This window comes from Bubalus bubalis, chromosome 8 (assembly GCF_019923935.1).
Source record: "Bubalus bubalis isolate 160015118507 breed Murrah chromosome 8, NDDB_SH_1, whole genome shotgun sequence".
NCBI lineage: Eukaryota > Metazoa > Chordata > Mammalia > Artiodactyla > Bovidae > Bubalus > Bubalus bubalis.
The window spans coordinates 28,652,563-28,796,741 of NC_059164.1; the positions used below are offsets into that span (position 1 = coordinate 28,652,563).

The window sequence follows — 144,179 nt, forward strand, 5'->3', positions numbered from 1 at the left end:
AGAGTAAGGATGCTGGGTTTTACTTGAAATAGAATGAAAAGCCACATTAGCATATTAGAGAAGGAAGTAACTTGATCTGATGGCTTCATGAAAAAGGGGTTGGAATGGGCCAAGTGAAGAGGGAGACAGATAATAGCCTACTACAGAAGCACAGATGGGAGAGCTGATGTGACCTTAACAAGGGTAGTGACAGTGGAAGCAAGAGAAATGAACACACTGAAGATGAATTTTAGAGCTAGATTCAATAGGACTTGGTGACAGGCTAAATGACCCTTCATTCTGCTTTTGGTTCTACTTGGTTCTGTTCCCTCCCAGATATGAATATAACTGAAATGCTGATATAGTTCTCCATGTTAGACATCTAAGTTAGATTTTATGTCACATGTAAGGTTTTTAGTAAAAAAAAAAAAAAAAAAAAAATTTTTTTTTTTTTTATCTTGGACTTCTCTCATGGCCCAGGGGTTGGGAGTCTTCCTGGCAGTGTGGGGGATGTGGGTTTGATCCCAGGTCTGGGAGGATTCCATGTGCCACGGAGCAATTAAACCTATGTACCAAAACTGTAGAGCCAGTGAGCTGCAACTAGTGAGCCCCCTTGCCACAGCTACTGAAGCCTGCATGCTCTGGAGCCTTTGCTCCGCAACAAGAGAGGTCACCACAATGAGAAGCCCATGCACTGCAGTGAAGAGTTGCCTCACTTGCCACAACCAGAGAAAGCCCAGAGGCAGCAATGAAGAACCAGTGCAGCAAAAAATAAATAATACATAAACAATTTTTTAAAAGAAAATATTTTAATAGAATAAGTACATCAATAAACACTTCTTATCTAGCATTTTCTGCAAAGGAAGCAATCTATAAAAAATAATTTTATGAATAATGGAGGTTTATCTACTAAAAGTACCAAAGTTTATTTAATTTTAACCGATTATAAGAATTTTTTTCTAAAGTTTTTAAATATTTTCCTAGTATATAATTAAAATAGTTGAAGCTTTTCAAAAACTCATTCTCCCCATGATGAAAAGTAGTTACTGTACCTAATGATACCCCTAAAATAATGAAATATAAAAGTGGGTTTCCTCTACTCTAAAAAACTGAAAACTATTTTGCTTTGAAATCATGAAGTTTTGTTTTATTGTTGTCTTGGTTGTCCTTGTCCTCCTCATTGTGCCAATCTGAACACATCCACTTCTGACCCATTCTATATGTTTTCTGTTGCTGGGAGCATTTTCTGACCCATTCTATATGTTTTCTGTTGCTGGGAGCTGGGAGTCCTGCTATTAGATAGATTTTCACGCAAGTTAATATGTACACTTCAGTATGTGTACTTGAAGTATGTACACTTCAAGTAAAGTAAGAACTTTTGTATTCTGATTATACAGAGGCTTTTTTGACAAGCTGTTTTCTCAAGTATATTTTAAGTTACTAAAGTTGCGTGATCAGCAAAATTTAAGTCAGGGAAATGTCCCTATATTAGCATTTCATTTCCCACATTTCTCATGATGCTCCTTGACAATGGTATTCACATTACCATATACATTATCATTTTTTAAGTATCTACAAAGGATCCTTCCTTATGACACAACTCCAACTACATCATTATAAACACTGCTTTTTTTGTTTGATGCTGAAAGTATAGTTTTACATGTAACATAAAATCTTATAAAATTTGACTGCAAAACTATAGACTAAAAAAAATCCCAAATCTCTTGACTTGGACTATAATGTTATCTTTTTCCTCTTTTCATTTTGACATGCCTGGGAACTAAAACAAATCAAATGGTTACAAAACCCCAGTCAGCAACACTACTCTCACAGTGTCTTTTGACAAGCAATATATGCATATTACAACCCCAAAGACATGTTTGAAACAGTTCTTCTAGTTAGCTACATTCCTCTCTATATCTTCACCTTGTTTCATGGAAGAAAATGTGTAAACAAGTAATGCAAATGTGTAAATGATGAAAGCATCTGTATAAACAAAGAACATCCTTAATATACATAAGAATTACTTTGAGGACTTATTGAAAAACCAGATGCCTAAAGTTGACCTGCCAAATCAGAGTCCTCAAGGGACAGGTCCAGAAATTGGCATCTGAAATAAAAATTCCCCAGCTTATTGATATAGGTATTTCATAGAACAATCTTTAGCTAGCTCTGTGATAGACACAAGGTAAGCAATACTAAATGATCTGCCTTTGTATTTTCCAAAGATGACTGTACCAATGCACACCATCTTAAATGCTCTTCCTATAAGATGACATTGGCATCTGTTCATCTGAACATAAAGATAGGTTTTATGTTCCTTCTTGAATCTGGGCAGACTGGCTACAGTGGAAATGATGTTACATGACTCTTGAGACAGCTCATAAATGCAGTACAGCTTCTGCCTAATTCTCCTGGTATGCTTGTCCTTAGAATCCAATCATCATGCTATGGGAAAGCCAATCTGCCACATGGAAAGGCCACATGCAGATTTTTCAGCCACAGCTCCCACTAAAGCCCCAACCGACAGCCAGCCATCGACCATCAGACATGCTAGTGAGCTTTTAGATGATTCTTGTTCTCCGCTTTTTGGCCGCCCTAGTAGAGCAAAATCAAGGTCTCTCACCCAGCCGTGGTCAAATTTCAGATTTGTGAATAAAATTAATGTGGTCACTGTTCTAAGCCACTAAGATTTACAGTAGCTTTTTACACAGCAATAAACAATTAGAAAAATTCAAAATAATATGTGGCTTCTTCAGATGAAAGATAAAGCCCCAGATAAATCTTCACACATTCTGGTTTGCACTTAAGAATTTCAAATTATATCCAGCCAGGTCTACCCCAATCCCAGGCCTACTTGCTAGGTCTTGCTTTAGTTTATTGCCTAGACCTGTAGTTCTCAGCCAGGAGTGATTTTGCCTCTCAAGGGACCTTTGGCAATGTCTGGACACAGTTAATTGTTGCCACAACTGGGGAGAAAATGCAACTGGCATCTAGTGCATAAAAGCTAGGGATGTTGGTAAACACTGTACAATGCACAGCACAGCCCCTCTTCCCCCAACAAAGTATTATCGAGATTAAATAGGAGATCGAGAACTTGGGCCCTGATCTGGCCCAGCAGTGAGATACTCCATTCTTCCCTGTGATTTTCTTCATTATACAGGTCTGGATTTCTCAATAAGCAATGGAGAAAAAGGGTGAACAGAGGCACTAGAGTTGGAACATCAGGATTACCTGTAAATATTCTCAACCTACACAAGTGAGACTGTGGTGCTTAAAACTGGCTATACATTAGAATAATTTGTCAGGCTTCTTTTTTCTTTTGAAATACCAACTGTATTTAAATATCAGCTCAACCTCCAACTCAAGAGATTCTGATTCAAAGAATGCTGGATGGCAGTAGTTTTTAAAATCTACGTACACGATTCTAACATGTAGAATATTAGTGTCTTTACCTGGAGACTGTGACTCCTATATATATACATATATATATATATTGGCGGAGTCTAAAGAGTGAAATAGGAAAATCCTTACAGGTGATTCTGTCAGCACTCCCCTTTCTCGTTGCCTACTGACAAACTTTGGCCTAAGCGCTCTCGGGCACTTAGCCTGCCATGTTATGGCAAGAGAAGGACCTGTGCCAGACTCTCATTTACTCTTCTGCACTTCTTTGGGACTGAGATACATCCTAAGACTCAGTTAATGCTTGTTAAGCCAGTAAGAAGCACCATTTAGTAAATGTTGAACAGCCAGTTCAAGTGTAATAGGATCACTCTGTTATGTACCATTACTAGATTTTCATTAGAAGGTAAATATAAAAATATTAGTCAATATTCTTAGAATTTTTACCACCTGAATGTCAAGATCAATCAAATAATCTATACAATTTACATAGTTCAAGATGATACAGAAGCTGTTGCTAGGACGTTATCATGCTGTGGTTCATCTCCTTCTACATGGGACTTGTCTTGCCCCACCTCTCCCCAAACAAAACACTAGGTTGGTGAATGCATTGTCATCTGCCTTAGATGCTAAGCAAGTCTGCTCATTTAAAAAAAAGAGTTGGGTGGAGAAGGGAAAAAAGTGAAATAGGCTATTATTATAATAATTACTTTGGCATAACTGTGTTATTTTGTCATGACAATAAGCTTTTCTGAACATGTTATTATTACATTACATTTGTGGCAAAAAGAAAAAAAAATCAAAACTATGTTTTTCTTTTAAAAATGTACTTGTTGAAGGAAAACACTAATTTAATAAATTAAATTTCTCAAAAATTATCAAGTTCTAACTTTATTGTTTTTAATTTTTCCCATTAAACCCAAAGCCAGAAAGAATCTTTAATGTGTTTTTTTACTGAGTAAAATTATTTTTTCACCCTCTTTAAAACATAAATGTATGTGTATTTTAATATATCTTGAAATCTTCTGTCCTAGGTCCTAAAATAGATAAGAGAAAACCAAAACAGAGTAAGGTTTTTGGAATGATTTTTAAAGCTCTGCTATCCTTCTAAAGAAGGTTGTATGGCAATTATGCTTTGAGTTGTTACATCTCTCCCTTCTCTAGAAACATATTGTTAGCTATCTGGGTAAAATGAACCTTTAAGTTCTTCAAACTCCTATTATCTTTTAACCTTTCTAATACTCAAAAAAAAAATACTTATAGTTTCTTAAAGGTGCCAGGCCCAACGTCTTACTGACCACTTTATGTAAATAATGAAACCTGTTACAGACCTGTCATATGTGCATCTTGGCTTGAGTGTGCGCTTAATGCTGTCTTCAGTGTCCATGATGGAGGCCATATTATTATTTGGTTTCAGGATCTAAAACCAACTAGGCAGGATCTGGTTTCACAAAAGCAAAGCTGTTTTAACAGGAGAGAAGCTGATATAATTCTAAACCACTTCCTATAGGCTGAGTAAAACACAGAGAGAAGAGGCATAATGGAAAATGGTGAGGACCAGGACACAGAACAGGTTAACAGGTAATCACTATTTGGTAAAAGGAATTGTGAAAAGATTGTAATTTTACTTATGCCAAATTCCATTGGCATAAATGGAATTTATGCCATTTATGAGTTCCTGCTGCACTGATATTAAATGTTCAGTTGATCCTAAGGAAATAAAGAATTGAAGGTTAGGCACTACTCCTCTGTCCATAAGCCTCTAGTGCAAGGATCATTAGTGCCAGTGAAGTGAGTCACTCAGTCATGTCTGACACTTTGCGACCCCATGGACTATACAGTCCATGGAATTCTCCAGGCTAGAATACTGGAGTGGGTAGCCAGCCATTCCCTTCTCAGGGGATCTTCACAACCCAGGGATCAAACCCAGGTCTCCCACATTGCAGTTGGATTCTTCACCAGCTGAGCCACCAGGAAAGTCCAAGAATACTGGAGTGGGTAGCCTATCCCATCTCCAGTGCATCTTCCCAAACCAGGAATTGAACCAGCATCTCCTGCATTGCTGGGGGATTCTTTACCAACTGAGCTACCAGGGAAGCCCTGGGTAGCCTTGGTGCAAGTATCAAACTTAAATGCCCTCAAGACTCAGGCATGTAACATAGATAAGCAAATCCAGTCTAGGTAAATGAAAAGCAGTAACATGATTACAGTGAAAAATGGTAACTGACTCTCAAAGAAACAACAGGGAATGGTGAAGACCGAAATAAACTGGGGAGCCTAGGCTCCTTAGCTGGCAGCAAATATGCAATTCTAGCTCACTGCATTGTAGGAATGTAAGCCTAGTTGTGCCCGATATTCTGATTATCCAGGAGAAGCTGAAGTAGGGTTTTTTTGAAATCGCTTGATTTTAAAACATTTCACACACACAAAAAAAGCAATAATTATTTGAACCACTCTATGAGTGGATAGTATGAGGGCCAAAAAAAATGTGTTCTTATTTGATGCTGAAACTTGTGTTTCACAGACTAGATGATTCAGGAAATCCAAGCATAAATAGGGGTGTATTTTAGAGGAAAAGACCTCAGCTAACAGAAATACAAAAGTGTAACCATTAGGCAAAGATGTGAAATTCAGACTAAGGAACAAGTCTCATGTTTCTTTTGCTAATCTTGCCAAGATATATTAAGGCTATCTTAATAAAGCCAATCTCCTTTCCCTTGGTCATTTGATCTTCTTTAAAGCTAAATGTGTTGGATATTTTCCATTCACCCATCCAGTTCCCTTCTCTACCCTCTGTGGGTCCCAGAAAGCTGGTCAGTGTAGACTGCATTAAAGAGTTACTTCATCTCTGGCTTCCACTGTGTTTGTATGGCCCACTGGCAGGAGTTTGGAGGATAGGAAGAAACTGACATCTGGGCACTTATTTGCCCTGCTTATTCCCTGCTGGTTCACTAATTAGCTCCTTTCTCTTGATCTGGAGGCTGTCTATACACAGATCTTCCATGCCCTTTGTGGATGCATTTCTTGAACTATTTCCTCCTCCTGACCTTTCAAGACAAGGGTCCTAAAGGCTCCCCACTGTTATAAGGCCCAAGGGTCTATACCATCACTTGCTCCCTTCCATAAAACTCATCCTGCAAACTTCAATTACCTAGCTTAACTCTGCTTTCTATTTCCTGCTGGGAGCCTGCCTTAAGATGCCATTTTTAAAGTCACAATCATTTCCCAGGGCTGGGATTTTAACTGGGCAAAGCATCTCATCAAGTCCTTTAATTCTTATTTTTCTGGGTCCTTTGAAAAGAGCAAAGCTGTAACTTCACCTTGGAAATTAGTTAAGGAAGAATCTTATTTATCAAGAATTTGAATAAATGTTTATGCAAATATGTTTATTATTAAAGTAGTAGAAAAACAATAAACAATTCACATCCTATCTTAGGAGTATGCCAAGCCCCTTTTTTGTGTCCCACCAGTTTTCCACTATACTTTGCTCTCTGCCTTGAGGTGTTAGTCTTTCTAGAATCCACTACTGCCTGATTTAGGGATGGGCTTGGCCAATGGTGTGTCTTGATCAGAGAAGAGGGAAAGAATGAAGTAGGGGTAGTTATTCTTCCTGTCCCTCCCTGAAGATGACCTCAGGCTGGCTTTGACTTTTCAACAAAGATGACAGAATTTGTCAAGTGATATCCACACACTAAGTACTTCTGAGGTCCAGCAATACACCCTTTTTTTTGCCCCTTGAAGCCTAAGGATAATGATGTATCTCCCCATGATTTCTAACTCAAGGATAAAGCACTATTACTGGACCCTATCCCCATGTTTGCGAATAGTCCTTGTATTGCCAAATACTCTTCAAATTACCCAGTTTAAGCATACTGTCTATTTCACTGCCAAATCTAGAGGAATCAAGGAATGTATTTAAGTAGACTGAACTACAAACTCACTTAACAATAACATACAACATAGAAAGAGATTTACAACAAAACCTGTAAATCCAGTATGAACAAAACTACATAAAAATAAAGCAAATGAAATTCACCGTGCAAATGTAATATGTTCTTCATATTTTCTGTTATAAAAACACATAACATTTTAAATAAAAATTTTCCTTTAAAGATTATTTCAAAGTGAAAGACAATTTAGATTATGCCTAGAGGAATACAGAAAGTGGAGAAGGCGATGGCACCCCACTCCAGTACTCTTGCCTGGAAAATCCCACGGATGGAGGAGCCTGGTAGGCTGCAGCCCAATGGGTTGACTTAGCAGCAGCAGCACCGGCAATCCAGAAAGACGTAGACGTAGCAATAGATATAATTCTTGAGAATAGAGTAGGACAAAAAAGAAGAAAAATTAGGGAAAGAAATGTTCAGCTGAGGGAAAACGCTACCAAAAAAAACAACAACAAGCAAAAGTGCCTGTACAAAAATGAATATTCTGTTCTGTACAGCATGTAGATGGAAATAGAAGGAGGCAAGGAGCATGCCATTGAAAGTAGTACCTAGAATGTGCTTTCAAAATATTCAGAGTTTCAAACATGAGGCTAAAGGTCTTTCATGGCTTGGAGAGAAGTTGGGAATGGCATAAGATGAGCCATAGATGGGTTTAAGAAAATAATAACAAGTTTATTTATTTATTTACTATCTTTTTCTCTTTGTCTGGAGTTTAATTTACTTTTTAACTGAAATATAGTTTACTTATAATGTTGTGTTAGTTTCAGGCAGGATGTATAGCAAAGTGATTCACAGATATATATATATACATATACACACACATACATATTGCTTTTCAGATTCTTTTCCCTTACAGGTTATTACATAGTATTGAGTGTAGTTTCCTGTGTTATACAGTAGGTCCTTTTTGGCTATCTGTTTTATATAGTAGTGTGTATATGTTAATCCCAAACTCCTAATTTATATCTCCCTTTACTCTCCCCTTTGGTAACCATAAATCTGCTTTCTATGTCTATAGGTCTATTTCTGCTTTGTAAATAAGTTCATTAGTATCATTTTTTTTTTTAGATTCTACATATAATCAATATCATATAATAATCTGTCTTTCTCTGTCTGGCTTACTTCACTTAGTAGGATAAATCACATTATTTCATTCTTTTTTTATGACTGAGTAATATACCACTGTGTACATACACCATATCTTCTTTATCCACTTATCTGTCAATGGATATTTAGGTGGTTTGTCTTTACTACCATAAACAGTGCTGCTATGAACATTGGGGTGCCTGTATCTTTTTGAATTATAGCTTGCTCCAGGTATATGCACAGGAGTGGGACTACAGATCATATGTTAGCTCTATTTTTAGTTTTTTATGGAATTTCCATACTATTCTCTATAGTGGCTGCACCAGTTTACATTCTACCAACAGTGCAGAATGGTTCCTTTTGTCCACACCCTCTCCGGCATTTATTATTTGTAGATTTTTTGATGATTCTGATCGATGGGGGGTGATACCTTATTGTAGTTTTGTTTCTGTTTCTCTTCTCTACTAATTAGCAATATTGAGCATCTTTTCATGCACCTTTGGTCATCTGTATGTCTTTGGAGAAATGACTTTTTAGATCTTCTGTGCATTTTTTGATTGGCTTTTTTTTTTTTTTTTTTTTTTGCTGTTGAGCTGCATGAGCTATTTGTATATTTGGAGAGTAATCCTTTGTGGTTTAAAGGTATTTTCTCCTATTCTGCAGGCAATCTTCTCATTTTATTTATGGTTTCCTCTGCTGTGCAAAAGCTTTTAAAAGTTTAATTAGGTCTCATTTATTTACTTTTGTTTTTATTTCCATTACACTAGGAGATGGAGCCAAAAAGATACTCTGTGTTTTATATCAGATTGTTCCACCTATGTTTTCCTCTAGGAGTTTTATAGTATCCAGTCTTACACTCATGTCTTTAATCCATTTTGCATTTATTTTTGTATATGGTGTTAGGGAGTATGCTACTTTCATTATTTTACACATAGTAGTCTAGTTTACCCAGCACAAGTCATTGAAGTCTTTTCTCCATTGTATATTCTTGCGTCCTTTGTCACAGATTAATTGATCAAAGGTATGTGAGTTTATTTGGGGGCTTTCTGTTCTGTTCCATTGATCAATATGTCTATTTTTGTGTCAGTACCATACTGTTTTGATGACTGTAGTTTTATAGAATAGTATGAAGTCAGGAAGCCCGATTCTTCCAGTTCCATTTTCCACGCAAATGGAAGTCAAGATAGCTGGAGTAGCAATACTTACATCAGACAAAATAGACTTTAAAATAAAGTCTGTTATAAGAGACAAAGAAGGACATGACATCATGATCAAGGGATCAATCCAAGGGGAAGATATATTTAACAACAATAACATAATTATAAATATATATGCACCCAACATAGGAGCACCTCAATATGTAAGACAAATACTAACACCATAAAATGAGAAATTGACAGTAACACAATCACAGTGGGAAACCTTAATACCCCACTTGTCAAGAAGCATTTAACAGGAGGCTTCCTGTGTGCTGTTTTGGATCTGTCAGGAATTCTCCGTTCCTTATTAATTCCTGAATATTCAGGAATTAAGAGGAGAGGCAAGCCTCTCCCGGGGCTGAGGAATCCAGGCATTTCCTTCGTTAGTTTTTCAATACGGTGATAAGCACCCTCTTCCTTCTTATGAACCATACGGCAAGGTGATTGTTTACAAATCTCTCTCTTTAATATGGATCTCCTATGTTTTGTAAGTCTGGAATTTTAATCTTTATCTTTGCTGAGAATAACTACCTTGTAAGACAGTATATATGCCCACACCATGTTGATTAAAACACCTTTGCTCCATCAAAGCTTTGGTCCCCGTGTCTTGCTTTCATTCTCTCTCTCTCTCAGGCTAATCCTTTGGAGTGCAGAGACCTGTAGTGCTCATTCTCCTGCCCAGGCTTCTAAGACCCTCTCGAGAAGGCACCAATGCACCTTCACCCCATCAAGAGGGCGCCAGGTGCCTTCGTGAGCAACACAAGCCCTGTGTCAAAGGACTTAATGGGTTTTCTGTGTAAACCAAGGAATATCAGCCTCTCTTTCTCTCTCCTTTACTTATTGTCGACTCTGGACCACCAGTTTCCGGTCCATTAAAGGACCTCAACGCCCACTTACATCAATGGAGAGATCATCCGGACAGAAAATTAATCAGGAAACACAAGTCTTAAATAACACATTATACCAGATAGACGTAACTGATATTTACAGGACATTCCATCCAAAAGCAGCAGAATACACATTCTTTTCAAGTGCACATGAAACATTCTTCAGGATATATCACATGCTGGGCCATAAAACAAGCCTCAGGAAACTTAAGAAAGCTGACATCATTTCAACCATCTTTTCTAACCACAATGCTATGGGTTTAGAAATTAACTACAAGAAAAAAAGCTTTAAAAAAACACCACAAACATGGGGTGGCTAAGCCATATGCTACTGAACGACCAATGGATCTATGAACATAAATCAAAGAGGAAATCTGCTACTGAACGACCAATGGATCAATGAATATAAATCAAAGAGGAAATAAAAAAATACCTAGTGATAAAATGACAATGAAAAGACAATCCCAAACCTATGGGATGCAAGAAAAGCGGTCTAAGATGGAAGTTTATAGCAATAAAACCTTTCCTTGGGAAACAAGGAAAACCCCAAATGAACAATCTAATTTTACATCTAAAGCAACTAGAGAAAGAAGAACAAACAAAGCCCAAAGTTAGAATAAGGAAAAAAAAATCACAAAGATGAAAGCAGAAAGAAATAAAATTGACACCAAAAAATGAAAGAGATAAATGAAATTAAAAGCTAGTTCTCTGAAAAGATAAACAAAATTGAAACCTTTAGCCAGACTCTTCAGGGGAAAAAGAGCTCAAATCAATAAAATCAGAAATGAAAAAGAGAAGTTACAACTGATATCACAGAAATACAAAGAACCATAAGCATCTGCGCTAAGCAACTGTATGCCAATAAAATGAACAACCTAGAAGTAATGAACAAATTCTTAGAAAGGTACGATCTCCCAAGATCGAACCAGGAAGAAGTAGAAAATACAAACAGAGCCAATTACAAGTACTGAATTGGAATCTGTGATTAAAAAGTTCCCAATAAACAAAAGTCCAGGACCAGATAGCTTCACAGGCAAATCATAACAAACATTTAGGCAAGAATTATGCCTATCCTTCTGAAACTATGTCAAAAAATTGCAGAGGAAGAAACACTTCTGAACTCATCCTATGAGACCACCATCACCCTGATATCAAAACTAGACACAGATATAAAAAAAAGAAAATTATAGACTGATATCATTGATGAACATAGGTGCAAAAATCCCCCACTAAATACTAGCAAACTGAGCCTAAACAATGCATTAAAAGTACCATACACCATGGTCAAGTGGGATTTATTCAAGGATGGAAAGATTTTTCAATATCCACAAATCAGTGTGATACACCACATTATCAAGTTGAAGAATAAAAACCAAATGATCATCTCAATATATGCAGAAAAAAGCTTTCGATAAAATTCAACATTCATTTATGATAAAAATTCTCCAAAAAAATTCTCCAGAGCACAGAGGAAACACACCTCAACATAATAAAGACCATATATGACAAGCCAAGAGCTAACATCATACTCAGTGATTATAAGCTGAAAGTATTTCCTCTAGTTTCAGGAACAAGACAAGGATGACCACTCTAGCCACTTTTATTCAACATAGTTTTGGAAGTTCTAGCCACAGTAACCAGATAATAAAAAAAAAAGAAGAAAAAGAAAGAAATGGAATCCAAATGGAAAAGAAGAAGTAAAACTATCACTGCTGGCAGATGACATGATACTAAACACAGAAGATCCCAAAGATTCTTCCAGGAAACTACTAGAATTCATCAATTAATTCAATAAAGTTTTAGGATACAAAATTAACATACAGAAACTGGTTACATTTCTATATACTAATAACAAAAATCAGAAAGAGAAATTAAGGAAACAGTCCCATTTACCACTGCATCAAAAAGAATAAAATACTGAGGAATAAACCTACCTAAGGATGCAAGAACCCTGTACATAGAAGACTAAAAGACACTGAGGAAAGAAATTGAAGATGACACAATCAGATGGAAAGATATGCTATGTGCTTGGATTGGAAGAAACAATATTGTTAAAATAACTATACTATCCAAAACAATCTACAGATTCAACACAATCCCTATCAAATTACCAATGGCATTTTCACAGAACTAGAACAAAAAATCTTAAAATTTGTATGGAAACACAAAGAACCCCAAATAGTCAAAGCAATCTTGAGTTTAGATTTGTATTTTTGAAGGAAAACTCTCATAGCACTGTGGGGATGAGATGGCTGGGAGTTCAAGAGAAAGATGAGAAAAACCTGAACTAAGGCAGCAATAAAGGAATTACACAGGAAGGAAAAGACTGCAGGAACTTCACTAAAGTGGGATTAATAAAATTTGTTAACTAATGGAAGACAGGTGTTATTCAACATATATTTCTGAGAGAACAGTAATATCTAGGGCATGCATAAAACACGTGATACTCTTCTTTGCTGCTTTAGCTTTGAAAAGGGTTCTTTTAGTGAGTGAAAAACAGTTTGCATTTTGTTGTTGTTGTGATTTATATCATATTGAAATGTCCATCTTTATAAAAAACTTTATTTATGAATCTTTCAGTTCAGTTCAGTTCAGTTGCTCAGTCGTGTCCAACTCTTTGCGACCCCATGAATCTCAGCACGCCAGGCCTCCCTGTCTATCACCAACTCTCGGAGTTCACTCAGACTCACGTCCATCGAGTCAGTGATGCCATCCAGCCATCTCATCCTCTGTCGTCCCCTTCTCCTCCTGACCCCAATCCCTCCCAGCATCAGAGTCTTTTCCATGAGTCAACTCTTTGCATGAGGTGGCCAAAGTACTGGAGCTTCAGCTTTAGCATCAGTCCTTCCAAAGAAATCCCAGGGCTGATCTCCTTCACAATGGACTGGTTGGATCTCCTTGCAGTCCAAGGGACTCTCAAGAGTCTTCTCCAACACCACACTTCAAAAGCATCAATTCTTCGGCGCTCAGCCTTCTTCACAGTCCAACTCTCACATCCATACATGACCGCTGGAAAAACCATAGCCTTGACTAGACGAACCTTTGTTGACAAAGTAATGTCTCTGCTTTTGAATATGCTATCTAGGTTGGTCATAACTTTTCTTTCAAGGAGTAGGAGGCAAATTTTCCAGATAGAAATTAATGTTTCAGATATTTTATCTCCAGGGGATCTTCCCGACCCAGAGATTGAACCTTGCTTTGTCTCCTGCATTGCAGGCAGATTCTTTCCCATCTGAGCCAGATTTTATTCAGTTCAGTTCAGTTGCTCAGTCGTGTCCAACTCTTTGTGACACCATGGACCATAGCACTCCAGGCCTCCCTGTTCATCACCAACTCCCGGAGTTTACCCAGTCTCATGTCCATTGAGTCGGTGATTCCATCCAACCATCTCATCCTGTCGTCCCCTTCTCCTCCTGCCTTCAATCTTTCCCAGCATCAGGGTCTTTTCAAATGAGTCAGCTCTTTGCTAGATTTTATTACACGTTGTCAACTAATTGCAAGAAAATTCTAGCCAATTTACCATTCTAACATTAATGAGTTCCTATTTCAACCTTCTACTGTTAGACTAATGTCATTTAAACATTCTTTGAGCATTCAATGGGAAAAAATGGCATCTGTTTTTTCATTAATAATTTTTGGATAACAGATAACCCTGAACCTTCCCCCATGTTTTTAAGCATTTGTATTCCCTATCCTTAAAACATATGCTGATGCTTTTTTGCATATATGTCTATTGTAGACTACATATTTTCTTATCCATTTGTATGAACATATTCTGTGTTAAGTATTTTTACCCTTTTTTGAAATATTTATAAACACCTAAGTTTTAAAGAATCATCATCAAATTTATTGATTTGTTCTTTTGAAATTGGATACACTATTTCTACATTTAGAGATAACTTTTGGTACCAATGCCAGAAAAAAAAAATATATATGTATGTATATATTGTCTTAAAAGTTTTACACTAAGCTCTTTAACCCATCATGAATGCATTTTGGTATAAAGTAAGTTTCTAGTATAAAATAGGTAAGCAACAGGATATATTCTACAGAACATAGAAATTTAGCCATTATTTTATAATAACTTTTTTTTTTTTTAAATCACTCAGTAAGGTCTGACTCTTTGCGACTCCATGGACTATACAGTCCATGGAATTCTCCAGGCCAGAATACTGGAGTGAGTAGCCTTTTTCTTCTCCAGGGTATCTTCCCAACCCAGGGATCGAACCCAGGTCTCCTGCATTGCAGGCAGTAGAGTTTAATACATAAAATATTGAATCACTATGGTGTACACCTGAAACTAATATAATACTGTAAATCAACTATACTTCAATAAAAAAAGAAAGAAAAGGCTTAGTTTCAGATGGAAAAATTAAAATTAAAAAATGCAATGTTTACAAATCCATGTTGGTTTTTTTCGAATTAACACAATTGTCCCAAAGCTATTTATTTTTTATTCTCTCTGCATTGATATTCCAAGCAGATTTTGTGTTATATTACATTATCATGGATATTAGATCCTATTTCTAAGCTATTCTATTTACCAACTCAGTCATCTTTTTTTTATTTTTGCATATCACTTCCAAATCAGGTTCTAATATCTTCTAGAAAAGGAACTGGGTTTTACTAATGCTTGTATTTTCCATAGGCCTTATCACTTTACATGTAGTAAATGTTCAATAAATATTAACATATTTATTACATAAATGTTTAAATTGAATATCCTGCATGCAATTTGCAAAGAATTTCCTCACCACTGTAAAAGGCTACATTCTTCAAGGTGAAACATGAAGTAATTTTGAAAGTGGAGAAGGGGGATGAAAATGGAAGCATTCCAAGTTTTAAAATGCCATGTGAATTTGATTAGAATAATTTAAATTTTGTAGTGACTTCATTCTCCAGAGGCGATGTGATCATGAGAAAATACTGAGAGAGAGAATTTTAGTCGTGGGCTTACTCTGAATTACCAAAGCTCAGAAAAGCTTTAAGCTGTGTAATGATGTGCAAATCAGTCCACATACCATTGTGGCTCAACAGATGAACTATGTCAATGGTGAAATGTTGTCTTTACAATGTCTGCTGATACCTTTATTTGGGAGAACCAGCTGTGAATCCTTAACACTGCTATACATTTAGAGTATTAAGCAATAAAGCAATAAGATTTAAAATATATATTCATTTCTCCTCTTGACTGCATTTGAGTTTAAACGTGCTAAATGTTAAATAAAATCAGTATTAAGTATGTTGTCCCTGTCATGTACAAATATGTGAAGTTTTCACATAGTTATTATATCAAATTGTACAGGATGACTTCAGGCTGAAAAGACTGCGAAACAATCTGTTTGATTAAGAAGACATTAAACTAGGCCATCATAAAGAATGCTAGGATTACAAACTTCTATATAAAGACATGCTCACTACATCTATTAATGTGGGTAAAGAACTGTATAGTTCCAGAAAAGGAAAGTTATGTATTCAGTAAAGCCAAAGATATTTGATGTTATTTTTATGACAATATGCAAGTCTTGAAATAAGTATTTATGTATTTTCAATGTTGTTTACATTGTAAAATTAAAACAACCTAAATTACCATTACAAAAACTCTTGGGATAATATGTGATGGATTCTAACATGTTTCATTCCCCTTTGATTCTCTTTTTAGAGTAGTTTTAGGTTCCCAGCAAAACTGAATGATAAAGTACAGAGGGTTCCCTTTTGCTCCATACCCTCCCATATTTTGCTTCCCTGACTATTGACATTCCATTTCACAGCAGTACAACGGATGAACCTACAGTGACATACCAGTATCACCCGAAGTCCAAGGTTTACATTAGAGTTCACTCTTGCTGTATTTTATGTGGAATGTACAATGAAGACATCCACCACTGTAGCATTATACAAAGAAGTTTCACTGCTCTAAAAATCTCCCATGTTCCATCAATTTACCCTTCCCTCCCCTTTTAACCTGGCAACCATCTTTTTCCTGTCTCCATACTTCTGCTTTTTCCAAAGCATATTGTATGGTTGGAATCATAGAGTATGTAGCCTTTTCACATTGCCTTCTTTTACTCAAGAACATGCATTTAAGGTTTCCTCATGTCTTTTCATGGGTGGATAACTCAGTTCTTTTTAGTGCTGTATAATATTTCATCATCTGGATATACATTGTGTATTTATCCATTCATCTGAAGGATATTCTGGTTGCTTCTGACTTTTAACAATTAAATAAAGCTGCTATAAATGTCTCATGTGCAGGTTTTTGTGTGGAGATAAGTTTCCAACTCCTTTTGATAAATAGCAAAGAGTACAAGTGATGGATAATGTGAGCAGGGTGTGGTTTAGTTTTGTAAGAAATCACCAAACTGTTCCAAAATGGCTCTGCCATTTTGCATCCCCACCAGTAGTGAATGAAGGTTTCTGTTGCTCTACAGCCTTATAAGCATTTGGTGTTGCCAGTGTCTTAGATTTGGGACATTTTAATAGAAGTGTAATGATACCTGCTTTTAATTTGCAATTTTGATAGCTATTTTAATTTCATCAGTGCATAAATGAATAAATTCAGTCTCAAGGAAATTAAATAATTTGCCCAAGATTCTACAGCTACTAAGTAGCAGATTAAAAATTGTTTTTTAACAGATTTCAAAGCCCTTGTGCTTTTTATTCTGCAGGTTGCCTGTTAACTAGACAAGAATAAAATTCAAATTCACATATGGAGAATACCACAGAGTAGTTTCCAGACTGATTATTACTTGTTTTAGTTTAGGTTCCTCTAGAAGAGGACCCTGAGATAAGGAAATATCAGGGAACAGTGGAGAAAGGAAGGAGGGAAAGGCAGTGAATGAAGGATGTTTGAATACACTTATCTCTATGGGCAACTGCAGCTTAGTCCTACAGGGAATCTAGGGAAACAGTGCTCAGTATTACTCAAAATACAGTGTGTGACAGTACCTGTGTTTGAACACATCCAGGAAAAATTATATATATAAACTATAAGCAATAACTTAGAAACTTTGATAACAACTTGACATTTTTATAACATCCATTTTTCTAATAATTCATTTTACTTTTTTTCCAATCCATGATAGATTGAAAATGAAAAACTGGTCCCAAAATCGTTTGAGAAGCACTAATATGAAACACAAGGCCCAGCGTGACTCCTTTCAAGAAACAAGGGAGCCGGGGTATTTACATGTCACTTCCCATCAGGTCAGGCCTTGAGACAGTGTTCAGAAGTGCCCGTTTCCCAGCACTTCTGGTGGGATGAAGCGATATGCCTGCAGTGGCACAGGAATGTCATTAACAATGGGGTCTGCTACAAACTTGGTCAATAAAAAATTTCACAAAGCTAATAAATTAATTAAAACATCACATCTCTATAGTCATCCTGAAAATGAATTAAAGGCTAAATATGCTTCAATTTGCTACATGCTACATAGAGAAAGATAATAGGAAGCTAGAATTTGACTTTGCACAGATAAAATATTTCATTCAAAAGCACCCATGAAAATAAACAACACTGCCAACCAAAGCATTGGTTAGTGGGTAGGGTAGCTAAATTAAAGCCATACCATGAACAAAATCCAACTGTAGTGTAAAGGAGCAGTCCATGGAATTCAGGCTGAGTAATGAGTATTTGTCACTTTACAGGGCTTCCTTCAGCAACCTAAGATAATTTTGTTATCAGCTTGTTGAAATATTTTATTTTCCACTAAGGAAGCCAAAGGCAAGAGTTATTCCTTCCTTCTCTCCACTCTCAGAAAGCCAGAGGACTGGCATGTGAATAAAGACCTCAAAAATTAGATATTCTCACCAGGATTCTGAACCTCGAGCAAGTGGTCCAAAGACGAATGGATGAAAACAAAGCATTCTTATTTTTTGGATACTTAACTGCTACTAATTACACCTTCCCTGGTTTCTGGCCTATTTAATCCTAGGCTCTCAGTCTTCTGCTGATTCTGTGAGCTCTGAATTTCCTTACAATAATTTCCTTTTTTTAACTTATGACAGTCTGACTCTCTTACTTGAAACCAAAAGTCATCACTGATATGAGGTGGTGGTGAAGAGTCAGAGCTCTGACTCATGCCGGCTCAGTAATTCTCTTGAAGAAGTGAAATCAGTCTCATCACCAAGTTGTTTTTCAGTTTCCACATTTCTACAATCGTTTCAGTTCAGCAGTGTTCTTTACATAAAATTAGTCTGTGAGATGTTCCCTGAATAAAGGATTCTTCCTTTGGAGAATCTATTTGCATGTTGGCCTATTTAGTGATAGTTGCTCAGTTATGTCTGACTCTGCCACCCTAGGGACTGTAGCCTGCCAGGCTCCTTTGTCCATGGAATTCTCCAGGCAAGGATACTGGAGTGGGTAGCCATTCCCTTCTCCAGTGTTTCTTCCTGACCCAGGAATTGAACCTGGGTCTCCTGAATTGCTGCTGACAGATTCTTTACCATCTGAGCCACCAGGGAAGCCTATTTAAGTTCCTGAAAATTTTTCCAGCAGAGGATTTAAATTTAACCCAGCATCTCCTTAAACTCAACAATGGAAGTCTTATTTCCAAAAATATTAACATCTCATACAATTAATATCCATAATATCCAAGGTATTTTCATCCATAAACTACCTTGGAAAGAGACACTGGCTCCAGCAGTTCATTTTTCTTTGTCTTTGTGTCTGACACTGGAGTTTATCAATAAGCACACATAAGTCCTTTGAGGAGTCTATGCATTAGTCTATTATGTTAGGGGCTCTTAAACCACAGTATATAAAGCACTATTTGAGAAGTTAGTAACAATGCATATTGCTGGGCATCACACCACATCTACGAATTCAGTATCTCCTGAAATAGTAAAGAATCACTCTACAGGTGATTATGTTATAGGCAATCTTCAGTTCACAGCATGAGGAACACTGCTTTCTGTAACATTTCAGTGAAAAGTACTTCTTGATGGCTTCTATTCTTTATTATTGGAAGAATCTAGAAATCATAGTCATAATAATATATCCCACTAGCTCAATCATTCATCTCTGAAAAGTTGTAGATGAAACAAGTTCACAGACAACTTGTGAACATGAACTTAAAACCTTTGAATAAAACTTCGAATATCTTTGATCTCGACTTCAGAAAGATACAATATTAAAATGTGAATGTGGCTTTGGCTGTAACTATGGGGTCAATGGGCTTCCCCAGTGGCTCAGTGGTAAAGAACCCACCTGCAATGCAGGAGCCAGAGGAGACACAAGTTAGATCCCTGGGTTAGGAAGATCCCCTGGAGGAGGGCATGGTAACCCACTCCATATTCCTGCCTGGAGAATCCTAAGGACAGAGAAGCCTGGTGGGCTACAGTCCATAAGATTGCAGAGTCAGACACGACTGAAGCAACTTAGCAGAAGCAGCAATATCCAGTTAAAGGCTGAACACAGACTAAAAGGAGTAGTCTCTCAGATGTCTCTCTCACCCCTATTAACTGTCTGCAGCATATTCATTTCTCACCATAAACTGAGATATCAAGGTTAAAGGAGTAGGTTAGAAACTTAAATCACCCAGTCGTATGACTTATTACTACTAAAGGATTCTGATTATAGGAAGCCCAAAATGAATAGCTAAAATGTTTTTAGACTATACGTGAATTTCATTTGCTTTCATTAACATAAATAATGAAATATCAGCTGTCAGAAATTTCAAAGACAGCAGAACATGATAGAAACAAAAATTACTCAGGTAACTATCTTCTTAAGCATTGTTTTCTTTGTTAGAATTCTTCAGGTAATATATGAAAAGGACAATACTGCATTTATTCACAATAAATACTGTGCATTTTTCTTACAGGAAAAAGGTGAGTTGTGGTGACAGTCTTTTGTTGTAAACAAGCAAACTTTGCCCCAAGCGACTAGTTATATTTGGTCTTAGAATATGGGGAGGGAGGAGGGTTCAGGATGGGGAACACATGTATACCTGTGGCGGATTCATTTTGATATATGGCAAAACCAATACAATATTGTAAAGTTAAAAAATACAATGAAATTAAAAAAAAAAAAAAAAAAACAAGAAAGAAGTGAACTGTAGTGTTTGCTGATTTGCAAGATTTGGGAGAATTCACTTTTGTCTTTGTAGCCCCAAATGTACATATAATTTGTTAGTAAATAGCTTGCAAGGATCACAGTCTTGCAGCTGGAATATTCACTTATTTTGATAACCAGAATTATGACCTCTTCGCAATTGGGGAGTGATGATATATGGAGTTGTGCTTATTCTTCCATGTCTCCATAAAACTGGCATCTTGACATATATTTGCATGAGCTCCATATAACACAATATGAAACTCTTTCCAAAGGGCTTCAAATTTACAGCCTTACAGATTTATATGTTTGTTTTATTCCTCTTGCTACACAGTTGTGTTGACTTAGTATAGAGCATAGAGACATCTAACAATACAGAGTTTAAAAATTTGTACATACCTTCTCAATTTCACATTCTCATTATTATTGCATAAATTTATCTTATTTAATATGTAACTTCCATTTACATTTCTAGCACTAAGAGTTAGACTTTAAAATGTTATGAAACTTTGATGTGATAGTCACTCAACAACGCAGTGTACTTATATTAACACATCCTTACAGAGTTTATGGATTGACCTTTTTGTTTTATTGTAGCACTGAACTGTCTCAAAGGTGGCTGCATTTCTTAGAATTCCAAAGAACTAATCTCTGGAAAATACACATGCTGCTTCACCAAAGAGTCACTAATCCGAGCTTGAGTATGTTCCTTTTGTGCTCCAATTTCAAATCTTCATCCCCATTCCAGCTGTTTCTCAGGATCTGTCCTTTAGGACCACCAAAAGCAAAACTATAGTTGTTCAAACTTGGAAGTGAGGAAAGAAAAAATGAAGCTAGGCTGAATATAATTTTATCTACTTAGAGTTCATTTCCAATAGTGGAATTATATTTATAAGTATCATTTTTTTTTTCAAGTTTGGGTCATTCATTCAGTCTCTCAAAAGGGCTTGCTTTGTAGATCCAGAGCACTTGTAATTAATTTTCGAACTAGGTTCCTGGCTTGCTTAGCTAACTAATACTGTGGGCCCCAGTGTACAGTCCACACCTGAAAAGGGGGAGTTTTTAACGTCGTGGTTTATTAACCAGGTACTTTCCATTCACTCAGTTAACAATTAGAAAAGAGAAAGAACAAAAAGAGAGAGAGAGCGAGAAACCCTCCTACTTGTTTTTTTACTCCAAATATGGAGATGGAAACTATTAAACAAATAAGAAGGAGGGAAACTCCCGCATATTTCACCTTGACCTGGCTGGAATGCTGATGCTTGTAAGAGGTGGTGCTCTATAAAAAAGATCGGGCTGCTAGTGGACAAATGAGAGGTCAGACTTTACCACAGGGAACCTCTCCTGCCCCTAGAGGAAAAAGAGAACCATCAGACTGTCTCAAATTGGAAACAGCGCCTTGTTTTCAATCAGGGGGACTGGGTTCCCTCCCTCGGCCTAACGTCGTAGTAATGCGACCCAAAGAAGCGCGCGGCTTTCCTGACAGTTGCCGGGCATAACACCGCCTCCCGGCTTGTACCTAAATCTCTGAGCTGTAAACAGGCAGAAAGGTCCTCCCACCTCCTCTCCTTAGCCTCACCCTTCTGCTTCGCCGCCCTTTGTAATTTCTTTGTTCCGTTTATTCCGAAGGTGACGCTTAAGGTCAAAAGATCCATTGTGACTAGCAAAAGCCCAGGGCCACCACGAGACTGTGGGAAGAACAGGGCTGTCCAGCTCAGGGCTGAGGCTCCAAGTAGAGAAGGAGCCGTGAGAAATTTCAGCCGCAACTCCGGGTACAGCCCCTGCGGACCGGCCCAACTCTCCAAGAGTTGGGAAGACGCTCGACAATCTTGCGGTGGGGCAAAGGGTGAGCTACTAATTCTGCAAGCAAAATGGGCAGCGCGCACCATCGGAACAGAGGGTGTTGGGGGCAGGGAGAGGCCTCTAGACTCCACTTAGTCTGTGGTAGCGGCCGAGCAGTGAGTATCTCCCAACAAAGAGGCGCGCAGCGTCGGGGTCAGAGGCTGGGACTTTCGCGCAGCTGCCATTCTTGCTGAGCGTGTCTCCGCGCTTGCTAGGCGAGCATTGGGGTGCAAGGATTCCGGGAGGAGGGGGAAAGAGAACGGGCTGTGCGATTCCTGCTGCGCGGCTACGCATCAGGAGCTCTAATGAACGATGGGAATGGCAACTATCAGAGCCAAGGGGGAGAAAAAGAGCTGGAGTGAGCAAAACAAAGAGCGAGTGTGGGCCGTGGTGACTTCATGCCTCACCAATGTCCCGCCCACGCTGCTCCGAGCTGTTGCTGCCGCCGGAGCCGCTGCCGCCGCGCCTGCGGGCGGCCGGGGCAAGGAGCTCTGTAGCGTGGGGCGGTTTCCTAGCAACTCGCCGCCCTAACGCTCCTAGCTATCCACACTTTAGGAGCCCCAACCCCCCTCACCCCAGACGGGGGCCGGGACAGGACCATTCCTCCCCTCCCCTCGCCAGCTTCGCCTCTCCGGAGTGCACCCCAGAGCGCGACAGCTGTCCGGGCTCTGGACGGCGGCACGCCTGAGCCGCACACTGGGGCCAAGAGAACCAGGGCACTAAGCTCCCGCCCCGTGAAACCAGGCTCCTGCGCCCCCGCGGAACCTCCCCTCCTGAGCTCTCCGTCGGTCGTGCGCTTCACTTCGGGTCAAGCAGGGAGCTGCGATGCCTCGCACTGTGTCCGCCGACGCCGGCGGGGGCTTCTAGAGCGCTGGGGGCCGCCTCCCCTGGTTGCTGGCACCTCAAGCTTCCTCCCTCGCTAACCAGGACGCTGTCGTTTCGACTTTGCCCGCTGCTCAGCTGACGAGGCTGCAAAGCTACAACTAACTGAAGTTGGCCTCCCTACCCACCTGTGGAAGAAGCTCGAGCTGATTGATGCGCCATCGACTTTTTTCCCCTTCGGCCTCGCCAACGTCCCCTCCCACAGATGCAGCATCACCCACTGAATGTACATTAGGCTGGTTTTTCCCCCAGCTTCGGGCTTTGTTTGGGTTTGATTGTGTTTGGCTCTTCGCTAAGCTGATTTATGCAGCAGAAGCCCCATCGGCTGGGGAGAGACAAAAGCTCTTTTCTTTGTCCCAGAGCGGGCTGCGGAGCCTTTGCTGGCGTCGCCGCCTCGGGCCATTGGCCGTCGGCGGAGCTGCTTCTCGCGGAGCTCTTGGGACCCGCAACATTGCCGAGCTGGGAGGGCCGCCGGGGCCCTGAGATGCCGAGCTGTGACCAGGCCGGCGTACCTGCAACGTTTGCTCCGAGCCGCGGGGTCCGCCTGCTGGGCCTGCTGGAAACGTCCTAGCAACACTTGGCACTTCGCGCCGCGAAGCGCGAGCGCGCATCCGGTTAGCAGCCAGGCGGCGGGCGCGGTGTGGTGCGGGCTGCTTTGCATTATGTGCCGCTCGGCCCTGGTTTTTTTTACTGCCACATTAGTCTGCCTGCAAAACTGCAGGCCAGGTCCTGTCCCGTTCCTCCGGGCGGCCTGGATGTTTTCAGTTGTTCTTGGACTGGGCCAAAGTGGTAAGTTGTTTTGTTTTCTTTTGTTTTCTTCCTTTTCTCAAAGGTCTTGGGCTGTCAAAAAGAGCATCCCAACCAGGTAAGTGGCCGGGTGACAGCCTCCAACTGCGGAGAACTTAAGAAGGGCGGGTGTGTGGCAGCATTCTCCATCGCAGGCAGCCCAAGGGAGGCCAGGTGTCAAGCAAGCATTTCCTCCCTGGAGTGACGGCAGTAACTACTTGTATCAGGAGACACTATGAGTTGCTCAAGGAGGCAGTAGTAACAGAATGAAAGTTTGGAAAGGTGGTGGATATTTACAGAAGCCAGTTTAGCTGTTCCACTTCATCTTTGAAGGTGTCCTCCTTGAAGGCATCCTTGAAGATGCTCCCACATGTTTCTAGCATTTGGGGTCCACTACCCACTAGCTTGCATTTGATTCAAGCCTGAGAATCAACTGGTATAATGAGAGTGATGGTCCTGTTTTTGAGTCCCTGAAGGAAAAGGATAGCAGCATACGTTTATTCTACCATAGTGCTTAGCCTGAATGAACTGAACACATATGAAGAATATTCCTGCTTTAAGTCACTGTTTTTTTCAGCTCAAAAACCAATTCCCAGCTAAGTGATCCCTCAGTGAGATCAATGCCTGAGACTGAGACTCTGAGACAGAAGCCTAGAGCAAGATTGCCAGCTTTCATTCCAGGCAAGCCACTTTTGTCAGAACGACCTGATTTGGAAAGGATACTGCTTTATAAAGGATATCATCTTCATTTTATGAATCACAAAGAAAAGCTCAAGTCAAATAGCGTATGAAAAGGTGTTTTGGCACTTCTGAATTATATACAAATTTAAGGTGGTAGTACTGGATTGTTAACAAACAGTAAGACAAAGTAAGTAATAGCAATAATCATGAATTTAGGATAAGTTCTTACTGGCATTAAATATAAGGCAAATATTTATTTTTACCAATGCAGTGATCATTGCCATACTTTTTAGAAAATGTTACTTTATCTGTGTTTGGTCATTGAACCTTTAAATTCTATTAGAGCCTTTCTCTCACCTCTCCTGTTCAAGGAGACTTGTAATTGTTTTGTAGACTAAACTGTTCCTCTATGCTTTGAATAGTCAAATTTCTATATGATTAAATAGAAATTAAAACCATCAAGTCATAACCATATAAATAAGAGTCTATAATGGAAAAATGCTATCAATTGGTTGCATATATAGCTGTCTGACATTTGTTTCAAAAGATTTACCCACCTATGTGAAATAAGAGCAATTAGAATTAATTTTTAACTTGTGGTTGTTTTTTTGGCTTGTAAGTTAATTTTAAGTGAAACTTAAGGCAAAGGGAAATGTAACATCATTAATTGTCTCAAGTAAAATACTTATTTGTTGCAAATTTCCCACTGACTATAACTCCATCCTATGTTAATAAGTAACAAAGTATTTTTCTGGCTTTTGTAAATACACACACACACACATATACATTAGTAAAACGATCAAAACTTGTGTCAACAAAGTATATTTTGTCCCCAGTAGGTAGACAAAAGAAAAAGCCATACTTGCCCCCAGATTCTGCTAGTAATAGTGAGTTTTTTAAAAAATATTCATTGTGTTTGTTAAGATTAGTCAGGTTCACCTCTAATAGCTGTATTTCCATCCAGTGACTGTAGCTGATTTGAACCAAATATTATGAATGGGCTCCCTTGCACCTGCAGTTGTGAAAAGGGAATGCTTATCTGAAATCAGAACAAGGCATCCTTTTCCCAGTCTCTGTCAATATACAAAGGTTTCTGATGTATACTGGTTTGCACTACAGTTACAAACATGCAAAAAATTTAAATTATAGCCAGGACAAGTCAGAAAATTAGAGATCAGCGTAAACTGTTGTACTTTTGTGATATAGCTACAAGTCTGAAATTATATGTCTTCACAGTACAAATTAGATGCTTAAAGCAGAATAGAAATTTAGGTATCAGTTACAAAGGAAATCTTGTTCCCCTGCTTGGTAGTTTACACCAAGGAAATGTTGAGGGCAATAAAGCTAAACAACAACAACCAAAGAAACCAACTGCACAACTCTGGGTTTAATTTTCGAAGTAGAACTTACAAGTCCCAAATATAATGAATATAGTGAGCAAGGGGGATGTTATTAGTAAAATCTGAACATTATTCTGATCTAGAAAAAAAAATTATTGGAGTTTGTTTTTCAACTTTCGTTGGTGGAAATTACCGACAATCAGAGAAACAATAACACCATAAAATGGTTAATGAGTAACTGGAAAACACTAAAGAATACCTAATGGTTAATATTTGAAGAGTTAATGTAGGAACACTGCTTTTTCTACATTTGTTAGTTTTGAAAGGCTAAAAATCATTTTAACCTAAATTTCCATATAACAATATGAGTGAAAAATTTCAGAAATTACCATTTCTTTTTAAAAAGTGGTAGCTATTACAATGAAATTTCATATTCTGTGTATAATCAACTATTCTTTTACATAAAAATCAACTGGATTACCATTGTTTTGTAAATGTAGTATTATTTTTACCTCAGAACATATTTTATAGAATAAGTCTTTTCAGAATTCTTTATGCTTACCTAAAGTGAAAGGATATTTAAAAGAACTGATGCTTAATTTTTAAAAATCCAGTTTTCCAGATTATTTACACAATAAGCATGCAAAGTGCTTCTGTCTTAAAGTAACTGAGATACTTTTTGATAAAAAGCTTATGCTATATATGAAAAGGGCTTCCCAGGTGGCTCAGTGGGTAAAGAATCCACCTGCAATGCAGGAGATATAAGCAGACATGAATTCTATCCCCGGGTCAGGAAGACCTGGAGGACGGCATGGCAACCATGCCAGCATTCTTGCCTGGAGAATTCTATGGACAGAGGAGCCTGGTGGGCTACAGTCCACGGGGTTGCAAAGAGTCGGACACAACTGAAGTGACTGAGCATGTACAAACACACGTATATTAAAAGGCAATGTTTGTGCTGTATATTTTCAAATTATATAAGTAGCTGTTATGATTTGGATAATGCCATACAATTTCTGAGCCCTCAAACTTTGTTCACCTATTATCAAATTATCAGAAATTTCACCATTTAATGGATTCGTTTGGATTAAGCATGGTATTGACACTCTGTTTCTTCTAATTTTTAACTATATTATGGAAATTTTCAAACAAGCACAAGAAGAAAGAAAGGTGTAAGGAATCACCATAGGTCCATAACCCAGCTTCATCAACTATCAACTCAAGCCAAACTTCTTTCATGTCTTCCTCCCACTCATTTTCTTTTCCCAACAAGACTCTTTTGAAGCAAATATCTCATATCATTTTGTCCTAAAATATTTCAGTAAATCAAAATACTACTAGAGGAGAAGCACACATTTAATCACCACAACATGAATTTTTTGGGCTGAAATTTAGGGCCACAAGAACATCCACTATCTTCAAAGGGAAGAATGTAGAAGTGAGGGAGGCAAGCAAAGACAAAGACAGTTTTAAGCATTTATTTTGCAGTGGTTCTATTATATAGTTCCACTAAAAATATTTGTTAAAGTATCCATGTATGTGAAAAAAAATGTAATTACTTTATTCTAATTGAATCACAGCAGGTATACCTTGCTTGAGTTTCAGTTTTAAAGACTGTTCCCCTCTCTCTTGAATTGTCATTTTTCTCCTCTAGATCATTTATAGCATATGCATATCCATACATGCTGTAATAACTCTCATCTTTAATCTCAGTCTCCTTCATAGTAAAAATTCTTGAAAGAGTTGTCCCATACTTGCCATCTCCAATTCTCCTCACCTTCTCTATTAAACCACTGCATTTAGGATTTCTTTATCATCTCTGACGTTATGCCACTCTGTTATGATTACAGTGACCTTCCTGTTGTCAGATCTGATGATCAGTTCATCGTTTTCATTTTTCTTGACCTGTCATTGGTCAGCGAGTTGATACTGTTGATCACTCCCACCTTTGAGGCACTCTCCTTGACTTCCTGGACCCACATTCTCTTGGTTTAAGCTCCTTATCCATTCCTGATGCTGCTTCTTTCTCATGTTCCAGCCTCCAAATACAGGAGTGGCCCAGGATTCAGCCCTCAAATGTTCTTTTCTAGATATATACTGGGTCTCAGGTGGAGCAATCCAGTCTTGGGTCTTAAATATCATTTCTATACTGACAGCTCCAGTCCTGCCCTCTTATCTAATCTCCAAAGGGTCTAGCAAACTGCCTATTCAATACCTCCACTGTAGGTCTAGGGCTTCCCTTGTAGATCAGCTGGTAAAGAATCTGCCTGTAATGTGGAAGACCTGGGTTTGATCCCTGGATTGGGAAGATCCCCTGGAGAAGGGAATGGCTACCCACTCCAGTATTCTGGTCTGGAGAATCCCAAGGACGATGTAGTCCATGGGGTCACAAAGAGTTGGACATGACTGAGTGACTTTCACTTCACTTCACTGTAGGTCTAAAGATAACCTTAAGATATTCAAAACTAAACTTCCCATTTTCTGCTTCAAGCTTGCTCCTTTTACAGTCTTCTTCATCTCAGTAAGTGATGTCAGTCTCCCAGTAGTTCAGGATAATACTTTGGCAGTGCCCTTGGTTTCTCTAACACCTTCACTGTCGATCCCTGGGTTGGGTTGATTCCTCTGTTTCTCCCATATTCAACAGTCAGTTCACCACTTCAACTGCCTAAAAAGCTGACTTTGCGGTCATTTTTTTTTTTTTTTTGCCCATTCAGAGTTGATGAAAGTTGAATTAATACTGTAAACTTTTTTTTTTTAAATATAGGATATCTTCAAATGGTAGAATGATATATAACACTCTATAAAGAATAAGAGGACTGACCAGGTAGAAAAAGTTCTTAGAATATTACCAGCAGATAATTTTTTAAAATATATTTTTAAAAGTATGTTTAAGTCTTAAAGATATATTATTTATTCATGAATATATATGTGTACTAAGCTAATTAAATCTTGATTGGACTGAAAACATAATTAGTTAATAACAATAAAACAAGGGAAGTAAGAGGATATAGTTTAGAAGAGAAAGGGACATTGTTAAATGGGATTTAATGTAGACAATAAGATAATCAGTTTCCATTCCAATTTGATATTTTTATGATATGTAAAAGTATATGATATATATGATATAGCAATACTATATTGCCTTTTCAGTTTTCCTGTACTCCATTTTGAATGATCCTTCCTTGAAGCAACAAAGTATTTGAGATAATCTGGTTTGTGTTTAACAGTTTAGAGCCTTTTCTGTCCCACCTGTTAAATTTCATTTATCCAGGTATAGTTTATGTTAAATTTCTTACTTTGTTCACCATGCCTTTCCCCAGGGCCATTCTGTTGACCACTAGATGGATGTCAGAGGGTACAGTTTTTATCTAAAGTTCTTTAAACTTTAATAAATGGGGCCTTATATGCAGAGACAATCCAGCTTTCTTTAAAAATGTAATAAACTATTTGCCTTGTGATACAGTCTTCCTCTTGTTTGTACTTATTAAGCAAAGATGCTCAAAGCTTCCTCCTTGAAAGTGCCTGTTGTATAGCAGTCTCCATTATTTACCTGACATCTTTTCACAGGTTTGATAAGTCTGTGTGGAACTTACATAAAAAAAATATTTTTTATACTATTGAATCTTACCTTACCAAACTGACACAAGGAAATAGTCTTTTTAATATGTTCACTGAATGACCTGAAAACAGTCATAACCAATCCTGTATTGTTTATGCTCAGTCCTCCTTTGTCCTCAAAACTCTAGTCCAAGTCTATACATTTAGAGAAGTTTTGCCAGCATGAGGACTGTGAGGCCCTAAGTATCTTCTCCAGTTCTATATGAGATATATTCTGTAAGCTATTTATTGATTATAAAAGAAGCTATAGAAAAAAAAATAATATTTTATGCTTATGCATATTGCATTTTATTAAATTGAACAATCAGTGAGCTTAATAAGTAGGTGATCTAATTGTTAACCTCTAAAAATGTAACTTTTCCATTTGTATCCAAAAGATGTCATGTTAAGTATGGCTTCTATATGTAGTGGAAAGAAAGTGTAATGCTTATGTAATTTCACAAACAACTGGGTACTCTCTCTCTGTACTATGCACTGATATAAATGATTTAAATGACATTAATTTAATCTTCATAATATATCACTGTGAGAGAGGTAGATTTGTTATTCCTGTTAAAGAAATGAGAAAACTGCTGAAACATAGAAGAGATAAGTAACTCATTCAAAATCACCTAGCTAGTAAGTAGAAAAGATGGGATTTGAACTCAGTCAGGCGGCCTCATAATTAATTTTTAAAAAGTTTCTAGATGTTGCTTAAAGTTATACCTTCAGTGTGACTATCAGATAGAGGGCATTGTAAGGAGGCCCATGGCATATTTGGAAAAAGGTCTTTCATTCATCCCTTCTCAACTGTTGGTGTGCAAAGGGAATTGTGGTGGAAATCTGGGTGTTTTAGGGTTGTCCAGGAGGCAAGGAAGTGATGGCCATAGGTGAGGGCACATGTGAGAGCACAGAAGCCTAGAAACAGAGACTAGGACTCCTTCTCTGGAGACTGCTGGATGCTCTATAATGCTGTTGCCCTCACAAAATAACTGAAGAGAGGAGGATAAAGACTGGAGAATCGGGGTGTGGTCAAAATATACTTTCAGTGGAAGCCCTCGAATGCTCCCCACTCAACCCTAAATGCTTCTCACTAAGGTTGTTTTCATATGGGAGCAAGAAAGGGAGAACACAAGTGGCCTTATGAGAGTAATCTGGAATGAAACTCTGCCTCCCGAAGGATTTCCAATATATTAAAGATGTGTATGACTTGTTATGAGACAGAAAGGAAAAGGGAAAGTTCAAAGAAACAAAATCATGATGCAAGGCATCACATAATTTACCAACATAGGGCTTATCACATTCCTAGCCACTTGGAGCCATGCTATTATAGAGCTTGATACTCTATATTGTTTAAAATATTCGTATTAGTTTTTCCTCCCTGCATTTTTACAAAGTAGGTGTCCCTTCAGCTGTTAAATATTTGCAGTGATTAGTCACAACCAACAGTCTAACAGTATTGGTCATTTAGAGCATGGCATTTCTGGTGTGTGCCAGGCTCAAGGCATCTGCTGCTATACTTTCTTCAGGCAGAAGTTTTTGCTGTTTTTGTGTCTTTATGTATTTGAGTGTTTTCAGTTTTATAACTATTAGACAATCAGCAGTTAGTTCACATCTATGTTGACTGCCTACAGATTTCTGACAGTGGTGACAGGTGATCAACATGTAGAGCTTGTTTAGTGAAACTTCACCCTTGTTTCCTGGACAACCACATAGGAATATGGTATGGGACACTCCTTATTTTTTTGGTTCAGTCAGCTTTGTTAAATCTGGTATCAATGCAGATGTCTAGCGTTCCCACCTCCTTCATGGCAAATTTCCAGATATCTTTGAATGTCCAAAGGTCATGCTTCTTTTAAAGCCTACTTCATATATGCACAGGATGCTGATGGTTTATTTTCTGGTCACCACCCCACTGATGGCAGAATTGCCCTCTTGCTCACCAGTCTTTTCCATGGGAGTCATCCAAAAAGAGCAAGATATTGTGACTCTTCAGGCATAAGTTTAATGCTGAGACATCGAAAGCTCTATTTAAGCACTAAGAATACAATGATGCTTACATTCTAATTGAAGAGGACAAATACATGTTATATATCATGCATATATATGCATGATATATTAATATAATTACAATTTATAATATAGAATATATATCATACATACATGTATATGTGTGTGTATATATATATGTGCATGTATATATATATATATATTTGTGTGTGTGTGTGTGTATGGTAAAATGAAGAAAAAATAAAGCAGAGTGAAGAAAGTGTTCTGAGAATGACTGGACAGACTATTATATACAAGACAGAGTAGGCCATTCTAATAAGGTAACATTACATTTCTTGAATGTTTTTCTTTCTATGGTAAACTTAATATATTTTACAATCTTTCTTATGGTTTAGCTCCTTCTTGAAAATGGGAGGCAAAAAGATATGCTAGATTTCTAAGCTGTTAACAGTAATAGGAATTTTTTCTCTTTTGCTATTAAAGGGGATCAAATTTTCACTTATGGCTAGGAAGAAGAGAGTTCAAAGGTCATGAGGGGGTGACAATATGATAAATAAGTGGGTGATTTTAAGATGACTAAAGGAAAATGGAGGTTTTTGGTTTTTAGCATCAATTCTTTGTTCATAATGGCTTATCAAATCTATCCCCTCCTTTTAATACAATGCCACTAGGGTAGAGAAAGCCTGAAATAGCCTTCATTCCAGGAGGCAAATCTTTTGGCAAATTCTATGCGTGTCCTAACCAGTCTCCATTATTTCAAACCTTTGTCCACATTTTATCTCCCTACTCAGAACCTTCCATGGTTTCCATTGTCTTCAGGCTCCTCTGTATGGTATGCAAAGCTCTTCCGGAACATCCCATGCCTAACATTGTGGCTCCTTGTTCATACCCTGTCTCCTGATCAACCTGTGACCTCCTTGAGAGGAGAAATTGTTCCTGTTGATTCTGTGTTTTCAATGCCTGGCACGCAACAGGCCCTAATAAATTATTTGAAGTAAATGACTCAATGAATGAGGTGAGGATAATAGTGATCAGTTTTAAATCGGGTAGGTAAGCAAATAAGCCATATCTAGCTCTAATTCTCACTAGAATTTGATTTTTAAGAAATATACTTTTCTTTTAAAAGTGAGTTCTACTATGAAAGGTTTAATACTATAAAAGATGTTTGTTTCTGCATTCCCAGTCCACTCTGAAAAAAAGTCTCTTGACTTGATAGGCAAATCTTTAGCAAAGATCAAAACAGAGACTTGGTACTTTTTAATCTACTTTTTACAAATCTGTTTTGTTTTTCAAATTTCTGTGATTATTTTCATTGTTTTTAATTAAATATGAAAAGTAACCCTCATCCCTTATCCTCAATGTATATTTTTAAATTGATAACTGTTTAGATGATAGAAACTGAAATTTGTAGTCATTTTAACCAAATACTAAAAAAAAAAAGTAATAAAAGACTAGCTATTCTAATAACTTTAATCATTATTCATCCAGATTTTCTTAAAGCATCTATAGCTTATAGTTAATATTTGCAAAGTATATTCTGTATGCAAGACACACTCCTATATATGTGGTATGAAAATATATTCTTTAATGCCCACAACCCTCTGAGGTATAAACTCTGATAATTGCCATTTTATAGGTAAGCAAACTAAAGAGTCACTGGGTAACTTGTTCAAAATCTCTCACTTAATAAGTAATGGAGCCAGAATTCAGACCTGCATGCGTTTGACTCTGCACTCTAAATCATCACTACAGACTATTTTCCAGGAGTAAGAAGAATCTGTATCATGGGCCTTTGGGGCCCTGCTCTGGATTCCTGGATTCCCCAAGGAATCCATGGGGCATGCCTATCCAAAGTCTTCAGTTCCCTTCTAGATCATCTTTAGAATTCTCTGCCCAAACAGCCCCAAACTACTTTCTTTAGACTGTGCCATCCATATGCCAATCCCTAGGAGAGGGGAAATAAATAGAACTTGGACATGCAGGCTTGAGTATCCATGCAGGTAAGTTATAGGCTATTTGTAATGCAGAATAAAGCTAGAAGTGAGAGAAAAGAGGAGAAGATTGAGGGCTGGAGAAATAACACACTGCCAAGTTCCCAACCAGAAATCTTAAAGAGTTCAAAATTCTAAATTGAGACCTAGCCTTCGAGGTCATTATCAATGCATGCTTATCAATGTAGGAAAACAGAACTTATTTTACTTAACAGTTTCTTAGCCTGGGTTTAAACTGTTAAATATTTAATCCTGTTAGGCCTGCCATCATTTGTGCTCTGGTTCCTGGCCTAAAATAAGTTAGGGACAGGTCTGTCTAGTATATTAAATATTACTGGGGTGAGGATGACAGACAACGAATACACCATACATCACTGAATAAAGAGAACTACTTTATGTCAAGGTAGTTTTGGTAAAATTCTTAAAATGTGTACAGATTACACTGAAATTTATTTTCTTATAATTAGTATCATAGAGTCTAGTGTATGTAGATTTTTAATTTAGTTTTACTTTTTTATTTCCCCTTACTAATTTAAAACATTATAGAAAAGAACATTTTACTGACATGAATTAGCCAATTTGGTTGAATTATTTAGTTGGCATATATATATATATTTAATATCTATAAGTAAATTAATGTGTACAAAAAATACTGCCATATTGCCTTTATGGACTAAAAGTGCTAGTTTTCAATTTAAAAGTTAGTTTTAATGTGACTTTCTGTTTTTACATTAAGTAAGTTAGTATAATTTACATATCAAAGGAAAATGTATTAAAAGTCAAAACGGTTTCCACTGGGATTTTATAATTTAATTAAATACTGTTCTACCTTTCAACATAAGGACGAAGATCAATCCTGGTACTGCTGCTGCTGCTTAGTCGCTTCAATCATGTTCAACTCTTTGAGAACCCATGGACTGCAACCTGCCAGGCTCCTCTGTCCATGGGATTCTCCAGAAAAGAGTACTTGAGAGGGTTGCCATGCCCTCCTCCAGATCTTCCCAACCCAGGGATTGAACCTGGGTTTCCCGCATTGCAGGCAGAGTCTCTACCACTGAGCCACCAGGAAGCCCAAATTCTTGTGAGGAAACTGCTAACATTAAACAAAAATGTATTAAAATGATCTTCTCTGACATTTTAAAAGATTCCCAACTGAAATTAGTTCAGGAAATAAGCATAAGATCATTAAATTAAAACTGCAGTGTTAAAGTATAATGGTCTTATTGGATATATACTCTTCAGATGATTCTAAAAGACACTTTTATTTTGAATACTATTATTCAAAGTATTAGCAGTTCATATTTTAAAACAGCACACAAAGTCTTAAAAAGTGGTCTTTCATGCTGACCTTATCAATGAGCCAAATATCATTACTAATGTTGTTTTGGAAAGAGTTGTTGCTCTCTTTCCTAGGTGTTTTCGTTGATGCTTCATTTTAATCTACATATACTGTTACATTTGTCAGAGTCGGTTGCCATTCCAGATCAGCAGTGGTACATTTTGATTATTCTAGAGAACTTCCCCAATAATCACAGCCTCTACGTGGTATAGAATGAGAAATCCAGAACAGTGACCAAAGGCTATTTCAAGCTATAGTCCATGGGAGACACTGAATTTGGAAGGGCTGAAAATGGGAAAGGCTGGCAATGAAGACAGAAGAACAGGAGACTAGAAATATGTTAGCCCTGAAGAAATGTGACAAATACTTATTAGATATGTGAGGTGTGCAGTGGCTTTTGGTCAGGAATGTTTTGATGTTTTGGACTCAGCCTCCTTTTGGGATTGAAAGAGTTAATATACTGATAGTAAAATATACCCACAGTCAAGGTAATGTTACATATGGTAACAGGGTTCTATCCTTAGAATTGAACCACAAACATTTTTCAAGGCAGAAGCATTTTTCCTGATTTCAACGGGGGCCATATATTCAGTATAATTTCCTAGTAACTGTTGCAGGTACTAGGTAGGGAAAAGAGCTTCATCCTTACACAATGAGGGATGACCATCATCCTCTGAAGGAGCTTCAGAATATTATGAGTTTGAACAAAGAAAATATTAAAAATTTAAAATTCTACAGGATCTTAAGAAGGTCCTTAAAAAGTGCCAGACTAGAGAATGTCTTTTTTAATCACCTACTCAAGTCAGCCTTGGAGCTCAGGCTGGCTACACCTAATGGTGTAAGGTATTCACTGATTGCAGTAGAACAAAGACTACAGGAAAGTTTTGAGGTGTGCAGAAATTGCTGTAGAATTGGCTGTTCTAGTTGAAAACAAAGAACTCATTGTAGCAGAACTGAATTATTGGCAGAAAAGAGTCCTAGCTGATCTCTTTCTTAATATAAGGCATACCTCCCAAGGTATCACTCTATTATTGTCTTTCATGCATTTGGTTTTGATTTATATGGTGAACTGAGGACAACTGAACCATAATTTGCAAAAGAAAACCCTCTAGAAATGATACATGAGGCTCAAGTTCCAAGAAAATGGAAGATGATAACACTGAAAAATACACTTAAGAAGGGAGTCAGTTTCAGGTATCCTGAACTTTGGTTTAAAATGTCCCTTTCAATGAGTGTTTCATCCAGCATTATCTAGAACCAGAGCCCTAAGGTGAAGCTTAATATGTATAATTACAGTGCCCAACCACTGAGGTTGGTAATGGAAACACAAGGACTAAATATTATTGGTACCAGTATTTAGTTCAGAGGATATAGCTTGTTTGATGCCTCTTGAAGACTTGAAGACCACACCAGCCACCAGATACTTGGTGTCATCTAATGGAACTAAGATGGGGTGTTAGAAGGGATTAGGCATCCTGAGTATGTACCTGTGCCCCACTGAAGAGAGCATAGCACAGATGCAAAATAAAGCCCAGGGCCCCTGTTAGGGAGCACATGTTGCTGACCCTTGGCTACTTGGAGGTCAGCAGAGCATTGATGCCTGAGATCATTGTTCTTGGAGAACAGGGCTGCCAGATAGATTATCTGGTGGTAGACTTGTTGGGGTAGAAACCAACTTATAGGCATTTTCAGAAATCACATGTCAGGGATTTTGGAACAAATTTGCCCTCTTAGAAATGTGTTTTGATTTTGAAGTTAAAAAAAAAAAAAAAAAGACAAGTGCTGTTTATGACTGAATTATTTGGTGGTGCAGAAATATTTGGTCAGTTAGACCTATAATTGGATATTACACCCTGCTTTCCCACAGGGCAGACTTCTCAAATACTACCCAGATGACATGGGTTTTTTTTCTCTTACATTCAGTTCAGTTCAGTTCAGTCGCTCAGTCGTGTCCAACTCTTTGCAACCCCATGAACCGCAGCACGCCAGGCCTCCCTGTCCATCACCAACTCCCAGAGTTCACCCAGACTCATGTCCATTGAGTCAGTGATGCCATCCAGCTATCTCATCCTCTGTCGTCCCCGTCTCCTCCTGCCCCAATCCCTCCCAGCATCAGAGTCTTTTCCAGTGAGTCAACTCTTCGCATGAGGTGGCCAAAGTACTAGAGTTTCAGCATCAGCATCATTCCTTCCAAAGAAATCCCAGGGCTGATCTCCTTCAGAATGGACTGGTTGGATCTCCTTGCAGTCCAAGGGACTGATTGGGCACCTATAAATTCCTTTGGGTTTAATTTTTTAAACAGAAAAGACCATGTACAGAACTTGGATTTTCTTGGCCCTTTAACTAAATTACATACCTTGGAGATATTTTGAGTTTGATTTCGGACCACTTCAATAAAGCCAATACTCCAAAAGCAAGTCACAAATTTTTGGCTTTCCCAGTGCATATAAAAGTTATAATTACACTATTCTATAGACCATTAAGTATGCAAAAGCATTGTCAAAAAAAATTACATACATTAATTTAAAATACTTTATTGCTAAAAAATGCTAAGTATTATCTGAGCCTTCAGTGAATCATCTTTTTGCTGAATGGGGTCTTGCCTGGATGCTGATGTCTGCTGACTGATCAGAGTGGTGGTCGCTAAAGGTTAGAGTGGTTTTAGCAGTTTCTTAAAATAAGACAGCAGTGAAGTTTGCTGCATCAACTGACTCTTCATTTCATGAAGGATTTCTCTGTAGCATGCAATGCTGTTTGATAGTAGATACAGCAGTATTTCTTTCAATCAATCCTGTCAAACCCTGCCACTAGTTTATCAACTAAGTTTATGTAATATTCTATGTCCTTTGTTGTCATTTCAAAAATCTTCATGGCATCTTCACCAGGAGTAGATTTCATCTCAAGAAACCACTTTCTTTGGTCATCCATAAGAAGCAACTCTTCATATGTTAAAGTTTTTTATCATGAGATTATAGTGATTCAGTTACACCTTCAGGTTCCACTTTTAATTCTAGTTCTCTTGTTATTTCCACCATTTCTGCAGTTATTCCTCCACTGAAGTCTTCAGTCCCTCAAAGTGATTCATGAATGTTAGAATTAACTGCTTCCAAACTCCTGTTATTGATATTTTGACCTCTTCCCATAAATCACAAATGTTTTTGATGGTATCTAGAATGGTAAATCCTTTTCAGAAGTTTTCTATTGACTTTGCCCAGCTCCTTTGGAAGAATCGTTATCTATGTCAGCAATAGCCTTATTGAAATACATGTAAGAAATGTATTCCTTAAAGAAAACTTGAAAGTTTAATTTACTCCCTTACTCCATGGCTGCACAATGATCTTGTGTTAGGAGGCATGAAAATGAATTAATCTTGAATATCTCCATCAAAACGCTTAGGTGACTAAGTATATTGTCAATAAGCAGTAATATTTGAACAGAATTTTTTTTTGAGCAGTCAGTCACAAAAGTGAGCTAAAAATATTCAGTAAACCATGTCATAAGCAAATATGCTCTTATTCCAGGCTTTGTTCTTCCACTTATAAAATGGAATAAGTGCAGGAGATATATCAAAATTCTTAAGGGCCCTAGGATTTTTCAAATAGTAAATGAGTATCGGCTTCAACTTGAAGTTACAGTTGCATTAGCCCATAACAGGAGAGTCAGCCTGTCCTTTGAAGCTTTAGAGCCAGGCATTGACTTCTCCTCTCTAGCTATGAAAGTCCTAGATGACATTGTCTCTCAATATAAGGCTGTTTTGTTTACGATGAAAATTTGTTGTTTGGTGCAGCCTCTTTTATCAATTATTAAATGAGCTAAATCTTCTGGATAATTTGCTGCAGCTTCTATATGAGCACTTGCTGCTTCACCCTGTACTTTTATTTTATGGAGACGGTCTTTCCTTAAACTTCATGAACCAACCTCCGCTAGCTTCAGACCTTTTTTTTCTGTGGCCTCTTCACTTCTTTCTGCCTCCAAAGAACTGAAGAGAATTAGGGCCTTGCTCTGGACTGGGCTTAGGCTCCAGGGAATGTAGTGGCTGCTTTAATCTTTTATCCAGACCATTAAAACTCTCTTCATATCAGCAGTAAGGCTGCTTCACTTTCCTATCATTTATGTCTTCACTGGAGTAGCGCATTTGATTTCCTTCAAGAACTTTTTCCTTCTATTCACAACTTGGTAACTGGCACAAAAGACCTAGCTTTCGGCCTGTCTCAGCTTTCAACCTGCCTTTCCCTACTCAGCTTAGTCATTTTTAGCTTTTGATTTTTAATTGAGAGGCATGAGATTCTTCCTTCACTTGACTGCTTAGAGGCCACTGCATAGTTATTAACTGGCCTAATTTTATTTCTGTAGTGTCTAAAGGAATAGAGAGGCCTGAGATGAGGGAGAGAGAGAGGAGAATGGCATGTCGGTAGAACAGTCAGAACACACTTAATATTTACTGATTTTATTGTCTTATATAGGCATGGTTCATGGTGCACCAAAACAACTATAATAGTAACATCAAAGATCACTGGTCACAGATCATCATAACAAATATAATAATAATGAAAAAATAAATATTGTAAGAATTGCCAAATGCTGCACAGAGACATAAAGTGAACAAATGTTGGTAAAGTGGTACTGACAGACTTGCTTGATGCAGGGTTTCACAAACATGCAGTTTGCAAAAACACAGCAACTACAGAGCACAATAAGATCAGATCAGATCAGTCGCTCAGTCGTGTCCGACTCTTTGCGACCCCATGAATCGCAGCACGCCAGGCCTCCCTGTCCATCACTAACTCCTGGAGTTCACTCAGACTCACGTCCATCGAGTTAGTGATGCCATCCAGCCATCTCATCCTCTGTAGTCCCCTTCTCTTCCTGCCCCCAATCCCTCCCAGCATCAGATAAAGTGAAGTGCAAAAAGGTGGGTGAGACTGTAGATGCTTTTAGCTCTACGTTAAAGAATTCAAGCTTCAGAGTACTCCAGAATTGGGCCTTTGAGTCCTATGGAGCTGCCGCAGTGATAGAGGACCTACTGACTGGTCGATCCAATTTAAGATATTTGTTATAGGCCCTTATTGACAAGTACAGAACACCCAGAAAAATCCCAAGAAATATGGGATTACCTAAACTTTGGTAGTATCTCTCCAGCATAGCAGCCCTCCTATATATGACTTACCTACAAGGAATTTGGGTCACCAAGAACTTTACACTTAATAGAACAAATTCACCTTTCTAAGGTTTGGGGGATGCTGTACAATAAGTGGCCTGAGAACAGTCTGAATTAGCTGGTCATACAAAGAAGGCTATTGGATGTTGCCGAGATATATAGTGACCCCCTCGATCTAAAAGATCACAGGAGATGCTACATGAACACTGGGAGACTAGCAAGGAATTCTAGAATCTGAGAGGGCATTATCAACAACATATATAACTTAATTTAGATATTAAAAATGGCATATTTAGTAAAAAAAAAAAAAAAAGGCCTTTCATTCATCTCCCTTTTTAACTGTTGGTGTGCAAAGGTGAAGTATGGTGGAAAACTGGGTGTTTCAAGGTTTTTTAGGAGGCAAGGAAACAATGGCCACAGGTGCACTTGCATGTGAAAAAGAAACCTAGGAACAGAGTTTGGAGTTGGGTTGTTGTTTGTTTGGGAACAGAGCAGAACCTCCCAGGGAAGAAGGGGTAGATAAACTGACCTATCTCTGCACACTCAGTGGATCTGAAAAATGGATCTGACAAGGTGGAGAGGCACTCAGGAGCCCGGGTCATGCTGAAGAAGCAGCTCCTATTTACCATTCAAAAATAATCGTACTTGATTATATATTTAAAAGGGCTTCCCTGGTGGCTCAGATGGTACAGAATACACTTGCAATGCGGGAGACCTGGGTTTGATCCCTGGTTTGGGAAGATCCCCTGGTGGAGGGCCTGGCAACCCACTCCAGACAGAAGCCTGGCCGGCTACAGTCCATGGGGTCAGAAAGAGTCAGACAAACGACTGAGCAACTAACTACAAGCACATATATTTTAACAGGTAGCTTGGGAGTCTTTAGCAGAAGCACAAATGTTGAACGTGAAAGGGGTGAGACATGAGGTCCACGGGAAACTGAGTGAAAAACAGATGGGTTCAGAGATTAGACCTGGGGTGTTGCAGGATGATTTAATATTTCTGAATGGAATGCTGCTGTTTGCCAGCATTAATTGATCCAGCTGAATGGACTGACTTTCTGTAGCAACTCAACAATACTGTGTGATCTCTAACAGATAACATATTTGGGAGCCAGACAGAATAGAGATGTAATCATGTAATAAAAGGATCTAGCAAATTCTTCAAGGAAGTTTTTACTGATCTTCCCAGGCTCCCTTTTAGGTGACATCCTCCCATCGTTTGCCACCATTGCACCCAGCCTGTTCTTTTCATAGCACATGTGTGATATGTTAGTTTTTGCCATTACTCTATAAACTTTACAAGACAGAAGATTAAATGCCATGATTAAACAATTAGATATTAAACAATTGGCAAATAATTCATGAATGGACAAATGCCATCCAAAAATTCCTTGAGAAGTAGAATTTTCTGCTCTCTGTTCCCAGATGATAATGTCTTTTCCTCTTTTGACCAAATCTTTGTCCATTCTCTTGCTTCTACTCAAAAAATCTTTTAATAATACCAGCAGTTCTGCCCACGAGAAGGTGAGAAACAGTTACAGTAAAACCCTGGTTACCTACAGTGCATGTGAAAGGTAGTATCTTAATTAAATCCATGGTCATTCATATTTTGATGCTTTCTTTTGAAAATCTTTTAAAGATATATTTATAAACTTTTCTGTCTTGGTAAGTACATCATTCAGACTGAGAGATCTGAGGAAGCCTCAAAGTTACTATTCAATCAATAAATCAAAACAAAAAGGTACTGTTTGAGCACCTACTCATACTAGTATACATACAAACTAGTAGCATTTGTACTAGTTGCTGTGGGAATGGAGGAGAAGTAAGATACCATGCAGGTGGTTTAGCTGAGCCTAGAAACGGTGTGGTACATAACACAAAATAGTGATGTGGGGCTGATGTGGGTGATCTAGGCTCATTAGTGTTGCAGGGCTTTTGACTTCTCCTGAATCAGACAGGATATAGGTTAAGTGTATCCTGATGGCAAGAGAGAACGTTGAAGTCCCTTCTAAATATTAATACTTAATTTTAACATTTCCTGTGCTTCAGCAGAGAATTAAAGTGGAGAGCCTTGATTAACTGAAGGTTTCAACTACTTAGGTTTTACTATACATATGGTTCACCTTTTTAGGCACAATGTATTCCTCGAAACCATCATAAAGTTCATCAACATAAAGCAAATTCAGGCTGTGTATCTCTTACTCTAAAGGTATATGTGATTTACTTGCACTGTCTTTAGTTATTAGCAGAAATTGTTAAGTCAGTGTATATTTCAGTCTTTGTCTAAGACTATAAGTCAGTCTCTGTTTAAGAGAACAAAGAAAAATTTGAGTTAACGTAATTTAGGTATTCTCGGTAATATAAAGGTAAGGTTGGATCATATCTTAAGTATGAGGACTTGGTAGAAGCATTTGAAGATTTGAATAGAATTAGAATAATGAACGTGAAAAACTATGATGGAAAGTCAACAAGAGATGAATCAGCAAGGCCTAGGGGTTAGGTTCAGTTCAGTTCCGTTCAGTCACTCAGTCATGTCCGACACTTTGTGACCCCATGAATAGCAGCACGCCAGGCCTCCCTGTCCATCACCAACTCCCGGAGTTCACTCAGATTCATGTCCATCGAGTCAGTGATGCCATCCAGCCATCTCATCCTCTGGCGCCCCCTTCTCCTGCCCCCAATCCCTCCCAGCATCAGAGTCTTTTCTAATGAGTCAACTCTTTGCATGAGGTGGCCAAAGTACTGGAGTTCCAGCTTTAGCATCATTCCTTCCAAAGAAATCCCAGGGCTGATCTCCTTCAGAATGGACTGGTTGGATCTCCTTGCAGTCCAAGGGACTCTCAAGAGTCTTCTCCAACACCACACTTCAAAAGCATCAATTCTCCAGTGCTCAGCTTTCTTCACAGTCCAACTCTCACATCCATACATGACCACTGGAAAAACCATAGCCTTGACTAGACGGACCTTTGTTGGCAAAGTAATGTCTCTGCTTTTCAATATGCTATCTAGGTTGGTCATAACTTTTCTTCCAAGGAGTAAGTGTCTTTTAATTTCATGGCTGCAGTCACCATCTGCAGTGATTTTGGAGCCCAAAAAAATAAAGTCTGACACTGTTTCCCCATCTATTTCCCATGAAGTGATGGGACCAGATGCCATGATCTTCATTTTCTGAATGTTGAGTTTTAGGCCAACTTTTACACTCTCCTCTTTCACCTTCATCAAGAGGCTTTTGAGTTCCTCTTCACTTTCTGCCATAAGGGTGGTGTCATCTGCATATCTGAGGTTATTGATATTTCTCCTGGCAATCTTGATTCCAGCTTGTGCTTCTTCCAGTCCAGCGTTTCTCATGATGTACTCTGCATATAAGTAGGTGAGAAAGAAATTTGGAAGGAACAGTGCCCCACAAAAACAGCTTCAGATGCTGATATAAGTTGTTGCTTAGGGGATGCATATACACTGCTACTGCTGCTGCTGCTGCTGCTAAGTCGCTTCAGTTGTGTTCAACTCCTAACGACCCCATGGACTGCAGCCTATCAGGCTCCTCCGTCCATGGGATTTGCCAGGCAAGAGTACTGGAGTGGGTTGCCATTGCCTTTTCCACATAAACACTACTACTGTGTATTTTCAACTTTATGTTTAGAATTCTTGGTTCAGGAGCCTGCCTTCTGTCTCATCCTCTGGTTCCTCCTGAATTTGTCCTTTATCTTACTTCTTTTGGTCTTTGGGTCTAATAACTCACTCATGGTTTCATGATCCATTGGCCTCAATAGCTCGTGAGAATTCCCTGCTGCAGTCCTGGACCTCGGGGATTCCCAACAATTCTATCTAAGGTGAAGGTAGTGAGAGTGATATGGGTGATTTTATGGATTTGGGTAAGCTGAAAATCATAAGCAAGATAATGAACACATTGTAAACTTCAGAAAAAGTGCCTGGTGATAATAACAAAGATTGGGAGGGGCATATTAAATAAGAGCTTTGAGCTTGGAAAGAATAGAAGTTGATACATCTTGGGAGGCAGGGAGGTGAGGAATTGGGGGGAGAACCCTACAAATAGTAAGAGCAAGATTAAGGTGTTGGTTGAAGATTTACCCAAAGAATCATGGAATTCTCTAGGCAACAATACTGGAGTGAGTTGCCATTTCCTTCTCCAGGGGATCTTCCTGACTCAAACCTGGGTCTCCTGCTTTGCAGGCATATTCTTTATCATCTGAGCCACCAGGAAAGCCCCCTGAAGAATGATAAATTCTAACAAAGCTGAGTATTGACAAAGCGAAAGCAATAGCTGCGCCATTTGGGGAAATATGGAGACTATGGAGTGAGAATTTCAAAGCACAATACGTACTACAGTTCATGTTAGACTATCAATATAAAATGTCCTGAATTCCCCAACCCTTGGTGGTTTTTTAAGAAAATATCCTTGTCCTTGGAAAGTACACCTTGAAGATTATGAGGTGAAGCACTGATCATTGATATACATGTATAAAGAAGTACTTAGTCAAAGTCCAGCCCATGGAAGTAAATTGGGCAATTAACTGAAATCATTTCAGTAATTTAAAGACTATAAAATATTAAATTTCATCCCTACAAGATAGAGCTAGGTGAAAATTTTAAATCATAAATCAGAATTTTCTTTGCCTCAGTTGAAAAGTAAAATGAATATTATAAGAGACACTGAAGTATTTAGAATCATCTTGAGCTAAAACGTAAGAGAGATTTTACTGTAGAGAACAGAATATATTATTATTAATGTGTACATCAAACTATAGTAGAAACTAATACTAATTACTAATACTAAGTAATAATATTAGTACTAATTACTAAGATACTTAAATCTTACACTTGGTGTTAGTACCCACTCCTTTCAGTTTTTCATGCTGCTGAAGGCTTGCAAGAAATTCTAATTAAATTATAAAAAACAATTTTTGAATTTTAAAACTATTTTATCATCTCACAGCTGAGCTCAATCCATTTAAAGGAGCGTTACAATAATTCACCCCTTGATCTGAACAGAAGTTATATAAGCCAGGTAAATACAGTATAGGGATAAATGACTTTAGTTAATTGATTGATTAAATTGATCTGTAAGCCAAAAGATTTATATAATGTGCCACTGACATACTTTTTAAAAATCACATAAAGTAATTTAATATTTTTATATGTATTCTCAAGAAAGGAATCTATTTCCCCATTGTGCTATGATTGTCCTTTATCTAACAAATAATACTCCATCAAATTTAATTTACAATATTAATCTTAAACTTATTGACAAAATTTACATCAATAAGTCAACCTTACTGATAAAATTTATATCATTTAAAGTGCCAACTGAACAGTTTTTGAGTTATGTATAGACCTGCCAAACTAACACTGGAAACAACATACAGAACGGTTTCATCCCAGCCAAAATTTGTTTGTGCTTCTTTGCTGACAAAGTTAAAATATAAAAGAATAAGTGATTCTGTGTTACAGCCAACTGATGAGTAACTAATGTATCTAACATGTAGGGTTTTGGATGACCTTTTAAAAATACACCTTTCATATTATAAATTGATCTTAAAATGTCCCCACAAACTAACAGGAATGTACATGCTATAAAGCGAGAGTTTTCTGCTAATCATATCATTTAAAGTCATACTCCACTTTTTAAAGTGTTTTCACAATATAGTGGATGAATACAGCATTTAAGAGGAGGAGCAGTTTCCCTACTTCATCAGCAAGGAAGCAAAACCTCAGCAAAGTTAAATTATGAAGCTAAGGTCTGAGAATAGCCAATTAGGGCAAGAACAAGTTGCCTGCTTCCCTGTTCCAGATTTGGCTTCCAGGGTAGAAATGGAAATTCACAAATGGAAACTGCAACTGCAAACACCATTTCAAGTGCTTCTGCCTAATTAGAATGCAGCCCAGAACTGTCCCCTGGCAAGAGATTGGGGAAACACAGTTGTAAAAGGAGAAGCTCTCCCCTTTGCTGAAAAAGTGCCAACCAATCTGATTCAGGCACATGGAAAGACATTCAAGCTGAGGCTCTGGTGTTAAAACTCAAAGTTTCCTTGTGCATAGAAATAAAATGAATTTTGAAAAGGGCACCGAAGTACTCAGGGAAGTCTTTGGCACTGAGGACAGAAAATAATTCTACTGGGGAGAATCTAACATCCTCATCTCCAGAGTTGGACTGATGATAGGAAAAGTAATGACATGCTACTAATATGAAAGAACTGTCTTCAGCTACATGGGAATTATTATTGAGTCATCACTTAAGAATTAATAATAGTACTAATTAACAAGGGTTTTAAAGTCATACTTTGGTATAATTGTCTTTCTTTATGTTTTCTTCTATTCAATATAGGACAACATTTAAGAGAAAAGACTCTGTAGTCAGAATAGGATTCACACTTGTTCTCTGGGCTTTCTAGTTATGTGACTTTGAAATGAGACTTTACCTTAGTTCCTCTTCTTTAAAATGGGTATAACAGTGCTTTCTCCATAAGACTTTTATAAATTTTTAGTGAGATAATACATATGAAGTGCTTGGTACAGGGCCCAAGAGAGAATAATCACTTAATAAATATTTGGAGTTTTCCCCCTTATTTTATCCTATTGTATATATAAGAGCGGATTTTCAAGTGGCAGAGTCAATTATAGATACCTTTTTGGTCTCCGAAATGTAATTACAGGAAAACCAAATGCTGAATGAGCTAAAGCTCACTCTTTGAGTTTTAATTTTTTTTTTTTTTATTTAGAACAAAATTCTTTACAATACAGTGTTTCTCTGCTGCTCTAATCAAATGCACACCTGCAACATGACTTCAAGATTAAAAGATATAATGAAAAAAATGTATTCCTATTATCCTTTGGCATTTTTCTTTACCTCCTTAACTAAGAAATGAATAGTACTTGATTTTTTTTTTTTTTTAAGTAGGAGAAAGGAAATTCATGCATGCCAAGAGTTGGAGAGGAAAAACCCCTAGAACTCTAGTGTGCTAGGTTAAAAAACATTATTTAGAGGAACAGAGTGGGAAACCGGTGAATATTTTGGCTTTTATAAAAAGGGAGTGTGCCTCATAAATAGGACAGTTGGAATGTATGGAAAAGTTCCAGTTAAAACAAGACACAAAGCACATGACTAATATTGCTTTTCCAAGTTAGACAAATGCAGCTTTAACCAGAATTTGCTTCAGAGGGGCCTCTGGAGCCCTCCTTGAATCTTGAGATTTTCATCTTTTTTCAAGTTCCAAGTCTGAAATAGGAAAGCCATACTGAGATAGGCTGTGTTTTTGTCCCTCACCTTTCTTTCTGAGTTTCCCTCGCTTTGTCACAAATTCTCACCAGGTGAGTGAATGTCAGAAGACAAACTGATATACACAGGCAAAGAAGCAAATGCAAAACTGGATTTGAGCCTCTTCAGGAACTATCTTGTTTTATGTTGGATACCTGCGTAGCCCACCAAAAGAATATTCACTGTTTAGGAAATAATATGAACTGCAAAGTCATTTTCAAATGCAAATGACAAATATTCTTTATAGTCTTTCATCTTCTTGCCATTTCAAAGAAGATATCTAAAAAAACAAACAAATTTTCAGCCAGATTTCTGTATGTTACCCATCCTTCAAACCTGATGGATCTTCCTCGGTGTGAAGAGATTCCTTTAATAATAATTCATGGTGTTTCAATTCTCCTTTTACATTTTCCATCACCTGAGCATGAATTGCCTTGTGTTTTGTTATTATTTCGTGTTCTATGCACGAAACAACTGTGCATTTAAGATGACCTGAGGCCTCAGCATGCCTAAGGAGTTTCAGTTTACACCTGTTTCACCAGTGTAATTAATAGTTCCCCCTTTCAAGTTAAAAGGTACAGCATAAGTTATACAGTCACCCAAGGTGGTCTGCAATCAGAACTTTTTCAAAGCAAAGGTGGTTAAAATGTATATAAATGAGCCACAATAAAAGTCTTGATATGACCCTTCCAGATTAGCCTTCTTGCTGTGCCCATTTCAACACAAATGAGTGCCATCAGTGGCTTCACAATGGTTCTTGTAAATTCCATCATGAATTAGGGTTTTGATTTCTGTCATTCCAGCACACTTTAAATACTGACTCATGTTGGGATTGCCCCAAACAGGGCAGGGCAGACTAATGGAATGTGAAGTATTGCCCTAACATTTCTTAACCTGCCCAGTGTTTAAAGTGGCTTTATTTTCTCCATTTATGCTCCAAAAATTTTTGTGCTAGCATAAAACTGTGTTGTATTCACATGATATTTTTTGCTGTGTAACAAGAAGGGTTGAAATTTGTCCCTGAAACAAGGATTATATATAATAAAAGCCTAATAAACCTAGTTAATGAGAAGAAAACATACTAGTGCTATTTCCTAACATTTGCATTATAAGGAAGTTCTGCTCAGTAAGAAGTTACTCAATCTCACAGGGGCAAAGAACATTTGCTGAAATGGAATTTGATTTAGATCTGAACAATAAGAAAAATAAAATAAGGGCCTCCCTGGTGTTCAGTGGTAAAAACAAAATCCACCTGCCAGTGCAGGGTACACGGGTTCGATCCCTGATCCAGGAAGATTCCACATCCCTTGGAGCAACTACTTATCCTGCTCTCTAGAGACCCTGATAGCTCAGTTGGTAAAGAATACACCTGCAATGCAGGAGATCCCGGTTTGATTCCTGGGTTGGGAAGATCCACTGGAGAAGGGATAGCCTACCCAATCCAGTATTCTTGGGCTTCCCATATGGCTCAGCAGGTAAAGAATCCACCTGCAATGCAGGAGACCTGGGTTCAGACCCTGGGTTGGGAAGATCCTCAGAGAAGAGAAAGGCTACCCACTCCAGTATTCTGGCCTAGAGAACGCCATGGACAGTATAGTCCATGGGATCACAAAGCAGCAGACTGAGTGACTTTTGCTTTCACTTTCACTTTCTAGAGACCAGGAGCCCCAACTACTGAGCCCATGTGCTGCAAACTGAAGCCCATGCGCCCTAGAGCTTCTCTGCAATAAGAGAAGCTGCCACAATGAGAAGCCTGCTCACAGCACCTAGAGAGCAGCCCCTGTTCTCTGCAACTAGAGAAAGCCCAGACAGCAATGAAGAACCAGCACAGCCAAAAATAAATAAATAATTTTTTTAAAAAAGAGAAAGAAGGCAAGTGAATTTGATAGTTTTGCATCTGATAATGGTAGCATTCAAAAGTGCTATTTCAATTCAGTATCCTTCCATTGGGAAGATCCCCAGAGGAGGAAATGGCAATCCACTCCAGTATTCTAGCCTGGGAAATCATGGACTGAAGAGCCTGGTGGGCTGCAGTCCATGGGGTCGCAAAGAGTCAAACAGGATTTAGTGACTAAATAACAACAACAAAACTCATTTCATCACGTTTTCAAAGTTCTTTAGAAAGAAAGTAACCTTGCTTTTAAAAAAATCAGCAGAAATATTATCAGAAGACCAATGTAAGGAAAAGAAATTTGTCACTATAGGTATATTTGGTTTTTTTTTCACATTTGGAAACATCAACATAAGTTCATTCAGATGTGAAATATTAAGTAAACATAGTTATATTGCCTTTTGCAAAAATATGTTTGAGAAAGAAAGATTATTTAAAAATGCAAATAATCAGAGCTAGAAAGACTTCAGAAATTAAATAGATAAACTCAATTTAGAATATCAATTATTTGGGCGTCCCTGGTAGCTCAGCTGGTAAAGAATCTGCCTGCAATGCCTCATCACACATTTATTAAGTGTGTACCAGGTGCTAGGCTCACACACTGAGGAAAGAAAGAAAACAAATATAATCACCTGTTTTCTAGGAACTGACAGTCTAGTAGGTTTACTTTTCCAAGGTAAAGCAAAACATGAAAAATCAGTCTCTTTATGATAGATGATCTGTTTTTTTAATGCTATGCTTAACATTTCTAAAAGAATATTTACATTAATTCTGCTCATCTTTCTCTTATTTTTTTCACTGATATATAGTTGATATATAATATTGTAATTTACTGATATACCACATAGTGATTTACTATTTTAAATGTTGCATTCCATTTATAGATACTGTAAAATATTGGCTATATTCCCTGTGTGATACAATATATCCTTGTAATTTTTTTTTTAATATAATAATTTGTACCTCTTAATCCCCTAACTATATCTTGCTCCTTCCCCGCTTCTTTCTCCCCACTGGTAACTACTAGTTTTTTTCTCTATATCTCTTAGTCTCTTTCCTTTTCATTATATTCACTGGTTTGTTTTATTTTATATATACCACATATAAATTATATCATACAGTATTTATGTTTCTCTGACTTATTTCACTTAGCATAATACTCTTCAGTTCATCCATGTTGTTGCAAATAGCAAAATTTTACTCTTCTTAATGGCTGAGTAATATTCCATTGTATATAATAGAAGATATAGAAGATGTGTTACATATATAAATATATATAACATATATAAATATATAAATGGAATATTTATACATATATATAGGTTTCCCTGGTAGCTCAGTTGGTAAAGAATCTGCCTGTGGTGCAGGAGACTCAGGTTCGATCCTGGGGTCAGAAAAATCCCCTGGAGAAGGAAATGACAACCACTCCAGTATTCTTGTCTGGAAAATCTCATGGACAGAAGAGGCTGGCAGGCTATACAGTCCATGGGACTGCAAAAGTTGGACATGACTAAACAACTAACACAGTTTCTAAATCCATTCATCCATTGATGGACACTTACATTGCTTCCATATCTAGGCAACTGTAAATGATGCTGCTATGAATATCTTATTAATTTATCCTTTGAAACAGATGAAAAATTATCTTAGTCACTGTGTTCATCTGCTAGTAAAAGGGCCTTTACAAACAGTGACTTAAGTAAGATTGGTGTGAATTTTCCTGTTAATGTCAGAAACAGTCCTGAGAGACAACCCGGAAAGAGGGGAGCAACTCCACAGAGATGAGCAGCTTGGGCTCCTTTACTTTTGCAATCTTTACTATCTGTCTGTCTGTCATGAGACAGACGGACTGTGGCTGTCATGAGAAAGGTTACCTCAAATCTGAAGATTGCTGCTACTGCTCGGGACATCACATCTATGTCCTAGGCAGGAAGAAGGAAGACAGGCATAAGGCAAAAGGGGCCTTCCAGCTGAATCAGCCCTCTTTTTTGAGGAACTCTAACAGAACCCCCATTCAGCAACTTCTGCCTCATCATCCTAGTCATCAGAACTAATCATATGACCACATAAGAGAGGCTGGAAAAGGTGGTGATCCAGATCTTCTCAGTGCCATATTCAGCAAAACTAGGATACTGTTAGTAAAGAACCAGGCAGGCAAAGATCTGTCCTCTGCCTGCTATTCTAATTATTTATTGCTATTTAGGGTACATCATTATAGGAGATATTGATGGCACCCCACCCAGAGTCCTTTTATAGGCTAGCACACCATCCCCAGCTACTTTGAGTTTTGGCTGTTAATGGCTCCAAATGCCACCTTCTCAGAATTGGCTTCCACCGAAGTGACCCACATGGCTCAAAGATAAATGGGACTTTAATCCACCCTGTCTCCTTCCTATGCCCTCCAGGCTGCCTGAAACCAATGAATGACTGGTATTAGGGTATAAAAGTCAGACCACCTTTGCCTCAAGGTGGAAAAAACACTGTGGTATCAATTTGCTATGACTTCTGGGTGGGATTAGGCTGAGATCAGACTTTGCACCAACCTATTTGCTAAGCAAATGAGCAATTCAATTTTGTATTATATATATGAACTCCTAAGGAACAAATGAGGAAAAAGAGAAATACCAATGGCTGTATTACTTCCTTGCTCTCCCTCTTTTGAGATACTACCTCAGGCACTAACTTCCTTGTAATATATTTCTAAGCTTTACCCAGCTTCCCTACCCAGATCCATCTTTTCCAAAGCGCTTCCCACATTTCCATCTTTTCTCTGTTGCCTCTTTACTTAATCCTTATTAAAATTTAACAGTGAAAAAAAAATTAACTGTGACTTTGGTGGTTTGTTTGCTGTGCCTGATTTTCTAAGGAAGAGTCATAAATCACCTCCTCCCTCTCTATATTTTTTGAGGGGCCTTTAGTAAACAGTTCTCAATCAAAACTTGGAATAACCAGATAATTGCAAGTGACTAGAGCACAAATCTATTTCTTTGTTTTCATTTTTATATCAAATGATAGTACATTAAATTTCATGTACGTGAGAGCTTTCGGTAATCAGGTAATATATTTCAAAAATATCTAACATTTACATGACTATGATATACATCGAGAACAAAGAAACTCTGAAGTTATATTCCAAACTTTATTGTGTGTGCTCAGTTTGCCTAGTTTTGACTGTTATCAAAGTAGAATAAATATCCATTATAATATGATTTGTTTTTTTTAAAGGAAGCAGTTTTATATAATTACCCATGTTTAATTTAATTTGTATAGTAAATGCAATCAAGAAAAAATGCAAAAAAATGCACTTATGCATTTTTCACAAATTATTCTATCTAGAAGTAACAGGAGAATCTAAAATGATTAATTCTAGATAACAAGTACAATAATCTTTATTAGTTTTCATTGTTCCTTATTTCAGATAACTATGGACATCCTTTGAAATTTGTTGAAATTCTGTGGTCTAGACTTTAGAGCACAAAAATGTTTCCTAAACTTCCACTTGATCTGATCATTTGATTTATGGAAAGATCCCAAGTTAAACACTGAAATTTCTACTGTCTTTAGGTTATTTTTTCCTGGTCCAGTTTCTTCCTCTTTTTTACTTCTATAAATTAAACATTCTCAAAATAATATTAATAAACATATCATTTAAAACAAAATACATAAATGAGTGTCATGAGCATGTAATTTCTTGATTTTGTGTACTTTATCCTATTGATGATTACTATTTATTACAGTTCATGACAGACAGTTACGGAGGCTTTCTTCACATGTATCCTAAACACTTAATTCTGGGAAATGATTCAAAAATTATTCAGATTAAGTCAATGTTCACTTTTTAAAATTTGAACAAAATGAAGGTGTTCTAAGAGATTTTCAGAAATCCAATTAGAGTCATGCCAAATTGTATTGTAATAGATTGGACTGATACGCATATATTTGACTAAATTGTTCAGTTTTTCTGTAGTTGTGGCAAGCAGGGGTTACTCTCTAGTTTCAGTGCATGGGCTTCTCACCGAGGTGGCTTATTGGGGAGCATGAGCTCCAGAGTGCATGGGCTTCAGTAGTTGAGGCACATGGGCTTAGTTGCCCTGTGGCATGTGGAATCTTCCTGGGCCAGGGATTGAACCCATATCCTCTGCACTGGCAGGTGGATTCTTAACCACTGGACCACCAGGGAAGTCCAGGACTTTCATTTTAAAGAAAACCAGTTACATTTTAAACAAACTTAAAGACACACAATGCCTTAATTTTTTTTTTTTGAAAGCAGAACTAAATATATATACACAGATGTATGTGTATCCATTAGTCACTCCATCGTGTCGGACTTTTTGTGACCCCATGTATTATAGCCCACCAGGCTCCTCTGTCCATGGAATTTTCCAGGCAAGAATACTGGACTGGACTGCCATTTCCTTCTCTGGGGATCTTCCTGACCCAGAGATCAAACCTGGCTCTCCTGCATTGCAGGCAGATTCTTTACTGCCTAAGCTACCAGGGAAACCCTACACAGATGTGTGTATGCAAACATATAAATATATATGTATATATATATACATCTGTATATATATATATATATATACACACACATATAACTTAAATAATAACATTACAATAATCCCTTTATTGAGTGCCTAATATTTGCCAAGCACTATTCCTGGCATGCTTGTACTTGTGATGCATCTCATATAAGTATTTTGATACAGGTAAAGTTAGCCCCATGTTACAGTGGAAGAAATGGAGCCTCAGAGAATTTAGGTAACTAGCTTAAGGGCACATAGCTGCTAAATGGTAGTGCTATGGAAATCTGGTACTTTGTTCGCAGTAACCAATTAACCATGCTACCTCATCACATCTGTCACCTCCAGGTGTAACATGATGAGAAAAAGTAAGACTTTCCACTCATGCTCATGCTGCTGCTGCTAAGTTGCTTCAGTCGTGTCCGACTCTGTGCGACCCGATAGACAGCAGCCCACCAGGCTCCCCAGTCCCTGGGATTCTCCAGGCAAGAACACTGGAGTGGGTTGCCATTTCCTTCTCCAATGAATGAAAGTGAAAAGTGAAAGGGAAGTCGCTCGGTCGTGTCCAACTCTTCGCGACCCCATGGACTGCAGCCTACCAGGCTCCTCTGTCCATGGGAGTTTCCAGGCAAGAGTACTGGAGTGGGGTGCCATTGCCTTCTCCGACTCATGCTCATAGATCAAGGAATTTGACTTATTCAGAATGTATGCAGTTACTGACAGTATGATGTTAAATCCTTTATTCATTTCTGTCATGGCAGCACACTTTCTAATAAAATAGGGTGTGTAAGGCACTTAGGCCTAAAACAAATGGACACAAAAGAGAGTTCTGAGGATATGTGGTTTATGATATTATTATTCTGTTTCCACTGGCTTAAGCATTTAATTAGAATCCATTAAAAATCCTTAATTGGAACAGAGTATTGGAACATAAAGAACAAGGTGATTAAAGCCACATAACTGGACAAATACCTGGATAAGTAGCCACCACTACCATAGAGGAGGGGGAAGAACCACTCAAGCACACCCTTTAATGAGGTGTCAGCTCTGAAGGCTGCTAGGAGACTTTTGCTGGAAAGCAGCCTTCCTGTGATGCTGACTCAAGGATGGGAATAAACTGAGAAGATGTGGAGACTGAGAAGATGTGGAGACTGATCACACACACACACACACACAAACTCCTAACACTTGGTGTCTAATAGCCCACATAGTAGCATGACCATTCAGTATAAACAGCTGCTGACTAATATGATAATTTTATGTTAGGTATTAACTTACTTGCATACTTTAAAATTAAAAAGGAAACCCATAAAATTATGCTTACCAAAGTGTATCTGACTAGTCTTCTCCAAAGTCTAACTATGACACTCTCTAGGAGCCTGGTGGGCTGCAGTCCATGGGGTCGCGAAGAGTCGGACACGACTGAGCGGCTTCACTTTCACTTTTCACTTTTATGCATTGAAGAAGGAAATGGCAACCCATGCCAGTGTTCTTGCCTGGAGAATCCCAGGGATGGGGGAGCCTGGTGGGCTGCCGTCTATGGGGTCTCACAGAGTCGGACACAACTGAAGCGACTTAGCAGCAGCAGCAGCAGCAGCAGCAGCAGTAATATTTGACACTATTCCCGTGGAGTTCAATTTATGGCCTTAATCCAGTTCTGGAGAACCAGAGGCCCACCTCCTTTATATCCATATATGGGATCATTTTTCCTGTAATTAAGTAGACTCTGATGTTAGCCTTGGAACCTAGGAAATATTAATAGAACCAAAGTTTCTATCTCTCTTGGTCATCATCCTTAGGTGACAAAGTTTGAAAACAGAAGTTGGCATTAGAACTTTTGAAACAAAACAGTCAGAAAGCAAAATTCAGAGACAACAGATGTTTGCTTATAAATTCATTATTTACTACATGTGCTATAGAAGTAACAGCCTGACTTGAACTTGAACTGTGTTAACTTAAGACAGAGTCAGACAACTATTAGAAACAAAGACCAGAGTCAAAGAATCTGCAGTTTCCCTTCTAGGAGACTGCGGTCTTCACTGCCAGAGCAAAAGTCTCATCTATTAAATGAAATGCATGGTCAAATCTGATCTGAAATAGGCTTAATTCCATCTTCCAGTTGGGTCAAGCTTCAGTTCAGTTCAGTTGCTCAGTTGTGTCCTACTCTTTGTGACCCCATGGACTGCAGCACACCAGGCCTCCCTGTCCATCACCAACTCCCGGAGTTCACTCAAACTCATGTCCATTGCGTTGGTGATGCCATCCAACCATCTCATCCTCTGTCATCCCCTTCTCCTCCTGCCTTCAATCTTTTCCACCATCAGGGTCTTTTCCAATGAGTCGGTTCTTCACATCAGATGGCCAAAGTATTGGAGTTTCAGCTTTTAGCATCAGTCCTTCCAATGAATATTCAGGACTGATTTCCTTTAGGATTGACTGGTTGGATCTCCTTGCTGTCCAAGAGACTCTCAGGAGTCTTCTCCAACACCACAGTTCAAAAGCATCAATTCTTCAGTTCTCAGCTTTCTTTATAGTCTCACTCTCTCATCCATACATGACTACTGGAAAAACCATAGCTTTGACTAGATAGACCTTTGTTGGTAAAGGAATGTCTCTGCTTCTTAATATGCTGTCTAGGTTGGTCATAGCTTTTCTTCCAAGGGTCAAGCTTAAGAGTTGGTAAAGGTCAAGTTAGGTCTGCAAATGTGCTTGATTTATAAACCTAAACTGACTTCCATTCTGGGGACAAAACTAAAAAGGTCACTCCTCTCCTAAATACTTTGGAAATAAGCAGGCTTTACAGTTTTGGAGGATAAGCCAAATGAAAAGTTTTTAGGTTATGGAGTCTTCATAGTTGGAAACCACACTCATAGTAAAGAGAGCCCAAATATTAGTTATTTTTTTAGTCTCTGGAACTCTAGACTAGTAAAGAAAATTCTAGGCCAGTGCATCTAAATCAGGGAAGATGTTTTGGATAGTGTATTTTATTTTATTTATTTTTTTTTTTTGTTATTCCATTAATTTTATTTTTTTTTCAATTTTATTTTATTTTTAAACTTTACATAACTGTATTAGATTTGCCAAATATCAAAATGAATCCGCCACAGGTATACATGTGTTCCCCATCCTGAACCCTCCTCCCTCCTCCCTCCTGATATAAAGTCAAGGAAAAAGGATGAAGGGGACATAGAGAGGGATAATAGAACAATGAGACACTAGGAAAAAATGTTTTTAGCTTAACTCATGGATGTCTGGGAAAATACAGGGAAGAATGCTCACTACCACCCCAGGTTAGCACCTCTCTGCTGTGTTTACTCTCCTGTATTCCTCTCTCTCTTCACTGCCAATGCCCATCCCACGCCACCTCCAAGTCAGAAGATTCTAGAATGTTGGGGCAAATTGAGAGAGAAGAAAAGAAGAAACCAATTAGATGGGGACAGATAGAGATTTTGTAGGTTCTATCCACTTACGTGTGTGATTGGACACACACAGTCTTTTTTTCATGCCTTTTACATATTTAAAACAGAGATAAACACAAATGAGAAGAAACAAATTGAGATGGCAAAGAGACATGCTATGTATCACTGCCTCTGGGGAGCCATCCTTAAACTTGCCCTCTTCTCTGACCCTTGCCCTCCCCTCTAAGCAGAGAGAGAAGTTCCTCACTGTAGTCCCATAGTGCATTGGTGATATTTTGTTACACCTATCACTCTGTATTTTATTGTTTGCTTATATGGTTTTTACTCCACCTGGATTGCAAACTACTTAGAACCAAGATATCTATGATATGTACTGTGTCTGAAGTAATGGGTAGAATGCTGTGATTTCCCTACATTTTACTACATTTCATAGTAAAGGATGAAATATAGGAAGCATGTAATTGTTCCAATAAAACCTTATGATAAAATAATTATGACTCACTCTTTATTATATTTTAGGTATTTAAGTTTATAGCGATGAGTCTCTTTTTAATGATCTACTAAGTAGTAGGTGGCTAGAAGGATAAAGGTAAACAGTATCCCAGCTCAACTATGTTATTAACACACAATAGAAAAGTGTGGGTATCTATGCAAAAGTGAATTGGTCATGATATTAAAGTGGTTCAGTCACAGAAATTAAATTAGGTTAACTAAAACAACTCATTCATTTTTGCCATTTTACTTCTAAAATGATGAATCATGCCATTTTATCTGATTCTGATATCCTTCAAGTCAAAATAATCAATATTAATGCAGTCAGAATGACCAAGTGAACTACTCTGTAGGTCCATTAAGATTGTTTCACAGAAACTTCATTCACTATGACTCAACACATATTTACATGTTGAGATTGAAGTCTGTACATGATTATTTTTATAGGAAGAATTCTAAATCCAAAACCACCTCATTGGTTCAGATAATATGAACTATGGTGAAACTTCAGCATGCTAAAAAATTTGGAGGATCCTCTACCATTGCAACAGAATTTCAGACCAAACACCCAAGACTGACTAAAGTCATATTTTTATAACCTCCTTCTCCCTAATCTTATAAAGCTAGATAACTAACTATCCAGAAAATATGGCATATATTAATTGCAGTGATCAGGTTAACTCTTCTCAAAAAAATTATATATTTTTGTTGTCACATATTTATAACTATGGGTAAGCTTATTTCAGTTTTCAAAATACACTTTGGTCTAGAATTGCACATAATTCCCAATGTGAGAGTAAACCATAATGCCTCATTTTATCCTCCATTACAGAAGACAATAGATGTGCATCTTCGAATGCAGTGTCCTGCACCAAGTGCCTTGCGCTGGGTCCGGAATGTGGATGGTGTGCTCAAGAGGTGTGCCTTTTTCCTTTCTTTTCCTTTTGGATCCTTTGTCTTTTCCTGCATGATTTCATTGACCTAATATTCTCTGCCTTGAAGATGCATCAGGAAAAAAAGAAAGATATTGTTGAGCATCAGGAAAATGTTCCTTGGTTTTATGCTTGGAAACAGCATGTTTGGCTGACTATAAGTATAACCTTTTTATTAGGAAAATTATGGTAATTTTAAAATGAAGTGCAAACCATTTTATGTTTTCCATCTGTTCTATAGAGAGAATTGGCAAACACAGATAGTAACTTTTGATGGGTCATAGGCTTTGTGTGAAACTCATGCTGCAGCTTGGGGCATTAGGTTATATATCCAAGTTGGATCATTGTTTTGTGCTTGCTTATTAAAGAAAAGCAAGCTAATTTATTATTCCATCTCATTTGTTTTTATTTGAAATACTTGGAGATAAGTGATTTGTTCCCTTTCGTCACACTGAACATCAATTCACTGGCTACTTATGGAAAATTTGATGCTTTTGTTTGACATGTGACCCTATTCATGCAATATTGTGTACATTTAAATTCTGTGACATACAAAATAATCAGAAAATGTTTATTCTTCAAAATTAGTATTTTTGTAGTCAAAGAGAAACATATCCCAATAACAAACTTTTTAGGAAAACAAGTATAGTGTTTTCCTTCCTTGTTGGGCTCTAAAGTTGTTTTCAGTTATTTCTTTTGTTGGTAATTTTCAATCAAAACTACCTTATATATTAAGTTTCAGTGAAGAAACCATCTGCTAATTTGGGGTTTTTAATGAGATTTCCTAGGTAACTTACAATTATTTATGTAGTTCCTGAAAATTGAAACTAATAGACTTTTAATGGCCTTTTGTTTGGCGTAAAGAGAAATCTCTAGCTTTTGCAACTTGTTGATTTAGTTGAAAAAATGGTACCTATCATTATCTTTACCATCTCTCTTGTTACTGCTTGCCCTTATGCATCCCCCAGGAGGAAAGAGAAATATGAAAAGTAGCAAAGGATGATGGTCAATACTTTCTTCTATGCAGCAAGTCAGGGAAAATGCAGGGGAAGGGCTCATGAATAGTAACCATATCTGTAAGTAAGCAGTCCCCCTACTGACAGCCTGAAAGCTTCCTGGATGTACTATTGGCTTTATCAGTCAGAAAAACAGATGCCACTCAAAACTAGGCAGTGCTTTGCCAGAACTCATGGAGCCACGCAATGTAACAGGACAATTCCAGAGTTTCCAGGATCAATTTCATTCCTCCTATGATCCAAATGACCATGCAGAATTCACTCTTTTCTCTGAGCCTCCCTTTCCTCGTCTCTACAGCCTAAAGTTTGGAGTTTCTTTCCAGGTTTTCCTTGTCAGGTATGCTTGATATTCTTTGATATGTTGATATTTCCTGACCCTCACCCAACATTCCATTTTAGATTTTTACTGCAGCACTAAGAAAGATGATTGCCCTGGAGAAGGAAATGGCAACCCACTCCAGTATTTTTGCCTGGAGAATTCCAAGGACAGAGAAGCTTGGCACGTTACAGTCCATGGGGTCACAAAGAATCTGACACGACTGAACACAAGGCACATGCTGAGGATACACAAAGAAAGATTATTACAGTTGTGAAGACTGTGCCAACTTAACTTCAGTTCCTTAGAACTTTAGTGATTATAGTTTAGAGGAATTTTCAAAACATGGTTCAGAAACCCAGTTGTCAGCTAAGTGCAACATGCCAGCCATACAGAATCAGTCAGCTTCCAGAGAGCACCCTTCTCCATTTCACACCTCTACTGGCATGAAAAATTGTAAGAGTCACAGTTATGGGAGCAGCAATGTCAGTCCTGCCACAAGGGAGGGATTTTGTATATTCAGAGGAGGAATAGGTGGTCATGTGGAAGGAGGTAAGCCAAGAAGGAAAGGTGGAGTGGCTTCCAGAGGTGTTTGCTATTGGTCCAATCCTCAGAAGGGGATCTCAGAAAACACCCAGAAATGACTTGGCTGTTCATGTCCCAAAATATTCTTCTATGTGGTACAAGGTAGCCTAATATTTGTATTGAAAAAATGGGCTCTGAAATGAGATCAACTGGGATTCAAATCCCAGTTCCATCAGTTTCCAACTATGTATACTTGGCCATGTTAACCTATGCACTGTGAACCTCAGTTTTCCCTAATTCTAAAATTCTAATTCTAATTCCCTAATTCTAAAATGGAAATAATAACTGAAACTATGACAAGTGGTGGAGTCTAAATGAAACTGTATGTGGGAAGCATTTGGCACACAGGCATTCCTTAAGTTACTATAAGAGCTACAGTGAGACTCAAGCAATTCATTCAGACTTAAGAAAATCGCCTGAATTAAGAACACATTAGAGGAAGCAACCTGTGTTAAGACTGTCACACTGGAAGATAAGATATTTGGTTTCCTTTGTTTGCTGGGTCAATCTGTTGTACTTTATTTTTGTTGGACTGTTTTGATTTTGCTTATGTGTGTATATTCAGTCACAAGTGTGTATATTCAGTCACATGTTTATATTCAGTCACAGTTTTTATTGTTGTCATAAACCTCAGCCTCTTCATTGGGCTTTTGCAGTTCTGTGCAGTTTTCCTTTTTTTTTTTTCTTTTTCCTTTTTTTATAATTATAATTTTTAATTTCTTTAAACTTATTATATTTTTTCTACATTTATTCCTTTCTTTGCTTTTCCTACTGTACTTTTCCCCTTGCAGTTAATCTTTGATGTATATAAATCTTCATCTACCTCTATTTAACTTTGCATATCTATTCTTTCTTTCTTTTCTTCCTCTCAACATATTTGTTAGTTTTGTTTTCATTGCTTTATTTCCCACTTGGCACCTTGCTTTAGTTTTGTTTTCCAGTTTGTGCTTTAGTTAGTTTTGTTCTTAACTGGTAAATATAATTTTTTATTTCCTATTTTTACTGAGTCAATCTACTGTAGTTAATTTTGTTGAACTGTTTTTACTTTGCTTATGGGTGTGTATGTATATGTGTATATTCCATTATTTTAATTTTTATTTGCCTGATTTTGTAACTGCAATTTATCTGGGGTTCAACTTTGGTTTTTTGGTTTTGGGTATTTGTTTTAATCTCATTTAATGCCATAACAAACCACTTGTGGAATCTTAGTTCCTGACCAGAAATCAAGACCTGAGCCTTTGGAGTGGGAGCACTGACTCCAAGACCCTAGACTACCAAAGAACTAACTCTAGGGAGTATCAAATAGTTAGAACTCACACAAAGGAAACCACTTAAATATAAGACTAGGTGTCACCCAACCACCAGTAGCACCTTGTACAGGACACCTCATCTAAACAACAAACAAAACAAAAATACAAACCCAATCATCAGCAGATAGGAGTACCACCTCACTCAGCCTTGCCCATCAGAGGAAAAACAAACAAAACTCAGCACAAATCTCACCCTATATGAAGCTTACACAAACCACTGGACCAACTTTAAGAGGACAGAAACCAAAAGGAAGAAAGAATTCAGTCTTGAAGTCTGGGAAAAGGAGACCTCAAACACAATTAGTTAAAAAAAAAAATGAAAAGGCAGAGAAATATTACACAAATGAAGGAACAAACTAGAAACACAGAAATCCAAATAAATAAAGAGGGAATAGGCAAATTACCTGAAAAAGAATTCAGAATAATGAGAGTAAAGGTGATCAAAAACCTTGAAAACAAAATGGAGAAAATGCAAGACTCAATTAACAAAGACCTAGAAGAATTAAAGAATAAACACACAGAGACAACACAATTACTGAAATTAAAAATACTCTAGAAGGAATCAATAGCAGACTGTCTGAAGCAGAAGAACAAATTAGTGAGCTGGAAGATAAAATGGTGGAAATAACTTCTGAAGAGCAGAATAAAGTAAAAAGAATGAAAAGAACTGAGGACAGTCTCAGAGACCTCTGGGACAAAATCAAATGTGCCAGCATTCACATTATAGGGGTCCAGAAGAACAGGAGAAAATGAAAGGGTATGAGAAAATTTTTGAAGAGATTATAGTTGAACATTTCCCCAACATGGAGAAGGAAATAAGTCAATCAAGTCCAAGAGGCACAAAGAGTCCCATACAGGATAAACCCAAGGAGAAACATGCCAAGACACATACTAACCAAACTAACAAAGACTAAACACAAAGAAAGAATATGAAAAGCAGCAAGGTAACAGCAACAAGTAACATACAAGTGAAACACTATACACTTAACAGCTGATCTTTCAGAAGAAACTCTGCAGGCCAGAAGGGAATGGCAGGATATATTTAAAGTACTGAAAGGGAAAAATCTACAACCAAGATTACTGTACCTGGCAAGGATCTCATTCAAAATTGATGGAGAAATAAAAAGCTTTTCAGACAAGCAAAAGTTAAGAGAATTCAGTATCACCAAACCAGCTTTACAACAAATGTTAAAGGAACTTACATAGTCAAGAAATACAAGAAAAGAAAAAAGATCTACAAAACCAATCCCAAACAATTGAGAAAATGGCAATAGGAAAATATATATATATATATATATCAATAATTACTTTAAATGTAAATGGATTAAATGCTCCAACCAAAAGACACAGACTCGCTGTATGGATATAAAAATAATACCCATATATATGCCATCTACAAGAAACCCACTTCAGACCTCAAGACATATATAGACTTAAAGTGAGAGGATGGAAAAATATATTCCATGCAAATGGGAAGCAAAAGAAATCTGGGGTAGCAATCCCATCAGACAAAATATACCTTAAAATAAAGAAGATTACAAGAGATAAGGAAAGATACCACATAATGACCAAGGGGTCAATCCAAGAGGAAGACATAATAATTGTAAATACCTATGCACCAAAAATAGAAGCATCTCAATACATAAGACAAACACTAACAGACATAAAAGAAGAAAATGATAGTAACATAATAATAATAGTAGTAGACTTTAACACCTCACTCACACCAATGGACATATCATCAAAACAGAAAACTAATAAGGGAACCCAAGTCTTAAATGATACATAAGATGAGATGGATCTTACTGATATCTTTAGGACATTCCATCCAAATGCAAAAGAATACACTTCTTCTCAAGTAAACATGGAACATTCTCTAGGATAGACCACATCTTGGATCAGTAAATTTCAGAAAACTGAAATCATATCAAGCATCTTCTCTGACCACAACACTGAGACTAGATATCAATTATAAGAAAAATCTGTAAGAAACACAAACATATGGTGATTAAACAACACATTTCTAAATAACCAACAGGTTACTGAAGAAATCAAAAGGGAAATAAAAAATTTCTAGAAACAAATTACAATGAAAACACAACTCAAAACCTATGGGATGCAACAAAAGCAGTTCTAAGAGAGAAGTTTATAGCAATACAATCCTACTTCAAGAAACAAGAAAAACATGGAATAGACAACCTAACTTTACACCTAAAATAATTGAAAAAAGAACAAAAAGCCCCCAAAATTAGGAGAAGGAAGAAATCATAAAGATCCGAGCAGAAATAAATGAAAACAAAATGAAAGAAACAATGGTAAAGATTAATAAAACTAAAAGCTGGTTCTTTGAGAAGACAAACAAAATTGACAAACCTTGAGCCAGACTCTTCAAGATAAAAAGGAGAATCAAATGAACAAAATTAGAAATGAAAAAGGAGAGGTTACAACAGACAATTCAGATTTACAAAGGAATATAAGAGGCTGTTATGAACAACTATATGGCAATAAAATGGATAACCTGGAAGAAATGGACAGATACTTAGAAAAGTTCAATCTTCCAAGACTAAACCAGGAGGAAAGAGAAATTATGAACAAACCAATTACAAGCACTGAAATTGAAGCTGTGGTCAAAAATCCCCCAAAAAACAAAAGCCCAGGACCAGACAGCTTCACAGGAGAGTTCTATCAAACATTTAGAGAAGAACTAATGCCTGTCCTTCTAAAACTCCTTCAAAAAATTGCAGAGGAAAGAATACTTCCAAACTCATTCTATGAGGCCACCATCATCCTGATACTAAAACCAGACAAAGACAACACACAAAAAAGAAAACTACAGGACAATATCACTGATGAACATAGATGCAAAAATCCTCAACAAAATTTTAGCAAACAGAATTCAGCAACACATCAAAAAGCTCATACATCAGGATCAAGTTGGGTTTATTCCAAGAATGCAAGGATTCTTCAATATATTAAAATCAATCAGTGTGATATACCATATTAACAAATTGAAAGATAAAAAACATATGATCATCTCAATATATGTGGAAAAAGCCTTTGACAAAATTCAGCACCTATTTATCATTAAAATTCTTCAAGTAATGGGCATAGAAGGAACATACCTCGACATAGTAAAGGCCATATATGATACACCTACAGCAAACATTATTCTCAATGGTGAAAAACTGAAAGCATTCCCCCTAAGATCAGGAACAAGACAAGAGTGTCCACTTTCACCACTGTTATTCAACATTGTTCTAGAAGTCCTAGCTTCAGCAATCAGAGAAGAAAAAGAAATAAAAGGGATCTAGATCAGAAAAGAAGAAATAAAGCTCTCACTGTTTGCAGATGACATGATACTGTACATAGAAAACCCTAAAGATAGTATCAGAAAATTACTAGAGCTAATCAATGAATTTAGCAAAGCTGCTGGATACAAAATCAATACACAGAAATCACTTGCATTTCTATATACTGTCAATGAAAAATCAGAATGAGAAATCAAGAAGTCAATCCCATTCACCATTGCAACAAAAAGAATTATATATCTAGGGGAAAAATCTACCTAAGGAGATAAGAGAACTGTATACAGAAAATTATAAGACACTAATGAAGGAAATAAAGAATTACATAAACAGATGGAGATATATTCCATGTTCCTGGCTAGGAAGAATCAATATTGTAAAAATGACTATTTAGCAAACTCCATCTACAGATTCTTGCGATCCGTATCAAATTACCAATAGCATTTTTCAAAGAACTAGAACAAAAAATTTCACGATTCAGATGGAAACACAAAAGAACCCAAACAGCCAAAGCAGTCTTGAGAAAGAAAAATGGAGCTGGAGGAATCAACCTTCCTGACTTCTGATTATACTACAAAGCTACAGTCATCTAGACAGTATGGTACTAGCACAAAACATAAATATAGACCAATGGAGCAAGATAGAATGCCCAGAAATAAACCCATGCATTTACAGGTACCTTATTTTTGACAAAGGAGGCAAGAATATACAATGGGGCAAAGACAGCCTCTTCAACAAATGGTGCTGGGAAAATTGGACAGCTACATGGTACTGAAGAATTTATTTACATGGCAGCAATGGAGAAACAGACATAGAGAATAGACTTATGGTCATGGGGAGAGGGGAGGAGAGGGGGAGATGTATGGAAAGAGTAACATGGAAACTTACATTACCATATGTAAAATAGATAGCCAACAGGAATTTGTTGTATGACTTGGGAAACTCAACTAGGGGCTCTGTATCAACCTAGAGGGGTGGGATGGGGAGGCAGATGGGAGGGAGGTTCAAAAGTGAGGGGATATATGTATGCCTATGGCTGATTCATGTTGAGGTTTGACAGAAAACAATATAAGTCTGTAAAGCAATTATCCTTCAATAAATTAATTAATTTTTAAAAAGTCACCGGCCATATCATTAACAGAAGGAGCTGTCCAGTCCCCACATGCTGACCTGATATCATTGACAGGAAAAATGCTATGGTTATTTTTTAAAGATCACCCACCATTAGGCACATATGCAACTGATGGTTTTATTTCTTAGCCAGCAAGGGTAGAGGGACAAGAAAGGAAGATGCACTTTTTTCTCTGTGCATGATCAGAAAAGATAAGCAAAAATAACGTAAGCCTGGTTTTTATAACTCTCAAAGCTGGACAAAAGTAAAAGTTCACTAGAAAATTGACACAGCGTATAATCAAATTGAGTGCATTCTTGTGTAGCGTGTTAATCTCTGATTTTATATATTTTGACTTCTCTTTCTCTCCATGTTACATAAATATAACTGGAAAATACTTAGAACAGACAAGAGTGTATTAATATTATCTAGTTCAATGTTTCATATTCCTTTTAACATATGTGAAAGACTTGACATATCTATGTCAGGAAAAAGAGACACACATATCTGAAAGTTTTAAAGGCTTCTCTTCCTTTTCTGCCTGATATGTCAGACACAGGTTGTGACTGCATAGCCAGAAGTTTTCAGGTCAGCCTTGGAACATAATTAAACTATAATATTGGGTTGGCCAAAACGTTCATTCAGATTTTTCATGTCAGCTTACTGAAAAACTCAAACAAACTTTTTGGCCAACCCAAAACAAAGAGCTTTCACTGTTAAAAAGGAAAATGATAGAATCTTTTCATTTCTATGAAGATTTCCATGCTTGGAGCATAGAAAAGACTCAGAAATGAGTACAAGAAAAACCTTTTCCTATTTATATCTCCAGATTACTACATTAAATGGATGAAAGTAACAACTGATGAAAAGTCAACGAGGGTAATAACTTCAGCCTGGGTGTATCATTCTCAAGTAGTTTTAGATGCAGACAGTTGGGAGGATGATTTTGCTTGAGTATTTCTTGTAAAAAAAGTAAAATATAAGAATTAGAAGACATTAAAATGACTCAAATCACCAAAAGTTAAAAGGGTGTGGTTTCAAATTCTTTTCTTTTATACAAAGTGGAGAGCAGGCCACAGTGGGTAGGGGCAGCATTCCATTCTTTGTTTTGATGCTACGATCTGTCTGATCTTTTCTTCCCTTTTCAAATCTGTCAAATTGGCAACGTACTTCTAACTTAGTTTTTACAGTAAAGTAAAAACAGCCATGCTGATTCAGACACTGCAAAACAATTGAGACTTTTTTGCCTATTTCAGCAAAATGATTTGACATTTAAAGGTCAAATGATATAGCTTGATGTATAGTTGCAGTGAATTAACCACCCTCCCTTCTCTTTCATTCTATATATATAAATCACAAAATTCTGGCCAAAAAGAAAAATCAGAGTCTTTTGGACCATATTTACTTTCCTAATTTGAAGTCCTGCAGTTTTCACTTTTGTAAAACACATGTGGCCTTTGGTCTGTGGCCTGTCATGGGAGGCATGAATGAGCATACATGTACCAAAGTCTATATGCCCTCAGTATTCTCCAGGCTCTAAAAACAGATGAGATCCCCTCATCTAGCCCCATAAATCTAGCAGCATATGCCACCTTTCTTTGAGTAGCTCCAAGTTGTTTAAGAACTAAATCTTACATTTTGTATCCCTAAGTTTTATCAATAAATCGGATAAATTTGGTAATGAGAAATTAAGGCTTTAAACATTTTAAATTTCAGGCTAAAATCTAGGTGTGTGGCCATCAGCAAGGCAATTGTTTTTATTCCCATGAAGTCATTCACCAATGCCACCTGGAGATTTTGATTGAAAAGAACATATTCTTTCTTGTCTTTTAATTATATTTTTACTTTAACTGTGCACCACACTCTAATTCAGGATCGGTCTTGTGAAGGGTAACATACTAAACATTTTTGTGCCACATACTGTCTCTGTTGTGCACCCTTCTTCTTTTTTATTGTTTTCAGTTCAGTTCAGTTCAGTTCAGTCACTCAGTCATGTCTGACTCTTTGTGACCCCATGAATTGCAGCACGCCAGGCCTCCCTGTCCATCACCAACTCCCAGAGTTCACCCAAACTCATGTGCATCGAGTCAGTGATGCCATCCAGCCATCTCATCCTCTGTCGTCCCCTTCTCCTCCTGACTCCAATCCCTCCCAGCATCAGAGTCTTTTCCAATGAGTCAACTCTTCACATGAGGTGGCCAAAATACTGGAGCTTCAGCTTCAGCATCAGTCCTTCCAAAGAACACCCAGGACTGATCTCTTTTAGGATGGACTGGTTGGATCTCCTTGCAGTCCAAGAGACTCTCAAAAGTCTTCTCCAACACCACAGTTCAAAAGCATCAATTCTTCAGCGCTCAGCTTTCTTCACAATCCAGCTTTCAAACATCCATACATGACCACTGGAAAAACCATAGCCTTGACTAGATGGACCTTTGTTGGCAAAGTAATATCTCTGCTTTTGAATATGCTATCTAGGTTGGTCATAACTTTCCTTCCAAGGAGTAAGCGTCTTTTAATTTCATGGCTGCAGTCACCATCTGCAGTGATTTTGGAGCCCCCAAAAATATAGTCTGACACTGTTTCCACTGTCTCCCCATCTATTTCCCATTAAGTGATGGGACCAGATGCCATGATCTTAGTTTTCTGAATGTTGAGCTTTAAACCAACTTTTTCACTCTCCTCTTTCACTTTCATCAAGAGGCTTTTGAGTTCCTCTTCACTTTCTGCCATAAGGGTGGTGTCATCTGTACATCTGAGGTTATTGATATTTCTCCCGGCAATCTTGATTCCAGCTTGTGCTTCTTCCAGCCCAACGTTTCTCATGATGTACTCTGCATATAAGTTAAATAAACAGGGTGACAATTATACAGCCTTGACATACCCCTTTTCCTATTTGGAACCAGTCTGTTGTTCCATGTCCGGTTCTAACTGTTGCTTCCTGATCTGCATACAGGTTTCTCAAGAGGCAGATCAGGTGGTCTGGTATTCCCATCTCTGTCAGAATTTTCCACAGTTTATTGTGATCCACACAGTCAAAGGCTTTGGCATAGTCAATAAAGCAGAAATAGATAGCATATTAAAAATGTAAAAGGTATTTTTTAACACTCAAGCCATACATCTATGAGCTATGGTTGTGTTTGTCTCACTGTCTCTAATTTTCCAACCCTTGTTCTAAATTGAGAGAATTAAATTAAAATCCTTATATGAATGTTTTTATACTGCCTACGTCCATTCCATCTAATTCTGCATCAGTGCTAGGGATCTCTGTATTCATAATTAGTGATCTCACGTTCAAGTAATATTAAACTTGATAATCTCCTTTCTCCATAACTCTATGACATTCTTTGCTTCCTCTAAATTGAATGCCTATCAAAAGCAGAGACATTACTTTGCCAAAAAAGGTCCGTCTAGTCAAGGCTATGGTTTTTCCAGTAGTCATGTATGTGGATGTGAGGGTTGGACTGTGATGAAAGCTGAGCACCAAAGAATTGATGCTTTTGAACTGTGGTGTTGGAGAAGACTCTTGAGAGTCCCTTGGACTGCAAGGAGAGCCAACCAGTCCATCCTAAAGGAGATCAGTCCTGGGTGTTCTTTGGAAGGAATGATACTAAAGCTGAAGCTCCAGTACTTTGGCCACCTCATGCGAAGAGTTGACTCATTGGAAAAGACTTTGATGCTGGGAGGGATTGGGGGCAGAAGGAAAAGGGGACGACAGAGGATGAGATGGCTGGATGGCATCACCGACTCGATGGATGTGAGTTTGAGTGAACTCCGGGAGTTGGTGATGGACAGGGAGGCCTGGCATGCTGCAATTCATGGGGTCGCAAGGAGTCGGACACAACTGAGTGACTGAACTAATTAACTAACTAATGATAATTAATTAACTCACTTAATGGTTGAATTCTCTGATGGTCTGCTGACTTAAACAGGGATTCTATCCATCTTGTTCCATTCTGCATCCTCAGTACCTAACAAAACTACTGTCCCTGAGTTAGTATTCAATCAATACTCTTTTGATTGACTGAATAATTGATTGGAAATGCAATTTTTTGAATCATTTGAACTAGAGAAGGAATGACTGAATGCCAGATCAAAATAACCACTCCCAGGAAGATCACTAAGCAAATATTCATCTAATATATATAGCAAAAATCCCAAATAATTCAGGCCAACATTATATGTAATAAACTATATTTCTATACTTTTCAATACATTTTCTGTTCTTAGGGAGAAAAACTGGTTACATGAAAAATAAAAATATTAAATTTTTCTCAATCAAGATAAATTTTAAGCTTGCTCAACTAATTTCCAAGTTTATTGGATGGCTATGGAATTAGCATGAACTAACCAATGCTGAATTGTAATGAAAGTTCAAGATTCAGTTGCAAAATCAGGAGAATCTGAGCTGCAATTTTATATCTCCCAGACTCACTGTGGCATCTTCCTTGGTTTACTGAATTATTTACATGCTATTATGTGTATAAGAAGTGAGGGAATTTTCAGTCCAAGAAATATAGATTTCCAGTTCATTCTTTTATGAATTTTGGTACCTAATTAGGCACGTGATTTCTGAGGACTTGCTCCCACATTCTAAACATAATAGAATATAGTAAACATACCAGTTGGGTTCTTTGAAAATTAAAGCTTAAGTGCAGAACCACACTGAATGGTCTATTTTGCCTAAATTTTCTTCTGGAGCAGTATTTCCAAAGTAAAATATTTAGAAGGAATTAAATTGGTATAATTTTACAGTGATCAGTTAATAATATTTAAAGTACTTGGTTTAAATCTCCTTTTTAATATTCATTTTTTCTTTCAAAATAAGATTTAGAAATTAGACTTTTTTAAGACAAATTTGCCAGTATTCTTCTTGGAAACATGCAGCTATTCTTAACAGTCATATAATTTGTACAATATTGGAAGATGGTTTCTTGGTAGTACTCAGTATGTGGTTTTCTTTGGTTATAACTGGGATGATATGCACTAAAACATCAGTGATTTTCCTTCTTTTAAACAGGATTTCATTTCAGGTGGATCAAAGAATGAACGTTGTGACACGGTTTCCAATTTAATACACAAAGGCTGCTCAATTGATTTAATAGAATACCCTTCTGTGCGTGTAATGCCAAGTGAAAATGAAATTAATACCCAGGTGACACCAGGAGAAGTGCTGATCCAGCTGCATCAAGGTACGGTTATTTTCAAATATATCAGCGTTTATTCTCAAGTTAGAATTGTATCTAGCCTTTGTTGCTGTATATGTGCTCAGTCCTGTCTGACTCTTTGCGACCCCATGGACTGTAGCCCACCAGGATCCTCTGTCCATGGGATTTCCCAGGCAAGAATACTGGAGTGGGTTTCCATTTCCTTCACCAAACGATCTTCCTGACCAAGGGATCAAACTCATATCTCCTGTGTCTCATGCATTGGTAGGCAGATTCTTTACCACTGAGTCACCTGGGAAGCTCCTGCTACTAAGTCACTTCAGTCGTGTCCGACTCTGTGCGACCCCATAGACGGCAGCCCACCAGGCTCCGCCGTCCCTGAGATTCTCCAGGCAAGAACACTGGAGTGGGTTGCCATTTCCTTCTCCAATGAATGAAAGTGAAAAGTGAAAGTGAAGTCGCTCAGTCATGTCCAACCCTCAGCGACCCCATGGACTGCAGCCTTCCAGGTGCCTCCATCCATGGGATTTTCCAGGCAAGAGTACTGGGAAGCTCCTAACTAGCCTTATTTGTTCATATTTAACATTTTATGACAGGCAGTATTGTTTCTGTAGAAATAACAGTGGGCTCAGAATCAAGAAATCAGAATTCTAGTCTTTATTGTGCCTATAGCTAGCTAGCTGTGTGGCCTCGGACATTCTCTGCAAACCTGACCACGCTATATTATAATTATGTGTTTCCAGTCTTGATCACATTATACTATAATTGTGTTCCTAGGACACTGCCAGCTCTGTATAAGAAGAAGAACATGTTTTATTCCATTCTGTTTTTCCAATGCCTATCAGAGTGCTGGCATGTAGTAAGCATTCCATAAGTGTTTGCTGAATTTGTTAGTTGATTAATTAGTAAGAGATGTGAATTAGTCTTAGAGCCTCTGTGATAAGCTTTTAAAAACAAAACTATAATTCATAATTATCATAATTAACTTGAGCTGCTTTAGTCCCTGAGAGTAACGCACACTTTTCCTCCTATACTTCTCTAATACTTGTCCCTCCATACATTTGTATTCCACAGTTTGGCGTATGCAGTAGGCCGCTGGAAATTATTCATTTTCTTTAGTGCCAGAGAGTCTCAACGAGCAAACTGCACATGGCAAGATAAGTTCAAGTACAAAGATATGCATCACTAAATTAGATACATTTAGTTTTAAGTGGTATGCAGTTGCCTTGAAGCCTTCATTATTTCATTTTGGGTGGTCTTGTCCTGTTACTAAATTTTTGAATAACCATTATCGACAAATGCCCTCCCAATTCCAAGCTATTTTTCTCAGACTCTTTGATTACCAGAATAACAAAGTCCATTTCTTTCTTGGCCTTAGGCATACTCCCAGCTTCCAATTAAAACTGTGCACATCACCATATCAAACAATTATACAGACTAGTATGAACATATGAATGCCAGCTGCAAAGGGATACACAAAAATGAAAGTAACTAGGTTGGTATTATGACACTTGTCACCTTCTATTGCTGCCATAACAAAATACCATATAGTAAGTAGCTTAAACAAAAGAAATTTATTTTCTCACAGTTCTAGGACCTAGAAAGTCTGCCATCAAGGCACTGCCAGATTCAGTTTCTGGAGGGGGAAAGAGTGATAGATAGAAAAGGAGGGCTCTGTTGCATCTACATATAAGTGCACTGATTCCATCATGAGGACCCGACCCTCAGAACATCATCTAAACCTAATCAACTCCCAAGGGCTCCATCTCCAAGCATTACCATATTGTGAGTCAGGGCTTTAATATATAAATTTGCGGGGGGTGGGGGGAATTCAGTCCATAGTCCTTGATATATAAAATAATATTTTCAAAGTCCATGAAATAGTTTTAGAAATTAATTTTATTTTATGCAAAAAAACTGAACTCCAAGTGAAACTGTTTTTATAGGCCAACATCTCTGAACACCTTGCAATAAAATTTGAAGCCAATATAAGATGATTAACAAATATTAAATAATAGAGAAACTAAGGAAAGCTTCTCCTAAATAAATTCTATTTCCAAGAATAAATCAAAATTCTACTCATAGACAATTTAATAATAATGATAATAACAACAGCACACATCAAAACATAATAGGATGTGTTCAAAGCTGCTCTCAGGAAAACTCAGAACTTTAAATGATTTTATCATTGAAAAAAAATGAAGCATACAGATAAAGATATAGGAACAACAAAAACAAAGAAATTAATTAAGAAAAAAATGAAATAAAATAAAAAATAGAAATTAAAAAGGAAATGAATGTATAAATCTAATAGCTAAATTGATGGCAAAGATAATTAGAAAAAGAAGACCCAAAGCAAATGACCTGATTATACAGACTATGACCAGAGAAAAAAATATTGGGGGAAAAAACTTCAATATATTAAAAATGGTAAAATATATAAATTATGATAAAAATAATTTCCTAGGAGAATATAGAAGACTAAAATTGACTCAAGAAGAAGTAGAACCCTAAGAAATCTAATAAAGATATAAGAATATGGACTCTGTGAGAGAGGGAGAGGGTGGGAAGATTTGGGAGAATGGCATTGAAACATGTAAAATATCATGTATGAAACGAGTTGCCAGTCCAGGTTCGATGCACGATACTGGATGCTTGGGGCTGGTGCACTGGGACGACCCAGAGGGATGGAATGGGGAGGGAGGAGGGAGGAGGGTTCAGGATGGGGAACACATGTATACCTGTGGCGGATTCATTTTGATATTTGGCAAAACTAATACAGTTATGTAAAGTTTAAAAATAAAATAAAATTAAAGTACCTGTTTAAAAAAAAAAAAAAAAAAAGAAAAGCAGAGACATTACTTTGCCAACAAAAAAAAAAAAAAAAAAGAAAATTCTAAAAGAAACTCTCCCTAAAAACATTAGGTCTAAATATTTTCATGGGAAATACACTTTAATGTTCACCTAAACATTCAAGGAACACATTATCCCTAGGCTACATAAATTCTCCCATGGTTTTTTGAGAAGGCATGGAAGCTACTCAATCTTTACAAGTTATCATAACTTTAGGATCAAATCCCTAATAACATTTTAAAGAATCAAATTAAACTTCATGTGATAATAAGAACAATAAGAACAATGTCACCATACAAGTAGATTTAACCTGCAGTAGTTGATTATCTTAAAATCAATGTATTTTTTGTCATCTTAGTTTGCCAAAAGAATAAAAATATATATTGTTATCTCAAGATGCCAGAAATCATACAATAAAATTTAGTGTCCATTCCTGCCCAAATGAAATTGAAGAATACTTTGTTAATATACATTAAAATCCTTCTGAAAGTTTTATATAAAAGCAGACAAGAAAACCAAATATAAGCTATAAACATATTGAAAAGATAAAGCAAAATTAATCTTATATGTCTACACAGAAATCCAAGCAAATCAAACAAAACTAACACTAAAGTTAAAAGGCTGTGAAAGGAAAATTTTTAAATATTAAATGTAATCTAAAAGAGATCATTTCAAAGCAGCAACCTAAAACATAAACTGTCTGGCAATAAACATTCTAAAAAATGTGTAGAGTCCATTGTGCTACCTAAAAGCCAGTATGAATAAATGCAGAAAAATTCTATGTTCCTAAAAAGGAAAATAATATTATAACAATTACAGTTTTATATATATATATTCCAGTAATATAACAAAATCTAAGTGAATCAATAAATGTAAGACAATCCCAATGAAACTTGAATGCACTTTGTTGGAACAAATATTCAATGATACTCATTATACATGTATGTATCTATATCTGTCGGTCTCTCCATGTATATATAACAACCTATTTATTTAGGATACATTTCTAGTCATAGATTTACTAGGTTATATATATTATTAGATTATTCACACAGAAAAAAATCATATCCAGTTAGGCTTTCCAGAATCAACTTCGCCTATTTCTCATTCTTTTTAATCTCTTCAGTTTGTTAGGTGTAACTAGTCCATTAGCTATTTTCATTTGTTTTGTTCCTAGTACTAGAAAGCTTGAACCTTTTTCTTAAGTTTATTAACTATCTTTACCTCTCTATTTTGTGTGTGATTTGCCCATCCATACAAATTTGCTTATTTTTCAACAGCTCACAGATGAAGCTTATCATATATTGTTTGCCTCTAAAAATATGACTAATAGCCTTTAAAAATATCTTGCTCTTTTTTAAATACTTAAGATTTGAAAATTACAAGGTGCATTTTTCTACTTGTATGTTACATTTAAATTTATACACTTACATGAATTTAGTTTGTTCTCTTTTGTAGACATAATGGTGGCTGAATCCTCCTGAAACTATAAAATAATAGTTCAAAACTTGAGAAATTGTTTCAGTGCTGTAGATAAGCAATGGCAGTGGTGGTAGCGATGCAGGAGAAAAATGGCCAGACTTGAGAGATAATGTGGAGGTTTTGTCCCCAGAGATTGGTGAAATCATTATGGGGCTTGATTTTAGTCAATACTAATGAATTTGTGTATGAAAATACTGTAACTGTCAAGTGTGTATAAGTTATCTTTCCTATAGCTATGAAAAACTATATTTTTATAATCTGCATATATAGCAAATAATTATTAAAATAGGTATAATAAATTCATCTAAAAATGCACTGTGGCATCAAAGACATGCTAGCTTTGGGGCATAATATATAAAGCTGTATCTGGAATTTTACCAATTCTAGATATATATATAAACCTCATTCCTTATGATGTAAAACTCCTTTACACTCTAACACAGAGATGAGAGTTGAGGGTCTGTTATAATGCATACTATGTGTAAAATATGTTTATTCCCTAATCTGATATTTATTTGTTAGATTTATTTATAGACAATCACTTTATTTTTTGTATGATTAAAAACTCATGACCTTCTATGTAGCATCTATTAAGAATTTTTAAAAGCTTTTATGGATATTTCTATTATATCATATACTGACTAAGCTTTTAAAAGAATATTAACAGTATGTACAAAATACACAAAATCAAATATTTTAAGTGAGATTTTAAAAGGACACTTTCTTTTACTTTATACTTCTTAAACTATACCTCTTTTTCTTATTTTCACCTATCAATCTTATGGAGAAATAATAACAGAAATAGGCCACTGATCCTAGTTGGTATTCCCTAAGAACAGTGAAATGAGATGAAATCTTTAGGAGGGTAGGGAAGAGAAGAGAATTCTCAATTTCTGCTTCAGAAGTAATATATGACAGTGATTAGTATAATTTATATTTCACTAACTGAAGAAAATGTTTCAAACTTGATTCATTTTAATAATGTAAAGGAAAAACTGATTTAGTGTAGCTTAATTTAAAATGTAAGATTCTTCAGGTATTCTTGAATTCAAAACTTAAAAAAAAAACAAACAGAGTCATGCATTTTTCCTCAACACCTGGCCCGTATCCCTTATTTTACCCCTACAGAAATCCAGAAATGTGCCAGAGTCTGTACCTTGATGTTTCAAACCTGTCTCATTCTTGGACCTTTTCCTTCCCCTGCTCAAAGACAATGAATAGAAATTGGCAGCTCTTTTTTCCTTTTACATGTCTCCATATTTTCTTACGAGTTGTTAGTTTCATCTTATGCAGAATATATTTTAGTGTTTTTTAGTGTTTTAGAATCTTTTCTTAGTGTCCAGACATGTTTATTGTGACTAGTTCTTCAGAGATGCTCACACCATTAGTTGAGTGATTTAAAACTCATTCTAACAACTTTAGTTCTTTGGTCTATTCAAACCAACATTGGCAATAGCTGTAAGTCGGTCTCAACTTTCCTCCAAGTCCCCTTTCTTATTCTATGTCACAAACTTTTTTTTTTGCCTTTGAAGTTAATCAAGGGAATAGGATTAGAGCCTTTAAAATCTCAAAATATGAAGATGAAGCTTTCCTGTAGCTAACGTAAGTGGTGACATAAATATTTGGGGGCCAGATGATCTCTTTTCCTCCTACAGAGAGAAACTACTAATATTTAAGATCTCCTGAACTATGCGAAAGAAATGATAAATATCAGCTTCTTACTGTGGTATACATGTGGGCCCTTTCAAATGCTGTATGAAAATATTCTTCAATTATAGTTTAAAGAACATTAAATGGCAGCCCACTCCAGTGTTCTTGCCTGGAGAATCCCAGGGACGGGGGAGCCTCGTGGGCTGCCGTCTATGGGGTCGCACAGAGTTGGACACAACTGAAGCGACTTAGCAGCAGCAGCAGCGTGAGTAGCTATGCATGTACCAAATCAGAGGCTTCAGAGATGAATAAACAGTTCTTATCCTAATGTTGCTTAGAATCTAGTAGTAACAATAATGGTAATAATTACTAACGTCCATATATTTGCGTGTGCGTGGTAAGTCACTTAGTCGTGTCTGACTTTTTGCGACCCTGTGGACTGTAACCCTTGAGGCTCCTCTGTCCATGGGACTCTCCATACAAGAATACTGGAGTGGGTTGCCATGCCCTCCTACAGCAGATCTTCCAGACCCATGGATCAAACCAGCATCTCTTATGTCTCCTGCATTGGCAGGCGGGTTCTTTACCACTAATGCCATCTGGGAATTTACTAGATACCAAATATTGTGGTAAATATTTTCGATAGATCACTTCAGTTAGTAGCTCTTACTCACTAAAATAATCCACCCCCATGTAACTCCTCTCTCAGAGCAGCATATAAGACTTTTCTGCTGGACTTTATATTACAATGGTGATAGCCACAGATATTGTTTTATTTTTAGATTTGATTCTTTCTCATTCAGTATATTCAAAACCTTTTTAATGTAATTTTCCCTTTGAGCCCAGTGTTGATGGAACCCCACTATGAACTGAATGAGGATTTTATCAAGGGACATAGTATCCATATTCCCATGAAAAGGTATTTATATCTACTGCCTATATGAAGAGAAGGTTTCTGCTTCATATCCAATTATCCAATCCAAAGCCAACTTGAGAGCATAACAAGGGAGTGTCATGGAGTGTCATTTGCTCATCAGCAAAATGTGGTAATCTAAGCTTGGCCCCTTCAGCTTCTTCCTTAACAAGCAGAGTGGTCTGGGGTCAGCCTATTTAGGGCTGCCCACCTTAAGCTCACTGCTTAAAGCTAATGCCAGCATCTATGTAATCCGAAATCAAGCCACAGCAGATTGCACCCTCTAAACCTGGTCACTTGGCAAGGGTTCCTAAAAGCTGTCTTCTTTACTGAGGCTAGTGAGCCTAGGATTTGCTTGCTCAGCTGTGAGCAGTTGATATATGCTGAAAAGCAAAAGTGAAGTAGCTCAGTTGTGTCCGGCTCTTTGTGACCCCATGGACTATAGCCTACGAGGTTCCTCCATCCATGGAATTTTCCAGGCAAGAGTACTGGAGTGGGTTGCCATTTCCTTGTCCAGGGGATCTTCCTGACCCAGGGATTGAACCTGTGTCTCCTTCATTGCAAACAGGTGCTTTTACCATCTGAGCCACCAGGGAAGCCAAGGCCCCTGAATGGCTGGAGTTCCCTGAATAGCTCAGGCCTCCAAGGACTGTGCTTTTGTTGATTCTGTACAGACTCTGCCTGTGGCTGCGATAACCAACCAACAATATAACAACTCACACAATACACTGAATATCTGATGTATTTTTCAGTGACTCTGTCAAAATAGGCAGCCATTCATCTTTAGGCAAAGCCAACATAAACTACAATGATCCATCAAGGTGAAAATACCATGTGGCCAGTGCCTAATGCCTCCAGCCATATGCCTAAGTCAACAGTTAAAAAACAACTACACAAATTAAAAAAAAAAATTAAATGCTGACCTACATATTAAAACACAAGTTCCTACACATGAACTACACTTCCCAACATACACCATTTCTATTTTTCATCAATTCAGCTCTGTCTACCTGATTCTATCATTCTCCTGAATTAAACTTCTCTACCCAAACTTCAGGTCACTTCCATGGGTAGGCTTTTTCATCATATACTTAGAAAGCAGAACTGAATATCTGCTCTCTGTAGGCAGCCCAGCTTCTAAAAAAGGGGAGTGAGAAAGTTGCCTGGGCTGGGCTATGCAAACCCAATTTCTCCTCCCAAACTCAGGCTGATGAAACAGAGATGTTATAATAAAGAATTTTCCTGCATGTAAAGGCAAATTTAGGAATAAGTAAATAGCCACTTTCTCCCATAATTAATATTAATAAACCAAAAAGCTTACTATTTTGAATACATTCCATAATCTGGCTGAAAAACATTTGAACTATTAAATAAGTTTATAATGTTGTTATTCTTATGCTATATTTTGTTATTATGCTTAAAATATGCTATATATTTAAGCATATTAAGACTGAAAATGACTTGATAAATTATAGGATTCTTTTTCATAAGTAGATCAGGCTACTAATTATGTACTCGAATTGGTATTTATTCATTTTTTTCCATTCAAAATATTCCCCATATACAAATTATTAATGACTTACAAAGAATTTGCTGTATTGTTTAAAAAAGTAAAATTCACAAATTGTCTGTATTTAAATTGATAACTTTTTACCACGTACTTTAAAAAGTTAAACACAGAAGTACTCATTCTGAAAGGTAACAGATCTTTGTATCACATGATAATGGACAGAGAACTAAATAAAACTGTAATGCAAAGACAGCTGTCTTTTGGAGGCTCCAACAGTTCTCCTTATGGTGACTTTCTCTTCTCATCCCGTTCCTTTGCCTCTGTGATCCCTCTTCAACATATATGTTTATTAAGCACTTATTATGCATTGGACAAATGCAGTCCCCTACATAGCTTAGGTTCTCAGTGTGGCTGCTGCATATCATTCTTTAGACCACTGTCTCATTTTTTCTTACAACTAATGGTTGGGAAGAATCTTACCAAACAACTCATGATGAGGTAGTAAGTATTCTGAATAGCTTAATGTACTTCTTAGTACCAGAGTTTCTGTACCTCATACATAAATATGCCTTAACCCCAAAGAATTAATTTACACCTGCATCCAATAAGGGGTACATTTTCTTAGAATGCCTTTCTGGATGTCTTCAAACCTAAAAGTGACCTGCAAAAAACACATTCTTCTAGTCTCTCATAATAGAATGCTGCTTGATGTCTGGGCTGTGCTTTACTAGACACTAGAAACGCAGGTTCATATGGTGATAAATACCTTCCCTATTACATTTATACTGAGTTGGTCTGTTTGCTGTTATCTTTGCCCCATAGAATTATGAGAAATGCTTTGTAGAAGTTGGAGACTAAAACATTGGTATGTTCTTCTAACTGCCTTAAAATTATTCCAGAATATTCCCAATTTACTTCATTATGCACAAATTAGTGATCACTGTTCTATATCTAAAATGTGACTGATTTATTGATGGCTTAACCTGAGATGTTAAAAATGAATACTACACTATGTTTGTCTTTCTTTGAACTAGGAGCTGAAGCTAATTTTATGCTGAAAATTCATCCTCTGAAGAAATATCCTGTGGATCTTTATTATCTGGTTGATGTCTCAGCATCAATGCACAATAATATTGAAAAATTAAATTCAGTTGGAAATGATTTATCTAGAAAAATGGCATTTTTCTCCCGTGACTTTCGCCTTGGATTTGGCTCATACGTTGATAAAACAGTTTCACCATACATTAGTATCCATCCAGAAAGAATTCATAATCAATGCAGGTATCTAATACTAGACATGGACTTCCTAATGCTAAACAAGTTTAAAACCTTGTAAAATCTCATTTTGGTTTTACATCAAGGACTTACTAAATTATCTATTTTTGTTTTAATTAAATGAGAAATAAAAATATTTATAGAGGAAGGACATTCCTATCTGAAAACTTCTAAGATTGAAGGGGGCTTTTATTTTTATATTTTTTCACTTAGTTTTTATTACAAACATTCAATAATCAGGCTACCATATATATAAATACCTCTTTGAATATTCTGTATTTCTCTTTTTTTATTGCTCCAAATTTGCTGAAGCAAGGCTTATCAATTTTAAAGTACTTATTTTGCCAGTATTGCACCTACATTTCCATTACTGCATTGTGACTGTGTTTATAATTACATTGCTTATAATGTTATTTCAAAGAAAACTCAGCTAGCACATGGAGGGTAGGTAGGTCAAAAGATGAGGATTGGTTTGCTAAAAAGAGTTCTTTTTCTTATCATTTTGGAAGGCTGATTATAAATAGTGTATGCCCTATAAAGAAAGGAAAACCGACCTTTAAAATACAAATTTCTCACACAACATTTAGCCTGTTGAATTTTCGGAGAGCAAATATAAATGTATCCAGTTCTTCCTTAACAAAACATTTAATTTTATCATCTTCTTTCCGACTTCCATACGTTGCCCAAATCACTTTACAGGGTATACCTGTATACCAAATTTACCAAAATTTGGTATAATTTGCCAAAACAGCCCTGCTGTCTGTTGTAGTGGAAAAAGACTGATGCAGCTCCATATGGAGCTTTATACACCTTCTCCCCAAGCACAGATGCACCTGAGAAATAATCCTTACCTTTGAGGACATCATGGAATTCTCAAAACAATTTTTATGAATTTTGACCATTCATCAGTGATTCTACAAGAATCACTTTAAAATTAGCAAAATATTTTAAAATATCTAACCAAAGTCTAGTATTTTAACTAAATTCCTAAAAATATTTCCCCAAAATGTTTTTCAGTTGTTCCATGAACCAATGTGATAGGAAATCACTGAAAATTCTCATCTCCTCTTAAAAATTAATAGTCTATATTAGCATAATAAAAGCCCTTAGTTAAAGGAACATGCTTAGTCTTCTTTATGTTTTGAAACCAAGCCATTATATTCCTACCTGCAAAGAAATATTGAGCAATATTGAGCTTTTCTCTGATTTTATAAAATACAGATTTTTCTCTAATAAAGTTTTATTGGCAAAAATAAAGTATTCCCTTCTCACATCAGCCACACACTTTTACATGAGTAATATTTTGGGTCTTTGAAGGACACACAGCAGAACAATTTGCATTTCTTCTTTACCCATACAGTGACTACAACTTGGACTGTATGCCTCCCCATGGGTACATCCATGTGCTGTCTTTGACGGAGAACATCACTGAGTTTGAAAAAGCAGTTCACAGACAGAAGATCTCTGGAAATATAGATACACCTGAAGGAGGTTTTGACGCTATGCTTCAGGCAGCTGTCTGTGAGGTAAGAAGTTTCATATTATTGAGTGTTTGCTCAGATATAAAATTCCCCAAGAATTTATGATTTCTCTGTGATTTGTGGAGTGAAACATTGCATAAAAGAGTACATTCTTCTCCTATCTCTTGTTTGTCACCAATGATACTCATTTTGGTATGTGTGCAGGACAGAGGGACTAAATTAGGATAAGTTTATAAATAGGAAAAGATGTAAGGGAAAGAAAAACTTATGTTCTTGGAAAATCATTTCCAAAAGGGCTGCTCTTTTCTCTCACTACTCTGCAAGGAAAAACCAGAAATAGCTTGTTGTCCTACTCACATCACATTAGACAGTCTGAACTTTGTAAACCTGGCCTTTTCTTCCTCTGTTGGAACACCAGAAGTCTCTTGCCAGGAACTAGTGTGGTTTAATGGCTGTGGAAGAGGATATACAAATAAAAGTTAATGCTATTTGTGAAACAGCATTGAATTTATGCACATAATTCTAGCCTGACTTAATGTTCGTTAACTTATATTTAATGTTTACTTGAGATACAGACCACAGTAAAAATCTATCTTATTGTACAAGATCTAATTACATGTTTATTTTAAGAGTCATATTGGATGGCGAAAAGAAGCTAAAAGATTGCTGCTGGTGATGACAGATCAGACATCTCATCTTGCTCTCGACAGCAAATTGGCAGGCATAGTGGTGCCAAATGACGGAAACTGCCATCTGAAAAACAACGTCTACGTCAGATCAACAAGCATGGTAGAGTAACAATAGCCTATTAGTAATTATGACTCTTTGGGTTAGTATAAGTTTAAATTGGCAAATTCAGCTGTCCCTGTACCAAGAAATTACCTAAAGGGTCATGATCCAGAGTCAGGACAAGTCATGAGAGACAAGTTACAGAACAATGCAATCTATAAATTTTGATCAATAAATTGTAAGGCTGAAATACATGGATAACATCTAGTAGCTGACTCGCCAATATCCTACAAAACAATGTATAATTATGAAAATAAAAGTGATAGAAAAGCTTACTTTTTTATGCAACTGAAGAACCTTCAAAGGAAAAGAGCATATACATATACGTTTGCCTGACTACTTGTAGCTAGTTCTACAGGGTTAGTATTGAAAAACATATTAGAGATGAAGAGAAGTGTATTTGGCCTGAGGAATCCTCAGAGAAAAACAGAATCTAAGTAGAGACTAGGGGGAAAAAGGAGTAAAACAAGGTTGGCTTTCAATATTTTATATTTCACTCCTTCCTTCTGAAGTTTATCTGTATTTGGGCTTCCCTGGGTGGCTCAGATGGTAAATAATCTACCTGCAATGCTGAAGACCTGGGTTTGATTCCTGGGTCGTGAAGATCGCCTGGAGAAGGGAGCTTCCTGAGGGTTAGTTTCACCTCTGAATCATATATTTAAATACAATCTCCTAGAGCTGTATTTCCCAACATTAGCTATTCTACATGTAGAAAATGAATTGCATAAAGCATCATTTATTTTTGATGTGATCCCTGTTTATACATGCATGCAAATGTTAGAACAAAAGCTTCCAAATTTGTGGCACCTAGCTCTTAGTAATCTTTACCCTGGTACACATAGGCAAAACAAACAGACAGCCTGACAGTTTTGTTTATTAAGTAGTTAGGGCCAAATAACATAACTATTTATGTTCTAAAAACCTAGTAGCCAGTTAAAACAATAATATAGATGAATCATTTGTGTCATTCTTAGTTATAATGGGAACTTCCCAAGCCTTGGAATCAAACAGGACATAGCCACCCTCATTTTCTGTTACATACTGATTTTCATGCTGCTTAGTTTTGCTAAGATATGACATCATGTAAAAGAACAGAGCCAAATGTAATCATAAAGCAGTGAACCACTTCCAGCTGGTAGTTCACGGATACTTGACAGATGTCAAGTATTACTATGCTTCCCTTAAATATTTAAGATATTTTGCAGCACCCTGGTGAGTGTACCACAGTGCTTGAAGACACCTCATGCACAGTTTGGGAAATGTAATATCAGAAGCATATAAATTATGATGAAATGTGTGTGGTTCCTATAAGTGAAATTTAAATAGTTTTAGTTAGTTAATCTTAAATGCCCTACCAGACTTTTTGAAAGTCTAAAGGAACAACTGCATTACCACATAAAACAAGATCAACCCTTGGTTGGTTTCGATTCTTGAAAGCAACCTCAACATTTAAAGATTTTTAAAGTAGCTAGAATTTGAATTTTAAAATCTAGGATTTGGAGTTATTCCCTTAGTGTCTTTCTCATTGTTGATTCTCTCCTACTCAGTCACATTTCACTTCAGTAGATTCATCCATTTTAGTCATTTCTTATCTTTCCTTCTGTTCAATCTCTTTTAATCTGAGATAGAGTTCTAATTCATTTACTGGGAGTTGAGAGAAGACAAGAGGAACCATTCTATTGTGAGAAAAGTACAAGCTTTTTTGAAAAATAATAATTACATTATTCTCAAAATGCATTGCAATTATCCTTTTAAAGTTTTGCCAAGTCACTGAAGTCAGCTCTCCACAACTGTACTTTAGATGGTGCTGCTGCTCATCTAGGAAGGATTCCTTAAGGCAAAGAAATGTTCTCATACTTTTAGACATATTCCATGCCATATAACCTTATAGAAACAAAGTATAATTCTGGTGGAATTTTACACAGTGTTTGGACTCATATATCAGGAATTTGGACAAACTATCATGAAATGTATTTGTCTTCTTGAACACTGTTTTACCTACTTAAAAGAATGAACATGTCACTGATACCTTCCACATGTCACTGATAGCTACTGAATAAACCAATATTGCTACTACCTTAGAAGAATATTTTACCTCATTTATCCCAGGCCTGTGTTTTAAGGATGCCTTTCCTAAGAAGTCTTATTCCCTTCATTTCCAGGGACACTGCCCTAAAACAAAAGAAACTGAAGCATTTTGATTGATCCCTCGACTGTGCATTTATACACACAAGATGTACTACTGCTCTGAAACCTCCTCTATCCAAAGCTACCCTGAGCCTAACTCTAAGCATATTTATCTGCTCATATTAAAATGACTTCTATTCTCTCCTATTCAGCCATTATAGAGGAATTTGAAAAGATAAAGTTTAGATAAGCAATAAAATATTTTGCTTCTTAGTTTCATCTCCAGCAGCCAATACCAGTAATGTTGAATAGTATCTGGGCCTCTTGGTCCAAGACTCTGGTTCTTTCATTTATAAAAGGTAATAATTGATAAAAGGCATTTCATATGTCTAATTAACATCATCCAGAGATCTACTGCTTATTCACATAGCTATTTCATGAGGATCAATGTGAATTTCAGAATAGTAACATCTACCGTGTTTTGAGATTTTATTAACTGAAATCACTGTTGCTATATACAGTATCAGTATAGTGCATACTATATGAAATTTATCTTTATAACAACTTGGTAAGGTAGTCATAAATATCTTTCTTTTATAAACAGAAAAACTGAGGGTATAAGAAATTAAGAAACTTGACTGAGGACACACAGCTAAAAAGTTAATCAGTGGCAGAATCAGGGTTTAATCCAGTTCAATCTTTTAATAAATACGTATTCTTAACTACTTTGCCATACTGTCTCAAGGGATACCTAGAAGAAATAAGGTGGTGAAGTTCTTGGTGTAAATTTTACTCTACTTTCTAGTTGCAGTCTTACTTATAGAATAAATAAATAAAGTAGATAATTTGTCTTATATATATTACATGATGAGATAAAATTTTAAATAATTTATATTTAAACATTGTTATATTTTATATATGACCATTGGCAAATAATGTTATAGTATTAACTAAATTACATTTTCCACTGCTTTTTCTCCAAGTGCCAGAATGAAAAACTTGAGTAGTAATATAGTTTTATAATTTACAAGTTATAATTTATAGCAGTTTAAAATTTAAAAATTAATTCTAAAATGGTAGAGGTTAGTATAAAAATTAAAATAATTTATATTTAAACATTGTTATATTTTATATATGACCATTGGCAAATAATGTTATAGTATTAACTAAATTACATTTTCCACTGCTTTTTCTCCAAGTGCCAGAATGAAAAACTTGAGTAGTAATATAGTTTTATAATTTACCAATTATAATTTATAACAGTTTAAAATTTAAAAATTAATTCTAAAATGGTAGAGGTTAGTATAAAAATTATTAATGGTGTAGAAGACAAGTTGTTGATACTGAGGCTTTAGAATTTCATCCTGTTTCCCTACCCAGCTCCTCCAGGGTGATTCCCAACCTCATTCAGAGCCCTCTTCACAACCATTCACCCCCACCCTCAACTACGAGTAATGCCAGAGTCTCCAATAACAATGAAACGGGCCCAGGGAGCAAGTATTTGGAAGAGGCAAACAGGTCACACAACAAACCATTATTAATGAGATTTTTAAATATTGCTGTGACTCTCAGTCCTCATGGAGAGATGCAAATAGGCGAGATCCTACCACACTGCTAATTGTATTTAGTAGCTTAGATTTGGTGTTTCTGTCTCTGAACCTTTTTTTTCTTTTTGTGCCTCATCATTTTAAGGTCAGTGATTCTTCACTCCTCCTCTCATTTAACTCCCCGGAAGTCCTTTAATTTATTTAGTCTCATAGAAATTACTAATATGTCATAAGAATAATAAAGTTAATTCTAATATGGCTAAACTAAAGCATATAATCAAAACTTTCACCCTATTTCCTGATTCATACTTCATTTTTCTCTGCTTAACACTGTATAAAAAAATTTCAAAATTAAACAGATAAGATTAGTTTAGACTGTTAGCACCTCTGGGTTTTATGAACATGTACCATCAGCAAAGTAAAGGGAATTTCACCCAGGCAAAAAGCACCTAGAAAGTTTTAAGTTTATATGCAATTTTTTTTTTTTTAATATTGTTACAACTTTTAGTTTAAGGTAAGAGAGAACTGTCAGCAAGAGAAAAACAGAGTCACATACAGGGACCACCCATAAGGCTATCAGCTGATTTTACAGCAAGTTTTACAAAACAAGGGAGTGACATGACACACTTAAAAGTGCTGAAAGGAAAAAAACCCTACAAGCTAGGATACTCTGTACAGCAAGTTATCATTCAGAATTGAAGGATATATAAAGAGCATCTCAGATAAGCAAAACTAAGAGAGTTAATCAATATTATCCAAACTTAAATGTTAAATGAAAAAGAAAAGGCTTTAACAAAGAAATAAATTATAGGAAGGGGGAAACACCACTGGTAAAGGCAGATATATAGCAACATGGTAGTTCAACTACTTAAATAAGCTAGTGAAAAGGTTAAAAGACAAAATTATAGAATCAACTAAAACTATAATAAGTAGTTAAGGGATAGGCATGAAAATGTAAAACATGATATCAAAAACACAAAAGGTAGAACGGGAATAGTAAAAAATTTAGCTCTTCTACAGTATGTTTAACCTTAAATGACTATCAGCTTAAAATAAGCAGACATAGTTACACATCAACATGTATGAACTCCATGGCAACCACAAATCAAACACCTACAATAGGTATACAAAAGCTAAAATGAACAGAGATGAACTAAAGTCATACACATGTATACCTGTGGCAGATTCATTTTGATATTTGGCAAAACTAATAGAATTTTGTAAAGTTTAAAAATAAAATAAAATTAAAAAAAAAGAAAAAATAAAATAAAGTCTACTACTAAACTAAAAAGAGACTAAAACTAAAAAGAGATGAACACAAGCATACTACTTAAAGCAAATCATCAAACTACAAAGGAACAGACTAAAACAAGAAGACAAAAACAGAGAAACAACCAGAAAAAAGTAACAAAATGGCAATAAGCACATACCTACAAATAATAATTTTGAATATCAATGGGCAAAATGCTCCAATCAAAGGGCATAAGGTGGCTCATTGGATTAAAAAAAAAAAAAACTATCTACATGCTGCTGTAAGACACTCAAGTGAGAGCTACAGATACACAGACTGGAAGTAAGGGGTTGAAAAAAGATACTCTATACAAATGGAAACAAAGGAAAGCTGAGGCAGCAGACCTGTATCAGACAAAGTAGACTTTAAAAGAAAGTCTGTAACATAAGACAAATAAGGGCATTAAATATTATATAATGTAAAGGGATCCATAGAAGAGGAGATTACACTTATTAACATATATATGCCCAATACAGGAATACACACACACACACAGAAATAAAGGAAGAAATGGACAGTAATACAATAATAGTAGGACACTTTACCATCCCAATGACATCACTGGGGAGATCATCCAGACAGAAAATCAATAAGGGAACAGTGGCCTTAAATGAACCATTAGACAGTTGTAGGTATCTACAGGACATTCCACCCAAAAATAGCAGAATGCACAATCTTCTCAAGTATACATGAAACATTCTCCAGAGACCACATGCCAATTGCCTCAACAAATTTAAGAAGATAGAAATTATATCAAGCATCTTTTCTGACCATAATGACATGAACCTAGAAATCACTTACAGACAGAAAAGTGGGAAAAGAACAAAGACATGGAGACTAAACAATATGCTAGTAAGAAATCAGTGGTCAATGAAGAAATTGATGAGGAAATCAGAAAATAAATTGAAACAGATAAAAATGGAAACACAATACTCTAAAATCTATGGGATATACCAAAAGCAGTTCTAAGAGGGAGGTTTATAGTACAGGCCTATATCAAGAAATTAGGAAAAATTTAAATAAGCAGCCTAACTTACCATCTAAAGGAATTAGGAAAACAAACACAAAGTCCAAAGTCAGCAAAAGGAAGGGTATAATAAAGATTAAAGCAGAAATAAATAAATTGATGTTTATATAATTTATTAAACTACAATAGAAAAGAACAACAAAACCAAGAGCTGTTTTTTTTTTAAGATAAAATTAATAAACTGTTGACCAGGATAATTAAGAAAAAAAAAGAGAGTACCCAAATACACAAAATAAGACATGAAAGAGAAGTTCTGCTATAATCACAGAAATACAAATGATCATAAGAGAATACTAAGAACAGTTAATACCAACAAATTGGACAAACTAGAAGAAATAGGTAATTTCCTACAAGTACACAATATTCCAAGACTGAATTAGGAAGAAATAGATAATTTGAACAGATCACTAACTAGTATTGATACTGAATCAATAATCAAAACCTCCCAAACTAAAGTCCAGGACCAAAGAGCTTCAGGAGAATGCCACCAAACATACAAAGAAGAGTTAATATCTATCTTTCTTAAACTATTTCCAAGAAGTGAAAAGAAAACACCATTTCCTGAGCAACTTTCACTTTCATTTTTTTCACTTTCAAACACTTCCAAATTAATTCTATGGGGCCACCTTCACCCTGAAACCAAACTCAGACAAAAACAATACCAAAAAAAAAAAAAATACCAGTCAATATCTCTGATCAACATAAATCATTATATCACTACATGCAGATAACATGATACTATATATAGAAAACCATAAAGTCTCCATCAAAAAACTATTAAAACTAATAAATTAATTCAGTAAAATTTCAGGATACAAGATTAATATACAAAATCTGTTACTTTTCTATACACTAATAATATATTAGTATATATTTTCTCAGGAACAGAAAGCAAGACAACAACTTTATTTAAATATGCATCAAAAGGAATAAAAATACCTAGGAATAAACAACCAAGAAGGTGAAAGACCTATGCTCTGAAAACAATAAAACATGATGAAGCAAATTGAAAATGACAGAAAGAAATGGAAAGATATCCCATGCTTTTGAGTTGGAAGAATTAGTATTGTTAAAATGGCCATACTACCCAAAGCCATGTACCCAAAGATGTAATGCAAATTCTCAGTTACCAATGGCATTTTTCACATAACTAAAACAAATTATTCTAAAATTTATATACAATCACAGAAGACCCCAACTTGCCAAAGAAATACTGAGAGAAAAAAACAAAGTTGGAAGTATCATTCTCCCTGACTTCAGACTATACTACAAAGCTACGGCAATCAAAACAGTACGTACTGACACAAAAACAGACATATAGATCAGATACATAGACAGTCCAAAAATAAACCCATGCACATATTGTCAATTAATCTATGACAAACGGGGCAAGAATATACAGTGCAGAAAAGACAGACTTTTCAACAAATGGTGTTGGGAAAACTGAGAGCTACATTCAAAAGAATAAAACTAGAACATTCTTTTTTTCACATCATATTAAAAAATAAACTCAAATGGATTAAAGACCTAAATGTAAGACCAGAAACCACAAAACTCTTAGAAGAAAACACAGGCAGTATGGTCTTTGATAAAGATCTTAGTACTATTTTTCAGACCTGTCTCCTCAGACAAGGGAAACAAAAGCAATAAAAACAAATGGAACCTAATCAAACTGAAAAGCTTTTACACAGCAAAAGAAACCATCAACAAAATGAAAATGCATCCTACTAAATGTGAGATGTTTGCAAATGATATGTCTAACAAGGGGTGAATATCCAAAATATATTAAGTTAATACAACTCAATATCGAAAAACAAACACATGTATTTTAAAAATGGGCAAAAGACCTCAATAGGCATTCTTCCAAATAAGAAATACAGATGGCCAACGGGCATGTGAAAAGATGTTCAACATCACTAATCATTAGGGAAGTGCAAAATAAAACCACAGTGAGATATCACCTCATACCTGTCAGAATGGCTATTATCAAAAAGACCACAAATAACAAATATAGAAGAGGAATGTAAACAAAAGGGAATCATAGTGCATTATTGGTGGGAATTTAAATTGGTACAGCCACTATGGAAAACAGTACTGAGATTACTCAAAAAATTAAAGATAGAACCAAGATACGATCCAACAATTCCACTCCTAGGCATATATATCTGAAGAAAATGAAAATCAAAAAGATCTATGTACCTCAATGTTCATAGGAGCACTGTGTTCAGAAGTCAAGATAGGAAAGCAATCTGGCCATCAAGAGATAAATGAAGTTTGTGGTGTGTGTGTATATATATATATATATATTTTTTTTAATGGAGTCTTACGCAACTCTTGAATGAACTATTGCCATTTGCAATAACACGGATGGATCTAGAGGGTATTATGTTGAGTAAAATGAGTCAGACAGAGAAAGACAAATACTGAACATTTTCACTCATATGTTGAATCTGAAAAAAGAACAAATGAATGACTATAACAAATCAGAAACGGATTCACAGATACAAACTGGTAGTTACTAGCAGGGAGAGGGATGATGGAGGGGCAAGATAAGATAAAAGAATTAAGAGGTACAAATTATTAGGTATAAAATAAGATACAAAGATGTAACGTACAACACAGGGAATATAGCTAATATTTTGTAGGCTAGGCTATTATAGCTAATTGCTTATAATCTATAGAAACAGTGAATCACTATGTTGTACACCTGAAACTAATATAATATTGTAAAGCAACTATACTTCAATTAAAATAATATGTACATGTGTGTGTATCACAGCTTTTAAAACTAGCAAAATGCCTGATTTTTAGCTTGCTACTCTACGATCTGTTTAGAACTGTAAATGCCATGTGAACAATAAGGACTTCAATAATAAAATTAGAGTAGACCTAATTTGAATGCTTCTCATGCTTGCAGAAAACTAGCCAGGAAAGTATTTCTGCGAACAGTATTTAGGTGTTTTGTTTTGTTTTTTTTTCCTAAAAAGTGAAAGCAAAGTTGCACATAGAATCACCTGGGCTAGGCTCAAAGTAGACTCACACTGCTTCTAATGCCCCTAAAAATGAGAAAAAATAATGATTTCCCAAAGTAACTCAACAAAAACAAAAACTGATGAACATATTTATGAAATAGAATGTTGTAAATAAATTATGTTTGGTTAAATCATGTTTAAAAATGCAGAAAATTTTTTATTACCATTCTCATTGAACAGCTTACAAAAAATAATTAGTCCATGCCCCTCATTCACTAGCTAAGAATATCAAGAATGCAGCGGACACCATGTTGACAGGAGCCACAAATTCAAACACTTCAGGAGCCAGGTGCAAAAGGTAAATACATGAGGCAAGTCAAAGCATATCCAACAGCCCAGCATCTAGCCTTTAGTGCTGCTGCTGCTAAGTCGCTTCAGTCGTGTCCGACTCTGTGCGACCCCATAGACGGCAGCCCACCAGGCTCCCCCGTCCCTGGGATTCTCCGGGCAAGAACACTGGAGTGGGTTGCCATTTCCTTCTCCAATGCAGGAAAGTGAAAAGTGAAAGTGAAGTCGCTCAGTCGTGTCCGACTCTTAGCGACCCCATGGACTGTAGCCCACCAGGCTCCTCCGTCCATGGGATTTTCCAGGCAAGAGTACTGGAATGGGATGCCATAGCCTTTAGTAATGGTCTCCAAATGTCTTTTACTGAAAGCTGTCTTTTATTAAGCAGCTACGGTATTTGCTCCTTTACACTTAGGGAGCACCATCCAACATCCCAGTGAAGTATAGATATTGCTATTACCTCCATTTTATAAGTGAGAAGATGGAAGCACTAAAAGAATCAGGAACTTGTCTGTGGTCACACAGCCCAACATAGCAGTGTCTAGGTAAATGACAAGCAATGTGACATCAGGACATGAGCCCCTCAGTTCAGTTCAGCTCAGTCACTCAGTCGTGTCTGACTCTTTGCGACCATGAACTGCAGCACGCCAGGCCTCCCTGTCCATCACCAACTCCCGGAGTCTACCCAAAATCATGAGCCCCTACTTGTCATTAATTTAGGCTTAATAATTAGAAAATGGTAAATTAAACACGTGTTAACCCATTTAATCCCCACCATAACCCTGCGAAGTAGATACTAGATACTAGTATTTATACCTCTTTTACATATATAAAAACTATATCACAGAGAGGTAAAGACAGATTCCTAGTGTCATGGAGCTAATAATTGCAGAACCAAGAGTTGAAGCCCCAAGTGGTCTATTTCCAGGGCCCTGCTCCTGGTATGGCTCTCAGCAAGAACAATTTTGTATCCTGCCTCCATGAAGATGTTTCAATGTCCACAGATATTTTGGTTGTTACAACTAGGGGAGGAGGGACATATTGGCATCTAATAGGTAGAGGCTAGGAACATCGCTGAGTATCTTATAACACACAGGATAGTCCCACACCACAACACAAAATGTAAATAGTGCCACTGATGAGAAACACAGGCTTATGAGATTATCACTGTGCAGCCATATAGATAGAAAAACAGGCCAATGGGAGAGATGGAGACTGACAACACATAAGTCTTCATCTTTAAATAAATCTGTGCTATCAGATTGTTTTCATGCTCTGTCATCTAAAAATCGATTTATAAAAAGTAATGAAAAAATAATCCAGATAATTGAGTGCTTTCACTTAACCAAGACATTTTTTCATATCTTATTATGATATGCAATACTTCAAATTCTATATTATCATATAACTTTTTATAATGAATCTCAGTTTTATGGAGAATCTTAAATGCTTATTTTTTGTCACTACATAGGTACATTATTAAAATTCATACATCTCTACCCAGTTATTTCTTTAACCAAAACTGTTTCCGTTTAATCTTTCTTACCTCCTCTTTCCTTCTGACATTTTAAGTTATTTCTCACAAATCACAGTGAAGGTGTTGGTGAGGAAGAAAAATGTGAAAGGAATCCTTTTGCCCTTAACTACTTAGGTGCTGCTTTGGCACATTGCTTTCTCTTCTCCCTTTTGGCCATGAAATTCTTGTTATTTCTATTAATTTTTTTCAACATTTAGAGAAACAATATGTAATGGGTTAGATAGAGGGGGAGTTATGGAGAAGGCGATGGCACCCCACTCCAATACTCTTGCCTGGAAAATTCCATGGACGGAGGAGCCTGGTAGGCTGCAGTCCATGGGGTCGCTAAGAGTCGGACACGACTGAGCGACTTCACTTTCACTTTTCACTTTCCTGCATTGGAGAAGGAAATGGCAACCCGCTCCACTGTTCTTGCCTGGAGAATCCCAGGGACAGGGGAGCCTGGTGGGCTTCCGTCTATGGGGTCGCACAGAGTCGGACATGACTGAAGTGACTTAGCAGCAGCAGCAGCAGCAGAGGGGGAGTTAAGGCTGAGGAGTAGTGACATCACCAAACCAGGACAGCTGGCTGAGAGGGAGTATTCCTGCTAGTGAAATACAAGACATAAAAGGTAAAATACTTAATACTTAAAAGATACTGTGCTTCATGGGAGAAAGGGGAAAGGGTTCAACAATGGCCATTAATCCACAACTCTCTTGTTAACAATGGTTTATTTAAACATCTGTTAAGCATTTGTAACTTTAACAAATTGGCCTCAAGGTACTTAAAATTTTCTTTTAAAACAGTTCTTTCTAGGGTTAAAAAATGTGTTCTTTTAAGCTTAAAAATACACTGACCTTCTTAATGATCTTCTGAGAAAAAATAATTTTCCCTGTTTTTGAGGAGGAGAAAGAAATTAAGAAGGCTCCAAAAACTGCTTACATTTTGGACTGCTTTTTAAATATTGATTTTATGTGTGTTAAGTATAAGCTGGTCAAAAACATGTGGATTAATTTTTCCATAAAATATGAATGGTTTTAAAAATTAAGAAGGGGGAATACTTGGCAAACTCTGATTATTTTTTGTCAAAGCAAAAATATTTGAAAAGCAGTTGTTGCCATTAGAAAATATTCCTAGTACAGCTAGATACAATTTTTATCATAAACTGACAACCCAGGATTTGAATACAGGATTTTCTTCTTTTAAATAGATTTTATACTACACCATGTTACATAGCAAATATATATTGCATGCATGCATGCTAAGATGCTTCAGTTGTGTCGGACTCTGCAACCTTATGGACTGTAGCCCAGCAGGCTCCTCTGTCCCTGGAATTCTTTAGGCAAGAATACTGAAGTGGGTTGCTGGGCTCTCCTCCAGGGTATCTTTCCAACCCAGAGACTGAACCTGGGTCTCTTGTGTCTCCTGCATTGGCAGGCAGGTTCTTTACCACTAGCGCCACCTGGGAAGCCCATCAAATATATATGCATATATACATTAATATATTTGCATTTCAACACTTGTTACTGAATTTCACCTCAGAATGTGATTGTCACTAATATGTCTCTGTTTCTGAATATTAGATAATCTTTTAATTATGTCACTTGGAGTCCAACGTTAACCTAAAAGGTACTAAAGACTTTGTACTATGTTGGATGCAACCCTCTTCATTTTTCTGAGCTTCTGATATTTTTATGGAAGTTTTGTCTTTAAAATATCCTTAATACTTTGATGTTAACCTTATTTTTTTTAGTAATTTAAATGCCTCTAGTAAAACAATAATCCTTCCCAACCCAATACATTTTTATGTTAATCATACAGTTCTCCATATAACAGATGTTTGGAAGTGTATGGAACTGATGCACTAAATTTCACTCCCTTCTTTATCTCATTTTCTCATTTCTCATTACAGGAACATCCCTCACTAGGCCAACTTTCAGAAAAGTTAATAGACAACAATATTAACGTCATCTTTGCAGTTCAAGGAAAACAATTTCATTGGTATAAGGTATGTTAACTCCCAAAATGTAAAAATTAAAATGTTTGCATCTGTAGTTAAAATTAGAATACTTCTCAGAACCCCAGGTAAGGATTCTGGGGTTCTTATACTTTGTACAATCTAAATTTAATACTATATTAACTAATGTATACTACACAGTGCCCTAAGTTAACATTTAAGTATAAATAAATACAAATTCTATGTTTGCAAACCTAAAATTAGAATCTAGTGAGAAGGCAATGGCACCCCACTCCAGTACTCTTGCCTGGAAAATCCCATGGATGGAGGAGCCTGGTGGGCTGCAGTTCGTGGGGTCACTAAGAGTTGGACACGACTGAGCGACTTCACTTTCACTTTTCACTTTCTTGCACTGGAGAAGGAAATGGCAACCCACTCCAGTGTTCTTGCCTGGAGAATCCCAGGGATGGGGGAGCCTGGTGGGCTGCCATCTATGGGGTCGCACAGAGTCAGACACGACTGAAGCAACTTAGCAGCAGCAGCAGCAGCAGAGGGCACTGATAGTACTTGGTACTGAAGTGAAGTGAAGTGAAGTCGCTCAGTCATGTCCGACTCTTTGTGACCCCATGGACTGTAGCCTACCGGGCTCCTCCGTCCATGGGATTTTCCAGGCAAGAGTACTGGAGTGGGTTGCCATTTCCTTCTCCGGAGGATCTTCCTGACCCAGGGATCAAACCTGGGTCTCCCACACTGTAGACAGACTTGGTACTGACTGTGACAATGTTGGAGAAGACTTTCATCAGGTGAAACATAGTTCACACCCCAACTATACCATGTCCACATTTCTGCTTATTCTAATCCATGGGCATATCTTTATAATAGATTAGATTGGGGAACATCAGTATTTTTCAACAAATCTAGCACCAACATACCTAGATTTTGTCTAGGTCATCTAATAAAGGAATAAGAGGAGCCATGGAAGTGGCTGACTCAGTCAAAGCCTTCCTACATAAGAATAATTTTGGTTTTGTCCAGAATCTTTTTAGCCAGGTGAGTCCTACAAGCAGAATAGACATTTGACACCTGTGTCACTCTGGCAGCATCCCATGGGATTCCTCCTGTCACCCCCAATATAGAACTTCTGTGATCCTGCTAAAGCTTTCCTTGCAGTCTTTTAGATTCTTTTTTCCAGGAAGCTCTCTTTTCTTCATTTCTACAATGGCGTGATACCCTAATTTTCTTTACACATGTCTATTCACTGGATCTTCATCTCCTTTGTTGTCTTTGCTTTTACTTTGTACCCACAATGTCCTTTACTTATTTTTTTTTTTAGTATTTCAAATAAACTATTTTTTCTTTTGGTTTCAACAGCTACTTGAATTCATTTGCCTTTGCCACAAAGCTGGTGTTCCCGTCACCAGTTTCCCTAATATCTGACTACTACATTTATCATCTGAAAGTGCTACTTTAATTATATCATTTCATCCCTTAGCAATTGTATCATTTCTTTCCTACAGTGAAGATGTAATTCCCTGTTTTCCAAAATTTACATACCATGGAATTCGTTTTAAGGAAACAGCTGTTATATCCACAGAAGTAGAGCTTGGACTCATATTAAATGCCCAAATCACTTTACTAACAATAGTAACAGCTTCCACTTCTTGAGTACTTACTGTTGTCAAGCACTGAGTTATTAACATTAATTCATTTGATACTCTTAAAACTCTTAACAAAAGGATAATATTACTAATATGCCCACTTTAAACATGAAGGAAACAAATGCACTTAGGGAGGTTATATACTTTCCTAACAGCCTAAATCCTGTGTTCTTAACCTCTAAGCTTAAAATTCAAATTGAATTTCACTCACATAGAAAAGAAATGCAAAAAAGCAAAAGACTGTCTGGGGAGGCCTTACAAATAGCTGTGAAAAGAGGAGAAGCAAAAAGCAAAGGAGAAAAGGAAAGATATAAACATCTGAATGCAGAGTTCCAAAGAATAGCAAGAAAAGATAAGAAAGCCTTCTTCAGCGATCAATGCAAAGAAATAGAGGAAAACAACAGAACGGGAAAGACTAGGGATCTCTTCAAGAAAATCAGAGGTACCAAAGGAACATTTCATGCAAAGATGAGCTCGATAAACGACAGAAATGGTATGGACCTAACAGAAGCAGAAGATATTAAGAAGAGATGGCAAGAATACACAGAAGAACTGTACAAAAAAGATCTTCACAACCCAGATAATCACGATGGTGTGATCACTGACCTAGAGCCAGATATCCTGGAATGTGAAGTCAAGTGGGCCTTAGAAAGCATCACTATGAACAAAGCTAGTGGAGGTGATGGAATTCCAGTTGAGCTATTCCAAATCCTGAAAGATGATGCTGTGAAAGTGCTGCCCTCAATATGCCAGCAACTTTGGAAAACTCAGCAGTGGCCACAGGACTGGAAAAGGTCAGTTTTCATTCCAATCCCAAAGAAAGGCAATGCCAAAAAATGCTCAAACTACCACACAATTGCACTCATCTCACACGCTAGTAAAGTCATGCTCAAAATTCTCCAAGCCAGGCTTCAGCAATATGTGAACCGTGAACTTGCTGATGTTCAAGCTGGTTTTAGAAAAGGCAGAGGAACCAGAGATCAAATTGCCAACATCCACTGGATCATAGAAAAAGCAAGAGAGTTCCAGAAAAGCATCTATTTCTGCTTTATTGACTATGCCAAAGCCTTTGACTGTGTGGATCACAAGAAACTGTGGAAAATTCTGAAAGAGATGGGAATACCAGACCACCTGATCTGCCTCTTGAGAAGTTTGTATGCAGGTCAGGAAGCAACAGTTAGAACTGGACATGGAACAACAGACTGGTTCCAAATAGGAAAAGGAGTTCATCAAGGCTGTATATTGTCACCCTGTTTATTTAACTTATATGCAGAGTACAACATAAGAAACGCTGGACTGGAAGAAACACAAGCTGGAATCAAGATTGTCGGGAGAAATATCCATAACCTCAGATATGCAGATGACACCACCCGTATGGCAGAAAGTGAAGAGGAACCAAAAAGCCTCTTGATGAAAGTGAAAGTGGAGAGTGAAAAAGTTGGCTTAAAGCTCAACATTCAGAAAATGAAGATCATGGCATCCGGTCCCACCACTTCATGGGAAATAGATGGGGAAACAGTGGAAACAGTGTCAGACTTTATTTTTCTGGGCTCCAAAATCACTACAGATGGTGACTGCAGCCATGAAATTAAAAGACGCTTACTCCTTGGAAGGAAAGTTATGACCAACCTAGATAGCATATTCAAAAGCAGAGACATTACTTTGCCAACAAACGTTCGTGTAGTCAAGGCTGTGGTTTTTCCAGTGGTCATGTATGGATGTGAGAGTTGGACTGTGAAGAAGGCTGAGCGCTGAAGAATTGATGCTTTGGAACTGTGGTGTTGGAGAAGACAGACTCTTGAGAGTCCCTTGGACTGCAAGGAGATCCAACCAGTCCATTCTGAATGAGATCAGCCCTGGGATTTCTTTGGAAGGAATGATGCTAAAGCTGAAACTCCAGTACTTTGGCCACCTCATGCGAAGAGTTGACTCATTGGAAAAGACTCTGATGCTGGGAGGGATTGGGTGCAGGAGGAGAAGGGCACGCCAGAGGATGAGATGGCTGGATGGCATCACTGACTCGATGGACGTGAGTGTCAGTGAACTCCGGGAGTTGGTGATGGACAGGGTGGCCTGGCATGCTGAGATTCATGGGGTCACAAAGAGTTGGACACGACTGAGTGACTGATCTGATCTGAGCAGCTTTTTATTGTTTTGCTCTTTTTTGTCTGCTCTTTATTACTTCTTGATGGTGATATTGGCTCTAGCAGTTTCTTCCTACTCCTTTAAGAAAATTTCTACTGACTGTTAAACCATAAAACCCGGTTTGTTATTAACTGAATTGCATGCAAAGTAAAAATCAACAGATTCTAAAAGCGTAACAAGCTCTGCTGAGTCCTGTGTATGCCATGCAGTCACTCAATTTGGTTGCTCACAGACATTTTTATTAATCACCTTTGTCTGAGTTGTAACAGCTTCCTAACCCATCTCCCAAATCCACCTTTCACCTGGCTGCAGGATGAGCTATTTGAATCACACTTCGAGTAAAGTGCTCCAGTGGTTTCCTCTGATCTAGAGGATCAAGCCTTTTTTATGGCACATGAGGCGAGTGGGTCCCTGCTTGCCTCGCGGACCTCATCCCGCAAAGCTGACTGCCTTAAACTTGTCCCTCCAGTCATGCTTCTAATTCCTCTGTGAACACACTCACCAGGCTCTTTCTTTCCTTTGTAACTCTGTTCTTGCTATTTATCTCCCATCCCTGGAAGCCTTTCTCCATTATTAGTTGATTAACTCTTACTCATCCTTGAAGACACAACTCATGAATCACCTCCTCCAGGAAACAGTCCCTGACAAATTTCCCCAGCCCTCAAATGCCTGCTCAGTATTCCTCGCATTAGGGTCCATATATATGACCATTGCTTCATGAGAACATCATTTTTTGAAACTGTCATTTACATTCCTGTGAGATCCTTAAGGGTAGAAACTATGTGGCCTAATAATTTAGCGTTTCCAAAGTGGCATATGATGCTAGTTAATAAAAGTTATATAAATGGATTTTTAAAATGTCTGACAAATATATCTCCCTTGTACCTGAGGTACTAAATTATTTGTAGTAGCATATTGTTCAAGTAGTAGCTGGCATACAGCAAGAACTCAGTGATACTTGTAAATGATAAAATGATATATAAATGCATTTCAAGACTTTTCATAATCTGATTCCATATAAATATGCAGCATTCACTCTAGTAAAACTAGTTACTTCACTATTCTTAGTTAATCTACAACTTCGGTAAACCTTTAAGCCTTTACTAATTCTCCTTTTCTCTCTAGGAATACCTAGAGTCCATTTTTTATGGACCATCAGAACACCTGTTCGATGAAACTTCCATTTGTGACTTTGATTTTTTTTCTCCTGTCTGGACAAACATGTCCTAAAGACCTCTCCATGGAAAAGCAGTTCTGCAAAATATTTATGTTACATGAGAAAACAGTTTTGTAATTAAGTAAATGTTAGAGAATGTGGCAGTTATTATAATAATGCTAAATTATTTCTGAATGGCAGGGGTATACATTTTGAGTCTCTATGTAGAAGAAACCATATGCAGAACTTATCAAATTTATTTGCCCTCAGAACCGTTTTCATTTTAAAATCTCTTGGGACCAGGTTCTGTGGTCTATACTTTAAGGTTTAAGTCAGCATGTAACTTGAGTACTCACACACACTCATGCACATACAAATACATATCATTTCAGGTATATATGTTTTAGCTGCTTTAGTTAGATGCTTATATTTTTTCTTGTGTTTTAACTTTTATTCATGCAATGACTCATCTTCCATTGATACCTATAAGATTTTTAAATATTTCTTGATTGCTAAGCCACTGTACATAGTTGTAATTTAGTGAATGCTATTGGTATGTTTTCTAGGACCTTCTACCCCTCTTGCCTGGCACCATTGCTGGTGAAATAGAATCAAAGGCTGCAAACCTCAATAATCTGGTTGTAGAAGCCTATCAGGTATGTATATATTGTACACATTTTTTTTTTCAAATAAACTTTTAATCCCAATTTCTATAGCAAGGTACAAACTAATGCTCTATCATCTTGAGAGGAGTGGTGGAAAAACATTAGATTAGGAATTAGGAAACTGAGTTAGCCCTGGCTCTACCACTAACTAGTTACAGAAACTTGGTAAAGTCATTTCAGCTTTCTGTGTTTCACTATGTCCTTTGACACAGTTTACTAAATTCAGGTTGAGCTGCTGCTGCTGCTGCTAAGTCGCTTCAGTCGTGTCCGACTCTATGCAACCCCATAGACGGCAGCCCACCAGGCTCCCCTGTCCCTGGGATTCTCCAGGCAAGAACACTGGAGTGGGTTGCCATTTCCTTCTCCAATGCAGGAAAGTGGAAAGTGAAAGTGAACTCGTTCAGTCGTGTCCGACTCTTTGCGACCCCATGGACTGCAGCCCACCAGCTCCTCCGTCCATGGGATTTTCCAGGCAAGAGTACTGGAGTGGGGTGCCATTGCCTTCTTGAGCTAAAGACTACTAAATTTCCTTCCTTATTAAATGTTCTGAGAGTCACTAAGTCACAGCCATAGAATATACTTTATTACCAAGAAATATCATAATTTCCAGTGCCATAATCAATCCACTGTGTTATTTAAATAGCAACTTTCCAGAAAAAAATGAACTGAGATATGGAGACTACTAGGAGAATTTTGTTGGGGTGTCCTAGATCATCACTAGGTTGTTCAGTTTGATTCAAAGAATTACCTTAAGAGATATACTATTTTATTGAGATGACAGTTGTACACTGTTCCCAGGTTGTGAAGAGTAGGTGCTAAATACAAAGTTAAAGAAATACCTGTACTCTCAACCTAGGTCATTCCTGGATAGAATAATCTCTTTTAGGACACTGTTAAAACAGTAACTGTCATTTTAATACCACTGCTGCTGCTGCTAAGTCGCTTCAGTCGTGTCTGACTCTGTGCGACCCCATAGACGGCAGCCCACCAGGCTCCCCCGTCCCTGGGTTTCTCCAGGCAAGAACACTGGAGTGGGTTGACATTTCCTTCTCCAATGCATGAAAGTGAAAGTGAAGTCGCTCAGTCGTGTCCGACTCCTAGTGACCCCATGGACTGCAGCCTACCAGGCTCCTCCGTCCATGGGATTTTCCAGGCAAGAGTACTGGAGTGGGATGCCATTGCCTTCTCCATTTAATACCACTACAAACTAGTTATTTTCCATACATGACCTCATTCAATCCATTCAACCAACCTATAAGGCAGTATTAGTACTCCCATTGTGTATTTGTAGAATTTCAAAGAAGCTAAGCAAATTAACCAAACGTCAAACAGCTAACAAGCAAAAGAAGCAGAACCAGAACCTAGGTTTTCCTAAATTCTAACTTTCAGATGCTTCCTTCTGTATTATATAGTCTGTTTTCTTTTTTTACATGGTGTTCAAAGATATGCTTTTTCTATCTTATATTTATGTGCTATTGACAAACTCTCCCTTCTTCAAATTCTCTTATTGCCTTCCTGACACAGTAGAGTTGAACGGTATTAACAGTAGCCCAAGTATTGTTAGAAATCTCAGGCGTCACATTTTCTTTATGGAACATCTGCTTTCAACTCAGGTACAAAAGAAAAAGGCAGAAGTGGATACAGAATAGAAAGTGAAGGACTTGTCTAAACTTTCTTTCTTTAAAAGGAAAACAAATCTTGCAAGGTTTTTTGTTTGTTTGTTTGTTTTGCAAGTAATTGTTCTATGTCTCAAGACTATGTTGGATGAAATAGGAAAAGCATCTTTAATTACAACTTTTTTCTCACTGTTACCAAAAAGAAAGCATTAATAGGACTGGAGGGACATCTTGACTAGGAAAATCAAGCCTGTGTACAACTCATTACAACTACAACAGTAGTTTGCTCCCAAGGATAATCAAAGTAAGAAAGGAGCTTACAGTATTAGAAGTCACCCTATTTTCCATAATATGAACCCACATATTACCCCTTAGAAAAAATATAAGTTGATAAATTTTCCTGTGTATCAAATTACACCCATGGAAAAGGAAACAGTAGCTTTTTTTTTTCATGTTCTTTATTTGCTAGGTTAGGTCTGTATGCATTATCGAATTGTAGTTCTGAATAACCTTAAACAATTTTGAAACTACTAACAAAATCAACAAAACTCTGACTAACCAATATCCTTAAGCTGGGATCCTGTTATAATTTTATATGTCTATACTTTAAAATTTTTTCTGAAAATTCATTTCATCTTCATAGTCCAATGAAACCATTCATAGTTCATTGAAGAAAAAAACTAATATTTTATTCTACTTTGTAATTCTTTGCATTTCATTTTTAAGACTTTTGTAAAATTACATACAAATTTAGTACATGGTGAATGTGATTGCATTTTATTTTTATCCTTTACATTGCCATCAAAATTAAAACTATATAAAAATTAAAACTAAATAAAAACTATATAAATTAAAACTATATTAAAACTATATATATATTAAATATATAATTACTTAATCTTAATTTAACTGAAATAAAATATAAATTATATTGAATAAAAGGAATTACACTTCATAAAAAATAAAGTCTGTCTCTGCACCTGTTAGATATTAAAAGGCAAGCTTAAGACTGTCTGAAACTTGGGGAGGAAGGAGGGAAGGGGGTTCGGGATGGCGGATACATGTATCAGATCAGATCAGATGAGTCGTTCAGTCGTGTCCGACTCTTTGCGACCCCATGAATCTCAGCACACCAGGCCCCCCTGTCCATCACCAACTCCCGGAGTTCACTGACACTCACGTCCATCGAGTCAGTGATGCCATCCAGCCATCTCATCCTCTGGCGTGCCCTTCTCCTCCTGCACCCAATCCCTCCCAGCATCAGAGTCTTTTCCAATGAGTCAACTCTTCGCATGAGGTGGCCAAAGTACTGGAGTTTCAGCTTTAGCATCATTTCTTCCAAAGAAATCCCAGGGCTGATCTCCTTCAGAATGGACTGGTTGGATCTCCTTGCAGTCCAAGGGACTCTCAAGAGTCTTCTCCAACACCACAGTTCCAAAGCATCAATTCTTCAGCGCTCAGCCTTCTTCACAGTCCAACTCTCACATCCATACATGACCACAGGAAAAACCATAGCCTTGACTACACGAACCTTTGTTGGCAAAGTAATGTCTCTGCTTTTGAACATGCTATCTAGGTTGGTCATAACTTTCCCTCCAAGGAGTAAGCGTCTTTTAATTTCATGGCTGCAGTCACCATCTGTAGTGATTTTGGAGCCCAGAAAAATAAAGTCTGACACTGTTTCCACTGTTTCCCCATCTATTTCCCATGAAGTGGTGGGACCGGATGCCATGATCTTCGTTTTCTGAATGTTGAGCTTTAAGCCAACTTTTTCACTCTCCACTTTCACTTTCATCAAGAGGCTTTTTGGTTCCTCTTCACTTTCTGCCATAAGGGTGGTGTCATCTGCATATCTGAGGTTATGGATATTTCTCCCGACAATCTTGATTTCAGCTTGTGCTTCTTCCAGTCCAACGTTTCTCATGATGTACTCTGCATATAAGTTAAATAAGAAGGGTGACAATATACAGCCTTGACGTACTCCTTTTCCTATTCGGAACCAGTCTGTTGTCCCATGTCCAGTTCTAACTGTTGCTTCCTGACCTGCATACAGATTTCTCAAGAGGCAGATCAGGTGGTCTGGTATTCCCACCTCTTTCAGAATTTTCCACAGTTTATTGTGATCCACACAGTCAAAGGCTTTGGCATAGTCAATAAAGCAGAAATAGATGTTTTTCTGGAACTCTCTTGCTTTTTCTATGATCCAGCGGATGTTGGCAATTTGATCTCTGATTCCTCTGCCTTTTCTAAAACCAGCTTGAACATCAGAAAGTTCACGGTTCACATATTGCTGAAGCCTGGCTTGGAGAATTTTGAGCATGACTTTACTAGCGTGTGAGATGAGTGCAACTGTGCGGTAGTTTGAGCGTTCTTTGGCATTGCCTTTCTTTGGGATTGAAATGAAAACTGACCTTTTCCAGTCCTGTGGCCACTGCTGAGTTTTCCAAATTTGCTGGCATATTGAGGGCAGCACTTTCACAGCATCATCTTTCAGGATTTGGAATAGTTCAACTGGAATTCCATCACCTCCACTAGCTTTGTTTGTAGTGATGCTTTCTAAGGCCCACTTGACTTCACATTCCAGGATATCTGGCTCTAGGTCAGTGATCACACCATCGTGATTATCTGGGTCATGAAGATCTTTTTTGTACAGTTCTTCTGTGTATTCTTGCCATCTCTTCTTACCCGTGGCCAATTCATGCCAATGTATGGCAAAAACAACCACAATATTGTAAAGTAATTAGCCTCCAACTAAAATAAATAAATTCGTTTTTAAAAAAAGAAAAAAAAAGACTGTCAAACAATTTCTTAATCTCAAAACTGGGCAAAATTTTAGATATTTGTCTTCATATCATGCTTGAAAAAACACTGATATAACTAGCTTAAGGTTTTAAGGGAAACAGAATTTCAAAAGGGCAAAAAGAACACTGATGGTATTCAGAATTTCCTTCTGATTTGTCAAATCATCACCATATCAATACCATTAGTATACCATCCACCTGGGAACCCCAGGTGGCTCAGTGGTAAAGAATCCACCTGCAACACAAGAGATGTAGGTTCAATCCCTAGGTTGGGAAGATCCTCTGGAGAAGGAAATGGCAACCCACTCCAGTATTCTTGCCTGGAGAATCTCCATGGACAGAGGAGCCTGGTGGGCTACAGTCCATTGGGTGACAAAGAGTCAGACATGACTGAGCAGGAGAAGTTTTCTATTTTTTCCTGAAACTGTTTAATTAAGTGATTACAATGTATGGATTCTCTGGTTGATAAAAAATGTGACTGATATAGTCTTACCTAATTCAAATAGAATTTACTAATTTGAGGAAGTATCTTACTCTAAAGATTTACTACCATAATTCCATGATCAGTTATTAATCTCTTTGTTGTCTATACAGTTGAAAAAGAAAAATTACTCAAGTAAAGAATTAGAAGCCATGGGGATATCTTTTTCCTTCATACCATGTTGCTCACTCTCTTTTCTTACATACTTCATCTTTTCCCTTTCCTTTTGTTTACAAAAATAAGTTAAGGATTTTTGCATGTGGTAGACTCTTAGTTTTATCAGATGAAATTCACACAGATCTACAGAACATATTTAATATAGCTGTAACTTTTGGAACTGAGATGGGAATAAATTAGGATGTGCTTGATACACATAATCAGCATAACTGGCAATACATACATGTTTTTTGAATGACTGTATATATAAGTGAATAAATGAGTGAATGATTTTCTGCCCAGTAAGAGGCCCTATTTCAGTATTAAGAACTGAAACAATAAGCAAGCTCCAGGGATTTGGCAAAAATCCTAGGCCATTCTTGGAGAATTTACAGGGCCATAACTGGCAGGTATTTCTTATACCTACAGTATAGAAATGGCCTCCACAAAATTTACCTTTCAATTCTGTGTCAGTAAGACATTTTAGATTCCATGATAGTCTTAAGTATCTGAAACTGAAATATTGCTTTAATAGCAGTACATGTCAGAAGCATGTTCCAGATTCTAAGCTGTTAAGATTTATGTGCTATGATGTATCATATTGTGTATGTATTCTCAATGCTTTCTTCAAATTTTATCACAAAATATAAATATTATTGGATTAAAATGATTATTTTTGTAACACAGGCTGAGTGAGAAATGTCTCTGAAGTGATCAAAATGCAGTCATGGAAATACATGAAAAAAATAGAGCAGTTTAAATACAGATAATGTAATCCTTTAGTATTTTTTTATGTATTTCAAATGTAGCTAGGTCATTATGTGGAAATACTATTTTTAATCAAGATTTTATAAAGGCAGACTCTTTGATTTAGTTAAAAAATTAAATCTAGAATGATATGATAAACATGACTTTTGTTTAGTTGCTTACATTTGAAACTGCTATAGTATACAACTAAAAAATGTCATCTCTGCAGAAACTCATTTCAGAAGTGAAAGTTCAGGTGGAAAACCAGGTAAAAGGCATCTACTTTAACATTACTGCCATTTGTCCAGATGGAACCAGAAAGCCAGGCACAGACGGATGCGGAAATGTGACAAGCAATGATGAAGTATGTGGGTGTGCGTTTTTCCGATTTAAAGTAAACTAACTTGTTTGGCATGCTTTCTCACAGAAAACTCAAACCATTCTGAAAACTTTGCTTACTACTGATCTTAAGAATCTCATTTACACTTCAAAGTAACTTTCATTGTCTATTCCTAAATTTCCTACTTGTCGTAACTCCACTGACTGTTCTCTCAAATTCTCTAGTACTTATTTTAAAATAAATATGTATCATATTAAATACTTATTTAATAATAATAACTTTATTATTATTGATGACACAGCCAGTATATGTTAGGAAATCACATCTCCTGGAACAATAAGTGTCTCTTCTTATATGATGCTAATACCTTTTTGTTTCAAGTCTGAAAATTCTCAGAGTAAATGTGAAAGCTGAGGGTAAAAGCAATACAGAAGAATGGGAGTGATGGAGCTGTTGATAAGGATTAAGAATTATAAAATCTTTCACTTTGTGACTGTCCCAGGACACTTATATTATCTCAATATAACAATCTAGGAAGTAGGGAAATTTGTTAAGGACAATAAAAAGAAGTGTCATCATTTAACTAAAAAGGAATGAAATATGGAAAAGAGATTCAGATTATAGCAGCATGAGGAAATAGGACCATGGAAGATAGGGATTCTCCCAGGATTTGCACAAGAGAGAGTAAACACACAGAAATATACTTTAAAAAGAAATTCTTGTAGAACAAAGTGATTTTCAGTGAGTCATTTACCTCAGTGAGGCATCAGTTGCTTCATTTTTAAATAAATAACTTGAACTAGAATATTCTAATCACTCTTCCATCCATCTCCAAGGTTCTATGATGTTATTAATTATTTTAATATCATGCTATACAGAAAGAGCTATTGAAAGATTAAAAATACTACTATTCTGTTAATAAGATTGAATAAAAGAGAATCTTCCTTTCTTTCTAGTTAGAATATACTTTTCCCTCTTGGGAAGTTTAGAATCTGCAGATAGTATAGTTGCTCCAACAAACTGTATATTTGAAATTAATTATTTCAAATTCAAGTTCTGTTGGCTTCTCCATAATCACTCCTTGAATTTTGTCCAAAAGACATTTTATACCAGCTTACAAAAAATATGTTTTATTTACACTGAATATAGAGAAACTTTTTCTTTTGTGCTCACAAAAAAATAATGCAGTTATTACTTTTTGAGAAAGGATTACCCTCTTAGAATAAGCTCTTTCTTTCAAAATCAATTTTGGCAAAATGGTTTAGCTTACTTCTTTTTCTTTGTCTACATCCGTTTTTCCCCTCATTTTCAACCAAGTGGTATAAACAGTTTGACTGTCAAGAAGAGTCATTTGACCTCTTAATTATAGAAATCCCAAGTTTTGCTCTACTTAATTTTGGCAGTGACCACATTATCTTACAATCTGTTACTCCTTAATATTTTAAAGAGAAGAAAACATTTCAAGTCTGACATCAATTGTACTGATTTTAATATTATGAGACTAATTCTAATTCTGCATGGATATAGATAACATATAAACCTAAATTTAGATCTTTCTTATTGTGTGTGTGTGTTTGTGCTTGTGTGTATATGTATTTATGTTAGGCTTTTTGGTTGGGATGGATAATCTATATACATAAGAAAGAGGAAATCTCTATATAGTCATATATATCTCTCTCTCTCCATATATATATATATATATATATATATATACACACACACACATATATATATATCCATCCATATCTATTTACCTAATCTATCTCCATCCCAACCAAAAAGCTTAGCACAAATTATTTTTAAATTGTAATATATCTCAGTCTAACATGGAAGAAAACTATAAACCTTGTTTGCCAAATTACCTGAAGATTATAAGATGAGTTAACAAATATAAATACACACACTAAGCCAATTGTGTTGTGGAGAAAAAACTGAGAAGAATTTGGCAAGAGAAAGCAATTATGTAGTTTCATGGGGGAAACCAATTCCTGCCAGGCCAGATCATTAGTTGCAGACTAACATCTCCACTGAGAAAAATGTATGACCTTGTATTGAGATCTTAGGACTTTAAAGTTGAGAGTCCTAAATTTTTTTCCCTTGAGTAACATCAGGGAAAGCCCCATATTTTCCTCTTAACATTATGTGTAAACTAAAATTTAACTCCAAAACTTTACTTGGGCTCTAGGAAAAGAGAAACAAAATAAAAATTGTTCATTTGACAATTGTTCATTTCAGGGTTTTAAACCAGTAGAGCAGAAGCCCTTGACTTTAGTTTATTTGATCTATCTCTAGTGCCAAATATTTGCCATAACTCCACAAGTTAAGGACTGGATCTAGAAAATGGTCTGTTCTCTCTCAAGTTTGCTAAGAAATCATCTGAGGATATAAATGAATGATTAGAAGTAGATACCTTTCAAATAGGTTTGAATCCATGTCCATTTAATGGTGTATGATAGGCAAGTCTCAGTCATTGTATCCTTTAACTCTCCAGTTCCTTAATAAGGAAATGAAATTAAAAGGTAATGTTATGTCTACATATGAAAAAAGAATGCATGTGTAATTTATAAATATAAATTTCTTATAGATGGTATAATATTAACTTAAAATATCATTAACATATATAATATTAGTAATAAAAATAATCAAAGTATATAAATGTATTTTTTTTCCCTCTCACCCACAAATTTAGGTTCTTTTCAATGTAACAGTTACAATGGAAAAATGTGATGTCACAGGAGGAAAGAGCTATGCAATCATCAAACCTATTGGTTTCAATGAAACCACTAAAATTCATATACACAGAAACTGCAGCTGTCAGTGTGATGACAGCAGAGGACCTAAAAGAAAGTGTGTAGAAGAAACTTTTCTAGATGCCAAGTGCTTCCAGTGTGATGAGAATAAATGTCATATTGATGAGGATACATTTCCTTCTGAAAGTTGCAAGTCACACAAGGATCAACCTGTTTGCAGCGGTAGAGGAGTTTGCATTTGTGGGAAATGTTTATGTCACAAAATTAAGTTTGGAAAAGTGTATGGAAAATACTGTGAAAAGGATGACTTTTCTTGTCCATATCATCATGGAAATCTGTGTGCTGGTGAGTATAAATATGTACATGCAGTTATTTATTAAGCTAGCATATATGTTAAAGTATCTTTAAATCACACCTTTATAATTACCAACCCTGAATCTGAATCTGATATTTAAACTTTCAAAGTCTGTGAAATTAGGACATAGCCACAAATATACTGCACATAATTCTGATATTTATATTTTAAATTATTTTGTTCAGGAAATACTTAAAAATTAAAACCAAAAATTAGTTATTATTTTCAAGAATGCCGTGACCTTGTAAAGACATATACCAGAAAAGGAAATTACTGACAATGTCTGACAGATTTTCTATAATCTGTGTATTCTTCTAGAAGACTCTGATTTATCCTCATAAATGGTCACTCCCCTCATCTTGTTCAGAGGATAGTTAGCTATAAAAATATACTTTCAATTCACTGTAAAATTCTTAATGTGTTATTAGAGATGGCATTATAAATCTGTAGTATGTAAACCTGTCTACTTTATTTTTGGAATACCAGCAACAGAATTGTCAAAGGACAGTACTCTTCAAGAAAATACAGGTTTCATAAAAAATCAAGATAAGTCTCAGAGGCCACATACAGACCAAAATTTAAAATGAAATAATTTAAAACAAAAAATATCAAAAGTATGTTTTGGCTAATTCAGTTTACTGCCACCTAGAGGTTAAATTCTAGAAAATATATGCAACATTTGAAAATTAATGCAAAATACTTTTTTAATTAATTAATTTTTCTATTGTAGTGTACTAAATCCATTTATTATTAAAGTACCTTTTTAATGTTTGCATTTTGGTAAGCAAATATTAAATTATTGATAACATGAAATATTTCATTGTAGTAAGCTTATAGAAAGTAATAAACATACACAAAATAAGTTTTTATTCTTGTATAAATAAAAAATGTGCCCTATTTCACATAAACATGGGATGGAAAATTTCCTTTATATCTTATGCACATAATATTTTATATTCTAAAACATTTATTCAGTGTACTTGGCATCTAGGTAGAAAGGGTTATAGATGACTTTAGAATAAACCCACAATTATTGTCTAAGTTTTTCAGTGCTAAAACTGATTGGGACAGGGAAGAGAAAGAATTCTGAGGTCATCATTTTCTATAGCTGTCAAGCTCTCAATGAAGTCTGAAATATTGAGACACTGAGAATCCCAGTCTCTGTTAACAGTAAAATATTAAAAATCAATGTATTGGTCCTTCTACATGACTATGATAACTACTGTTACAGAGGAAATTGAGAATCTGCTTTGAATTATTTGTATATAAATTATAACCAGAAACTGTAGGCTGACAAGTATTTTCTTCACTAAGGTCCTTTGAAAATAATAACACATGTTCACAGATCAGCGGGCTAGTATTAGGCATGTAGCCCATATATAGAAAATTGAGTCTGGCAGGCATTTGCTTGGCCTGGATATCATTAATTTTACAGTTAACAAATTGAGCTGATCCAACAGTAGAGGCTATGGAACAGTTACACTGTGAGATGCTCCACAATAAAAGGAGAGAGGGCATAAGCCAGAAATGAGGGAACAAAGAAAAGGAAGGGAAGGAGGAGGGAGGGAGAAGAAAGGAAGGAAAAAAGGAAGGAAGGAAAAGTCTTTGGTCAGATAAACTTGAAAAACATTATACAGCCCTGAAAATGTACCCTCTCTTGAAAATTTCTAGTTCACATTAGCATATTAAATTTTGGCTACTTTCTACAGGCTAAGACCCACTTAACTAAGTATAATCAGTGTTCTTCCTCAACTCCAACATGCACAAACACACCACCCTGATTTCTCTCTTGCTTTCTCTCATTTACCACCTAATTACATTTCACAACATACCTTATTAAGACATGCACCACTAACCTGCTACATAATGTGCTGAAGATGTGAAAGGATTACTTCAACTTCCCTGGAGATCTCATCTTTAATCAAGGCACTAGCAGAACTGAAGCTCTTAGAAGAGTTTGCCCAATGGACATTCAAAGTTATCCCAGGCCCTTAGCAATAATGAGCGACTAGGAGAGAAAATTATGGAAGCTATTCATAAAATACTCCTTTCTTTCAAATTTCAAATCAGACAACATTACTTCAGCCTCTGTTACTTCTTTATATCTGTGTCTTTTTACTTTAGAACTGAATATACGGTGAGCTTCAAGTAGCTGGGCAGCCACTGCAGCAGGGCAGATTTCACAACTGCCAGCACAATAGATTAGCATGGGGAGATTATCTACACTAGGACAGCTTTAAAAATAGTCAGTCCTAAGTCCTGGGATTGTTTATGTCAGACAAATAGGAAATGATGCTGCTTCCATTCACTTGACTGTCAGTGTGTTTCCATGGGATGGAAGGGAAATTCATGTTTGGAAATGCTTCACAAAGTCAGTGATCTCGGTAACTTAGATCTCGGAGTATCTTTGTTGCAGGGCATGGAGAGTGTGAGGCGGGCAGATGCCAGTGCTTCAGGGGCTGGGAAGGGGATCGCTGCCAGTGCCCATCTGCATCTGCCCAGCTCTGTGTCAGTCCAAAGGGCCAAGTGTGTAGTGGGAGAGGCACATGTGTATGTGGCAGGTGTGAGTGCACTGATCCCAGGAGCATCGGCCGTTTCTGTGAACATTGTCCCACATGTCACACAGGCTGCAGTGAAAACTGGTATGTGTTTTCTGGTTCCAAACCTATGTAAAGCAGTCCTTCATTTAGCCATGTTGAATCTTTGCTATTTTGCCTACCTTAACCAAAAAGTTGCTGGATCTTCTCCAGACAAATTATCATCATGCTAAAAAAGAACGGAATGAGGAATTTAGGAATTAGAAGACTTAGACTCCAATCTTGGATCATGCATGAGAATTTATCTAGGTATTCACTGCCTTTTTTGAAAGTTTTTTTTTTTTAAAGAATAATATTCAGTGTTAATAAAGATTCAGTGGGGCTGTCCCCCCAACTTTCTTGAGATGTAATTGATGTATAATCTTGTGTAAGTTTAAGATGTATGTTATGATTTAGGAGCTGGCTGCTTCCCAGCTTACTATTAATTAGCTTTTTGATCTAGGACAAAATTGTTTAAATTCTCTGCACCTTAGTTTCATGATATCAAAAATGCAGATAATAATAATACTGTGCTATAATTCTGTGAAATAATTAAATTAGATGTTCATGCAAAAAAGCCCTAAACTTTTGTACTTGGTGCACAGTAATCATAGAATAAATGTTAACTGTTATTATTGTTTTATTTTTATTCTTTTAAAGATAAAAGAGTAGTAGCTATGAAGCACTCTGAAAGAAGTGATGGATAAGTAAAAGGTTACATTAAATAATGGCAGCATTGTTGTTTTGTGCCAGTAATTAACTGCTCAAAGACAACTACTCAAAATATAACTATGGCTTACAATTTGTTTTATTCATTTTTTAAAAGATATTCTCCAGTTTTCACAATTATGCATAAGAGGTTATGTAACTCATTAGGAAGATAATGATGGAGGTATTTCTAGTCAACTCAATCAAAATTTGAACTGCATATTCATTGCAAAATTTTTCTAGTAGTATCATAATATTCATCTTCTAAAACAGCTGTGCTAGCTGGTTTTGTTTTTGATTTTATAGTAAGACTATCTTATTCTTTTCCTATAAATTTTATTTTCAATACAAAAAATATCATTATGTTGATTTTATACATGACAGTATTTTAAGTGGCTAGAATGTAATTTTGCTTGGTATTAAATTCAGCCAAGATTACAAATAAATGTCACAGGTTTCTTTCCCAGTTTAACAAGTCTGCTGTCCTAAAAAAAGTACCCTATTTTGTCATTTTATTGTTTACAGAAAATACTACAAGCTACAACCTTTTAAAGAATTAAACGTTTTCACTTCTATTTCCCCTTATAGGAATTGTGTGCAATGCCTTCACCCTCACAATCTGTCTCAAGCTATACTTGATCGGTGTAAAACTTCATGTGCTCTCAAAGAACAGCATTATGTGGACCAAACATCAGGTAAACAAAAGTTTAATAATCAAAGTCCTGAAATCTGTCTCAAGCTATACTTGATCGGTGTAAAACTTCATGTGCTCTCAAAGAACAGCATTATGTGGACCAAACATCAGGTAAACAAAAGTTTAATAAAGTCCTGAAGAGTATCTGTAGAGAACCATGTTCTCCCAAAAAGCTCAACCATCCTAAAAAAAAGAAATAACTGCTTCAATGTTTACAGTCTCCCAGAAATGGTACTCTATAAAACCATTTGAGGATATTTGCCATGGTATGACTAAACTGTTCGATCTCTCATCTCAATTACCCAGCTAAATTCACATGCTATGCAACTCCATGGAATTACACCAAACAGATTTTCTTGAGAGACCTCATGAGCCAAGAATAGGCGTTTCCTATGTAGAGTCCATTTCACTTTTAAAGACAAGGTCTCAGTTCAGTTCAGTTCAGTCACTCAGTCGTGTCCAACTCTTTGAGACCCCATGAATTGCAGCACACCAGGCCTCCCTGTCCATCACCAACTCCCAGAGTTCACTCAGACTCACGTCCATCGAGTCAGTGATGCCATCCAGCCATTTCATCCTCTGTCATCCCCTTCTCCTCCTGCCCCCAATCCCTCCCAGCATCAGAGTCTTTTTCAATGAGTCAACTCTTCGCATGAGGTGGCCAAAGTACTGGAGTTTCAGCTTTAGCATCATTCCTTCCAAAGAACACCCAGGACTGATCTCTTCAGAATGGACTGGTTGGATCTCCTTGCAGTCCATGGGACTCTCAAGAGTCTTCTCCAACACCACAGTTCAAAAGCATCTACTCTCCGGTCTATGGAGCCATAATTATCCTTCACAACCCAAACCTGCATCCAGTCATAAGCTTCCTCATGTGAAACTAACATTTACTTTCATGTTTCAGGTGATGCAAAAAAAAAAAAAAAAATTCTAGGTAGTAATGATCTGCTTTTGAGAAGTATATAACTTCAAAAGGCAGTTCCTTCCTTCAAAAGGCAATAATTTTCATTCTGATGCAAATATAATCTAGAGTTGAATGAGAGCTTCCCAGGTGGCCCTAGTGGTAAAGAATCTTCCTGCCAGTGCAGGAGATGCAAGAGATATGGGTTCCATCCCTGGGTTGGGAAGATCCCCTGGAGTAAGAAATGGCAACCTGCTCCAGTATTCTTTCCTGGAAAATTCCATGGACAGAGGAGCCTGGTAGGCTACAATCCATGGGGCCGCAGAGAGTCAGACACAACAGAGCAGAGCACAGCTTTTTTTCCAGGGTGAATAAATATAAAGATGGCACAATGGAAATGGTATGGAAATTTTAGTCTGAAGAACTTAGCTTAAGCATGTTTATTGATACTCTTAATAGTAGCTAAGCAGTATTAACCATCTTACAAAATTTCCCTGAGCCTCAGTTTTCTCATCTATAAAATGAAAATAATATCAACCTCAAAGAGTTGTGTGAATTAAGCCAGTGAACATTAAAAAAATTAAACGATGATATATGAATGAAAGAAACATGTGAACTCTGCATTCAAAGACCATTTTGGACAAAAGTTAACTAGAACCCAAATGCCAGTGCCCTCCTTTTGTTCAGGTTTAAGATGTTAAACTATATAAGAATTCGAAATGAAGCCTGAAATTATGTATACATTGAGAACATTCCTACTGCTACTATTATTTCTGGTCTCTCTTCCAACCTGTAAGAATAATTCTAGGTCTTAGAGAGATTGCACAGAAGAATAAACTTTCTCCAGAGTTTTGTTTCCTCTCCCCTCATGTCCATACTAACCTTAGCCCATAATACATTTAGATTTGAAAAGAGCCCATGTGCTGCCAGATGGGGCTGCAACAATCACACCCAAAAGCCAAGTGCCTTTTCTAATAAATAGAGCACTGATTGTCAACATGTAATTTATTATGTTAAGTAAATAAACCTATTTTGACCTACGTGTGGCTAACAAAATGTATTCCCTTAAAGCTCCTTAGGAAAATCCCTTGCTTGACCTAAACTAAGAAAAGAGGCATGGCTGGAGCTAAATTTTTGGTTCTCCAAAATTAAAAATTTTTAAATGCATACAGATTTGAATCCTGAAAATGTCTTCCATCCTAAACCATTAAAAATATTTATAAAATATATTAGTATTAATAGCTAGAGGGCTCCCCTCCCCTTCACAACTCTTGTGCAAGGAGAGGAAAAAGGGCATTTGTTAACCACCTCTATTATCTATCCACTTGATCACACTTAAAGGGTTATTTTGCTTTTCCTGGCTAAACTCCTACTAGGAAAGAAGCCAGAAAGTGAGATCAAGCCACGCGCCCCCTTAGCTGATTACTATTCTAAGCCGGCCAAGGGAAATGAAAGGCGTGCATGTCACGAACCTGGGCACTACCAAAGGTAACACCTTTTAATAGAGCATCTTGGATTCTCTCTATGTATGAGACCATAACACAGGGGGACTCACACTTGGATTTGGTGCTTCTACTCCAGTTAGTTGTCCTCCAGCCTCCTTTTAGCATTTCTTTCAAGGAACCTTAACATTATGATGAAAAAAAAAAAAACTGGCTCTAAGTCTTCCCACTTGGAGATGAGCCCTTGCCCTTTTTACTGAATTCTTGGCTGTTTAAGAGCATGCTTGGTCATTCGGGGGAATTCAAACAGAAATCACTCATGACTGGGTGACTGCTTTTCTAAGTCTTGTTAGGTCCCCTCCCGAAACGCCTTCTCAAGGAGACTTTCAGACAGTTAGATGAAGTCCCCAAAGTCTGGAGAATGTGCAGAAAAGCACATGGCACTTTAGGCTGGGAGGTAACTCTGTGAGTGTGGGGCAGCTGATGAGTTCTGTGGAATACTTGTGTATTATGCAACCATGTTCCTCTTAGATTAGGGTAATACCTCTGGCAGCCACAGAGGCTGTAGACTTTCCAACTAGAGCTTGCCAAAGGTCTAGTGCTAAAACAGGGACCTAGCCTGCCCCTCTTGATACAGCATTTCCTTTTCCAGCTAGTAATTATCTGCTCTTAAAAAACAAAAAGTGGTATTTTTAGAAGCAGAATATGATAGATTTAGTTAAAAGACAAGTAAAAAATTAATTAATAAAAATTGAGGAAAGAGATTTGGGTATTGTCCCAAATTGTACACTCCCATTTCCTGGAGAAGCTATGTGTAATAATAATGAAAACTTACACTACAGTTTCAAAGGAAATATTTATTCATCTAGTAGAGTAGTACTAATTTTAGCTTCTGCAGATGTTTACTTTATTTTCCATTACTGATGTGTAACAAATGAGGAGTAAGCATAACAAGAAAAACATATGTTAATGCACAGAGCTGTTAAATAATTCTTATATCCTATTTTCCACTTAGTGATCCACATCATACCACAAAAACTGTCCTTCTCTCTGTCGTGGTTGAAATCACATTTAGTTAAGGATTTGGAAATATTCTAGTTAGTACAAGAATCAAGCTGAAAAGAAATAATCTTATTGAATACCTTAATTGTGGCTATTCTCTGAAGGAGAGTTTTTTGTTAAAAATACTTGAATAATAAATGTGTAATAATAATTAGTTTACTTTTGAATCAACAACAATGGAAGTCCTTCGTTTTGAAAATGTAGATTTGCAAATATCTCTGATCCTATTAATTGAGATGATAAACATTATTTATTTCTAATATTACTGTTAGAATCCTTTGATTTACTCATTCCAGTTTTTTAAACCATGTATTTATTTTCTTCTTTACAGAATGCCTCTCTAGTCCAAGCTACTTGAGAATATTTTTCATCATTTTCATAGTCACATTCTTGATTGGGTTGCTTAAAGTCCTGATCATTAGACAGGTGATACTACAATGGAATAATAATAAAATTAAGTCCTCGGCAGATTACAGGGTGTCAGCCTCAAAAAAGGTCAGTGAATTCTAAAAATGAATTACTATCAGTGTGTTATTGTCTACTTTCAATATTTAGGCTCTTAATTAATGATAATATTTCTTCCTTATCAAGGATAAGTTGATTCTGCAAAGCGTTTGCACAAGAGCAGTAACCTACCGACGTGAAAAACCTGAAGAAATAAAAATGGACATTAGCAAATTAAATGCTCATGAAACTTTCAGGTGCAACTTCTAAAATGATAAAAAAAAAAAAAAGAAAAGTACCTTATGGGAAACTGGATTTTAAATAATTGCTCCTAAAATTTATTATTTTAGAAGTCACAGGAGGAGACAAACTTGCTAGATCATGCCAGTTGCTGGTTGTCTACTCGAATGAAGACTGACAAGCATCCTCATCATCATGTGACTCACACTGCTGCTGAAATTTTCAGAGAAAAATGTGTCTTACTACTGTTTGATACTAGTGTCATTGTAGCACTTTACTGTAATATATAACTTATTTAGATCAGCATAGAATGTAGATTATCTGAAGAGCACTGACTACACTTTACAGGTACCCGCCATTTGTACACTTCCCAGAGAGACAACGCTGTGAGATAGTTTTGGCATTGTGTCACTACAAGGCTACCGTAATCCCTGCACCAAACATGCAGACAAGCGAATAATGCAGTTATACTAATGTTGCCAAGCACTTCAACAACTGGCGGCAGTGAACAGACAAGACCAGACAGATGAATAAATGATTAGTGTTTCATTCGTTCAAGAGATAAACAGATAAAACCTTAATCTTGAGGGATATTGCTTTTGAAATAGTAGTTTTATGCATGTGTGTTTGTTTTCTTTGACAAGATGGATACTAATTCTAACATTCTTTCCTCTTTGCCTTTATATTTTGGTTTTCTTTCTTACAGGATAAGTTTATATATGTCACAGATGACTGGATTAATAAGTGCTAAGTTACTACTGCCATAAAAAACTAATAATAATACAATGTCACTTTATTACAATATTTTTCAAAGTTCAATGTTTAATAAGGGACACTTCAAGTAACATCAAAATCTGAACAGCTTCCTTGTTTGCTGATGTAGAGTTTTAGATCTTCTTACCTGGTAAACTGGATGGATTATTTTACCACTTCATTTGTCTAATCATCAAGTTGAAATTCACAAAATATTTAGAAACTCTGCCTCAAGCAAAGTGCCACAGTTTTGAATGTGATTTCTCCAATGTTTATTCAAAGCAGATAGTAATATTTTTCAAATTAAAACTAAATTAAGCTATATTATTTTTGCCCTTTGAAGCAGTCTAAGGATATTCTTTCCCTGAATCCCCTCAATCCAACTCACCAGAATTCTAAAAATACACAATTAGAGAAGAATAGACAGTATCTTTAGAAATAAGCTAATTCACCCTTGTGGTTATTCAGGGGAACTGAGGCTCAGAAAGTTCAAATTTTTCAAAAACCCCTCAGTGACCAAGTGGCAGCACTCAAAGAGAACTATTTTATTGCCAGGCCAGTGCTCGCTGAACAATGTCATACTACCTCTTGAATCTTTAAAATAGTCAATTGGCAAGTATTTTTAAATGTGATTTACTGAAGTCTTAAGTGAATGAGCATGAGAATTCTAAAACAAAGCAGAAAAAAGTAATTCAAACCGAATTGTCCATGGTTGGCGTCCAGACTTTCTGCTAATCAGCTTCTAAGAGACTGCAAAATGGCCTAACTAGCGGAGAAGGCAATGGCACCCCACTCCAGTACTCTTGCCTGGAAAATTCCATGGACGGAGGAGCCTGGAAGTCTGCAGTCCATGGTGTTGCGAAGAGTCAGACACGACTGGGCGACTTCACTTTCACTTTTCACTTTATGCATTGGAGAAGGAAATGGCAACCCACTCCAGTTTTCTTGCCTGGAGACTCCCAGGGACGGGGGAGCCTGGTGGGCTGCCATCTATGGGGTAGCACAGAATCGGACATGACTGAAGCGACTTAGCAGCAGCAGAGAGAAGTCTATTCACACAGGCTGTGTGAACAGCATTTGCCCTGGGGTCGTGCAGTGCTCAGTCCAAGAGCTTGATACAGAGGTGATGAACTTTTATCTTCCCTAACAGGAACTTCATCACAACTACCATATCCTTACAGAGTTATTCACTCTGATTTTATTGGCTAGAAGTCAAATAGTCCTGTGTACAGCACAGAGCTTTGCCTATGACAACAAAGGAAGTTATTTTAAATTCCTTTTAAATGTCCTCTTACAATCAGCTTCCCCAATTTTCTGTCTTCCAGCACTTGAGTTAATCAAAGTGCCAGATATCTACATTTCAATGAAGACTATATCCCATCCACCCTAAAGAAGATTCAAAAATGTATAATAAGTTGTTCTAGAACCAAAAGACACAGTAGTTCCATCAGCCATCCCCTGAAGCCAGGCAATTACGATGCTAAATTGAGCAGTATTTCCTTCCCCAAATGAGTGATCAGCGGCACTGACATAATTCAGTATTGTGACTCACTTATGTAAAATACCTTTGATCACCAAGGATAACATAATAATTGTTTTAGCAGCTTGCCTGTCACACATTACATTCTTTTAAAAAAGGAAATAAATGAATACCTGTCAGCCCCCAAAGGAAAAAGTGGAAAATATCCATTCATTGAAATACTGAAAACTTTGACACATTTAAAATTTTTAAAACATTACAAGGTTCATTAACTAATGTCTATGTGGGCCGAATTATCCAAAAGAGGATAATAAAATGAAATCCTTAAAATAAAGGGATGGATATTTGGACACTCTCATTAGTTTGCACTAATTTATAATGAAACAAGTCTCTTCTCATAGGAAGGGACAAGCTTCCTGATAGGCAGTTATGCTTGTGATGTCTTGTGCTTTCCTTTTTTATTTAAAGATCTAATTCTTAAAGATTTTAGAGCTTATGTTTACTTGAATAATTGATATTTTCCTTGTGAGAAGATAATTAATATTTGATTAGTTAGAATTAATGAAAAGTTAAGGGAAAACAGGGTATTCTTAGATTAAATAATTTATGTAAACAAAGCCTATTTCAACTAATATGACCACAGGAGCGTTTTGAGATTCACTGATATTAAACACAAGTAGTGAAACTTTAAATGGTTAACGAAGTTAAGAACTTGAACAACTCTTTTGGTACGACAGCATTTCTGTGCCCTAAAGTACGTCATGATTTAGAAATAGGCCATATATACACTACAATATAACTGTATGAATTTTACTTCTCTGGGGATATCTTTATACTGCAATATGTGTGGATTTATAAGCATCTTTTTTTAATTTATTAATATTTATGTACAGACATTCTCTGAAAGACTCAAAAATTCACTAAAACTCTGATTATGTCCTAAACGTTCAATTTAGTTTGATTTGAACAAATACAAAAATCTAAGATTACATAGAATAGATTTCTCTAGAGGCAAATTTATCAAAAAGTCAAAATTAAAATTAGTGGATGCATCAGATGCAATACTCCACTAAAGAATAAATTTCAAACATTTTGAATATACACTTAATCACTATTGAAGATATTCTTATGCATGACAATGGACATCCATACAATGTTGAAATATAATTATGATGGATTATGAAAATTTTTCTCCATAGAATTATATTCCTTATGATACCTTTATAATAAGTTAAACTCAATGGCTTTTCCTTCCTTTTCTTACCCCTATTTTTTTTCTACTCACTTTTCCTAAGAGATTGCCCCCAAACTTCAAGTTCAATTAGCCTAATTGTGAAAAATAACTGCCTATAATAATATAATGAAGTTCTTCATTTCCAAATATCTCTTAATGATTTTAAAAGTCATTTGAATCTATGTACCTAAACAAAGACCCATTAAAAACTGAGAATTTTAAATGTTTACAACTGTTCAAGCTTATTTCAATTTTAAGGGATTTGAGATCCATATATTTTAATAAAAGTATCTAATGTAATACAGGTACTTGGAAGTTCAATCTTGTGCATATTATATTGTTTTATTTACTCTTAACATTTAATTTACAACTACCATTATTTATACTGACCTTAAGAACTCCACTTAATGCAATGCAAGCTGAGACATATTTTCAAATAAATATGAAACTAGAATTCTTTCAGATCATTCCCCTTTTTTCTTATAATTCTTCAATGGCCAATTTATTATGGGTTATACATGTTCATATTTCATTAAGTCTGAGATATCTACTTTTCAATTTAACATCTCTGAAATATATCTTGTGATTATTGGCCTCTAAGATGCAGTTTTTATAATTTTACTTAAATAAATATTACACTAATTCATCTTTAACTAAATGTTCACGGGTATAGAGACATTCATTTCTATATAAATATTTAAGAACACACGTACAATAACACATGAAGTCAGTTTTCAGTACATCTGAATCACATTACCACTTAACATGGAGCCTAACCATCTGATTATGAGTTTAGATCCTGCAGACCTTTAAGTTATAAAAGCTCTTTCAACCTTCTGTTTACGCTTCAGCAAACCCTAACCTAACTGACAAGAATGACTGAGTTTCTCCCAGGTTTGTTAACAAATGTTTATTCTTTCTATTACTCTCTAAAGAATACTTTCATGTGATCATCTCACTCTTAAACAGAATTAACTGGAAACATATTACATAAAATCATCACATTTAGATTTAAATTTTTGCAATTTTAAGATTGAACCATTTTATGTGTCTTATGTCAATGACAGGAGAAAAGTATCATACAACCAATCAGTGTTGTAAGGAAATTTTCCCTTAAAGTCCTCTTACATTTTTATTTTTCTATATCCTTTCTGTTCTTTTGTTTGATTTTTCTCTTTGGCTTTCATAAATTCACCTTAAGCCCATGTAATGACTCATAAAACTGCATATTTAAATTATTTGACTTACATGAAACAATTGTTCAGCTATCTGGGCAGCTGTCAATGAAATACCTGAGAGTAACAACACTACTCCTTTATCTACCTGGATTACTTTCCCACAAAAATTTATCTTCATAAACTATCTCTATTAATCAGGTTTCTAAGCTCCACAGCCTATTTCAGTTAAAATCATCTATTCAACAATTAAAAAAAAAAAAACTGCAGTCATCAAGGATGGAAATGTATGATTTGTGTAAAAAAGTCTTTACCAACTTTACACTGTACCACAGATAAATGTGATTCTGATAACAACTCCATACAATGACAAATATGGCACATAGATTTTCTTTAAAATACTGAATATAAAATATTTTAATTCTAAATTATAATAAAATATAAATTTGCACATATTAATATAGAAATTCATTTTGTATATATTTAACATAAGTTTAAAACTATTTTACATTTACCAGTTACTTCATTAAAGTTTTTTAAATCTGCAAAAAATTAGTAATGTTTTTAAATTATCAGTAATATACCTATGTGTTTCATTTAACAACTCCTGCCTCTGTAGAAAACATTTTAATATAGAGTGTATTTTTAAATTAAAGTATTTGAAATCAAAATAGTTCTAAGAAAGAAATTCTCATTAAACAAGTTTCTTACTATTTCTGACTTTGAATTATACAGAAATTTAAATTGCCTTAAATGACATAGAAAATTGGGGATACAATAATTTCACTTAGATACTATGAGCCTGTTCATATAATTCTGATTGACTACTAACTTTGGTTTATGTATTTATTAAAAAGCTGATACTGTAGTTTGTTGTGAGATGTTTATTTTTCTAACAGAGCTTATAACAGTTATGACAAGGCATTTAATTAATGCATCATTTTGTTTAAAAGTAGGTGTTAACCAATATGAAATTCTATGTTTCAAAATAAAAATGTGAAGATCTAAGAATGCACAGGATGTTTCTTTATTTATCATTGTATGCTACGTGACCCTCAGCACTGCCAGGAAATAGCACACTGTCACACAAGGAAATGTAGTAACATTCATACATTGTCATCCATAGAGGACATCATATAATTCCAAAAAGCTCCTATTACTGGAAAACTGTAGAGTCAATAATAAAGATGTAAGGTCATTCTCATTGATCTATTTTCCTTCCATAGCTGCCCAATGGTGAAAGCAGAAGAAATATCCTAATTACAAAGAACTGAAAAATTAGCTAAAAGACAAATTGGGCTTTTTTTTTTTTAGCAACCAAAGGCTTCTACCATAACCTTGATACAAACATAACATGTTCATTATCTTTAACTGCACATTCTCCAGAGTCACATTTAAACAAGTGAAATTTATGGGATACCCTTGTGTTGTGATTTTTCTTTGTTTAATCTAGTGGAGAAGGCTCTATTTATAATAGCCAGGACATGGAAACAACCTAAGTGTCCATCAGCAGAGGAATGAATAAAAAAGATGTGGTACACATACAATGGAATATTTGAGTGTGTGGGTGTGTGTGTGTGCTTAGTCGCTCAGTCATGTCCAACTCTTTGGAACCCCATGGATAGTCTCCTCTGTCTATGAGATTTCCCAGGCAAGAATACTGAAACAGGTTGCCATTTCCTTCTCCAGGAGATCTTCCTAACCCAGAGATCAAATCCACATCTCTTGTATCTCCCGCACTGGCAGGTGGATTCTTTACCACTGCACCACCTAGGAAGCCCTAGAATGGTATATTACTCAGCCATATAAAGGAAAGAAATGGATCATTTATAGACACGTAGATGGACCTAGAGACTGTCATATACAGTGAAGTAAGTCAGAAAGAGAAAAAAATATCATATACTAACACATATATGTAGAATCTGAAAAAAAAATGCTATAGATGATCTTACTTACAAAGCAGAAATACAGTCACAGAGGTAGAGAAGAAACCTATGGATACCAACTGGGGGTACAGGAATGGGATGAATTGGGAGACTGAGACTGACATGTATATATTATTGATACTATGTATAAAATACATGGGCTTTCCTGGTGGCTCAGATGGTCTCAGACAGGTGAAAAATCCACCTGCAATGTGGGAGAACTGGGTTTGATCCCTGGGTTGGGAATATCCTCTGGAGGAGGGCATGGCAACCCACCCCAGTATTCTTGCCTGGAGAATCCCCATGGACAAAGGAGCCTGGCAGGCTACAGTCCATGGGGTCGCAAACAGCTGGACACAACTGAGCGACTAGGCACACACATAAAATAGACAGCCAATGAGATGATGCTGTGTAACCCAGGGAACTCTACTCAATGCTCTGTGATGACCTAATGAAAGTAAAAGTGTTAGTTACTCAGTCGTGTCCAGCTCTTCGCAACCCTATGGACTGTAGCTCACCAGGGTTCTCTATCCATGGAAATCTCCAGACAAGAATACTACAGTGGGTACCATTCCCTTCTCCAGGGGTTCTTACTGACCCAGGGATCGAACCAAGATCTCCCACATTGCAGGCAGATTTTTTAAAGTCTGAGTACCAGGGAAGCCCTAAATCAGAAAGAAATCCAAAAAAGAGGGGGTGCATTCGAACTGTGCTCCCGGAGAAGACTCTTGACAGTCTGTTGGACTACAAGGAGATCAAACCAGTCAGCCCTAAAAGGAAATGAAAACCCTGACTATTCATTGTAAGGACTGATGCTGAAGCTCCAATACTTTGGCCACCTGATGTGAAGAGCTGACTCACTGGAAAAGACCCTGATGCTGGGAAAGATTGAGGGCAGGAGGATGAGATGGTTGGACAGTACCATTGACTCAATGGACATGAATTTGAGCAAGCTCTGAGAAATACTGAAGGACAGGGAAGTGTGGCATGCTGCACTCCAGGGGGTCACAAAAAGCTGGATGCAACCAAACGACATAGGTATATGTATGGTTGATTCACTTTGCTGTACACTAAAAACTAATACAACATTGTAAAGCAACTATATTCCAATAAATTTAAAATAAAAAATAATAAAAGAAAGTAAAGCAGATGAGAGAATACACTGCCAGCTAAATAAGTTATGTAGCAAATTCCCTATCTTTAAAGAGTTGTAAGAATTTGAGGGAAAGGGTATGTGTAGCATGAAAGTGAAAGTCGCTCAGTCGTGTCTAGTTCTTTGTGACCCCATGGACTATACAGTATTCTCCAAGCCAGAATACTGAAGTGTGTAGCCTTTCCCTTCTCCAGGGGATCTTCTCAACTCAGGGATCAAACCCAGGTCTCCCACATTGCAGGCAGATTCTTTACCAGCTGAGGCATCAGGGAAGCCCAAGAATACTGGCATGGGTAGCCTATGCCTTCTCCAGCAGATCTTTCCAACCCAGGAATTGAACCAGGGTCTCCTGCATTGCAGGCAGATTCTTTACCAGCTGAGCTACTAGGGAAGCATGTGTAGCATAGATAGACACGTTTCACTGGAGAGATCAAATGGGCCATCAGGTTTAACAAGGCCCTTGTTTTTGAGTATTCATCTCATTTGGCTTTGGGTTACAGTCTTTTAGGCTCAGAATACTGGTTTTGGTAGGAGTGCTATTTGGGCTCATTGTTGTCTTCCCTCCTTGGCAAAAGGACCCAACCCCTGAGTTTGAATAGAGCACACAGCTGAGACTTAACCATCTAGACTCCTTTGCAGCTAAATGTGGTTACAGGACTAAATGTTGGCCAATGTGACAGATCGGAGAGGAACCTAGGATCTCACTTCATCTCATCTCACTTCATGTTTGTTATCTGGACAACTGGAGCTATCTTGGCAAAGGAAACCCTGTACTGAAATATTCAGAACTTTCTCTTCAGCCAACAACTGCTGTCCTCAACTGAACCCTAGTAGGGAAAACAATCTGTTTCAGCTAAACCATAACATTTGATGTTATAGCAGATAATTTGTATAAATAAATAATGTGCTATTTATAAAACTATCTCACTAATTCTTCAGCAATACTAAATATCATTTCTGTCAATTTTTCAAGGGAAATGAAGGCACAAGAGGTTAAGCATCATGTCTAAATGCGCACAGCCTATAGGCAGCCAAGGCCAGATTCACAAACAGATTTGTTTTTCAGTCCATAAATTACTGATGATATGCTTTGTGAGAACAGATTTTACTAAATTAACTAGTTTTACTAGTTTAACTATGTCCTTATGAACCAAAAAACATGTGCAATAAATAAAGTTGAAAAGCTAATATATGCACAGAAAAACTACACAGAAAGAAGTGAATGGAGTCTAAAAATGAAAAACAAAATGTTACGTGCACTCAGATGTTGTAATTAGACTAACGTAGGTCCATGGAGATTAGCATTTGGCCTAGGCTTTGCAGAAAAGGTGAGTGTAGACATGCAGAAAAGCAAGGTCAGGGAGCGGTAAAGGAATGGTAAAGTAGAAAAGAGTGGGGATTCTAACCAAGGACATTGAAAGCTTGTTGAGATGCAGCATTGGATAATGAAAAACAATGATCTGCAGGTAATGGTCTATGGAAAGCTTGCTTCGCTCGTTAAGCAATTCAAAATTCGGTTACAAGGAAAAAGCAAGCTCTAAAGTTTTTGCACAGAAAAGCAGTATTATTGGAATTACACATGGTTTGGCATATACTAACATAAATTAAATATAATCTTTAATTAAACATTAATTTTATCCCTTCTAATACTAAATATAAATACTACATAATAATACTAAATATTGATTTTTTAATGATATTCAACTTTTAAATGCTATTTAATAATCAATTTAAATACTATTTAGTACTAAAACTGAAATATATAAAAGGAGAAAAAATTGAAAATCCAACTTCCTAACAGCAATCACTATTACACATAGGCATATTTTCATTTTATTTTTCTATGCCCTTTATAACTTATTATGCAGATAACACATATTTGTTGTAAAATATCCAAAAATACCTAGACATTAAAATTAAAATATTTTTCCAATCCAACCACCTAGAGTTGACCACTGACATATATTATGTGTGTGCATTTGTAATCAAGAAAGAACAATGTCATAAATAGTATAGTATAAAGAGACTTTTTCTTCAAAAACATTTCAAACATTTTTCCATGTCAAGATTTAAACTATAGTTTTAATAGGTGGATATTATCCCATCCAAGAATGTGCCACAATCATAGCTCTAATGTTCAATGAGAAAATGAATGACCAAGAAATGATACCAAACATGAAACAATGGTTAACAATTTTAGTATTCAATAGGAGGAGATTGGTTAAGTAAATTATTTTTGAGTGTGAGAGATCTGCCATTTATAATGGCAGATGAGAAGGAGCCAACAAAATGAGAACTGTTTATATTGGGAAGGTTTGCATTGGTCTAAGGTAAAATAGGGGAGTATTTCAAATTATGACAAAGAGGAATCAGTGAAATGAGCTTGGAGAATTTTCATGAGGAAATAATGGTTTAGACAAAAGTAGACAAAAGGGAACAAGAGCTACTGTTATGAGGAAGATTAGCGAGAACATGGAGACTGACTAGATACAGCTGACAAGGAAAGAATTAAGTTGAAGAGAATTCTTATGTATAGTCTAAAAGTCACTACAGATGTCCACCAAAATTGGATAAAACCCCAAATCTGGTCTCACAAACCCATTGTTTTTGCCATTCCATGACTTTTAGACTAAATTCTAACTTTATCAAAATATTTGGCCAGACAAAACTAAAGCTGAAAAATTTTAAACCATGTCTGTGGTAATGCTTTCAATATTATCAAAATAAGCCCAAATGCAATATAGGCATATTTCCCTCTAATCTTGTTATTTATATATGAATATTTTGATCATAATTAGAAGCAGTGTCAGGCTGCACAAGAAAAATAAATGGCACCTTGACTTTCAACTTTGCAATCCTTCACCACTTATTTGGACTGGTGCATTGTTTAGGGCACAGTGCTGTTTAGACTTCTTCCAATGAATTGCTTAAAGTTTGCTAAAGAAAAAGAAAAGGAAAAAAGTCTGTCTATAATAGTGAGAGGAAAACACTTTCTTTATTGGGCTTTGTCATACTTCGTGCTATTTTTCCATTGTTACGACTACAAAATACATTCTAACCATCATTAAAGTCATGAATAATAATTATCCACTAAAGAAAATCTTAATTTGCCATTAACAACATTTTTTTAACATTCTGTTAAATTAAGGATAATCTTTATCAGTCCATGATTTTCAAAGAGTAGTTCCTTGACCAATAGCATCAGTGTCACATGAAAACTTGTTCGAAATGCAGATTTTTAGTCTCTACACCAAATCTTCTGAATCTGAAATGGCCCAGCAGTTTTAACAAATTCTCTAAGTAATCCTGATGCCTGCCAAAGTTTAAGAATCAATTTTCATAAACAGTATAAGTAAGCATCAGGAAACCAAAAGTTATAAATTATACTTTCTCTTGTACAGCGGTCAGTACCTGATACTGAAAACTCAGTCCAAGTACTTACTTACTAAATGCTGAGTGAATCAGTAATGTTCTGTTTTCTTTGAGCCCTTCAGAAATGCCCCTTTGAAAAGACTGTGCTTAAAATCTGTCATTTGTTACATTAATAGTAAAAATCAAAGTAATATTGTCTGGCATGTTTAAAAAACAAAATTGACCTCAATAACTCTTTCAAACAAGTCTAACATATTCAGTATATGTAGAGGAAGCCCACATTAGAAATTTCTATTACCTATTCCTGTTATCCATCTATAATTCTTTTTTTTTTTCTGTCACTTAAACACTCGCTGGGCTTCCCTGGTAGCTCGACTGGTAAAGAACCTGCCTACAATGCAGGAGACCCCAGTTTGATTCCTGGGTTGGGAAGTTCTCCTGGAGGAGGGACAGGCGATTCACTCCAGTATTCTTGGGCTTCCCTGTTGGATCAGATGGTAAAGAATCCACCTGCAATGCAGGAGACCTGGGTTCGATCCCTAGGTTGGGAAGATCTCCTGGAGGAGAGCATGGCAACCCACTCCAGTTTTCTTGCCTGGAGAATCCCTGTGGACAGAGGAGCCTGGCAGGCTATATTCCGTGGGGTCACAAAGAGTTGGACACAACTGAGCGACTAAGCACAGCAAACACTCTCTATTCTCCTCAAAAGTTAAAGGCATGTAGATACATGTGTGAGTATATGAGATAGCAGAGAATCTCTACCACAGCCCTAATTAATTGGAAAATTCCTAACATGGTCTGTGAAGTTGCATCTTGGTCAGAGGACTAAATCTTCTCCTCACATTCTCATGTCCACCAAAGTATACAATTTCTCTTTTCCCTCTTTGTCCAGAGACACTTGCAAGTATCCAGGTCTGTTGGCTGTCTATCAAAGACAACTAGGTATAACATCCTTTCCCTTCCACTCCCTGGTCACTGGAGTAGAAAACCCTTCTGCTCCCTCTTACTTTGAGGAATCATATTTGTTTACACTTCTCTGGAAAAACATCTATGTCACTCCTTTCTCCCTTATCCCAGATCTAGTTTTATCTCATCTTTAAAAAAAAACAAGTAGCTTTATAGTCATGTGTTCAAATTTATCTCTAGTCCTCCAAATTTTTCACTTAGTTCAGTAGTATTTCTGCTTTAGTGTTGACTTGGGCAAGGGAAAACAACCTGTACAGTAACAATGAATAGAAAAAAAGGAAATAAAACACATATACATGTACATAGGAGTCAGATAAACCCAAGTATTAAAAAAGTGGTACTGAGAACATATTCTGGGACTCTGGACCCCTCAGGCCAAGTAGGATATAAGAGAAGGCAGAGACAGGAAGAAATGGTTATTGTTAAAAATAATTTCTGAGGGACCTGTATTTGAATCTCCACTTCAGCTCTCTTTGGGGGCTAGGATAGCATACTCCCTCCAACTAACAGCCTAGTGGGACTTCAAGAGAACCCTTAGGACCTTTTAAATGTAGTCCCTGTACCTGGGAGACACAGAAGTCTGATGCCTGGCTCATGCCAGAAAGAGGCTTCATCATAGATTAGTGCTCGTAACACATAAGGTTATGGCCTGGGTCTTATCTCCTGCCAGGAAAACCAGAGGGGATCAATGACTAGTACTAGGTATGTCTGTCTTAATTCGAACAAAGTGTGATTCTCACTCTAGAGAATACATATATATGTATACACACACACACACATGCATGCTTTTATATATATAATTTGAAACTGCCATTTTATTTCCTCTCAAATATCAAAACAATACTATCAGACTCTTCTCAAAAATGATGTTATATGTAACTTAAACTCCCTCTCCCCTGACCAGAGAATCTGAAAACAACAAAAAAACACGTATTGAAAACATTTTCAACAATGTTTATTATATTTTATAACTATTTGAGTTCATTTTTAATACATTTAATATGTATGAGGTTACTGTGCATAAAAAATATTCACCTTAATCTAAAATTGATTTTGCAAATATTGGTTACCTTTTACTTGGCAAGTTTCTCACTTCCTTTGGTTTGACTAAGGTTTTTATTGTTTTCAAAATTACAAATACAGAATATTATTCAACATTTAAAGACCACCGTTCTCTCTTTTGTCTGTGGAGAATTTGTGAATAGGCCAATTATTAAGCTTTAAGATTTCATTATTTTGTCCTTTAATGACATTGACTCTATTTGGGTAAAGAAAAATATGTAGGGCTCTTTAAGTCAAAATTGTTTAACCAGAATGGTAGCTATTTATGTCAGCTTTTAAATTTCCTTTATTAATCAAAGAAATATATGCAATTTAAGCTTCTTCCTAGCTCTTCAGTCAGATAGTAATAATAAGCATATATCTTAACTCTCTATTCTGGTAATGAGTAGATAATGGCCTAATTAGTCAGTAAATCATGTGAAAACAAAAGCCAATAGAATGAAAAAACCCACACACTTCCAAGATATGAGGAGAAAGTAAATGCATTCTTTAAAATGATGGTGGGTAAAGATATCAGTGAGTTTTTATGATGGGTGTAGGTGGTTCAAGAATAAAAGAGAGAGAAATGGTGAAGAAAAATCGCAGCAGGAAAAATCTCCATCACTTACATACCAGCCCTTACACACACACACATACACACACTTACTTAGGAGTAGAACTATTAGGTCAAATGGTTAGAGTACAGTTGTTGTTTTCAGAAACAACCAATTTGGTTTGCAAAGTGGTTATACCACTTTACATTCCCAGCTGCAATAGATGAGTATTTCAGTTGCTCTGTGTCGATGTTAGGAATTTGTAGTGTCAGGTGTTTCTTTCTTTTTTTTTCAAAACTTAAAACTTTCCATTTTGTATTGGTATAGCCTATTAATAATGCTGAGGTAGTTTCAGCTGAACAGCAAAGGGACTCAGCATTGCATGTACATGTATCCATTCTCCCCTAAACCCTCCTTCCAACCAGGCCAGCATATAACATTGAACAGAGTTCCGTGTGCTATATAATAGGTCCTTGTTGGTTATCCATTTTAAATATTGCAGTGCATACAAGACCTTCCCAAAGTCCCTAACTATTCCTTCCCCAAAAAAACCTTAAGTTTGTCTTCCAAATCTGTCTCCTTCTGTTTTTTAAGTTCATTTGTATATTTTCTTTTAAGATTCAATATATAAGGGATGTCATACAATATTTCTCCTTCTCTGTCTGACTTACTTCACTTGGTATGACACTCTACATCACCCATGTTGCTGAAAATGGCATTATTTTTTTTAAGTGGCTGAGTAATATTCCATTGTATACATGTACCACACCTTCTTTATCCATTTTTCTGTCAATGGACATTTAGGTTGCTTCCATTTCTTAGCTATTGCACACAGTGCTGTAATGAACACTGGGGTACATGTATCCTTTTGGATCATGTTTTTTCCCTGGATGTATACCCAGGAGTGGTATTGCAGGATCATACATAGCTCTAGTTTTAGTTTTCTAAGGAACCTCCATACTGTCCTGGATAGTGGTTGTACCAATTTACATTCCCACCAACAGTGTAGGAGGGTTCCCTTTTCTCAACACCCTCTCTAGCATTTGTTGTCCATGGACTTTTTAATGATTCTGATCAGCATTAAGGTGATATCTCACCATAGTTTTGATTTGCATTTCTCTAATAACTAGTGATGTTGAACATCTTTTCATGTGCCTATTTGTCATCTGTATGTCCTCTTTGGAGCAATGTCTATTCAGGTCTTCTGCCCATTTTGTGACTGGGTTCTTTGTTTTGATGCTATTAAGCATTATAAGCTGTTTGTAAATTTTGGAGACTAATCCTTTATCAATCACATTATTTACAAATATTTTCTCTCGATTTGTGGGTTGTCTTTTCATTTTGTTTATTGTTTCCTTTGCTATGCAAAAGCTTTTGAGTTTAATTGGGACCCATTTGTTTATTTTTGTTTTTATTTCCATTATTCTGGAAGATGGATCAAAAAAAGATGTTGCTGTGGTTTATGTCAGAGAGTGTTCTGCCTGTGTTTTCCTCTAGGAGTTTTTAATTATTGGTATCACATTTAAGCCTTTATTCCACTTTGACCTTATTTTGGTGCATGGAGTTAAGGAATGATCTAATTTCATTTTTTTACATGTAACACAGGCCTTAAACAACACTTTAGATGAGTTGGACTTAACTGATATTTTATAGAGCATTCCATCCAAAAGCAGCAGACTGCATGCAGATCCTTCTCAAGTGCACACAGAACATTCTCCAGGACTGACCACATTCTGGGCCACAAGGCTAGCCCTGGTAAATTTAAGAAAACTGAAACCATATCAAGCATCTTTTCTGATTACAAGGCTATCAGATTAGAAATAAATGCTATGAGATTAAGAGTAAATAAGAAAAAAAAAACCTCTAAGAAACACAAACATGTGGCAGCTAAACAATATGCTACTAAACAGCCACTGGATCACGGAAGAAATCAAAGAGGAAATGAAAAAACAGCTAGAGACAAATGAAAACAAAAGTACAATGATCCAAAACTTATAGGATGCATAAAAAGCAGTTCTAAGAGGGCAGTTTATAGCAATATAATCTTACCTCAAGAAACAAGAAAAATCTCAAATAAACAACTTAACTTTACACTTAAAACAACTAGCGAAAGAAGAACAAATAGAACCTAAAGTTACTAGAAGGAAGAAAATCATAAATATTAGAGCAGAAATAAATAAAATAAAGACAAAGAAATCAATCACAAAGATCAATGAAACTACTGACAGAAAACAACAAAATTCTGTGAAGCAATTATCCTTCAATAAAAAATTAATTAATTTTTAAAAAGATCAATGAAACTAAAAGCTGGTTCTTTAGAATAATAAACCAAATTGATAAACCTTTAGCCAGACTCATCAAGCAAAAAAAGGGAGAGGACTCAAATCAATACAATTAGAAACTAAAAAAGAGAAGTTACAACTGACTCCATACAAATATCAAGGATCATAAGAGACTACTATGAACAACTGTATGCCAATAAAATGGACAACCTGGAAGAAATAGGCAAATTCTTAGATATAGTCTCCCTAGACTGAACAGGAAAGAAATAGAAAATATGAACAGACCAATCACAAGTACTGAAATTGAAACCATGATTAAAAATCTCCCAACAAATAAAAGTCCAGGGTCTGATGGCTTCACAGGCAAATTTCATCAAACATCTAAAGAAGAGTTAACATCTATCCTTCTGAAACTATTCCAAAAAGATGCAGATGAAGGAAAACTTCCAAACTCATGTTAATGAGGCCACTATCACCCTGTTACCAAAACCAGACAAAGATACCACATAAAAAGAAAACTACAGGCCAATATGACTGATGAACATAGAAGCAAAAATCCTCAACAAAATACTAGCAATCTGCATCCAACAATACATTAAAATATACAATGATCAAGTGGGATTCATCCCAGGGATGCAAGGATTTTTCGACATCCCCAATTCAATCAATGTGATATACCATATCAATAAAACTGAAGAATAAAAACCACATGATCATCTCAATAGATGCATTAAAAAAGCTTTTGACAAAATTTGGCACCTACTGATGATAAAAACTCTCCACAAAATGGGCATAGAGGGTACACACCTCAACATAATAAAGGCCATAGAAGACAAACATACAGCTAGCATCATACTCAATGGTGAAAAGCTGAAAGTATTCCAAGATTAGGAACAAGACAAGGATGTCCACTCTCCCCACTTTTATCAACATAGTTTTTGAAGTTCTAGCTACAGCAATCAGAGAAGAAAAATAAGTAAAGGAAGTTCAAATAGGAAAAAAAAAAGAAGTTAAACTGTCACTGTATACATATGACATGATACTATACATAGAAGATCCTAATGATGCTACCAGAAAACTACTAGAACTCATCAATGAATTTGGTAAAGTTGCAGCTTATAAAATTAATACACAGAAATCTATTGCATTTCTACACACAAACAACAAAAGATCAGAAGAAATTCAAGAAGCAATTTCATTTAATAACACATCAAGAAAATAAAATACTGAGGAATAAGCCTACCTAAGAGACAAAAGAGCTGTCATTTGAAAACTGTAAGATGCTGATGAAAGATATAGAAGACATAAACAGATGGAAAGATATACCATGTTTGTGAACTGGAAGAATCAATATTAGCAAAATGACTATACTACACAAGGCAATCTACAGATTCAATGCAATCCCTATCAAATTACAAATGGCATTTTTCATAGAACTAGAATAAAACAAAAAATCTCAAGGTTTGTATGGAGATACAAAAGACCCCAAATAGTCAAAGCATTCTTTAGCGAGAAAAACAGAGCTAGAGGAATCAGGCTCCCTGACTTCCAACTATACTACAAAGCTGCAGTCATCAAAACTAGGGTACTGGCACAAAAATAGAAATATAGACCAAAGGAACAGGATAGAAAACTAGAAAACCCAGAAATAAGCCCATGCACCTATGGTTAAATAATCTATGACAAAGGAGGCAAAACTACACAATGTTGGAAAGACAGTCTCTTCAACAAATGGTGCTGTAGTGTCAGGTTTTTCAAAACCCTTCTAGTAGCTGTGTACTGCTCTATCTTGGTGGTTTTAATTTGTACTTCCCTAATGTTTAAAGGTGGAGAACTTTCCAAGTGCTTCTTTGCTATCTGCAGTGGTCAGCACCCAAGTCGCCCCCCCACCACATGATCCTGAGATACTGGTATTCACATCTCTATGTACTTTTCTCCTAAATTCAATAGGGCTTTGTAGCAAATTTGATTTTCATGAATCAAATCATGAAAATGATTCAACGTGACTTCTGAGGCTAAGTCATAAATGCCACTGTTGCCTCCTCGATTGCTCTTAGCTAACAGACTTTGAGGTAAGCCAGCTGCCATATAATGAGGACATTCAGAAAACCCTGTGGAGGGACTTTACTTCCACTGCACATGCCAAAGGTTCAATCCCTGGTGGTGAAACTAAGTTGTTCCCACATAGTGGACGTAGAGGCTAAATTAAAAAAAGAAAGCTTAAAGAGGAAACCCTATGGAGAGACCCACCTGATAAAGAACTCAGGCCTGCAGACGCTAAATTACCCAGCACCAATTTGTCAGCCATGTGAGCCATTCTGAAGGCAGATCCTCAAACCCCAGTTAGGGTTTCAGTTAACTGCAGCCCCAGTCAAAAAAAAAAAAACACCACCAGTTAAACTGCACCAGTTAAACCACCAGTTAAACACCACCAGTTAAACTGACTCCTTGATCTACAAAAGCTGTGAGACAAATTTTTATTATTATTTTAAGAAATCAAGTTATTTAGTAAATTATTATGTGATAGTAGATAATTAACACACCGTTCCTATATCTTTTCTTTGGTAAAATGTATGCTCGTGCCTTCAGTCTATTGTTTTTAATGGGCTATCTTCTTGTTAATGAGTTAAAAGATTTCTTTATATATATCCTTTGGGTGTAAATCCTTTTTAAGATAGGTGTTTATCAAATGTTTTCTCCCAGCACTTTGGCTTGCTTTCTTTCATTTTCTTAACAGACTCTTTCAAGAAAATAAATTTCATATTTTGATGAAGCCTAATTTGTCTACATTTTTACTTTGTGGTTCATGTTTTTGGTGTCATAGCTAAGAAATCACCCTATGAAAGGTCAAAACAGTTTTCTCATATTTCTTTCTGGAATTTTTATAAACTTAGGTCTTACTTTTAGATATACAATCCATTTTTAAATTCTTAAAAAATACAGTGCTCATTTTTTTCAGTCTAATTATTCTAGCAACATTTCTTAGAAATACTATTCTTTATCCCTTAAATAAATTTGGTATCTTTGTAAAAAAAAAAAATAATAATCAATTGACTGCAGTAGACTCTCAAACAATGCAGGGGTTGTGGGAACTGGTCAGTTGCACAGTCCAAAATTTGGGCATAATTTATAGTCAGCCCTCATTGTGCACGATTCCTCCTTGTCTGTGATTTGGTATCTGCATGTTCAACCAACCATGCATCATGAAACACTACAGTATTTACTACGGAAAAAAGTCTGTGTATAAGTGGACCTGAGCAGTTCAAACCCAAATGTTGTTCTAGGGTCAACCATACATGGATGTGGTTCTATTTCTAGTCTCTATTCTATTTTGTTTGTCTATTTGTATATCCTTTACCAATATTTTATTACTCTAGCTTTAGAGTACAAATCTTGAAATCACTAATGATTTTCCAACTTTATTTTTCTTTATCAAAAGTTCTTTGGCTATTTTTAGTACTTTGTTTTCCACATGCATTTTATAACACACATTTTTCAGTTTCTGTAAAAAAGCCTGGTGAAGTTTTAATCAGGACTCTATTAAATATATAGATCAATGTGGGGTGAATTGAAATCTTTACAATCTTGATTCCTCTAGTACATGAACAATATACATCTCTCCACTTATTTAGATGGTCTTTGATTTTTCTCAATGATTTTTAGTTTTCAAAATAAAAATCCTACACATATTTTATTAGACTTATCCCTATGCATTTTTTATTTTATTTTTTATTATAAACTTATTTATTTAATTGGAGGCTAATTACTTTACAATATTGTATTGGTTTTGCCATACATCAACATGAATCTGCCACGGGTGTACACGTGTTCCCCATTCTGAACCCCCCTCCCACCTCCCTCCCCATACCATCCCTCTGGGTACTCTCAGTGCACCAGCTCCAGGCATCCAGTATCGTGCATAGAACCTGGACTGGCGATTCATTTAATATATGATATTATACATGTTTCAATGCCATGCTCTCAAATCATCCCACCCTCTCCCTCTCCCACAGAGTCCAAAAGACTGTTCTATACATCTGTGTCTCTTTTGCTGTCTCGCATACAGGGTTATCATTACCATCTTTCTAAATTCCATATATATGCATTAGTATACTGTATTGGTGTTTTTCTTTCTGGCTTACTTCACTCTGTATAATAGGCTCCAGTTTCATCCACCTCATTAGAACTGATTCAAATGTATTATTTTTAATGGCTAAGTAATACTCCATTGTGTATATGTACCACAGCTTTCTTATCCATTCATCTGCTGATGGGCATCTAGGTTGCTTCCATGTCCTGGCTATTATAAACAGTGCTGCGATGAACATTGGGGTACACATGTCTCTTTCAATTCTGGTTTCCTTGGTGTGTATGCCCAGCAGTGGGATTGCTGGGTCATAAGGCAGTTCTATTTCCAGTTTTTTATGGAATCTCCACACTGTTCTCCATATTGGCTGTACTAGTTTGCATTCCCACCAACAGTGTAAGAGAGTTCCCTTTTCTCCACACCCTCTCCAGCATTTATTGCTTGTAGACTTTTATCCCTATGCATTTTATATTTTAATTCAATTTTAAAGATTTTTAAAATTAGGTTTCAATTTTAATTTTCCATTCTCAGTCTAGAAAAATGCAATTAATTTTTGTGCATTCACCTTTTATCCTATGACTTTTCTAAACTTACTTCTTAGTTTTTGCACTTTTTTAGATTTTTTGTGACTTTCCATTTAGGCAATCATGTCACCTATAAATAAAGATAGTATTTCTTCCTTTCTAATTTGTATGGCTTTAATTTATTTATCTTACCCAACTGTACTGGCTTGGATCTTCAGTATGATATTGAATAAGAATAATGAGAATATGCACTTTGCTGTTTCCAACTCTTGGGCGAAGGCATTTGTCTTTCACTGTTAAATAAGTTATGAGCTGTAGACTTTTATATTTATGCTCTTTATCAACTTGAGGAAATTCCCTTCTGTTCCACATTTGCTATGAGTTCCCTCATGATGGTTGTTGACTTTTTCAAATGTCTTTACCTCATCTATTGACATGATCATATTTTTTTTTTCTTTCAGCTTGTTGATATGGTTATTTACATTTACTGATTTTTTGAATGTTAACTAACCCAGCTATTTGTAAAGACCCTCCACAATATAACCTTACTCTATATATATTCAGCCAAATTTTGCAGAAGCTGCAATCACAAACCCTAAGCTGTGGGACCTCCCTATCTTGATCAACTGATGCTCACCCCGACTCATAATCCTCTTTTTCCTTCACCTATGTGGATCCCTGTCTCCCTTCAAGGTCCAAGTCAATTCCACCTTCTCCATGAGCCTTTCTCCAGTTATCTAAGCTCTCTCTCCATGGGCCAATTATTTGAACATGAGCACTCCTCCAAATATTTTATTGGCAAGAAGCAATATCAAGAAGAAAGAAAAATTGCTGGGGGTCAGTAATGGAGATAAATGTCAGTAGAAGAGAGTAGGGTATAATAATATCTGAGTATCACAATTGGCATTTTTCTCCTAGTACAATAATACAGGGAATTTCTAGTTCTAGTTCTGGGGAGATTCCAGTCATGTTATGCTCATAGATAATCCTCCTCCCACCCTCACTGTTCTTGGAGAAATTCTGAACGATTGTGCTCATTTGCTTTTTTTTTTTTTTTTTTTGGTAGAACTGTAAAGACAAAGAAAACCTCCTGTTTCTCTGAAAATCCTCTGTAAAAATATGGATAAAATAAAGATAAAATACTGCATTTATTTATTCAATAAATGCCCAGCAGTACCTCGTATCAAACACTGTTAAATTTTGTAGGGGAAACAAAGATAAAAACTGTTTGGCATCTCTGAATTTAAATTACACATAATGCAATTTATGTATACTTATGTTTACTTATTCTTTCTTATGTTGAAATCTCTATTCCTCTGTAGTTCCCCCACCCCAGAAACACACAGCTTCCTTCCACCTATGAAAAACTACTATTCAGTATAAAAATACTAAAATATATTATCACATAAACACATTATTAACATCTATTTTGCATAGGTTTACAAAGCCAGTTTTATTATCAAACTATTGTGAAATATAATCCTTAAACTTTAAAAATCATTTTGAATATTTTGTCATAATCTTTGAGTAGAAAACCCACTTAAAACATAGCGAACTGTTTTTAATAAAAATTAAAAAGAACCTTGTTTAAAGCCAGCTTTTAGAATTAAAACCATATGGGAACTCTGATAGTGCAGCTTTTGGCACTGTCAGGATTCCCTGTGATGAAACTGGCACCTGTTTTCATGGAAGTATTTTGCCACTTATGCTTTTGGACATTTGCGGTTCTGGCCTTAATAACAGTCTCCAGATGATTATTAAATTACCTGGATAAGGAACTGCAAATTGTTAAATATTTATTTTTTAAATTTATTTGTCTTAGTGTGACAAACATAGTACAGAGTAACTGCCTGAGCAAACAAATATTGCCAAATGCTGGATTAGCACTACCCCCTCAGATCAGAATCTCAAGACACAACAGTAAAACTTTGGTGATTTCCATGATCCAAGATGAAAAACAAAGAAGAAAGTCTGATACTGTAAATGATAGTGGGGATTTTTCTCCTTTATATTAAAACTCCACTAATTAAAGTTCAGCTGGAATTTACAGTACTCAATGGTCAAAATCAAATGCATGACTTGAACTACAAACAGAAGTCAACTGCATTGAGTTAGTTACAGACCAGGATACTGGATGAATCCCAGCTTTACATATTACTCACTATCAAATTCTGTGTGCAAGTCTTAATTCTACCTTGAATAATTTAGGAATCATCTGCATGAAAAGCCTGTGTGAACATACTTTCTGCTATCCCCTGACACTCTGATTTTCTGCCATGTTTTTCTAGTTAAGACTTATCAACTTAAAGTAAATAATTCATTAGTTACAGTTAAGATATGATGGTAAAAGAAGAAATAACATAAAACAGTTTATAAAAGGAATGGTTCAAAAGTCTAAGCTATGTAGAGTCTTCTTCAGTCACTATCTATAAGTCATCCATGAAAACCGGTATAGAGAGTTCAGAGTATTTCACCTGAGAGGGAATATAGGAATCACCCACAAGAAAGAGAAATACCTTATTCACCCTTTGCCAGCTCCTGCAGAGCCATATCACACTGAGGAGGAAATAATCTCCACAAATGCTGTCTTCCCTAAATATAACCTTTGATTCATTCCTATAAGGTGTGTTTGTTAGGTATGTTTAGTGTATTATTTAAGAATATTCAATTCTTCTATGGAAGACAAGGAAAGCAAATGGAATCAATGAAACTCATGAGAACTATTAAATATAAACAGTAAGTATTAAAGTAGCTGTGAGACACAGGATTAAGCATAGATTGTAAGTTAGTAACCTGTGAGATACACTGGACACAGATAAAATAAGAAGGACATAATGATAAATACAGGTAGAGATATAAAGAACAAAATACCAAATATTCATATGGCACATGAGACACTAAAACTTAATACTTTACCTAATATTTATGAGGCAAAAGAGAAACCAAATATTTATGAGATACTCAATGCTCATGGGCTTTAAAACTGCTCCCCACCCACTGGTGACACTCATTCTGGCTCACAAGACCTCTGCAGATAAAATCTACAACTGCTCAGCCAGCTATTGGGCAAGTTACAGTTGTGGCCAGAAATATTTGCCCCTGTGTCTCTCCTATAACATAAGAATTTATTGACTTCAGGCACTTTTCATTGGCTGAGTTCCTTGCTTACTCTCAACTCTGGTCCTTGTAATTACCCTAACAGCTGACTGACAAGGCAGAGAGAAAGATAAGACATAGAAAAAAATGTATAGCACAGAATTCACAGAAAGTGGTCCTTCCAACTCTCTACCCTTTCCTTAATGTATAAACCTATCCAATCTCTCTCATTTCTCACTCTTCGTTTTAAGTTGATTCAACAAATCCTAAGCTTTGATGATTTGAGTTTAGTCTCGGAGTCTTTCTGCTATGTGACCTCTGGGAAGGCTTCTCTGGTTGTATACTTGCAGGCTTCCGTTGAATCAAGGTAACTTTCCCATATGACACCCCATCCCCACCACCTCCAATGTTGACTCTCAGCCTTGCTGTCCTGTTTGGTGTAGAATATGACAGGTATCTAAGGAGTCCAGGAAGTTGTTGTTGATGCTGTTGAGCACTGGCCTTAGACCCTCTTGCTGTCATCTGTACCTAAATAACAAAGCACTTTCCTATACTTGAGGCACTTTTTATGTAAGTAGATTAATTTTCCTTACATAATCTCCCATTTCTTTCTGAAGTTTAGGTTGCCAGTTTTCCATTTTATTAGTGTTGTCATAAATATTTTTTTATATTTTAGATCATTATTGGAAAAAAACTTTTATTAATTATTGAGAGTCTTCCTCCCACTCCTATTTCTAGTCACACAGTTTCCTCCTCCACAAAGACCAAATATTTTCAGTTTTTTGAGTAGGAGAAAGTAGACCAAAAAGAATGACCCAAGTCACTCAACCAAATTTAATTTTTACATTATTCCAAAGTCTAGAGAGGAAAAAAGGAAATAATTTAACCAATTTATACCAAAAAACATTTAAAGCATTTTATTATTATAGAAATAGTTAAAAGTGGCTTTTTGGTAATTTGCATCATGTAAAGGAATTTTCAAATTATGTTTTGATAATCATTGAAACTCCTTGAGATAGAAATATAGTAATACTAGATGTGCAATCAAGTTCCTTAACCCCTATGTGCCTCAGTTTCCTCATTTATTAAAAATGAATATACTGATAGTACCTATCTCAAAAGGTTGTTATAAGTATTAAAATAACTAATGCATGTGAAGTGCTTAGAATAAATGCTTAGTACTTAATCATTTGAATCTTTTCTTTTGTAAATTGTTCCTATTCTTTTATGATTTCTCTAGACATGTTTATTTTTTAAAATAACGCTGTAAACATTCACCATTTATAAAAGACATAAACCAGTTATAAAGATAATAATACTTAGAATTAGACTTTATTGAACTCTTGCTATT

The 144,179-nt window shown here is 36.4% G+C and overlaps 1 protein-coding gene across 3 annotated transcripts; it reads left to right on the forward strand.

Moving 5' to 3' along the window:
* The first annotated feature begins 23,844 nt into the window (after positions 1-23,844).
* On the forward strand, positions 23,845-119,915 carry ITGB8 (integrin subunit beta 8). 3 transcript variants are annotated; one of them, XM_025290949.2, is made up of 15 exons: positions 23,845-24,067; positions 58,607-58,692; positions 71,367-71,538; positions 80,957-81,203; positions 82,558-82,723; positions 83,309-83,467; positions 96,205-96,300; positions 101,775-101,864; positions 107,904-108,038; positions 110,704-111,109; positions 113,536-113,761; positions 114,992-115,098; positions 118,834-118,997; positions 119,094-119,203; positions 119,297-119,915. In XM_025290949.2, the coding sequence occupies exons 1-15, from the start codon at positions 23,941-23,943 to the stop codon at positions 119,322-119,324; spliced, it is 2,319 nt and encodes a 772-aa protein (XP_025146734.1). In that variant the 5' UTR covers positions 23,845-23,940; the 3' UTR covers positions 119,325-119,915. The 3 variants fall into 3 exon arrangements, with proteins under 3 accessions (XP_025146734.1, XP_006071674.1, XP_025146735.1); XM_025290950.2 differs by having other exon boundaries at positions 23,936-24,067; positions 71,380-71,538; XM_006071612.4 differs by having other exon boundaries at positions 119,094-119,915.
* Positions 119,916-144,179: the final 24,264 nt, after the last annotated feature.

Excerpts from the sequence above, each read along its gene's own strand:
- ITGB8 (XM_025290949.2), top strand. The coding sequence starts at position 23,941 with ATGTGCCGCTCGGCCCTGGTTTTTTTTACTGCCACATTAGTCTGCCTG. Across the intron at positions 81,204-82,557 it reads AGAATTCATAATCAATGCAG|TGACTACAACTTGGACTGTA; the intron begins GTATCTAATACT and ends TTACCCATACAG. Across the intron at positions 108,039-110,703 it reads ATGTGACAAGCAATGATGAA|GTTCTTTTCAATGTAACAGT; the intron begins GTATGTGGGTGT and ends CCACAAATTTAG.